General features: G+C 33.1%; 2 protein-coding genes across 2 annotated transcripts; one reads left to right on the forward strand and one right to left on the reverse strand.

Annotated features, from left to right (window-relative positions):
• Positions 1 to 463: 463 nt before the first annotated feature.
• Positions 464 to 32,525, reverse strand: LOC143236472 (uncharacterized). The gene is made up of 6 exons (XM_076474758.1): positions 31,439 to 32,525; positions 29,213 to 29,375; positions 20,527 to 21,734; positions 11,545 to 11,655; positions 3,961 to 4,120; positions 464 to 2,882 (listed from the first exon to the last, which is right to left on the reverse strand). Exons 1-6 carry the CDS (start codon positions 31,496 to 31,498, stop codon positions 1,000 to 1,002), a joined length of 3,585 nt encoding a protein of 1,194 aa, XP_076330873.1. The 5' UTR covers positions 31,499 to 32,525; the 3' UTR covers positions 464 to 999.
• Positions 32,526 to 43,497: 10,972 nt separating this feature from the next.
• LOC143240971 (sodium/hydrogen exchanger 8-like) lies at positions 43,498 to 93,374 on the forward strand. Its single transcript, XM_076484316.1, has 9 exons — positions 43,498 to 43,657; positions 44,164 to 44,269; positions 46,801 to 46,917; positions 47,055 to 47,137; positions 47,777 to 47,888; positions 59,002 to 59,144; positions 61,438 to 61,515; positions 69,407 to 69,550; positions 78,018 to 93,374. Exons 1-9 carry the CDS (start codon positions 43,547 to 43,549, stop codon positions 78,123 to 78,125), a joined length of 1,002 nt encoding a protein of 333 aa, XP_076340431.1. The 5' UTR covers positions 43,498 to 43,546; the 3' UTR covers positions 78,126 to 93,374.
• Positions 93,375 to 130,978: the final 37,604 nt, after the last annotated feature.

Consider the following 130,978-nt stretch of genomic DNA (forward strand, 5'->3'; position numbering starts at 1 on the left):
CTACTTGTACCTGAGGATGACAAAATTACTTGTTCAAACATTTAACATATGTAGTACGTAGTACATTTTCTCTCACTGTCCATTCAAGCAACGTCCAAGCTGTATTTTCTGTAATGTCGATTCCTTTTCATCAACTAGTCATATATATCACAAGTATGTCTTCCTTCATTAACTATTTAATCCAAGTAGAATCTTGCACAATCTATAAATGTGTAAGAGCATGTCCTAATTTTGTCCATTGATGGATTTTTTATTTCCTAAGAAATCAATGCGTTCAGAGTTCTACTAAGAAAAATAAAATATGGGGATTTTACCACTTTAAGATAACTTATCTTTGTACACATTTACTCTTGAAAAATAATTAGAACAGAGCTAACTGACATATTTAAGATTGTGAGTGAAGGTGAAAGTTTTGATGCATCATATCTTTTATATTCAATAATAAGAACATTGCATCTCAAGATGGCTGGTAAGGGTATTAAAACTTTTATTAAAATAGAGAACATTTCAACCTTCTTAGTAAAAAGTAGGAATATTAAGACAACTGGTTTTAGTTGTTTTTCTTAAAGATTCAATTCAGCAAACAGGACAGCAATGAGGAACCAAAGGACCATTAATTGTATAATGTGTTTCTAAAGTGAACAACAGGCAACATGTGCTGTGTCAACCACTGGAACGAAACCCCAGATTTAATATTGGAAATTCTTATGCTTAACAACTTAGACATGGAGGTTACAAATATACAAATTTTCTCCCCAATGTGAACTATGGTGTATTTTTAACCTAGCTCTATACAAATCGTTTTCATAAACTTCACAACTAGAGTTTATTCCCTGTATGCATTTTATGAGATTTGTTTCAGATATAACTTCTTATATTGTTTTCTTGTTTTCCTCAAACTGTACAGCTGTAAGTTATCTTCCCAGAATGTGTTCTTACCTGTTATTCTAATTCACCCTTTATTTTAAATTGTTTTAAACACTGTTAAGCTAAGGTTTCTCACAAGTGTGTTCTATGGTGATTTTTTAAAGAATGTTTTGTTTTAAATTGTTTTTCACAAATTGTACAGCTGTATGGTTTCTCTCCAGTATGTATTCCTTGATGATTTCTTAATCTGCTAATTGTTCTAAATTGTTTTTCACAAACTTTACAACTGTAAGGTTTCTCTCCAGTGTGTATTCTTTGATGATTTGTTAACACACTAGTTGTACCAAATTGTTTTCCACACACTGTACAAATGTAAGGCTTCTCGCCAGTATGTATTCTTTCATGTCTTTTTAACTCACTTTTTGACCTAAGTTGTTTTCCACACACTGTACAACTAAGAGGTTTTTCAGAAGTGTGTGTTCTTTCATGACTTTTTAAAGCGATTTTTGTTCTGAATTGTTTTTCACATAGAGTACAACTGAAAGGTTTCTCCCCAGTGTGTATTCTTTGATGTATTGTTAATTTACTTTTTGCTCTAAATTGTTTTCCACACACTGTACAACTGTAAGGTTTTACCCCAGTATGTAGTAGTTGATGACACTTTAATTGATAATTTGTTGTAAATTGTTTTTCACACACTGTACAACTGTAAGGTTTTATCCCAGTGTGCAGTGGTTGATGATATTTTAATTGATACTTTGTTGTAAATTGTTTTTCACAAACTGTACAACTGTAAGGTTTCTCCCCAGTGTGTATTCTTTGATGTACTATTAATGTACTATTTGCTGTAAATCTTTTTCCACACACTGTACAACTATAAGGTTTCTCACAAGTGTGTATTTTTTTATGATGATTTAATTTACCATATGTTCTAAATTGTTTTCCACATACTGCACAACTGTAAGGTTTCTCCCCACTATGTATTCTTTGATGTATTGTTAATTCACTGTTTTTTCTAAATTGTTTTCCACATGCAGTACAAGTGTAATGTTCCTCACAACTATGTGTTCTTTGGTGTTTTTGTAAAGAGTATTTTATTCTAAACTGTTTTCCACAAACTGTACAACTGTAAGGCCTCTCTCCAGTGTGTATAGTTTGATGTGTTTTTAATTCACCATATGTTCTAAATTGTTTTTCACACACTGTACAACTGTAAGGTTTCTCTCCAGTATGTATTCCTTTATGTATCGTTATTCCACTCTTTGTTCTAAAATGCTTTCCACATACTGTACAACTGTAAGGCTTCTCTCCAGTGTGTATACTTTTATGTACTTTTAACACACCATATGTTCTAAATTGTTTCCCACATACTGTACAACTGTATGGTTTCTCCCCAGTATGTATTGCTTGATGTACTTTCAACACACTACTTCCTCTAAATTGTTTCCCACACACTGTACAACTGTAAGGTTTCTCCCCAGTGTGTATCCTTTGATGTATTGTTAATTTGTAATTTCTTCTAAATTGTTTCCCACACACAGTACAACTGTAAGGTTTCTCACAAGTGTGTGTTCTATGGTGATTTTTTAAAACATTTTTTGTTCTAAATTGTTTCCCACACACAGTACAACTGTAAGGCTTCTCTCCAGTGTGTATTCTTTGATGTAATTTTAAGTTTCTGTTTGATACTAATGATTTTCCACAAATTCCACAACTGTAAAACTTCTTCCTAGTGTGACTTCTCTTATGTTGTTCTAATGGACTATTTCTCTCAAAGTTTTGAACATCAACTGCACAATGATATGGTTTCTCTCCAGGTTGTATCCTCTGTTCTTGTGTTAGTTTATCCAATGTTTCAAATTCTTTAATGTTATTTCCATTTAAAGTTGTTTCTACACATATTTCATTGTTTGGTTTGGAGGATTTTATAACTTCTGCATAGTAATCTTCTTGTTTTATACCATGGTAACCAGGACACTGACTCACACAGTTGACATTCACACTGGTATTTGTATCTGAAATAAATGTATAAATGATGTCATATCACAGATAATATATTTGATGAACTTCTCAGTATATTTAATATTTTCATATGATCAATATCCATATTAAAGTAGTAAAGCTATAACTTATCTTTACAGACTTTTCTACTTGAACCATATAAAAAAAGTTGATAACATTCCACTTTCCAAAGGATTTTAGTGGATAAAATGAAATCAGCTGTAAAAATAAGATACCATGACGTTACAACAACCAAAATAGTTTCAGCATCAAGTTTTAAATATATTTCCTGTTTGAAAAGTTTGATTACCATCAAATCTTCAAATGATTAACATGCAAAGTTTAGAAAAGATATTTATTTTCAACTCCAAATCATATTTTCCAACTCAGGTCATAATAAAAATGTTCATTGAGAAGGTCCATTGTACCACTGTTTGTTATGGAAACTAAAATAATGTATCCTCATTTTTGGTTTTATATGGTCTAACATAAGCTGGATGTCACTGAATCTGATGTTGTGCTAAGACAAATTAATGATACACTGTTAGTATATCATATGCAATAATCCAAGTTGATGCAAATCCAATTTAGTTAGGCAGTTTGTTTGAGGAAGTATGAAGTGTCTCTTATTTTGGACCAGCTACACTATAAGTTATCCAAACAGTGTTTTTTGTGTCTTGAAATTTGCAATGATTTTATGCCCAAGATTCTACAGGACTGGTAGTGTTCAATAAATTATATCTATAGAAATAAGAGATACAAATACATTCTCTGTATGTGTTGAAACATTAATCTTCTGATACGGGCTCAAACCATTAATTTAGAAGTTTATTTCTAAAGAACCAGGAAGATAAATACTAGTCAGTTGAAGTTCCTTTTTCGAAATAATTACTGTTTTCTCTGTTCATTTTCAGGTAAAATTAATTTATCAATTAATTATTCTTAATGTTTTATCATTTCATCACTTCATAACCTATCACACAAATATTTATATGTACAAATAAAAAAAATATAAATCTACACACTTCACATTTATCAGTTCTTTAAAACCAATGTCAATGACCTAGAATTATAAAAAATGCTTGTACTTACCAATTGTACTTCCTAACACTGAATCAATTTCTTCTTGAAATTCAGTTTTCATTTTCACATTCATATCATTACAGTTTGAACTATCCAGATCATCATCATTAGTGGTACTAAACATTGAAATAATATCATCTTCTACAAGAACACCATGTTGTTCTGTTTTCTGTTGGACAAATACAATCTCATATTACAAAGCTTGTGTTATTATTACATATACTCTTTGCAGTTTACTAGTTCAAAATACAATATAATCAACCTAATGCTTGGAACGTAACTGTGTGTGTAAAAAGTATCAAAACCATTTAAATAGTTACCTTTTTTAAAATGTTACAAGTTCAGATAATTAGAAACAATTGCACTACTTTCTTTCTGTTTTCTTTTTTCTTGTATAAAATGTGGAAATGACCAAGTCAGCTATACAGAGATGGTGTCAGTTTTTCAGAGAATCCCCATCTCAACAGTGGACACCAAGCAACAGCAGATCAGCTTAAGATTTGTGTACTCCCCTGTTTGATGCAGATTTTGAATAAATAATTCTTTTGCAGTGAGGGTGGCCATTTATTGAGATCTGATGACAACAAATACAATGAATTTTAATATTTGGTTCTACTACATGTTAGTTGAGTAATTAGTTCAAGGTCTATATTAGTTTTCTCCCCTCCTTTTGATGTATTTGGTCATTGTTTTCAGGATCTGAATGAAAAGATCAGCACACAAAGTTTCCCTGAAATGTACAAGATCAGTAATGAAGCTGGAAATTAAACTCAGCCTGATAAGGTCAATACACTAGAGCCTTGGGTAAACTATAGGGACATTAACACTATAGTACATGAGACTATCATCTAGTGACACATGTTACTACAGTTGAATGTATTAGATGTAGTTTACAGACCATTCTGTGAGATCTTCTCTAGTCAGTATTAAAAGGAGACAAAAGAGATTAACAATGCCTGGTTTGATGGGAAGCTACATTAAAAAACATTTCCTTGGACTTCATCAAATATCCAAAATGACTGAGCTGATAAGTCAAACCTGTGAAAGAAGATGAGGATAAGTCCCTAAACAAGGGGTATGCCATTGACAAGACAGGTAAAAATGTAGTCTAAGAGAGGAAGAAGCTTGAGCACAATAGCAACAGACAACCTTGACTGTACATAAAACAGAATCAGAAATAGAAGAATCACATAATGAAGGAAGAAATAAGATAAAAACAACAGATTATAGACAAACAATATCTTCAGAAAATGGAAGGGGTTAAGGATGAAATTAAATCAGCTTTACAGGATAGCGAACTGCAAAGACATTATTTGAATAATGATGATGATCAGAGACAAAATAAAAAAAATAACAGAAATAAATGGAATGTCTGATGAGGTGTGTCTGGTATTGAATGTTTTAATTTGTTATTCATTTTGATAAGAAACACATAAAAGACATGGGATGACTACAAAAAATGAAGTTATAATTGAATGGACAGAACAAAACTGCAACAAGGACAAAGTAGTAAATAAACAAATCCAACTGATCAAAGCAACTATATACCCAAATAAAAACTATAAAAAACAAGCCTGAAAATAGGAAGTAGTAGGGAAAATAAAACTATTATCAAACACTAATATTTACAGGGAATACTACCCTTAGAGGTTGTATCACCCTCCTATTCAAGGAGGGATATAAAATTAAGATGATTACCTCATAAGCCAGCTAAATAGTTGTAGGCCTCTAAACATGGAAGTATGTTTAAGGGTTTTGCAAGGTACATGAAATTCCACAGCAGTAGTATGAAAGGTTGTAACTCACAGTGGTGTAAAGGTAAGTAACACCTCTTAAATTACCTACATTTGATAACACATTGAGCACATATGTACAGAAAGTACATATATAAATTAACAGATAAAGTACAGAAAAAGCTGTCTGTACACACTTCACAGAAGTGGAATGTACTGCAGCAGCATAAGTCGAGGTGGAGAAGGGGACAACAACTTTTAACCTCTGCATAAGAAATGTTAAAGCTTTTTAAACACTGTAACTCTTTCTCCTATCTGTTATAAATACAGAAAAATGAAAGTAAAAGTGATGAGAACCATTACAATTGATTCAGTGATGGTCCAGTTGACACTCGTAGGTAGAAAATAGATGAATTAGTAAACAGCCATATGGATGCAATCCACTACAATCCTGACTGAATATACCTACTGCCATTGCCTGAGGGTGAGGTATTGAAGACCACAATAATAATAGTTGTTTATCACTCATTGGAACACTCATATCAATCATTGGTCTCCTGAACTGAAAGAAAATCCAACAGAAGCATCCTCTCTGCCAGAAGTATCTAGATGGCATTGATTCCCCCACTACCATTTCTCTGCTTATTGTTTAATAACCTTTGAACTGTGTCTAAACTAAAATTCCAACCACAAAATTTATACATCAGCAGGTAAACATGGAGTTCACATAACATTATCAAATTAAATAAAGCACAAACTAATCATGAGTGCAATTTGTCAAAATTTTTAATATCATTATTAATATTCATTTTACTTAATCTAAACTCATCTATAAATACATTTCTATTTTTAGAACAACAACATTATAATGAGTAACATGCTAAAGTTAGAACTTCTTGGAAAGGAAGTAAATAAACTAGAGAGGTGGAGACATCTAGAGAAAAAAAATGTAACAACTCTCATTCTAAGTAGAATTTAAGGATTTTCTAATACTGCCTTTTTGTTTAAATTATTAACAAAGTTTTACACCATATTTATTTATATGCTTTGATAAAAAAAAGATTTAATTAACTGTTTTATTACAAACTTGGAGGAAATAACCTAGCTCCTGACCACAAAAGTATCCAAAAGAGTAATTATACCATGATTTCTGATTATGTATGCACACCTTTACAAAATTTTGCAAGTTATAAGTAAACATTACATACACAAACAATCAGGTTTGTAAATTAACTATACAGACTTTTTTTAATTAAATTTTTCTCATAAACCTTTTCTTTCAGATTGGTTGTTTGTTTGGCATTTTATGGCACAACTCAACTATGTTATTTGCAAAGTGGTAAAAAATTAAAGTAAAATTCATAAAAAGAAATAATGTTAAAAATTTCAAATTTGAATTAATAATTTAAATAGTGTTAAAAGGGCAATGGCCCTTTCAAAATTAAAAGTGGACAGTTTCACCATTGCCAACGACACTGTTCAGTGACAGACATAAACCTGTGGACAAAACTAGAATAAAATGGTGCTGAAATTCAGAGTTCTAAAGATGGCACAACAGTAAAAGGTGGACTATTGTGACTTGAGTGTCATACAGACAACACATTAGTGCAACAATCCCAGATAAAAGAAAATGATGAGTTAAAAAACTGTGACCAATGTGTAGTTTAATTACGGCAAGTTACTCCTTCTGATCCTGACAGAAACAAGACAGCCAAAGTCCAATAGAGGGAATTATGTGGAAAAATTTATTATCATGCTGCTCACTCTAAGTCAACTGCCAACTGGTTCAAGCCAAGCCTTAAATACAGAGCAGACACACTTTGCTGCAGTGTCAGCAAGCTCGTTTCTGCAAATACCAACATGGCCTGGTATCCAGAAGAACTAGATAAAAGTAGATGTTAAAGAAAAATGTGTCAGTCAGTTTTGAATATCAGCAAGAACAGAATGAGAACTGTTGTGTAACAATTCCAGGGCCAGTAGAGAGCTAAGCGAGTCAGTATAAACAGAACAAATTGAGAACTGCTTAGCTTCTATGTGATTCAGGACAAGATAAATGGTGTACAATTTTGCAGTGAACACAGAAACTGCAGAGAGGATTCCGTGTGCAACTACCAAACCATGGAAGAGCCCACAAAATCACCTGATTTTGGACTATCTGTACAAATGAGAATTGAAGGATTGTTTGAAAAATATTTGGACAATAGAAGATGGTACTAAAAATCAGGAGTATCTGCTTTTCTCAGATGACTCAAAGAGAAGCTGCATTTGTGGATGGTAATAAGCCATGGTGAGATTGGCTGACCAGTGGATACAGCAATGTCATTCAAGAACAGACCCAATTCATCCAACTGTGCCTGGATACAAGGCCAAAAGGAACAATGGCAGGCCATCTGTTCTAAACACGCATGGCCCACTTTGAAAGGAAAACACAACCCCAAGTGGGATGGTGTAGTGAGGATTAAACTTTTGAAACATACAGTAAATAGAGTTGCAAACAGCACAGGTGTAGAGGACATTCATGAGACTCTGCATACAAACTCTGCACTGGTGAAGTGTAGAAAGACCCCATGCAGAGCCAAAGCCCCTGATGATGAACAGAATCCAGCTTCTTCAAGGCCAATATCCTGGCAGAGCCATAGACCAGAATTCTATAGTCTAGTTTTGATCATACACGGGCATGATAGATTTTAAGCATAGAACATCAATCCTCCCCAAGAGATGGAAGAGAGAAGGTCATGCAGGATGTTCAGTGCCCTTGTACACTTGACTCATAGCTGCTTGATGTGTGGTATTAAAGGTCAGCTTATGGTCAACGATAAGCCAAGAATTTTGCCTCAGGGACCAGGCAAAGCACAACTTTACTGACAGAGTTCAGGATCAAAGTGAATACATTGTTGGTGGCAAAAGTGCATGTAAATGGTTTTAGAGAGAGAAAAGGTAAAAAACTGTTTGCTGTGGTCCACTTCAGTAACTGATTGAGGGCAGCCTGCACCTGCTGTTCAATGAATATCATGTTCAACAACTGACAAGAGGTGTGGAAATCGTCAACACAGAGCCTGTTTGCAACAAATGGTAGTAGACAGTTGTCCAGTGATGGTATTAATCCTTATACTGAAGAGTGTGACACACTATGCACAGCCTTGAGGGGCTCCAAGTTCCTGTAAGAAACAACAGGAAAGTGTCAACACCACATAAACTTGGAATTGCGAACCCATTAAACCATTTTTAATAAAAAATGGACAAATAGCCATGCAATCCATATGAGTGGTGGTCTTGCAAAATTTCATACCTCCATGGAGTATTGCAAGCTTTCTCAAAGTCAAAGAATACTGATACAAGATGTCACTTAAGAAAGGTTTCTCCGACCAACATTTCAAGTCGAATCAGGTGGACCACGTCTCAACCCACACTGGGTGAGTGACAGGGGGTTGTTTTATTTGAGGAACTAAACAAGAAAAGCATTAATCATCTTCTCTAAGGTCTTACAGATACAGCTCATCAAAGCAATTGGACAATAATTTGAAGGAATCTTGAGATCCTTCCCAGGCTTAGAAAAAAGGTAGGACAAAAGCCTGCATCAAGCATCAGGAAAAGCATTCTCCTACTACATCCAGTTATAAACAACTTGAAGAATAATAATAGAAGCAGGAGAGAGATGGCACAGCAGGTCCAACCAATGTCCTGCCAGACCAATGAAGAGCAAGCTTGAGTTTTACCAGTGTAAAGAGGTGATTACAGTTATAAAAATGATCAGTCCAAAAGGAAAGAGGCAATCGCTCTGCCTGAGTATTTATGGCTAAGAAGGTTGAGGATAAAGCAAACGTGCTAGATACCCAGCAAAAGCTTTTGCTGAGAGCATTGGTAAAGGTCTGGGCATCAGCAACTTCTTGGCCATCAGAAAACAAGACTGAAAGGGGTATAGAAGTACATTGCCCACTGACCTTCTGAATTTTGTTCCATATGACTTTGGAGCTGATGGTAAAAAGAGACGACAGTTGTAAATGCAGCAGCAAACATCTGAGATGGAGAGACAGTAACTTTCATGCCCCAGGGAACAAAATGTTGTGAACCATTTTCAAATGCTGTACCTCTTTTTTCCCTCCACCCACATCGGGCATGAATGAAAGTAATACAGGTGAGAACAGAGCCTTCATGGGGATATCTCCTCACTACGTACAGGAATACACACTAAAGGGCCTTGCCTTTCAGAATGTTCACTATCCAACATGCAAACCACTTTTGATTTTAAGATTAAAAATATTTTAATGCATTATAATCTTTTCAAACTACACATGCAAAAAAATATTCATAATCTCTATACAACTAACAAATTTCTGGTTGACTAAAACTTTATATTTTATTTGTTACTGTCACTTCAGTATGGGCTCACTCATTTTCACCAACTTTGTAATCTCAGTAAAAACAAATTAGAAAAAGATATGTTGTTTTTTTAATGTCATTCTAGAATGACATTTAAGTATAACACAAAAACTCATATTTTAGTGCAAATAGGCCAAATCTCACATTAAATATTCATTATTTTAATTATACTGACCTTAAAGCTATGTCAGGCTAACAATACAAAAGTTACATTGAAGAAGTGCATGTGCTGTCATGTTACTGTATCCAATAATACATATTTGACCTACAACCTCAACTAATTTACCTGACTTGGCTGAGTTTTAATGGACTAGTATTTTGTAAAATGCAGTTACATTTCAAATATTATACATTTCACATATATTTACATTATTTCTCCTGATAAATAACAACTTAAATTTATTTTTCTTCAAACACAGAAAAACAAATGAAGTTAAGGAAACAATTATTTTTCTAGTTATGACTTTTCTATCTTTGCTGCTTGTTCTAGGAGGCTGAGCCTTGTGAAATTTCCGAAGTGAAGAATGTGAAAACAAATTATGCTTTACACACACACATGCATATTTGACATGCTAAATATGGCGACAGCTTCGCAATTAGTTCAGTAAAATGTTGAATGCACATCAACAAATCTGATGGCATGGCCTGTTGCGACATGGATAAATGTTGAATGTAACTACCAAAGCTGTGATGTCATGCAAAGAAAAAGATGCTTGTAGAGAAACTTTTAATTAAGCCCAACTAGAACTAGAACCATTTAGAAACAAACCTACAACAAGTTGATACACAGATGTATTAATCAAACTGTGTAATCTTTTTTTAAAAGAAAATCCACAAACACAAATGGAAGTGATAAGAGCCATCCATGTGTCTCAGACAATAATTCATAATATCATTCAAAAAGATCTCTACTGAAACAGCAACACAGCTCACATGTACCCAAGCAGTTTCCCCGACATCCATTTTACTGTCACATAATTCATGTAGCAGCACAATGAAGTAGATATTTATACTATTCCTTTCCAAGATGTATTAGTTATAAGATGTAGCACCTACAGACTGCTGAAAGTATTGGTAAATCATCACTCTGATATAGATTTGATATAACATACTAAACTACTGTAAATATTACAAATTATTAAACACAAAATAACTTTCAGAATCAGATGCAAAAACCAAAATTTTAAGTTATATTTCATACAGTTGATAAAGTTTGTACAAGTAATTAGTAGAATATTTACAATACATCCTATGTAATGATTAAAAATGAAACAATGATGAACTAGCAAATATTTCTGTTGCAAGAAGAGGTTTAATTAGTTTATTCATTACAATGCACCAAACTTTAGTAGATTTCTTTAAATAGTAAGTTCAAACTTGTTACTACCAATCAACTTCAAGGAAATATCCAGAAAGACACATTTACAGTGACATATTGTCTTCAATAACAGAACGATAAAAGTTTCAATCTACAAATTACCTCAGTTTTCACTACTGATCCATCATAGTTATCTTCTTTCTCCTCTTTTATCATATCAACCTTCAAAACTGTTTGTAGAGATTTTTCTTCCACATAATCAGCTTTTCGTAGCTAGAAATATAAACAATGTAGATTTCTTGAGAACAAGACACAATGTAATTTATGCATCACATACCATAATCGAAATCAATATAGTGTATTTAATTGAACAAGCCTCTTCTATAATACCTTCCTAAATATACTGCTGCATAAAAAATTAACTTTCAGCATAGGGCAGGTTCTGAAAATATACATGCACATTGTTAGTTGTACAGTCCACAATGGTAGCTAAACATTCCAGAGTCAAAGAGTGAAGTATCTATATCTGGTATTGGAAAGATTCCAATGGAGAACAACAGTTATTAAGTTAAGAATACTTCTGCAGTTGAAATGCATACCAACCATAACCTATAAGTCTAATAAACTAATGCATGCAATCAATTCAAGAGTAACACATGAAGAAGCAAACACAACAAACAAGTAAGAGAATGTCAAAATTATGCCCTATGATGACCTTTCATGGCAGCAGTCACCATTGATCCAAACAAGTCTGGGATCACAAATTCACCACAGTTTCCATAACTTTTTACATGTTTTGTAAGAGTGATGACTCCTTGAAATGCAAATTGTTTGTGATTTCAAAATTAAAATCAGTTTCTTCATCTTAAAATTGTGAAAGTTCACTTGTCTAATCTCTAAATCCTTGTAAGTAAAAGAATGTCTTGAAAACTTCATTTCATTCTTTATTTTCTCAACCCATTAGGTCACATGACCAACATTATAATCATCATAAAAATACAAAATTAAACTAAATTATCTTTTCCATAATAATTCCAAATTGTAGCAAGATACAAAAGTAATGTATCCTACACAGCATAGAGTTTGCAACAATATGCACAAGTTTACACTTTTTTTACTCTTTGAATGGTATATAACTAATAAACCTGCCACACAAGATGAAAATTACATGGAAAAATTGAAGTTCACATTACTGTATTGCATAAAGTGAAACAGGAGTTGCTTGTAAGAATATCTCCTGAAGAATGTTATATTCCTATTATCATCATTTTGCATTATTTTACCTAATCTAACTTAACAAGCTCCTAATTTTTAAATTTAATACTTTTACTACAACAAATAAAGAATAGACATGAAAAATAGAAAATATAGTACTTACACAGTTCCTTTAGTTATTTTGCTCTTCACTGACAGCAAAACTTAAGACTCCTTTCTATACAAATAGTACTAGAACACTAAATTTTTATTTAAATAAATAATACACCTAATTCAAGCAAATTAATAATGCATCAAGCAGATAACATCCTATAATAATCATATTTTTCTAGCTTTCTAACTATGAGATAAAGGATTATGAAAATAATATGTAATTTGATAGATTGAAAATTCCTATGTACTGTATTCAATATATGTTATAAATTCTATGATGCAAAATATTACAGTGAACTACTGAAAATCTGTAAAAGAGGTGACATGAGAAATGTGTCCCATTTTCTAATTTATTATTTTGTACTTCTTGCAGGGGTGATCACTAAATTAATGACAAGGAAAAAAAAAACCAATGGAGATTGAGGATGATTTAAACATTCTCTTATATAAATTAGACCTTATATTAAAATTTGATTCATTAACTACAATTTGATATCAAATTTACTGAAAAAAAAGTTATTTAATTAAATTTTTGGTATAGCTAGAATGATGTGGCATACACAATTTGTCTCGCCATGTCAAGAGGATTTGCATAAGATTGATTTCTTATAAGCAAAACATACTATTGTGGGCTGCACATGTTGGCAACATGAAAATATTTCAAGTGCAAGAAAATAAAACAACTGCATAAATAAAGCTTTTGAAGTTTACATAAAATTATAACAAGACATAATTACTTGTTAATATATGTAAGTTAGGAGAACTTGTCTTTAAATAAAATTCAAATGCTTCTTATTTTTTACTGGTTACCACTTCACGTATCTATAGATTTTCACAGTTAGATAGTGAATTAGGTCTCACTTGAAGGCAATTGTGATTCAGGGGTAATTCTATACCTTCAAGTTACCAGTAGATAAAGAGAAATAATGATGCATTTTAACTGAGAAAATCACATGTGTGCTCCTTAATAACAGTAAATTGTGCATTTATCCTTTATCTCAGTTAGTAGAGCCCTTACTTCACACTTGAAAGATATCAAATTTAACCCTATTCACAAGAGATGGTACAGAATGAGATTAAGAAAATGCCAGCAGATACAATCTGTAGTTCATGCAATCAAAGACTAAAGTAACATGGAAAATGAAAGTGTCAAACCTAACATTACTTATGTACATTCCTGAAATAGGATATAAAATCATCCATTAAAATATTATCACTAAATAATGAAACAGTCAGGTACAACACCAAATTTAAACTGGTAAATTGATATTATTTATGTTAGGAAGAACATGAAAGATGTTCTACATATACACACACTTACTATTAGCTATTGTGAAACTATCATCTTGAGGTTTCTCCAATTTAATATCAAAATCTTTCTGTTCCTCATCATAACGTAATTCAACCTTCATATTTAATACTTCCATGATCATACAGAAGCTTCACCTTTACATTCTTATCAAAACTTGCAGTTGCACTACAGAGAAATAAATTAAGAATTAAATGTTGCTTCCTTCAAAACATTACAAAGTTTAATATTTATGAACCTGAACTTTCAAAATTTTGCAAATTGTGACAACAAATTTCAAGCATAATTTATCTTCCAACTCTAAACAAAAATTGTGACAACATAATAAGAGCTTTATTGCAAGATGAAATATAGAACATAATATATAACTAAATGTTGAGAACTAACATTAATCAAACAAAGAAAAACTGGGTCAATTTCAGCAACCATACACTTAGATGACTGATGTCCTCTACAACATTAGGTGTGTAATTTATTCTGGTACAATCATAATATTACAAGTAGCAAAGAAAAAAGAAGTAACTTGAATAATAAACCGTTTTTGTTTTTTTTTTTTTTTTTTTTTTCCATACAGGCAAGAACAACGTTATATGTTTGTTTAACATTTTTTGTTAGCAAATATCCGTTCCTAAGCTGTGTATCCCACCCACACAACAACATACAGCTTTCGATGTATATGTATTACAGCGCACAAATTTTCCAAGTTGTATATACTAAAGTACTATATTTAATGCATCACAATTTTGTTCTTAAAATATTTTCTACAAAGTTAAAATGTTGATCATTTGGTTGCAGTAGTTTAAAAGTATGTTTGAGAATTACATATTCAATCCAAATCTCATCTCCTTGGAAGTAAAGTGTATACTTACTACATAAAAGCAATCTTCCAAATCATATGTTTATAAGAACTAGTTGAGTAGTTATAAATAATCTATTTGTGAGATAAAAATTAATACACTTATTACAAAACAATGCAAATAGTTCAAACACAAAAACATTCCAAATACACTCAATTTAATTTAAAATACTAGCACCCTCTGGTTTTGGAAGAAAGTAACCTAATACAAATATAACGACACTCTTGATGTTTTATTACTGTTAAGTTTTGATTCGTCAGTTCTCAGTGCTTCCACGTGTTTCTTCAGTATAGTAAGAAACGCTTTCAGTCTAATCATTCTACTTTCGTATGCAATTTTATCGCATCGTTTTACATCTTTATATTACATTTGGCAGAAAACTTTAATGACAGATCTTGCTTCAGTTGAAATTTTATTTTAGGTTCAATTTACATATTATTTCTTTAATTTGCAGCACAAATAGTTGTACGAATTTATAATTTCAGAAGGCATCTAGCATAATAATGGTTTTTTCTTGTAAGTTATTCGAAACTTTATGACACAAGTAGTTTAATTATTGAAGGAAAATAAAATGAAATACATTAACTGTGCAATTAAATAATAGTTTCATTTGTACCGTATTAGATAACGGTTAGGTTACATAGTTAAATATAGAAATGAAAAGTACGGAAACGTTGCACTTTGTTCACATGTAGTACACCTTAATAATACCCCAACACAATCTACATATTCTAAAATAATATATTAAAATAAGTAACATGTTTATACAAATGTTCACGACACTGTTCATTATCACACTTGTATACAATGGTTTAATTAGTTTTTTCCTTTTTCGTTAAAATCCACACAAGGCAGTTATGTCATTTTAGAACACAATTTGGGAAGATGAATTATTCTTCCTCCTCTGTCATCACAGCACAGTATGTGATATTTTCACTACAAAATCACCATTATAGCTATTGGTTACTACAGTTTTACCCAGCGCCTTTAAATAATTGTCTCTTTATGTCAAAGTCCATAGAGGCTGGTTCAATTACTTTGGAACCCAGTGAATAAAACTAATTTATCTTCTTATACTCTATTATTATAATACAATCTGTGATAATTTATCTTCAAAACAGCCACTGTATACTTAGTATGGCTAAACGCATAATCACTCAGCCCATCTATCTTCGAAACTAAATTTTCAAGGCATTTGTATTTTCTGACACGTGTATATAATGTTACAGACACATTACAATAGATGCTGTGAAGTAATGATGCTCAACTCATATATCTCGAAAAGCTTAGAAGGTTCAAATAACACGACGCAATAATATAAACATAATTTATTGTTCATATGTGTGTTTTCTTTTAACAAAGCCACATCAAGTTATCTGTGATTACCCATGGGAATCCAACCCCCTAATCGTAGTATTGTAAACCCGAAAACTCACCGCTGTACTAGCGTGAGGGTCCCAGCTATTAAACTACATGATGTATGATTTGTAAACAGTTATCCATTTAAACTTGAAACAAAATAACTTTTCCAGACAATTACTAAATTTATCACTCTTGCCACATAAACTATCAAAATCATAACTATCTAGTTAAATTTAACTGGAAATAGTCTTGTATATCAAACACACAGTGTAATCGCCCTATTTGTCAATGTCATCTGACATTTCGTAGAAAACTTTTAATGCTAAATCCTGGTGTTGTTGCTATTTGAGCCTCAAATTTAATTTGTGGTTACTGTTTAATTTGCATCATAATCAACTCTTTCAAACCTATAGTGTTCGTAAGTTAATTACGTACCTTTTAAAATAATAATTTACTTGTAAAGTTCTCGAAACTTTTATACCTTACCAGTGAATGTAGAATAATACATAGCAACATATAATTCGTGTTAAAGTCAATCAGGTCAACTCTTATTTTAAAGAAGTATTTTTTATCCCCTACTGAATTTTGAATTACACCATTTGAGGAATACGTGTTCCGCAATTTGAATTGTGAAATTAATAAAATGTCGATATGTATTAAATTTACGATATTTGCCAACAAGATGATAATTTTCTTTCTAAATACAAAAATAATGTAATTTATAATAACTGTTGGCTTTAATGCTTAATAGAAATCATGATGTACATATAAAGGGTTCACAAACTTACAAATAACCTGTCTTCTTTTCAGTTTGGTACGTCCTTGATATCTTATCCAGAGTTCACGATGAGAGAATTAATTTTGCAGATACAATTCATTTAACATGGACCTTGCCTCACGTCGTTTATAAGCAGATTTTTCACCGCTAAAGTTATGTAATGCTTTTGTAAAAATACTGATGTCTGATTAGAAGTCACTGAAGTTACATGTGTTGTAGTGTTCGAAATCTATCAACGTTCCTTGTCACATATCTTTTGTTTTCCGATTAATAAGGGTAAATCACTATTATGGAGAACAAAGTTTATAGTATACCAACTGCAGCAAACCAACAATATAAACTGTTTCTCACCTTGTCGGTTTACAAAAGTTAAGACGAAGTTTTTGAAATTTCAGGAGGCTCAACAATATGTTAATGCTTTTGTTAAACATAGAATGTGTGAAACAAAGTATTTTAAGGCTATATGTAATACAACTTTTATTTGCGTTATAATAGTTATCGCGTTAATACGGATGTTTGTTGTGACTATTATAAGTGAGAACTTTTTTTATTATTATTAATTGAGGTGATGGTGCAATGGTAGCTTTTCCTCCCTTCTTCTGGTTGAACTGTTATTTGAAAAACATGATGCCAATTTCTCAGAATATCTATAGCCTAATAACACGTAATTACTCAAATAAAATAAATCGCTGCAAACGAAACAATGCACATTACCCAAAGTAACACGTTCTAATGGGATCATGGGATGTTTCTCCTTTTAGAAATTTAGATCTTTTTAAATTATCGGTACAATTTTTTTGATGCTTAAAATTGTGTAGTACAATGTTACCAGGCAAAAATAGCCTAAATTAACCTCAACTGTAAGTGAAATGTTTTATGTATTGCTATATGTCAATTATGGCCTGCTTTGATGTGATACTCTATTAGCACAACACCTGATAGTTTTTAAGTGTTATCAAATAAAGAACGGCAAAATTTACGTGAATAAATTTGTGGTCTCTACACTTATTTAAATACCACAATTCATGACGAAATAAAACTAAATGATCGCGGTAAATCGATACACATTAATGTCTAGTGTACTCTATTCATTGACAAAATTTTTATACTGCACCCAAGAGTTCAGAAGAAATATTTCTGTTTTGCAAGAACAAGTCATAATCCATGTAATCTCGTTTCCAAAAGTCAGGTACATTAATTACTACTTTTGTTCAGTCTATAGTAAATTAGAACTTCTATGAAATTAATCAAATATATCCGACCTTTTTAAATATCAAATAATCAAAGCAGAAATTAGTTGTAGGAAGTTATATCAAATCTGTATTTTGCAATTTCATTTAGACATGTAGTACAACATTACAACATACCTTTCTTAACAACACAATTTTTCAGTTCTGTAGAATATAAATATTAAGCATTCTTACACATTATTAGCACAAGTTTCTTCAAAGATCTTTTAAATTATCATTACTTAGTATGTTATAGGTTAACACTTAATGTACCAAAACGGAAAACCTTAGTCACTTTCAGGATCTTTCCATTTAATAACATTAATAATGACAAAAAGTAGGATAAATGAAATTGGTATTCACCATCACACATTTTACAATTGCAAATAACTTCAATTTTCAATAGCATAGATACACATTTTTTTTAATTAAGTACAAAAAAACATCAGAAGGTATCTGTGCCCTGACCACCACAGTTATTGAAATTCTGAATTTAAGATTGTAAGTCCACAGACACACTGCTGTGCTACTAGAGGGTTACACAAATACAATAGTCCTTAAAGGTTAAAAAGTGCAAAGTTTTATCACTGTTTTTAATTTATGCACAATGACCAGAATCAGTATAACATAAACTGAACAATCAGGAAGAAAAGAATATGTTATCAGAATAGGCACATTCATACTCAACATGCATCACAAGTTTCCACCTGTGAAATTAATTATGTGTAGATCGTACAAAGATGCTTCTATATATTTTTTAATACTGAAAAACAAGTTCAACACACATTGTAAAATTGCCTGTTAACGTATTAAATTCACTCTCTACACCACTGAGCAGTCATTTTCATCTATAAGTAACTAAGTACTTTATACAATAAAAACATTAACTATAATATCAAAATATTATTCACTTTACATTTTAGCAGTTCAAAGGACAATACAAAACATTTTCATTTCCTTTAACTATGAAGGTTTTAGTTCCTAAAGAAAACCTTTTGTAAAATTAGAAGAGCTTTAATATAACTAAAACTCACAAACATTTTAAAGTAATGTAATGATAGAAAATATAGCACATTTTAATTTCTGAATTCAGATATCCATTAATTCATATTTTGCTCTCAACCTACTAAAAAGTCAGTTTCTCTTGCTATATAGCCCTGCTTTAATACACAAATAATTAGTAATAAATTCATTTCTCTTGTACAAGAAACTACCCTTTCTGTTAGTATTAAAATTTTAATACAGTAATTAATTTTTATACTTTATCCAACACTTTGTTTTCAGATACCTGAAATACAACTCTACTTAATATATGGGTCAAATATTTGTAATACTTCAGAAAATAGTTAGATTGGGATAAATATCTTACTTGTATCTGTTGATGAGAAAAGCTACTTGTTGAAACAATGTACATTTGTATAAATTTTCTCTTACGACCTATTTATGCCATCTCAAAACTGTATTTTCTAAAATAGTAAGATGTATCATAAGTTTGTCTTCCATAATTAACTATTTACTCCAAGTTGTATTTCCACAGACTATATAATTGTTTGTGTTCACTGATGTATTTTTAATTCTTAAGAAATAAATATATTCAGAGGTCCACTTGGATATAATATAAGGTGAAGCTTTTATTATTTTACTTACCATCTATAAACGTGTTTACTCTTATAAAAAGAACTAGAAGAGAGCTGAATGAGGTATTTAAGATTGTTATCAAAACTGACAGTGTTGATGCATCATGTTTCTTAATATCTTACAGTAAGAATATTAAGACAAATGGTTTAATTTTTCAATGGTTTAATTCAGTGAACAGGGCAGCCAAAATGAACCAAAAGATCCCTTGTTTTCCTTTAATGTTATTCAACATGCTTTTAAATTGCACAAAAGGCTGTAATGTGCTGTTTCAACAACTGCAATGAAAACTGTACATTTTATGTGGTAAATTCTCTGCTTTAACTGCTGAAATATGGAGCTTACAAATACATACATTTTCTCTCCAGTCTGCACTCTCGTGTATTTTCACCTGCAGTTATCCACAGATTACTTTTATAAATTTCAAAACAAAGGTTTCTTCCTTGTATGTATTTTAAGATGTTCTTCTCAGGTATAACTTCTTATAAAGTGTTTTTTGCAAACTATAATTCTAAGCTTTCATCCTAGAGTGTTTTCTTTCTTCTTATTCTAATTCCTCATTTGCTCTAAATTGTTTTACACACTGTACAGCTGTAAGATTCCTCACAAGTGTGATCTTTGATGATTTTTTAAAGACCCTTTTGTTCTAAATTGTTTTCCACACACTGTACAAGTGTAATGTTCCTCACAACTGTGTGTTTTTTGGTGTTTTTTAAAAGAGTATTTTATTCTAAACTGTTTTCCACACACTGTACAACTGTAAGGTTTCTCACCAGTATGAAGTCTTTGATGATTTTTTAAACCCTCTTTTGTTCTAAATTGTTTTTCACAAACTGTACAACTGTAAGGTTTCTCTCCAGTATGTATTCCTTGATGAGTTACTAATCCACTATTTTTTCTAAATTGTTTTCCACAAACTGTACAAATGTAAGGATTCTCCCCAGTGTGTATTCTTTGATGTATTTTTAAGTCATAATTTGATCTAAGCTTTTTCCCACACATTATACAACTGTAAGGTTTCTCACCAGTGTGTATTCTGTGGTGATTTTTTAAAAAATCTTTTGTTCTAAATCCTCTTCCACACACTGTACAACAGTAAGGCTTCTCCCCAGTGTGAACACTTTGATGTACTTTTAACACACCATATGTTCTATATTGTTTCCCACATACTGTACAACTGTATGGTTTCTCCCCAGTATGTATTGCTTGATGTACTTTCAACACACTACTTCCTCTAAATTGTTTCCCACACACTGTACAACTGTAAGGTTTCTCCCCAGTGTGTATTCTTTGATGTATTGTTAATTCATAATTCCTTCTACATTGTTTCCCACACACAGTACAACTGTAAGGTTTCTCACACGTGTGTGTTCTTTGGTGATTTTTTAAAACATTTTTTGTTCTAAATTGTTTTCCACACAATGTACAACTGTAAGGCTTCTCTCCAGTGTGTATTCTTTGATGTAATTTTAAGTTTCTGTTTGATACTAATGATTTTCCACAAATTCCACAATTGTAAAACTTCTTCCTGGTGTGATTTCTCTTATGTTGTTCTAATGGACTATTTCTCTCATAGTTTTGAACATCAACTACACAATGATATGGTTTCACACCAGGTTGTATCTTCTTTTCTTGTGTTAGTTTATCCAACGTTCTAAATCTTTTTATGTTATTTCCATTTAAAGTTGTTTCTCCACATACTACATTGTTTGGTTTGAAGGATTTTATAACTTCTGTGTAGTAATCTTCTTGTTTTATACCATGGTAATCAGGACACTGACTCACACAATGGATGTTCACACTGGTATTTGTATCTGAAATAAATGTATAAATTATGTCATATAACAGTTAATAAAATATTTTATAAAATTCTAAGTATATATGATATTTTTGTGTGATCAATGCACAAATGAAAATATTAAAGCTAAAACCTGCTGTTTTCAGTTTTATTATTTACAAACATCTCTACCTGAGTCATTTAAAATAATTTGCACAGAACATTCCACTTTCCAAAGGATTTTAGTGGAAAAAATAAAATCACATGCAAATATAAGATTGTAAAATGTTACAACAACAATGCTTCAGCTACTATCTTTCTAAACTACATTTTAAGAGATATTTTTCTAATTTAAATAACTGATTATCATTAAATCTTCAAATGATTAACATGCATAGCTTAGAATGAGATATTTTTTTGCAAGTCCAAGTCAAGTCATTTTGTCCAACTCAGGTCATAATGATAAAATGTTATCATAAGAGTATCCAATAGATCTATAAGGATCTATAAGTCCGCTGTACCTTTGTGTTTGTTTTGCTTTTCTATAATCTTAGCAATAACTTGTTTGAGGGTATCCTTTCTTACATAAATAAATGACATAACCTGGATATCACTGAATCTGATGATGCTGGTTGGTTGGTTTGGTATTTTATGGCACAAAGCAACTAGACTATTTGTGCTAAACATTGGGTAAAAAGTTGAAACTAAAGTAAATTCAGTGAAATTCATAAAAGGAAATTAAGGTGAAACAAAACAGTTTTAAAAATTATAAATAGCATTAAAACCAATATTTACATCCAGTCTTTAGCAGTAAGAGAAAACTACAGTAAAACAAGTTGTAAAGGACTTTCTGTAGCATAATTGTAATTATCATAACTAAGAGGTAAGTTTAAAAACCACCATCAGTCACCTGAAGTTGGCTTTTCCAGTCCTGGTTCTGAGTTATTTGATGTCATGGCCATTTCCAGAAAATTAAGTAATAAAAGTTTTAAAAGACTTGCAGCAAGCTTTTAATTATAATTCACCAGGATGACTAACGGGTAGTTCAAACAGTAGCGTTAGTCACCTGAAGTTTTAAAAGACTTGCAGCAAGCTTTTAATTATAATTCACCAGGATGACTAACGGGTAGTTCAAACAGTAGTGTCAGTCACCTGAAGTTGGTCTTCCAGTCCTAGTTTCGAGTTATTTGATGTTACAGTCATTTTCTAATTTCAAACCAAACTAGATGGACTTTGATTCTTAAAAGGGAATGATATTTAAAAAGGTCTAATGTATAAATTAAAAATCTTAAGTGGCATTAAAAAAGATCAAGAGTCTTTAAAAAACTAAAACTATTTCCAAGGTGGACAGTGTTACCATCATCAATAACACTGTTTAACATTATAGATAACCCTTGGGACAAAACATGTTGAAAATGGTGCCATCGTTGAGAGTCATAACGACAGTAGGATAGTAAAATGTGGTTTATTGTGACCTGAGTGTTACACAGACAACATTCTGGTGCATCGGTCCCATATAAAAGAAAACGACAAGTTAAAAAACTACAACAATGCATAGTTTAGTTAAAACAACTTCCTCTTTCAGATACTTACAGAAGTAAGACGGCCAAAGTCCAATATAGGGTTTTATTTGCAAAAGCTTGTTTTCACGTTGCTCACTCCAAGTCGACTGCCAACTGGCACGGAGCTGAGCCTCAAATACAGGACCACAGTCCATGTATGGAATGGAACAGGCACAGCAGTGATAGTGCCAGAGCAAACAAATGTAGCTGCAGTTTCAGAGAGCTCATTCCTGCAAATACCAACGTGCCCCAATATCCATAAAAACTGGATAAAAGTAGATGTTAAAGAGAAATGGGCCAGTCAGTTTTAAATATCAGCAACAACAGGATGTGAACTAAAGTGAAGTAATTCCAGGACTAGTAGAGAACTAAGCAAGTCAGTATAAACAGTGCAGTTTGAGTACTGCTTAGCTTTTATGTGATCCAGGGCAAGAGAATGGAGTACAGTTCAGCAGTGAACACACAAGGTGTAGAGGGGATTCTGCACACAACCAACAAACCATGGCAGAGCCCACACAGTCACTTCATTTTGAACCATTTACATAAAAAGGAATGGAAGGATGGTTTGAAAGATGTTCAGAAAATATCAGACAGTATTTCCAATCGGGAGTGTCTGCTTTTCTGAGATGACTTAAAGACAGGTCACATTTGGAAACTGTAAGAAGTCATGGTAGGATGGGATGACCAGTGGATACAGAAATGTTATCCAAAGACAGACCCAATTCATCCAACTGCACCTGGATACAAAGGCCAAAAAGAGCAATGGCAGATCATCTGTTCTGAAAAAGTATGGTCCACCAAGGTAGGAAAACAAAACCACAAGTGGAATGCTTTAGTAAGGAACAAAGTTTTGAAGCATATAGTAATGATAGTTGCAAATGGCTGAAGTGCAAAGAAGGTTAATTAGACTCTATATACAAGCTCTGATCTGGGGAAGTGCAGAGCCAAAGTCCTTGAGGATGAATGGGGTCCAGCATCTTTAAGGCCGAGGTCTTGGCAGAGCCACAGACCAGTGATCCATAGGCAAGATTTGATCGAATAAGAGCATGATATATCTGCAGCATAGAACATCGATCTGCTCCCAAGTGGTGGAAGAGATAACACAGAAGATGTTCAGTGCTTTTGTACATTTGAACCACAGTTGGTTGATGTGGTATAAAGGTCAGCTGTCAGCTTATGGTCAAAGATAAGCCCAAAAAACTTTGTCTCAGGGACCACAGGCAACACAACTTCACCAATATGGAATTCAGGATCATGGTGAATACTCTGTTGGCAGCAAAAATGCATGCAAACGGTTTTAGAAGGAGAGAACTTAAAGCTGTGGTCCACTTCAGTAAACAATTGAGGGCAGTCTATAGCTGCCCCTCAATATACCTCATGTTCAATCACTGATATGAGATGTGAAAGTTGTTGACATAGAGCCAGTTTGCAACAGTAGGAGGGAGTTGTTCATAGATGGCATTAATCTTTATACTTAAAAGTGTAACACTCAAAACACAGCCCTAACAGACTCCAAGTTCCTGTAGAAAAGAAAGGGAAAGTGTCAAACCCACACAAACTTGGAATCACCTGTCCATTAAAAAATTTTTAATAAAAATGGGCAAATGGCCATGTAATATATGTATATGGAGGTCTCAAAAATGCCATACCTCCATGTTGTATCATAAGCCTACTCAATGTCAAAGAATAGTGATACAAGATGTTGTTTGTCTCTGAGTGATGTTTCAAGTTGAATCAGGTGGTCCATGGTGGAGCGCTGTCATCAGAACCCACACTGGGTGAGCGAGAGGGGTTGTATGATTCGAGTAACCAATAACCACCCAATTTAAGGCGTTACAGAGACAGCTTGTCAAAGCAACTGCACGGTAGTTTGAAGGAATCTTGTAATCCTTCCCAGGCTAATAGAAAGACAGGACAATAGCCTGGCACCAGGTATAAAAAAAACATTCTCTTGTCAGATCCGGTTAAAACAATCAGAAGAATAGCAAGAAAAGAAGGAGATAGATGGTGCAGCATTTCATAGTGTACATCATCAGGTCCTACCAATGTACTGCCAGACCGATGAAGGTCCAGTTTGAGTTCCAGCAGTGTATAAGGATGATTATTGTAATAGAGACAATCACCTCAAAAGGAAAAAGATGATCACTCTGTCCAAATCTTGATGGCTAAGAAAAGGGAGGAAGAAGCAGAAGTGCTAGATACCTGGCAAAAGCTTACACCTAGAGTATTGGCAATGCTCCTGGTATCAGATACTTCCTGACCATTAGAGATCAAGATCAAGAGGGAAACAGAACTATATTGCCCACTGGCCTTTCAAATCTTGTCCCATATGACATTGGAACTGGTGGTAGAAGATATGCTGGATGTGAACCCAAGATTCCTTCTGGCTATGACGTCTTACCCACTAAGCATGTGCAGGGGCCTGCTGGAAAGAAATGATTTGTGAGAGTCTTGGATACCTACAAAAGTGTCCCAGGCCCATTTTTGATCTTTCTGTACCATGTGGAAAATGTGTCAAAGTTTTAGGAATACAGTGAGTAGCTAGTCAGAATACAGTCAGTTACTGCTGCCACACTCGTCTATTGATGGCAGGATCAAGTTCTGTGAAGGCAGTAAAAGAGGGCCAGTTTACTTTATCAACTTCCACCGGGGCACACGGGTCGGGTGGCATAACCCATAGCCAGTCTCTCTCAAAATTATAAGGAAATGATCACCGCCTAGTGAATTATTGTCAACCCTCCATCAAAAATGGGATAATGGTGATGGGGAGCAAACTGAGAAATCAATAGCAGTAAAGGACTGACTAAGTGCATGAAAATAAGTAGAAGAACCAGTATTGAAAAGAGAAAGGTTGTGATCAGAGAGCATACTCTCTACAGATCAACCCCTCCTATCAATATCAGCAATTCCCCAGAGGGGATAATGTCCATTAAAGTTCCCCAGGATTAAAAAGAGAGATGGCAACTGCTAAACAAAAGCATCAAGGTCTGATTGACCATAGGTCTCTCCAGGTGACAGGTAGAAAGAACAAACAGTGATGGTATGATCCAAGGAAAGACGGATGGCTACAGCCTCCATCTAGGGTGTGTCGAATAGCAAAGACAGGGAGGGAACATGCTGATCAACCAACAGTGCCACTCGTCCATCACACAGCCTGTCATTTCTGTACAAAGAAAACCGCCGAAAGGTGACTGTATCGGCATGTTTCAGAAATGTTTCCTGTTAGGAACGACATACAGGATAGTAGAAAGCAATCAGTGTTTTGATGTCATCCTGATTAGAATGTAAACCTCGACAGTTCCATTGTATCAAGGTGGCCATTTTTATTTATGTGTAGGCAAACAGGGTGGAAAACCCTTCTGTTTATAACCACATCTTTTTTCTTTACTGTCTTTATTCCAGAGAGGTCTATCGACTTCCATGGATCATGCCCTGGGTCGAATTGGGCAGGCCTTTGCTGTTAGAAGAGGATTTCAGTGACTGAGGACATGAATGAATGATTGTTTTGCATCTTGGGGTTGGAGAAGAAGATGTACCCAAGAAAATGCCTAAACCAAAGGAAGTGATCTTGGGATTCACTGGAATGTATGTTAGGGACAGAAATGGGTGTTGAAGTTGATTTATTAACTTTTTTAACCATGGAGGTGAAAAGACTTTTCATTTTGTTTGAGAACAATTCTTTTGGAGGCACAGAGAGATCCTACTGCACCACCACTGTAGTAGTGGAATGAAGTGCAACATATTAGTCCAAGATGAAGTGGTGGACAGCAACTTTCAAGCCTCAGGCTAAGTAATATTATGAATTGTTTTCAAATCATGCACCACTTTTTCTTCTAACCATTTAGAGCAACAATGAAAGTTGGACAGGTGAGAGCCATTGCAATAGAGGCAATGAGAGTCTGTTTCTAACTGATAGGCATTGTGGTCCTTGCCAACTAATGAGCACACATCAAGGAACCCGACATGACGTCTTCGAGTGACTGAGCTGCTGACACTAGAAACATCTGAGAGGGTTTGGAATGTATGGTCATACCCTCCAATTAGGATAACCTGCCTTGATGGTGGCAGGTGGACGTGGTGACATAAATGTGAGAATGAGGACATTGGTCGGCATTGTAATTCCATATTTGTGAACGGAGATATGTGTCACTGCAGAAACTCCTTGGGTGGAGAAACCAGCGATAATCTCCGACTCTGGGATGTTCTTCAAATTCCTCTCAACAATAACTCCTTGTGATGAATTCAAAGTACTATGAGGTGTAACCTCAATAGGTATATCCCCAATCTCCATTAAATGCAAGAGGAGTCACTGTGTTAAGAAGTAGATGTTTCCACCAACATGTCACCAGATAAGAGCTTCTTTACTGACTTTGGAGAGCCAGCAAGTCTCTTTAGTCCTTTCTGAATGAAAAAGAGAGACATTTGCCCAAAATGTTTATCTGAAAGAGAATGAAGTGTAAGAAAATGAGGTACAACAGGTGTTACAGATGTTGAAGATTATTACTCAGAATCTTCAAGACGTGGTCATTTACCTACGGACTGTTTTTCACTGTGTTATTTAAGTTTTTATTTTGAGGATCCATAATAAAGAAAGGGAAATTTCGGTGCCCACTGACCCCACTCACCATGAAGCCCTATGAAGGGATGCAGTACAATGCAAAACAAAGACACCGCAGCAACTCCAGGATTTTGTGAGCACTATACCCAAACAACAGCATTAAACACAATGTCCACAACACCTGTTGAGAACATAAAACACTGGTACTTGGTTGATCCTAGCCCAAGTGGACTAGCCGAATGATCCAAGAGGGGCCACCCCAAGGTTGCCCGTCTACAGAAATTCAAGGCCAAAGTGCTGTGTTAGGGTCGGACTCCTCAACCACCATGATAATCTCCGCCCTTTCATGGGTCACCACACATGTCAAACTTGTTGGTGGATGTTTATATCCCAGAGGAGGTAAACTGAAAGAACAGAACCTTTCCTGGGAGGTCCCCTCACCACGTACGGGTCTGATGTTTCACTAACACAAACTGATGGTACACTATTAGTGTCTCATATGCAATATGTAAATCCAGTTTAATTACACAATGTGTTTAAGTACAAAGTACAAAGGACCAGCTACAATATAAGGTCCCCAATCAGTGTGTTTTTGTGCCTTGTGTATATTATGAGCAGCTGAGTTGTGGGTGAAGACTGTTTGTTATTAGTATTCTGAACCCCCAACACCAGGATTATAAAAGCTCACTGATACATATGCATTTATAGCAAATTATTGCTCACCTAGATCCATGACCTTCTGAGTTCATGTAAATATGGAGTATTGTGTCCATGACATCCTTTTCGCAAACTATGTTCATTAAAATTTAAGATTGTATTTTTTTTCCCGCATTACAAAAAAGTTATTTCAGTTGAGATGCAAGTCGAGTCATAAGTTGTATTGGGCAAATTATTTCATTTTGTCTCAGTCTCAAATCAGAAAAATTATGACTTGATCCCAATTCATATATGTCTTAATTCTTCAACTCACTGTTAACATAACTATATACATTCATAAATGTCAAGATTTAGACTTTATTATTTGTTGATACATCACTTATTCACTTATGAAGTTTAGGTACTTTCACTCTGTTAGGAAGTTGCTTGGTTGCTGTTTTCACCATGTAAATTAACAGACTGAGGATATGGGATGATCTAAAGAAATAAATGATAGAAATAGATCCTCTGTATTTGTTGAAACAATCTACTGATATGGATCCCAACCATTAATTAAAAACCTTATTTATAAATAATCAGGAAGATAAACACAGGTCAGTTAAAGTTTCTTTCTGTTTCATTTTATACAAATAATTACAAACTTCAAATTTTTTGTCTTCAATAAAATACCAAGACAATAATCAACTCTATCAAGCCAGTATCAAAGAACTTTAGTTGTAAAAAAATACTTGTACTTACCATGTGTACTTTCTGATGTAGATTCTGTTATTTCTTTAAATTCAGTTTTTGTTTTCACATTCATAACATTTTTGTCTGAACTATATAAATTGTCATCACTACTGTCACTGAACTTTGAAATAATACCTTCTTCTAACAAGTCACCAGACTGTTCTGTTTTCTCCTGGACAAATACAATCTAATATTAAACAGCTAGTGGTATCATTACACATAGTCTCTATGGTTTACCAGTTCAAAATAATATAATTAACCAACCTAATGCTTGGAACTTAATTATATGTGTAAACAGTACTAAGAACCATTTAAATACTTACCTTTTTTAAAATGGTATGACTTTAGATGATTAAATTTTTTTGTATCTGAAATTTAAATAAAATAACTTCAGATACATTACATACCTATGTACACCATTAAGAGCTAGAAGGAGTCACCCAGTGGAGCAGCAACCAGTGAAAGACTGCATCTTTCTGAAGAAGAGAATACCTTATGGGTTTTTAATGTTAAAGTGATAATAGACCAAAAATCATGAAAGTGGTTACATGTTTTCAAGGTGGGTGAAATGTTAGAATGTACAATGTGAATAAGGTTTCAAATCATTTCACTTTAGTTATATACAACAGGTTAATACTATAACAATAAGCAAGAGGAGCCCTCATATATATTCTGAGGTAAATCCAAATGTTGTTCAGCTAGGCTTAACAACAGGGGACTGGCTACTCAACAGATATCATACATGGTTGTAATGTACTACACCTCCAGCCATATATCTCAAGTTAAGTTTGTACCCAATTGGTTGTTTATTGGATGAAATACACCACTTGTAAATGAATCTCCCCATATCCACTTCTCCAGCAGCTTGGGACTGAGAGGTCATTGTTCTTTTGGGCTTCACTTTAAGAATGACAGTAAATGATATATGTTAAAACACATAAGTATGAGTGAACCATTATCATCAGGCACAATCATCTGGAAATGGATCATTATAAGAAGATAGCATAATGGTTAACATGACTAAAGACATCAAAGTATGAGCTAGGATTGAGTGAATAATTACATTTCATTCTGTCTGCTTTCTGTTTTTTTGTAAAAATTGTTGAAATGCCAAGACAGTTATACAGATATATGGTGTTGAAGTTTTTAAGGGAGCCCCATCTCAATAGTTGGCACCAAGCAAGAGCAGATCAGCTTTAGATTTCTGTACTTCCCTGCTTGATGTAGATTTTCAATAAACAATTCCTATGAGGTAAGGATAACCATTTGGTGAGATCTAGTGACACCAAATACAAAGAATTTAATGTTTGTTCTACATGTTAGGTGGGTAATTAGCTTGAGTTATTTATTAGTTTTCCCCAACTTTTCGAATATTTGTTTTTTTTCTCAGGATCTGTATAAGAGGCTTAGGTCAATCCACTAGAGCCTAAGGTAAACTAGAAAGACAGTAACACTAGAGTATATAAAACCATCTAGTAATACATGAAACTGGAGTTGAATGGATTAGGTGCAATTCATAGATAATTCTGAGAGATCTTAGTCAGTTTTGAAAGATAGCAAGACAGACTGTGACAGGATTGATCTGATAAGAGGCTATGTTACAAAGCATTTCTTTGGAGCTCACAAAATATGCCAAATGATTGACTGATGAATTGAACCTCTGAAATTGGATGAAGATAAGTCCTAAAAACATGGGGTATACAATAAATGAAACAAGCATGAATAGAGTTCATGAGATGGAACAGTTTGAGCAGGATAGCCTGAACTGTACATAAAATGGAATCAGAAATAGAAGAATAGCATAATAAAAAAAATTGAAACAGAATAAAAACAACAGATGATCACTGAATGTAATATCTTTGCAAAATGGAGGGTTACGGAAAAAATTAATCAGACCAAATACAGAACAAAACCTGCAAAAGTATGGGTATCACAGGCAAAGGGTAAAAGTATCTAAAAGAAATAGAATTATTGATAAGTTGTAGCCATTGAACATTTTATTTTATTTATTCAATGTGATAAAGAGCACAAACAAGGAATGGGATGACTACATAAAATAAAGTTCTAATTAGGTGGACAGAACAAAAGTGCACCAAAGACAAAGGAATGTAGCAGTAAATAAACAAATCCAATTGATCAAACTAACTAAACACCTAAAAGAACTAAAAAAGAAACAAGTCTGAAAATAGGCAGTACTAGGGAAAAATGAACATATGATCATACACAAATACTCACAGGGAATACAACCCATGAAGCTTGTGTTACTCTCCTGTTGTTGGAGAAATATAGCATCATGATGATTACCTTGGAAGTCCTATAAATGGAAGTTTATTAATTTATTTTTCTGGTAGGTGCACAAACTTCCATGGCAGTTGTATGAGTGTTTGTAACTCACAGTGAAAGTATACCAACTTTATACACACCTGTTGACATTTTTCTGAAATAAAATGAGAATAAGCATATTCTGAAATAGGAAGTACATGTATAAATTATCTGAAAAAAACTGATGATGTGTGTGTATATCTATATATACACTTGAATAACCAAAAAATCATTAATTACTTCATTAATACCACATAATTGCATTATAATTCTTCAAGTTTAACAGCTATGTTGTATTTGTATCCAAAAAAAAAAAATCTTGAACAAGCTAAAAGAGGAAATTATTGTTTTTGGAAAAGGCTGAGAAAAATCACTAAACGAATATTCTGAGCTTCTGACTGGTTATTCACATGTCATACATGTAGAAGTGTATATTAGAAACCATTTCCAAAAGTGGAAAAAAGAAACCAGTGGGAGAGCACCATGTTTGATTCACTGAGTAAAGTGATCGCTCAGCAAACAGAAAAGCTAAAAGATTTCATTCTATATTCTAGTTTGTCAATATTGTTAATTTGAGTTCCTAATTTCTACAAAACTGTGGACTTTGTGTCATAACATGGTCTATGGTATAGCAAAATATATCTGTAACAAAGGTTTTAATTAACCCATTGATTAACTGAATATGAATACCACTAATAAACCAACAAGAATTAGATTCATTTAGAAACAAACCTACAACAAGTTAAAACACAGATGTGGTAAACAAAGTGTGTAATCTTATAACAAAAGACAATACACAAACACAAATGGAAGTGGTCAGAGCCAATCACATGTCCCAGATAACAGTTCACAATATAATCCAGAAAGATCTCTACTGAAACAGCAACACAGCTCACATGTTAAACAAACAGTTTCCCTAACATCCATTTTCCTATCACATAACTCATGTAGCAGCAGAATGAAGTGGATATTTATACTATTCCTTTACAAGATGTATCAGTTATCAGATGTATGTCCAACTAAAACTGCTAAAAATATTGGTAGGTGTAGGTTTAATATAACATACTAAACTACTGTAAATATTATGAATCAATAAACACAAATTAAGAGAACTTTCAGAATCAGATGAAAAATCCAAAATTGTAAGTTCTATTTTGCACAGCTGACAAAGTTTATACAAGTAATTAGTAAAATGTTTACAATACATCCTATGTAATGATTAAAAATGATACAATGATGAACCAGCAAATATTACTGTTGCAAGAAGAGGTGTAATGAGTTTATTTATGGCAATGTAGGAAACTTGCAATGAATTTCTTCAGCTTATGACTACAAACATTTTATTACCAATTAGTTTCAAGAAAATGTCAGAAAAGGTAAAAAAGAAACAATTACACCTACATATTATATTCAATAACAGAATGATAAAAGTTTCAATCTAAAAATTACCTCAGTTTTCACTATTGATCCATCAAAGTTATCTTCTTTCTCCTCTTTATCATATCAACCTTCAAAACAGTTTGAAGAGATTTTTCTTCCACGTTAATCAGCTTTTCCTGCAGCAAGAGATATAAACAATGTAAATTTCTCTATAACAAGACACAATGTAATTTGTGCACCACTTATCATAATAAAAAACAGTAGTGTATTTAGTTGAAAAAGCCTCTTCCATAATTCCTTCCTTAATATACTGGTGCATAAAAAAATTAACTTTCAGGATAGGGCAGGATCTGAGAATATATATGCACATTGTCAGTTGTATACTCCACAATGGTAGCTAAACATTCCAGAGTCAAAGAGCAAAGTATCTGTATCTGGTATCAGAAAGTTTCCAATGGAGAACAATAGTTATTAAGTTATAAAAAAATTTGGACTTGAAATACAGACCAACCAAAACTGATAAGTCTTGCAAATTGATGCAAACAGTCAATTCAGTAGAAACACATGAAAAAGCAAACAGAAGGAGATTGTAAAAAGATGTCAAATTATGCAGATTGTGAATGATGCCTCACTTGAAGAAGGATAAAATTCTAAGATAACTAATGCATTACTTGGAAACTTGTTAAACATGATACATTGTATCTAGGAAATTCAGAATTTTGTGTCATGTAATGACTAACAAAAAATAATTATTATGATTCAGAGGTAATTATATAGCTTCAAATTACCAGTAGATAACAAGAAATAGAGAAATATTTTAACTGATAAAATCACATATATGCTCTTTACTAACAGTACATAGTGCATTAATCCTCCATCTCAGTTAGTGGAACCCTCACTTCACACTTCAAATGTCTCAGGCTTAACCCCACTTACAAGAGATGGTACAGAATACAAATGAGAAAGTGTCAATAGATTGTAGTTCATGAAATCAAAGACTAATATAACCAGGAAAATGAAAGTGTCAAACATAACTTTACTAATGTACATCCCTTGTATATAGGTATAAAATCATCCATTGAAAACATTTATCAATAAATAACGAAATACTGACACAATGCTAAATTTAACCAGGTAAATTGACAGTGTTTATGTCAGGAAGAACATGAAAGATGTTCTCTATACACATATACTTACTACTAGATATTGTAAAACTTTCATCTTCATTCTTCTCCAATTTGATATCAAATCTTCTTGTTTCTCATCATAAAATGGTTCAACCTTCATATTTAATACTTCCATGATCACACAAAATCTTCACCTTTACATTCTTATCAAAACTTGGTGTTTTTACTACAGAGATAAATTAAGAATTAAATGTTGCTTCCTTCAAAAATATTACAAAGTTTAACATTTATGAACATCAAATTTCAAATTATTTTGTAGTTTTCATAACACTTTGTAATTTAAGCATAATTTTCTCACATCTCTACATGAAAATGGTGACAAAACATCAATAAGCTGCTACAGATGAACTACAGAACATAAAATGTAACTAAATGGTAAGAACTAACACAAACCACACAGAAATGCACAGTTCTGTCATTGCACTCTAAATACTGGTGTTCCCTGTAACACCAGCTTTCTCAACAATTATGGTGTATTTACTTTATTACAAGTTAAAAAAAAAAAGAAAGGTTTTACTAATTCTTCCTTAAATAATAATTTGTTTCAAATTTTTTTCCATATAGGTATGGATTATGTTCAACATTTGTATAATAATTTGAATGAGCAAACTTTAGTTGCCTGTTTGTGTATCACACCTTTTATACTGTGAGCATTGACAGTCTGTTATCTTTATTGTCAACATTTCATGTACACTGTACTGTTCCACATCTGTGTTCCTTTATCCAGAGATATTACCTTTCCTAAGCCAAATTTGGTGGCATTTGAAGGATATTCTTCCTTCTTGTTTATTTATTTCCCACCTTTATTTCTGGTTAGATTTTGCAGACTTTCATGTCCTGTTCATGCCTTTTGTTGTTACATTGCCAGTCCAGCTTTCTTCTGTGGTTCTAATTCCTGCCTTTTTGTCTTCTGGTGACTATCCTCTGTACATGACCTTTCCTCCTCTATCCATGCAAATTGGGAATATTAACTTGTTAGACTGGCATGTTCCTCCCTTCTCTTCATCTCACTATCTGTTCTAGATGTCATTAACAGGTAAGTCATGTTACCTTTTCCCTGGCATTTCATCTCCATCATTCATTGGAAGAAATTATTCAGTCAGGTATGTGAACTATACCTCATATTTTCATCTCTTACTAGCAACATCAGGTGAATGTTTCTTTATCATTGAGATATTACCTTCTGCCCATTATCATTGTTTCTGGACCTAATTGTTGCAGCTGTGACTTGGTATGTTATTTTTTCTATATAATGTTTTTTTTCCTCCAATAGCATGTTCATATTAGGTCTAGGATTCTATTCAGTGGTGAGTAGTGTCTGTCTTTGGTGACATGCCATTCCAATATTTTGTCCATCCTTGTTTTTCTAGCAGAGTTTGATAGTTTTTACCAATTTCCAGTTCCGAGCATTTTGGGTGATTGACTATGAAGGAGTTCTCCTGGATGTGATTTTTTTTCACTTAAAGTTGGATAGTGGTGTTCTCATGTTCCACCTCATTGCAATGTGTCCAGTTAGTGTGTGATTCTATCCATAGGGTAATGATGCATTTATTTAATAGAAGTGATCCTTTTTTGTTTAGTGGGTCCTGAAAGTTGGTGTTGTGCTCCAGCTTCTGTGCAGTTCTCTTATGAGAATGACATTTTCATAAATATACTCCTCCTCCTTGCAGTGTGTTTCAGAGGTTCTTGCTGTATGGTTCTATTATGGAGGGTGAAGTTGTTTCTGTTACAGAGGTTATTTACTTCTGTGCAGTGGGACCTGGAAGTTAACATTGTACTCCAATTTCTGTGTCGTCGTACCCAGAGGTTGATTTTGATTTTGAGTAGATTTGTCACATTGCATTGCAATCCTCTAATGGAGATCCCCATTCTATTACTGCCTTGATGTCATTTCAGATGACTCATTTTATACTTAAGCTGTACCATTCAACTAAACCCTCACACATATTTTGGTTACACTTCCTTATCCTACTTCATTCTTGGAGTTCTGCATTACGATTTCCATTATTGTGTAGTGAGTTCTAAGGTTGATGTTGCATGCATTTGCACTCCAGCTTATTTGTAGTCATATCCAGTGATTATTTCTCTGGTGCTTTATTTTCTTGAGTTTTACACAGTGTAGTTCTGTCCAATGAGGCTTGAGTTTGATATGAACTACCAAATTGGCACATCACTTCATGCTGTTGTTTGGAAGTCATCCATTTTAGTCTCATCCACGTTCTCTCAGTGGGTGAAGATCTTCCATTGTTGTCATCCAAGACAATGCTCCTGGTACTTTGTGGGTTTTAGGTTCTAACACCCCTAATTTTTTTATTTGCTCCTACTTTCTGTACATTGGTTATTTTGCAACATATAATATTAAGGTAGAGAATATAAGAGGTAAAGCACAAAGTTCAATATAAAAAATACTTTGATATTAATTTACGAAGTTCTGGTGGGTATGTACATGAAATATGAAACTAATGTGGAAAAAAAAAATTATTCTTGATATGAAAATCACCTTCCACTCAGACTTATTCAATAACATCATATATTCATGGAGAAACCTTTGGTAAAATATTCAAAAGATCTGATTTTTTTGTGTATAATATACTTGTAAATGTTTATACTAAACTTTTGCCCAATTCTGTGAAGATACACCAAATATATTTACAATTGTAGAATTTATAGCTTCACAGTTACAAGGTAATTGCAGGGTGGGTCAAAATACCCATATTCGGATATAAAAGAGTTTTTACCATGAAGGCCTTGAGTTGATCTACAGCTATGTCGAGTGAGGTATCATTGTTCATTGTAAATTACTGACATTGCCATATTTTGGGTTTTCTGCAAGTTATAAGCTTGTAGAAGGGCAATAGTAAAATGCTTGTGAAACTGATTTTGTTGTATGTTTACTCTATTTCATGTTTTGAATGCTAATTTCTTGTGGAGAGCAATACCATATTGTGAGGAATCCTTCCTCTCCTCTTCTGTCTTATTCAAATTAATTCAATTTTGGACTGATTGTGCACTCCTTAGACTTTATTGTTATCACTACTCTTCCAGTATTGGACGTTCCTTTCACATCCAATGTTGTTTATTTGCCTTTGCTTGATGGTTAAGACATGCTTAAGAGAGTAAGCCAGAAAGCATGATACCTTTGTGTAGGTTTCTAGATTGTTTTATATCACTTTGTCTTCCAGTCTTCACACTCATCTAACACATAGTGTAATCAGTGTAGACATCGTTCCTATTCTAGGTAGAGGTAAAATTCAAGTTGTTATTAACAAAAGCACTTTAAGTGCTAAGGAACCCTCATTAGTTCTCCTGAGTTTAGCAGTATCATGATGTTAGCTACATTGTGGATAGCAGAATAAATGCACATCTTTGTTAGTAGTGTTTTCAACCACATTCCTAGTGGTATATGTGCATTGAAGTATCCTGCTGGTAAATACATAGGAGTTTCATCAGACAGGTCAGGAAGGAACTTCCAGTCTTCACCATAATATATTGTGTTGCCTTTCATCAACACAGTTGTGAATTGGAGTTGAGTTGTTATAATCGTAGTGGATTCAGTTGTTATATTTAATTGCAATGGCTATCCCAGTTTTGGGCTAGCATTTAGAATGAAGTTAAAAGCAGTTTGTGAACTCCTCAAGATCTGAGTGTTAAGACTCCAGAAAAAATATGATGTCATAAAATTTATAGAGATTCAAGAAGTAATATTTGATCCTCTTGACATTGTAGTAACATGATATAATGTGAGACTGGTGCAGTCAAGGTTTCCTGCTGAGTACACAAAGTTTGTTGCTCCTGTGGATACTTATCTGTGCACTGTTTTATAATGTGTAATTGTTTACAGGCAAGGCTATACATTAACAACTCACTGTTCAATTTTTAGAATTCACTTTCCTAGTTAGCCCTGATTAATGATGGTGGGCTAGTAGCTTATTAGAATGGGCTGACATTTCTGAAGTGGGTGCATAATTACCTATAGGGTAGAAAAATACAATCCAGTCTCCCTGGCACAAGACATTATGCAGATCAGCCCTTCTTAACCAGTAGCTGAATATCTCAATGTCATTTACACCTTCTCGTAACATTATGTGGCGAGGTGGTTTCTACTTGATGATCTCTCAATTTACCTGGTATGTGTGGTACTGCTTACAGATATAAGTTGTGTTTACCATTGATCCTATACCCAGAGATTCATCCACCTTAACCAAACTGCAGATGGTTAGAACTTAGACTGATTTTACTAATAGACTAGTCCTTCTCTCAGATTAATACCTTATCATATGCTAAAACTAAACTAAGCAAACTTTAATATTACTGATAATACTTTATCTACAAATAAACTCCCAGTAACTTAATGTGCCTAAAACTGAACACTAGTGCTATTATCCAAACATAGTGACTGTGTGCTAGGCGTATAGATGACGGGTAGAAATATTCTAAATTTTTAGCAGGACACATGCCCTGTTGGACAGTGAAACTTGCCGGACATTTGAAATTTTAGCAGGACACCTCAAAATTGTCACCGGACATTACCGAAAACAAGAAATCAAGTAGAGACAATTATTATATAAAACAGAATCATTTTATTTATGGCACTGAAACATTATTTCAAAGCAAGTGGCAACAAGCCTTTTATTCATTAAAAATGACACATCAATCAAACTGGTAGATTTAGTCATCCAGCACTGAGACATCAGCTGATGTAGACTCAGTATCTCTATTATCTCTATGTGTGTGAGTTCCATGTGGACTCATAAATTGTCTGGTTTTTTTACTGTCCTTCCACCACGATTCTACAGACTTGCACAGTAATTCTGTGCTTGCAAGATTGCAGGTCTTATTCTTAGCTAATTTTATTGTCATCAAGTCATAAGTGAATCATTTATTAGTTTGGACTACCAGTCATCCTTAACAACTGTCATCTGGGAAAATCCACATTCTGGTTCAGCAGATGACACTAAAATCACCTGCATGAGGCATACCAAAGCCAATACTGTTGATCCAGGGTTAGGTTTACTGTTCTCAACAGTAATTTAACTTAACATGTGCACCCACAATCCACTTGCACTACTAGCTAGGGACTCATCTGATTTGGCAAGTCTTGTGGCTTTGAGCAGTGTCTCGTGTAAGTCAGCTTGGCAAATATCAGCTGCAATATTGAAACCTTTAGATTTCAACCATGCTAAAGATGACAATGCTTCCTTGCTTTTAGGCCAGTTGCTTGGTTCAAAAATTTGAAAGGCACCAATAAAATGCTTATCAAATTCTTCAAAACTCTCATTCAGATATGTGACAATTTTACCTTTGAAGATGGCAGTTTGTTCAGCCATGGATTGAGCAACTGTCTCTTTTGTGGCATTTTTTGAGCCTCTGGCCCTTGCCTGACCACTAATAGCAATCACCTTTCCTCTAAGTAACCACTTGCCAGTTAGTTCACTTGTTGTGAGCTCTTTAACAATTTTCTGGGATCTTTCAACATGAATAAGATTGCCCAGCTTCTCTTTGCAAACAGCGAGTTTGTCAGAAACAATGTTCACAGTAGCAGAATTGTCTTGCATTTTGAGACTAAGAGATTTCAAAACAGGCAGAACTGCCAAGAGTATGTCCATGTACAGGATGAATTTAAGGCTTGTCAAAGTACTGTATAATCCTGCAGCTTTCTGTCCATGTTCCCCTTTGTCATGCAACTTTACTTGATACAAATGCTCTGCTAAAGTTGGCTAGTTATGAGAAACTCACTCCAGAGTGCGCTCTTTGTAGGCCACCCATCAGGTTCCTATCCCTTTTGTTGTCTTTACTAGCTTCTTTGAGGCCAGCCCAGTTCTGTGGTGAATTGTCATAAAACTTCCATAGGTTTTCTAAAAAGATTTGGATACTATCAAGGTAAGGGATGTCCTTGATGGTCTTCTTAATTGCAAGTTCCAATCTGTGACTAACACAGTGGATCCCTATCAAATAAGGTTTTTGCACCTTCAATCTGTTGACAAGTCCTTTATTTGTGCCAAAATTGACAGCTGCCCCATCAGCTTGTTAGGCATACAATTGATTCAAGCCAGTCGGGAAACTTGCCACATATAGACAATGCTGCAAGTACAAAAAATTAATACCCAATATTAGTTACTTACTGTAAAAAAAAAAAAACAAAATGTAAATTTGTTCTTTGTAAAATTCAATTGCTCCATTATCTATTACACTAGTTGTGTGAGGTTAAGCTCCAATTCTGTCAGTGGTAAATACATGGTTCTTCTTGGTTTAAATCAATTGAAAAATGCTTGAGTTTTCACTGATGTATATTAATAATGGAATGACTATGTAAACCTGAATTAAAACACAAATGTACATGAAATATTGTCCATTTTAATTTTTCTTAAATAGGAATTCAGGATAAATCCAGAAATTCTCATCCCAAGTAATTAAGAAACCTTTACCTGAACTAAGTGCCTGTAGAAGTGTTCAGAATCAGCCTTCTCAACTGACTGCAGACACAGGAAGTGGGTTACTGGGTAACAGTCACTGTCCAAGTATCTTACATAGACTATCTCCTGCTCAATGTTGGCAGTGTTTGTTGAGCCGTCAGTCATAATGCCAAAGAATAATGAGGTGTGCAGTCGAGATCTGACATTAATTCTAATTGTTTCTGCAGTATACTTCGTAAAGATAACTGCTTGTTTGTCATTGGCATAATGTTCTGTTAAGTTCATACCAAAGTTGCACTCCTGCAGCAACAGAAGCTCTTGAAAATTGCTGAATGGTTTGGCATTCAAAGCCATTTAAAGGGCAGTCCTGAACAGCACAAACAAACGATCTTTCTCAGTCTTGTTAAGTTTGCTCAATTCTTTCATCATGGGAGTTAAATCAGATGTTTCTTTTGCTGTTTTAGCTTGACAATTTAGACTGTAGGCACAACTGTTTTCATGCTCTTTAACAGCACTTACTCTCAGGTTGGAAGATCCTGTTATGAAGGTGTTCTTCTGCCTTCCACTACTTTGGTCATATTCCTGACAAATTGAGCAAAACCTCAGTCTGGTAGCGTTATTATACTCCTGCCATGGTCGGCTTCTATTTCATTCATCCTGGAAACGACAAGTAGGCTTTAGCGCCAGTACTAGCAGTAACAGCTTTTGCTTTAACACTTGAGCTTGGGTCAACAAGCTTGGTTTTTTCACTTTCGGGGTTCCATAGTATTGTTTTCTGATTCATTAGTCTTGCTCATGAAGCCAAACTGAAATTGATCGTGAGACTTTCCCATTTTTTACTATCAGACACCTTGGTCAGATCGTCGTGAATGTTTGGCAGTCACGCGTGACTATCAGGACGACACGGATAAGGCAACCTAAAAGCACATTTTGTGAGTGTTCGTGACCGTTTTTAAAATTTGCTTTTTTTTTGTCTTAAATTAAATCTTAAATTTTACAAGTTATTTTCCACTCATTATAAAATATACTTTTAAGCAAAATCTTTGGGCTGTGCATACACAGCTTTTGCCTCGCTTATTTTTGAGGGGACTATGTATTTGTGTCTGATATGTTAAGAATAGGACCACTGGTCACGATGTCTGGTGATAGATAGGAAGCTGCCAGTTAAAGTTGATTTTTTAATGGACATGTCTGGCTTTAAATAGAAAATTTCGAACCATGGATGAACACATGCTAACACTGTAAGTTAGAAACAAAACACAATTTATTTCTGTATTTGAACCACATAACTCTACAAAACCTACATAGATATTTTTTGTGTGCAATATACTGAAACCAAAGACATTGCACATGTACTTACACTATGACTGAGCAGTTGGTAACAGTGTAATTATATATATATATATATATATGTGTGTGTGTGTAATCCTGTTTTAAGTTAGTACTTGCTAGTAGAACCAAAAACAACATACAGTTATATTTATACCACTATGAAATTAAAGTTTTTGAACAAATCTAACACGCTAGATGAGTTTAATGCCAACCATTCAAAGACTTTTCTTCCTTACTAATAGTGTCCTGTTGTAGCACTTTGTCAGTGTGAAGTCCATAAGTGTGACATAATCCCTACTTTCAAACTATCAATCATAGAGAGGCAACCAATCAACAGAAACCACTTACTTCTTTAACAAATTATTTTTATCTTTTATACTTTATTTAGTTTTTTAAAAGCATTATTGAACTTAACAACATGGAACTAATGTAAGTAATATTAGTTAATACAACTTTCCTTCATCTTTAGAAGGGCAAGGGAAAAAATCAAGTCAGTTTCTGCCTTCCTGTGATGCATTATATTATCTTATATTATATTACATATAAATATGTTGTTTGTTAATAAATGTATATACTATACATTAAATGCTAAAGTAATATTATTATAGTAACATTTTTTCATAAATTTTACAATTCAACCAATATTATAGATCTGTGTTAAAGTAACTATTATTCAGAAAAACTAAAAATTCAAAACCAAAAGTATGTATCTGTATTGTTGGTGTAATGTTGTCATTTCAGGTCTAGTTGTATTAATAGTAATAATAAGCATGAAATCCTAGCTGATATTATAAAAAAATGGATTAATTATCTACTTCAAAATGAATGATAAACAAGTAAAATACTCATCAGTAATAAATTTCGTGAATGTTGTGAATTACATATTGAAATGTTGGTAATGATAAAATAAGTGATAATAAGTTACTGGTACATTCTATTATTCCTTAATTCATTTATGATTTTACTTGTTTCTTACATTTACTACAATGCAAATAAACTACACCTTTAAACATAAGTTCCAGACAGCACCAATGGAATGTAAACCCAAATTTCCAAACCAGACTGAATAAGAAGTATTCTCTGATGGGTCAGTATTAAATTTGCAGACTTATAACACTAAAATCATGTTTTATTTCCCAATGTGGACGTAATGGAGATTCCTCTTTTGTGGCTTTGCTCAGAAACAAAATAGAAGAAACCCACCTTGAATCCAAAACACACCTAATGAGAAATTTTGACATATTTTGTGAAATTAAAATATTTTCTGTAATAAAAATGTGACTATGGTTCAGGCACAATTCAAAAAAGTTTTGGAGGATAGGTGTAACTGTCAACCTAGCAGCTTGTTTTGGTATGAAAGATGGGAAGGTGGCATTAGATAAGGTTTTTTTTTTTATGTATATATGAAAGGAAAAGAGAAATATTTTGGATTATAGTCTTGTGAAGCTTGTGTTGGTTGGTAACATAGACAGGCTGCTGCAGAAAATGGCTTTTCAATCAGCTCAAATTTTAAACTTGTAAACAAGGAGAAAACTGTCACAGTACAAAGAATAATCCAGGTTGATAGGCCAAGCTGAGTTGAGATAAAATATTTCATTTGTAAATTTTCCAAGGAATTGTTGCTTTATTTCTCATTTTCTCTTTTTTTTATTCAAGTATTTCATGAGTGCTAAATTTTCAGAACTGTTTTGGAGTCTTCCAAACCTGAGATGGCTACACTGAGCACTAGTGCAGCAGTCCTTAATGCAATAGGCCGTTTTTGTATTATGTTCTTTGCTTCTGCAGGAATTGGTGTTGCATTTGCTCTGATGGCTGCTTTGATATCCTTTGAGTTTTGATGTTTTTAAAAACCTTTTCAATGAAAATTCAACTTTTGTCATATTTATTTGTCATTCTTAAAAAAAAATTGTTTTTCGTTAGTGTTTCCACTGCATTTATCAAGTACACTTCATAGTAACATTTTGACTTAAAAAAAAGTGATACCAGTGTTCAGTCAGTTTCTTTCTGGTATGAAATAAAGTTTGATCATGCTCAATTTATAATATTTTATGACAGAATTCAAGTCAAAAATTATTACTAAAAGCTTCAATTTCAATTTTTTAAACTGATTTATTTATTGCAACAAAACATTAACTTTGAGATTGTTTAAATTCGTAATTAATGCAGTATTAAAGATTAATTTTGTAAGTAAGAACATTGACTTCAAAGAACCATAACTTGCAACCTTATCTATACCACTAAAAATGATAATTTCTATAGCATAATAATAGACTTTTTTCAAAGTATTAAAAAAATTCAAGAACAATATTTTCTTTAACTTCATCACTTGTTAAAATATATTGATCTGCGTAAAAATCCATCCTTGGAATTTGCCATTATGTTAATCTTCAGCTATGCACCTTACGGTCTGGCAGAAGGCCTGCACCTTTCAGGTTGGTAGTTCTTTCAGTATTATTACAATTTATAATAAAAGTTTAAAAATACCAGACCTTCAGTGTTTGATTTTTTTTACATTATATATTTATATATTGTTTTACTAATTTATGTCTGATAAATCAGTACTGAATTAAACTACTGATACTGTCTTTTAACAACACAAAACTAATAAATCATAAATAATTTATGAATTAACCTGGTAAAACTTTCTATCAACAACAATAAGCTGATTAATTAGACATAAATCAGTTATCAAATAACAGAATTATACTATGCACTAAATATAATAAATCAGTAATGATGTGAAATGCATAGCCTAATTAATGAATTATATATCTGTAACAAATTAACCTATTTATACTGTACCTCAACAAGTTGCATGATTAATAACTTCGTAAATCACTAATACATTAACCTGCTGATACTATTAATAAAACAAGTAACCTGATTAATGCCTCATAAATCATGAATGAATTAATCTGCTGATATCTTCTAAAAATAATAGTAAACTAATTAATGACTCATAACTAAGTAATGAATCAACCTGTTAATAAAATTTTGAATGTAATACACTAAAACTTTGTGCGTGTGCAGTGAAGGATATCCAGAGCAAAAAGAAATCATTATTTATGACATTCATAAGACTGCTGTCATCAATAGACTTTATCACCAGGTTAGTTCATTAGTGATTAATTAGTTATTAATCATTTTATTGTTGTTTACAGACAGTATCAGCAGTTTAATTCATTAAATATATATATGTTATTAATGAGGCTACTGTTGTTAATAGCCAGTATCTGTAGTAGAAATCATTACAGATTTATGATTTATTACTAGTTTTACTGTTATTAATAGACAATATCAGGAGATTAATTCATTACTGATTTATGAGTTATCAATGAAGGCACTGTTATTGATAGACAATATAAAAGATTCTTTAATTGTAGATTTATAAGTTATTAATCATGTTGTTGTTTTTTGATAGACAGCATCAACAGGTTAATTTATTACTGTTTTATAAGTTATTAATCAAACTACTGTTGTTAATATCAGTATTACCAGGTTAAATTATTACTAATTTATGACTTATTAGTTTCCTGTTGTTAATAAACAGTATCAGTGGGTCATTTCATTACTGATTTATGATTTATTAGTGTCAGATTACCGTTTTAATAGACAGTATAAGCATGTTATTTCATTACTGATATTTGAGTTATTAATTAGACTACTGTTGGTGATAGACATTATGACAAGGTTATTTCATTACTTATTTATTAATTCTTTGTCAGTTTCCTGTTGTTCACAGACAGTATCAATGGATTAATTATCCATAAATATTATCATTTATTTACCAGACAACTGTTGTTAATAGCCATTATCAGTAGTTTAATTCAGTACTGTTTTGTGAGTTATTAATCCTGCAACTGTTGTTTGTAGACAGTGTTGACATGTTAATTCATTTTTGATTTATGACTTACTAACTCCGTTGTTATTGTTTGTAGGCATTATCATCACATTAGTTCATTACTGATTTTTAATTGTTAGTCAGTTTTCTGTTATTATGAAAAGTATCAGCAGTTTAATTCATTATATATTTATGGGTTATTAATCAGACTACTGTTTTTGTTAGCCAGTATTAGGCAGTTTAATTATTACTGATTTATGATTTATTAGTTAGTTTACTGTTGTTAATAGACATTATTATTAGGTTAATTTCATATTGATTTATGTCACATTAATGAGGCTACTGTTGTTCATAGTATCAAAAAGTTAACTCATTGATGATTTATTAATCAGACTACTGTTGATAAATAATATCAGCAGGTTAATTTGTTACTGGTGTATTATTTATCAGCCATTTTGCTGTTGTTAATAGGCAGTGTGAGCTGGTGAATTCATTACTGATTTTTGAGTTTTTATTCATGATACTATTATTGATAGACAATATGAGCAGTTTAATTCATCATAGGTTTATAAGTTGTTAATCAGGCTACTCTTGTTGTTAGATAATATCAGCAAGCTTATTCATTATTCATTTATGAGTTATTAGCAGACTACTGTTATTGGTGAATGATATTAATAGATTAATTAATCACTGATTTATGAATTTTTAGTCAGACTAATGCTGACAAAGTATCATCAGGCTAACATATTACTTTTTTATGAGTCATTAATTAGACTACTGTTGTTGGTAAAGATTATCATCAGATTAATTCATTACTGATATATTAGTTCTTAGTTTCTTGTTGTTCATAGACAGTATCAGAAGTTTAATTATTACTTATTTATGATTTCTTAATCTGCTTACTGTTGTTGAGATACCTTATAAGCATTTTAATTCATTACTGATTTATTAGTTATTAATAAGGTTACTGTTGTTACTTGACAGTAATAAGAGCATTTTGGTTCATTATTAATTTAAGAATTATTAATGTCCTTAGTTTTGTTGATATACAGGATTTGCAGGTTGTTACTGAAAAGGTTAATCAAGAGGAAGTTGTTTTGATATAGTAATTTCTTTGAACAGGAATAATGGCAATCCTTTTCAATGGAGTAGTAATGTCCCACTACACTCACTTTAATTTGTCTCCTGTAACTCAGATCACCATGCAGCAAACACTGAGAACTCTTGCGTTTATAGCTGGTATGTTGTTGCTTTTGTAATTTTGTGACATATTTTGTTGTTATGACGATTGAATATGCTGAAAATATTGTATTTTCTCATGAAAATAGTACTATTTTAAAATGTGCACATTTTTTGTTTTTTTTTCTTTATTTCAGAAACTTCAGTGTTTGCCTACTTGGGTCTTGCCATTTTCAGTTTCCGCCATATTGTGAAGCCATCTCTCGTCATTTGGAGCATTGTAAATAAATCTGATACTCAGCAATAATGTTTTTTTCTACTTTTCTTCTTTATTATTTGATATGTCAGAAAAATGTTTTGAAAATTTAATCTCCCTAAGTTTAGAATAATGGAATAGAAGTTGACCTAAGGATCCTATTTTCATACATAAAACTAAGTGCTCAAATATTTTGAACAAAGCATACACAATTGTACAGAACCTTGAATCATTAAGAGTACTTATTAGCCTTTTAGTCATTAGTCTTGGTCCAAAACTTTTTTGGATATTTCTCTTAAATATTTAAAATTATCACAGTAACATAATATGATCCTTGGAAATAACATTTTCAAAATCATATGAGATGATTAAGATACCTTCTAAAACATAAAATGTTTTTGTTCAGTTAGCCAGTACATAGTGACAAGAAATGTTGCTCTCAGTCATGCCCTTCACCCCTCTCCAAAAAAATATAATTACAAGAAGTCACATTAATTTTAACTTTGTCCTACACTGATCCAATTTATTTTATAGGGAAGTCTTATTTAAGGGTGTCATAAATTTTGCTAGTTTAAGATGCATTTTGTGAGTTAGTCTGTGCTTATGATATTTTTTGCATATATATATCAAGTGATTGAAGTATTTTAAAAATTATTTTTATAGGTTTTGATATTGATTGGCAGAGGAGCTAATATTTTCCCATTATCTTTCCTGATGAATTACTTCAGAGAACATAAGATTACCAAGAAAACGATGTTCATTATGTGGTTTAGTGGTCAGTATGACATTATTGCTTAGTAATTATAATAAATGTTTTATTGTTTATGTCAAACTCACTAAAAACTTAAAATATTTCTAAGTGTAAAAATTTGATGAACTTTTGGTTGATAACAATGTTGAAATGCTATATGTTCACTTGAAATATCCAATTCCAATGCATCCATTTCTTGAACTTTGATATTCTCCTAGTTATAAAAAAGTTATCAAACAATATGATCTGCACTAACTTATACCACCCTACTTACAGTATTTATATCACAGAATGGGACAGCAATAAATCTGCAGACTTACAACATTAAATTCAGGGTTTTATTCCTGGCAGTGTGCACAATAGATAGTGCAATATGTCATTTCTTTAAAATAACTAGTAAATGATACAGTATTTAAACAGACTTACAGCTTTTGACACAATTCAGTACATTTCACATTGTAGTTTCCTCTATTGTGCTGCCATCTGTATACACAACTTTTGCTCACCACTTGCCTTGAGGCTCCCAGCTAACATTGTGTAATTATATGCAATATAACTGCATAGAATGGTGCAAAGAGCATGCAACAACCCTCTGTCAATAGGAATAAAGCACATCCTTCTAATGCAGCTGACTTCCTCTATATTCTATAGCATAATCATCTTAATTTCACTCTTGTGTGTGACATGTCTTTTTTTTTTTTTTTGCTTGTGAACTTTTTGTAGATAGGCATTTTTTTAAAATGGAAGTATGTATAAAGACAGTGCCTGTTGTTGAAGTAATTATTATTGTATTTTCACTTTCAAATATTTTTCTGCACCCAAAGGTATTGTGGTCTTTATTTACTTATTAGTATCAACAACTTCCACTTTGTCTAGCATGAGTTAACGAGAAAATTGTTCATACTAGTCTCCCACCTACATTGGTGCTAGGATTGTGTTTGTCTTTATTAGAAGAACTGAGAGCTTTTGTGCTGTGAGTGGCAAGTAGTTCATGTGACCTGCCCTTCTTTTCTACCTTATACACATCCACCTATGACAGAAGGGATTTTGCCATTTGTTTCTGATCTTATACCCATGCTGTCTTGAATTTACCTAAGCCTTTTTCATAATTTCTGAACTAGGTTTCTTATGTATGTTTTCTCTTTGTATTTGTTCCCTTTTTATTCTTTTGATGTTTTTTTGTTTTACTTTCTATCCAGATATGCTAATCCATATTTAATTTTTTTAACCACAGTTTGGTTCATCCATTCTTTGTCCTTGTTATCTTGTATGATTAACCCTTTTACAATGTGTCAGATCAAAGGCCATGTCAAAATGTTTGTTGAATTTCATTCAAAATTTTATTGAACTGCTGTTATGAATTTATGTCATAAAGTTTGGTATCAAATTGTAGATTATAACTCAAAGTTTAATGTTATATATGAGTTAATTTTTTAATTTAAAAGTAAATATTAAAATAACACACCTAAATAGAGATTTTAGTGAGTCACTTGGTATGGTGAATGCAACACTAGTTAAAATTAGATGTTTATGATGGCAAAAACTAAGTCTGTAGTTTTGTATGAATTAGGAACTAAAATTACCAATATTGGTAAGCTCGAATGTGAAATAAGAGCCTCATATCTTTTTATGTTGCTGAGGTATGGTTTATGTGCTGAATCAAACCTCTTTCCATTTTTGGAAACAATCCCTTATATACACTTCAGTATATAACATGAAATAACCAATCAAGAGCTTAGAATTTCCCCCTAGTGGTTTTCCCAACCATTTTAATCTGTTAAAAGGCTGCTGTGTTGTTTCAAATCAAGATTTCAGAGAGGTAGTTTGTGTCCTTAATGTGCTCAGTGGTTTATATGTTTTAGGCCTAAATACACCTTAGTTACTAAGTTTGATAAATTGTAGTGATCACCATAATCACATTATTTTATATATTTGCACATAAAGTTCTACCCTCAATCTCTGTACTATGTGTGGTACCATTATCATTGTAAATGATTGACAATGCCTTATTTTTGGTTCTTTTATCAGCCATAAGCTTGTGGAAGTACCAGAGTGAAGAGCTTCTAAATTTTACTTCACTTTACATTTTACTTCATGTTTTTGCTTTGAAAACTGATCATCAGTAGAAATGAAAGTTCAATTTCATGCATTTTTTATCTCTTTTGCCTAAGTATTTTCTGTCAATAACTAACCCTGTATTTGGCTTTTTTTTTACTGTGCATGACACAAAGCTTTGTTGTCTTACATTCAAAATTTTATCAAACTACTTGTTGTGTATGTTATACCAATTAGAATAACATAAAATCTTAGCTTATAATCCATACTTTAATAATGTATAAATTTTAAGTTTTTAATTCTACAAGGCAATATTTTTAAAAAACCTTGAATCTACTCTAGTGTGACACACACAATACATTTTCTATTAGTGTGTCATCATTCCTGTTTTATCCACCATGCCCTGAAAAAGTATGAAATTAAGTGCAAAATACTCTATTAAATTGTCATTGCTCAGATAAACAGCATTTTTTATATTCTTCAACTTTGGTTTGTTACAGAGCTATTGAATAGAAAATCAGACCCCTCCTGTCACATCCTGTCTTTCATAATTTGTTAATAGTTCACTCTTATGTTTAATTATATATTACCTATAACCAATAGAAACTCAAGGTTTTCATTTGTAAATTGATGTGTTATGTAATGGTATATTCTGAATGGTTAATTATCAACTTAAATGAGAGTACAAACTGTTCCTGTTAGATAGTTGACAGCTGGTTTGGATGAATTTGTAATGACTGTTGTTGCAGAGCTACAAAGCCAAAAAATTTTTGAGAGATAAAGGATATATCTACTTTTTAGATGTTATTAGTCTATATTGTTTGGAGTATTATTTACTTAAATAAAAATTATTAATTGCAATACTATGACAAATATAAAAAAATTGGGGTTAACTCTCTTCGACAACCAAGAGCAAGAAAAAAAATTAATGTTCTATTTCTTGTTTTTCATTTTTATTCTTTATGTATAATTATAAAAGCAACTAGAATGTAAAAATAAGGATATTTTTAGGTTAGTTAAGATTAGATTAAGTAATATAAATAATAAAGTAAAAATGTTTATTGGGGTATGCACACAAGCTGCTTGTACTAGTTAAAGTAGCTTTTGGGTAATGTAATTTGTTAGTGTAATGGGATCTGCGTGTTCATCAAGTGATTTACAGCTTATAAGTAGATGGACAGCAGTCAGTTAAGCTTCAAAACCATATCAATAATACATCATCCCTACATGACACAGTCAGTGTTATGTTACATAACCCATGAACCTTTATGTAACCCAGACACCAATGAGCACTACATTTAAATTTTAAACATGACATGTGATTGTATAGATTTTTCTCCAGTTTTTATTCAAACAGAATGTTTTGCATTGTTTTAGTCCCAGTATTACAATGGTTTTTTTCACAAATTTTCAACTGTTTATACATCAAATTTTTTATGGGTTTGTGAATTTGTTCTTTACAGAGATTTTAACAACTTGATTCACATTAAAAATTAAAACAAAATTATCATTCCCATTACCATTACAATTAAATCCTCTAATTAGCATGCATTGTACACATAAAATGAGCAATTGCACCCAGTTTTGTTGCTTTATTCTTTACACTGTGAGTTATAATAGATAAGAATATGAAATTATTTAATGACAGGAAATATACAAAAATCTGATTTATCATACTGAGTCATCTTTCACATCAACAAAAGGTTTACACTTCTAGTTTGAAGTTTATTCTAGTTTCATACTTTATTTGAATATTTTCTCTGATAATTTTGCAATGAGAAAAATGAGTTCTTTGGCCAAGTGTATGGTGGCTGTAAGTGTTATTGACAATTCAGACAGACTGTTAACTTCAGTAGTGATAACTGTATTGCATCAAGTAATAAAAAGACAACTGTACGTCTGTTGATGAAAATGCTTGTGGTACAAATCATATGTTGTGATAATAAGTATGAACAAGAACTGAAGTTGTTTCCAGCACCACAACAGAACAAACTAAGAGAAAATATTCTGCAAATGTTTAAATATTGACACATTATTGTCTACATTCATCTTTTTCATGAAGAAGAGCATTGTGGAAAAAATAAGGAAATGGACAAACAAGGAAGAAAAGTGGAAACATGAATTCTAATGAACAACAGTTATAATTTAGGGTAGTCCACACATACATCAAAGAACAAAGGAACAAAACAGATTTATGCTGCCTAATGTTTTGGTTTTATGGGGTTACAAAAAACATAAACTTGCATTATAAGAAAACATGGCTTTTGTACGTTTGCCTTCTTGAAAGAGGCAAAACATTTGTTGACATATGGAAAGAGCATTTCAAGAAATGTAATGGTTCTATATGACAAGAAACCCACTTGAAATAAAAATGTATCTCAGAACAGCTGGTATGGGTATTATCATTTTTATTGATAAGCAGAGAACAACGTTTCGACCTTCCTAGGTCATCTTTAGGTTAGGTCAAAACATTGTTCTCTGCTTATCAATAAAAATGATAATACCCATACCAGCCATTTTGAGATACATTTGTAATGGTTATGATGATTGAAATTTTTTTAAGTTCCTCAGTGTAAGTTTTAATTTTCATATTGTTTTCACTTTCTGTTTTTTAACTCAAATGTTAATTGTAAAGAAATGTATTTATAAACTGTAAATAATTATAAATTTCTCATTTTTAAATGCACGAGGATCATGTGTACCTCACTATTAACTTAAAAGATCACTGTTCTAAAATATAATTATTATTAGTTTCTGTAATTGAATTTGTAATTATTTAAGTCAAAATTTACTTACTTTTGCACACAAGTTTGCTGAAGTTAATTGTTTTTTTTTAGCTTCTTCTAAGATTCTCATGAACAGTTTTGAAGGCATGGGTGATCAGTATTATATCAATTTGGGTGAGATTCCTATTTTGCCCTGGAAGAAGCTACACATCTGGTTTTGTTTACTTATGACATCATCAGGACTCACTAGGAGTGTTTGCATTTTTTTTTCTTGAAAGTGTTTACTGTTTCTATGTGCTTGCATCCACAACTGGTTGAATAGATGCTATTTCATAATTTGTGGCTTATTGTTGAGTGTCAGACACTTCTTTCAGCTACCTCAGTGTTTCTTCTTGAGGGATGGTAGTGCCTAGAAAGGATTGTGATTACTTATCCTTTTCTGTGTATCTGTTGTTGAGTGCACAGAATATGACTGTTTCTAACAGGATTTATGATCATTACTAAGGTATGGTTGCATCTTCTTTTTTTATTATACCTTTGCTAGAGCCTCTGCAACATATAGGTTTGTTAACTGAACATGTTTCTTGTAATCTCTGAAGCTTTTAAACCTTTTTTAAAATTAGTATAGCATACAGTGTTATATGTGTGCCTCATTTGTATTCATTTCTTTGGTCTTTATAGGTTAAGATTTTTTTTTTTATGAGGTGAGCTGGATCTATGATATGGATGTTGAAAGGAGTTGGCAAAAATGATGATTCTTGAGGCAAAGTTGTATTGATGGTGATACAATCTGATTGCCAGCTGGTAGTGATTGCAGCTAAGACTTATCTGACAAAAATGGTGATTCTTGAGGCAAAATACTGTTGATGGTAATACACTCTTAATTATCTGCTGGTAGTTTTTGCAGCTAAGACCTATTTTGTATATTCTGAGCATTTCATCAACAAGAATGAGCAGCTGGACTTTACTATAGGCATTTACCAAGTCTAATGCTACTGCTAAGGTGTTCTGATCAACTTCAAAGCTGCAAATTCAGCAGTATTAATCAAGTTTTGTCTTTCACCAATATAACCACCTAATGATGTGAATAGCAATGATTCAGTCTGACAGGTAAGCCTTCTAGCTGTAGCCTTCTTTGTGATCTTGCAAATTACATTTTGTATGACAATGAGTTGGTGTTCTTTAAGACTGAGGTGATTCTACAAGGGTTTTGGGAATGAATTAATAAAAGAAACTGCCCATATCCCAGAGCTGATGCATGTTGCCCATCTACATTAAGGCTCTGATATTTAACCTAAGCAGATTTACTTCTGTAAGCTTCTTAAAGTGGAGATTGTTACATATGAAGTTTCATTTTGATGAAGCTGAAGAGGGCTTCACTATCTGGATATAATTATAGCTCATTTATGGATGTAACTTGAGCATCTTTTGCATGCAACCATGGTAACAATGGTTAAAACTTTTGCCACATAATCTTTTCCTGTGCTCAATAAAGGTTTTAGTGAGTTGCATTCAAACTTTATTTAAACTACTTTCTTATTATTATGGTATTTGAATAAACTTGTCTTAAAAATGAAGCTAATGATCCTAACTTTAGTATTGTGTAAGTTTCAAGTGCTTAATATAAGGCAATATTAAAAAAAACAAAAAAATAACAAGATATCCATTATTATGAGAACTGTGACATTTGATTTCTAGGTTTTCCCTCTTCTCTAATTAATTAGCCAGCCCTTTGAGAAGTACAAAGTACTCATTTTAATTTTGTCGTTGCTTGGGTAAAACAATAATGTTTGTTACCTTCAATCTTGTTTGGTCACAGAGCCATAAAATAGAAAATCAGACTTCATTTGTCATGCACATCTGTGTCATCCTCTTTTTCTGAATTTGCAAGAATTTTTCTCTGATGATTAATGCTATACTGTTTATAACCAATAGAAAGCCAAGGTTTTGAACCTTTGATAATGGCCAACTTTACAGAGCAAGTAGGTTATGTAACTTTGATGAAATTTCCTTACGGAAATGAAACTAGTGAATGTACTTATTTGATATCTGACAAGAATCTTCCTAAAACCATGTAGTTTTAGAAAAATTAATTACCTAATTTTGATTTTTTTTCCATATTTCTATTAAAAATTTGTTATTGAATGTAGTTATTTGCACTTGGATCCTGAATACTTCACCTGCAGGGTGGTTTGCATTTTAAGTAAAAAATACTCCTTTTTATTTTACAGTTTTAACATTTCACTTTCATATTCTTTAGAACCTACTGAATGAATACCAGAAGTCTTTAAGGTAAATGTATGTATTTTATTTTCCATTTTCTCTACCATATCACTAACTCTGGCTATTATCGTCAATGTACAATGAAATGAAACACTTAAAATTAAGAAACAGAAATACATACATGCCTTTAAAATGGAGTAAGATCTCACAATGCAGTTCAATATATATGTAAAAATGGCTTGTTTGGGTTGAGAAAATTTTTTACGTAAAGGAGCAAACAACGTTTCGACCTTCTTTGGTCATCGTCAGGTTCAAAGAAAGAAAGAGGTCACTGACTGGAAGCTGACCACATGTTTGAAAGGGGTTGTGTAACTGAGTTTCGGAATGTAGAGGCGGTATTAGATGTGGGAATATATTTTATATTATTTATTTTATTATTATTATTATTTATTATATTATTTTTTTAATATAGGTATAAAGGTGTTCCTTTGTATTGGTTTATTTTGGGCTTAAGTTGTTGTATAAGTAAGGCTTCTTTAATTTTGTGTTTGTGTATGTTTGTTTCTTTATTTAGTATTTGAGTGTTTTCTATGGTTATGCTGTGTTTATTTGGCTTGCAGTGTTTGAAAACATGTGAAGGTGACTTTTTATGTTCTTTGAATCTGGTTTTCATTTTCTTCTTGTTCCTCCAATATAGAAGTCGTGGCAGTTATCACATTGCATTTTATAAATAATGTTGGTGTGGTGTTTGTCAGTGTAATATAAAATTATATATTCAAACATCTAAGCACGTCCTCTACATTCTGACACTTAGTTACACAACCCCTTTCAAACATGTGGTCAGTGACCTCTTTCTTTCTTTCTTTGTGAACCTGATGATGACCAAAAAAGGTTGAAACGTTGTTTGCTCCTCTACGTAAAATATTTTCTTAACACAAACGAGCTGTTTTTACATATATCTTTTTCTCTATAAGTGGGTTTTCTCTACATCACTAATTACAATGCAGCTCACCCCTCTGATTGAGAGCTCCCATCCTACCCTTCACATGGATATATGTACCTATTACTCATGGGTAGGTTTTGTATTTAGAGTGAGCCAATTAACGTAAGTCCTCACACATAAATTTTGGGTTGTTAGTCTTCCTTGCTGTGTTGTAGGTTGCAGCAGTAGTATTGGGATTGTTCCAGTTCTATTCTTGGCTATCCCTTGTTCAATTTTCTTAAGGGGATGTTATTATAATTTTGATGTCCCTGGACTATTTTATGGTTGGGAAAGTTGATTACATGTGATAGACATTCTTTCGATACTGGATGTCATGTTTCAGGATCAATAGATTAGAACTAATCCTTGTGTCATACTCAGGCATTGGAGTAACTCTCAGTTCTTCTTTTCTTGGATTTGAGGTGAAGACAGTATGATCATCATCCTACCATCGTGTGAATGTTGGTACCCTGAGAAGAAGTTTTGGGTGTCTGACTTACCAAATAAGGTCCACTCCACAGTCAGGGGTGCATCATTGTATACTCACTTTTCTCACTGTGGGATTGAGTTGCAATATCTATCTCTGGTCAGAATCACTTTCTTACCACATTCTCTCCCATTCATATTTGCTACTCTCATTTTCCACCCTGATATCTTACACATTCCACATATAGGTGAAAAGTATACCTAGCTCAGAAGTGGTACAGTTTCCATCTTTAGATCTATTTATCTGATTCTCTCATTTATGCAGGTATCCTCAGGATGCTTTTTAAGGGGTATGGTTGTTCTTTTCGTGCAATAGTCCCTCCCTCTAACCAGTGTGGGATTCTGGCTAATATTGTGAGAAGAGGGAAATACCATATTGGAAGCTATAATTTTCCTATAATGAAAATGTATTTCTGATAAGTACTTCCTTTCTCTTACTACCCACCATTTCTCACCACACACTTCAGGTGTTTCCATTTTCTGCCAAACTATGAAATAATAATTCATTAGAGGAACATACACATAAGTGTATTATGCTTCTGTTAGTGATGATGTGGTGCATAATGATTTACATGAGAGACAGGTTTAAATCACTTGATTCCAATAGGAGGGAGATTAGAAAGCTTGTGGCATGTGTAAATAAAACAGCAAGAAATACCTATCAGAAATACATTTTCAGTATTGGAAAATAATAACATATGAACCAGTATTCTTTCTTGTAGGTTAAGTTCAAAATATATTATTCAGGACAGATGCATACTTGAAAGTTTGATTTTCAGTCCAGATTTCAAATGTCTGGAATGATTTTCTATGTTTTCATATGTCTTTGAGCAAAGCCTCCCCTTGTTCAAGCACAAAAAAATAGATGATCATACACTCACATCATGCAAGTGTTAATTGTCTCCTTTTAAAAACATTTGTTTTTTTACCTCAGAAATTTCAAAGTACAGTGTGTAGGGTGACACTTTCTTTTTTGCAAAAATTCAGTAAGAATGCAGCAGTGACATTACATGTGTATAATAATGTAAAAAAGTATACTTATTTAGCTTTTATCGCTAACAGTACTAGGTTGAACTTCAGTTTTGTTCTAAGTAGGTAACTTGCTATGCTCATAAATTAATATTCGTGGTTAGCAAATAAAAGTAAAACTGAGCTACCTAGATTCTCTTCCCCCCACCCCCCAAAGAGGTGTAGTTTTAGATAGCAAGCCAGAATTCAAAGTTTTATAAATTCCATAAAGATACTGAAAGGTGTCTTAGTTTGATTTATGGTTCTCAGTTGTTTTAATAACATTGACTAAATTTCATATTGCAGTGACAAATGTGGAATTAAGATTCATCTCAAAAATGCTTATTTGGATTGAGATTTGTTAATTTTGGTCATGAAAGGTTCTGATGTCACTGTTGTGCTTGCTAAAACATTTGTAAATGATATAAGTGAAGTTGATTGTTGCATTATCATCTTGGAAAAGCTCTTGTATATCAGAATAAAATGCAACATTTTGTTGTAGATAAAATCAACAGAAACACTCAAAAACATCTTGAAAGTAATACAGTTTTCTTGAGGAATCAAAATACATTGTTGGAACAATACAAGCAGGGTTAAGTGCATCCTGATGTTACACAGTTTTCCCTCTGTTTTCAGTACATAGGAAGGTGAACAATTATTCATGCTTACAATGAGCATCATTAAAGACTTGTTTTTATACATATGTGAGATGCTCAGACTTGTTTTGGCTACTACTTGATAGTTTTTTCTTATTTTCTTTGCATGTTACAGGTAAATCTAAGTCAATGCTGAAGTAGTTGGTTAATTAAAGAACATTCTGTTTTCTGTTGCATATTACTACCCTGTTTAAACATATTTTTTTTAGTCATTCATTGTCATTTGGCAGGTTCAGGTTTTCTTGGTGGCAGACAGAATTCTTTCACTGCCACTCTCTACATATTCAGATGACAGGTGTCTAACAGCCCCTGCTAGATAAATACCCATTATCATGGCCCCTTTGAAAGACTGAGAGACACTTTCTCTCATATGTTATCTTGCAGGCTAACCTTGATATGTCACATTTACATAATGCAAGCAGTAACTTGATGCTTAATTAAACCAACCTATTTCACATTTTTAAATAAATGAATTGTTTTACAGATATGATAGGGGGAGTGTCCTAATAAAGTGGTTAGTCAGCAGTACTACAGTGCTTTTCATAAAGATAGTAATAATTCTTTCATACAATAATAAACTATTACCATTTTATGGGCAGCTGGTTAAAAATATACAGTTCTTAGTGAAAATTAATTTACCTGAATTTGTTCTATGGAAAGGAATATTTCTCCATGATACTATTTTGTTTCATGTTGTCTGTGCACTCAGATAAAAACTCAATATTATTGTGAATGTTTTGTAGAAGATGCTTAGAATAGTAGTAGTATTAAGTAATAATCTTTTTCTAGTTAGTATACTGTTACAGTGTTTTCTTTTTAACAGTTCTGTTTATTTTTCCCTCATTTAGTAATTTATGTTATTTAGCAGACTATGTAAAAATGTACATGTTATTATACCAAAAATGTTTTGAATAAGGATCCTAGATAGTCCCAATAAATATTCATTCATATCTCTATTTGTTAATTGGGAAAATAATTATACATTTTTTGTTTGTTCACAGGATTACGAGGGGCTGTTGCCTATGCCTTGGCTCTGCACTTGGAGTTTGAAAATGAAAAACGTCATGTGATGGTGACCACAACATTAATAATAGTGTTGTTTACCATCCTAGTACTTGGTGGTTCCACAATGCCTCTCATGAAGGTGAATTTTTCTTTTACAATAATAATCTGTTATTTTGTAGATAGCTGGTTGAAAATTTACTGTTGGTACAATCTTAATGAAGATTAATTTACTAGAGTCTGTTCTATAGAAAGAACTGTTTCTACACTGTTTATAATGTTCTATTGTAGAAAATTTGTTGAGATTTATTCCTTACAAAACTAATTATTTTGGCTAAATATTGTGGATGTAAAGAATATTTTATTGTATGTATAGTTGCTGATCTAAGATGTACTAATTAGTTAATGAAGTTATTTCTGTAATAAGATTATCAAATATTACTGAGCTGCAGTTTTAATCCATATATAGGTCTTTATTTTTGTATATTTATATATCCCTGAAATAGTATGATAAATATTTTGTTTATTTCTTGACTATATACAGTGAAACCTGTCTAAGGTAGAATTGCACAGGACTGAGTGAAATTTCTGGCTTAAGCAGTGAACATGCACTTTCTTAATTATATATAATTTTTGAGCAGAATGTTATACTTGCTTGACTCAAGGGAAGTAAGAAGTTTGTGAATAAAATTATTACACTGTTTATGGTATAATTATTAGAATAAGAATAAAAATAGCCATTCAAAATATACACAAGTACACAAAATCTTAATCAAATTTATTTGAAGAAAGTGTCCAATTTCAACCGTTTCATTTTTTTTAATGGGCTTTCTCATGTGGTTTGAAGAAAATGTCAATTCTACAGTCTTTTCATGATGTTCATTTTCCCCCTTCATTTTTGCATACAATTTGATAGTGTTAATATAATTTAACACTTGTGATGAAGTAGTAATTTCTATTTTCTCACTATCTTTTCCATTTTGTTCATCTTCTGAATCTCTCAAACTGTTAGCATCTTGTGATTCTATTATAGATTTTAAATCAATTTTATCAGTTTCTGCTAGAACATTCTTGTCAACTTTCAGAAAACTTTCCACATTTGCAGAATCATCTGCATCAATCTTCTTAATCCGTTTGGATTTCACTAGAATTGTCATAACAAACAACTTCTCCACAGTTTCCACCATTATCAAGAATAAATCCACAGTATCAAAAGCACTTTATATAAACACATTCATCTTTTACGCATTTGATGAAATGACTTAAAAATGCAAATGCATCTAACACGTCAATTTTCATGGTCATTTCAGTCATCCATGTTTGCAATAATGTGCTGAAGCATCAAATTTTTTGTATTTTAATTTTATACACTATATAATTCCATTATAATCTCGTGGCTATAGAACTGATGTTATACATGGAGGTAGAAAGATTAAAGAAACATTTAAAAGGTGAACTTTTGGGTGACAAGTTGCATTTTCTAGAAAAAATAGAATATTCCTATTTTCTTGTTCCATTCTTTTGTTGAATTTGTTCAAAAATTCCTCAAATACAACACTTGTTATCCATGATTTATTATTCTCTTTCCATTCCACAGGAAGTTGATTCTTCCTTAAATTTTTGAAACAATGCGGATTTTCACTTTTACGTATTACCCATGGTTTCTCTAATTTTCCATCAGCAAATGTGACCAAAAGAATAGTCAATCATTCTTATGAGTATTATTTTATGAATTTCTTATGATGCTAATGTTATGAAAAAAATATAGCGACCTCCAGAATAATGGTGGCAGAAAAAAAGAACAGAATATATTTAACCAATACTTACTGTAACAAAATGTCCAAGAATTTATTAATATTTAAACAAATTATTTATTGATATTTAAACAAATTATTTATTAATATTTAATCAAAAACATTTTTTCTGCCTTAGTCAGGTTCTAATCCTACTTATTGTTAGATGAGGTAGGTAAAAGATATTTTTCTGTCTATGTTGCACAAGTTCCACCATAAAGAGAACCTTTTATAAGAGAAATATTAAGATAATGCTTCAAAATTTTGATATTTCCAGCTTGTATAGGTTTTCACCTTATGCAGTTTTCAGCATAGACAGGTTTTACTGTATATGGTTTTTAGTCATGTCTCAAAAAGCATGGTGAAAACTCTGATAAAGGTTCTGTGAGAGTAAACTAAACTTTTGGAAAATAGTAATTTATTTTAATGTGTGCTAGATTGTCTATAAAGTATTATTTTATGGATTTCTTATGATGCTAATGTTATGAAAAAAATATAGTTTATTTCCTAGTTTTTAGGCACAACTATTTCTGTGCTTTGGAATTAGAAGAAAAGGTTTCTGGTGTATGAAATGTTTTATTCTTTTAAAGATTACTGAGCTATTCAATGTCCAGTTAAATGACTGTGTGTTTCATGTTTTAGTTTTTGAAAGCTGAAAGAAAGAATAGAAAAAGAAGAGGCCAGGAAAAAGAAATTTCTCTGAGTAAAACTAAAGAAATGGTAAGCGTGCTAATTCTTGTTTTGACTGTAATGTTTTCTTTATCTTTTTATTTGAGTATGACATTTTTTAAATTTTGGGTAAGAGTTGCTGTTAATTATTAGACTCAGTATTTGCAAACAGTTCTTAGTGTTCACTAGAGTTAATTATGTAATAATATACTAATACTATTGTTGAAAAAAAAAAGATGAAATTAACAGTGTTGTTATTTTTGACTCTGTTGTACTTTTTGATTCTTAATTTTTCTTAGTACTATCACAGTACCTTCCATAACTAACATCACAGAGTAGGTGCATTCTCAGCATTTTACAGAAGAGACTCAACCATAACCAAATGAGAAGCTAGACCCTCATCGGTTATACACTTCCTTCAAGCTTCAGAGTTTCAAACTTTTTGAACAGTGAAAAGGTCAAAATACAAAATTGAAACATGGTTTCTGCAACTATGGATTTAATTTTTGTAAAGGAAAATCCTAACAGTATTTATTGATAAAGACAAGGTTTGAAATATAACTTTACAAACTTCTGCTGTTATCAGCAGACTACCTGAAGAACATTTATTTTTAAACCTCACTAAATTAGTTAAGTTCTTAATTGTATAAGACAATGTTTAGAAAAATCCTGAATTTCCCTTAATGGGAGAAATGTTACATTTTTTCTTTATATCTTCCCTCTTCTGCAATATATTCACCATCCCTGCAATGAGTACAAAGTTTAACATAAATTACTATAAAATCATCGTTACTCAGATGTTATATCATTCAATCTTGTTTGGTTGCAAAGCCATTGAACAGCAAATCAGATCCCTCTTGCCACACCCAACATTCACATCCTGTCTTTCAGTATTTGTTAATAGCTTTTCCTATGTTTAATACTGTATTATTTATAACCAATATGAAGCCAAGGTTTTTAATCTGTCTCATGATGTGATATATTACATTTCTCTCTGAACAAAAAATTATTAATTTCTCATTTAGTACAAAGTTCAATTCCATAAGAAACATTAACTAACTTGAGTGAATTTGTGATGATTCTTGTCACAAAAATTGTAATGGATGTTCTCTGCTATTTCTTGTTATTATTTTACGTTCTTTGGTACATTATTTAATTAAATAAAAATGATTTAGTGTATTACTACCATTAATATAAAAAGTAGGGTTAAATTAACAGTCAACAGCAAAAAGGTCCAGGTAAGTTCTTTATTCTTGTTATTCATGTGTATTCTTTATTCATTATTATAAAAGTAACCAAATGTAAAAATAGGAATATCTTTAGAGTAGTTAAGGTTAAATTACACAAAATAAATAATAACAAGTCCCATGTTCTCCAAAGGATTTACAACTTGCAACGGCATGAATAGTAGTTAGACAAGGTTTAAAAGGCAGTTGAGGCTATTCTTGACTTTATTCACAGTTGGAAACAGATGTTTGTATTCAGTCCAGTAATGTTTCTCTGAAAGGTCATGAGGTTGCATTTATGGACAGTTTTGGACATTCAGTTTTTCTGGTGTCTTTCATTTACTAGATCAATTTCTCATGAGGCCAATTTTGATCAGCTGCCTCTTCTACAGTTGGTCAGTTAGGTGTGTGATGTTTTGAGTTTTTCTCCAGTTGCTTTTGAGTATGCACTTTCCTTGGTGGTGGAAAGTTCTGAAGGTGAACACTTACTTTTTCCTCCATCCTCTGATATTATGGTCATGCAGGGAAGTTTACTGTTTAGTTATGTGAAGGGATAGCCAACATCAGTCCCTTAGTCCATTTATACTCTGAATATATCTGGCCTGTATCCAAAAGGATTCTTTGCTCAGTTGAAATGCTGCGGTAGCAGTGGTAATTATGCAATACCTGTGGGGTTTGTGAGTGCTTGGCTGTGAGAATTTCTGATTGTATAGAACACTTTTACCATGCATTCATGGGTGCTTGAAGTTCTTGTATCAGGATTGGCCATTCAGTTCATATCTCCACTTCCATTATCTCTTCCCCTTCCAAGTCTTTAGTGTTTCCACCTCCTGCAGATCCTCAGATTTCTGAACTTTGTTCTAAGGCTTCAGAGACTTGTTGTTCAAGGAGGCAATGGAAAATCAACTGAGTTTTTTCTAGGGTTTTATTCCCATCTGTTTGTTTTGCCCAAGAAGATTGAAAATTGACATCTGATAATCAATCTTTTTTATCTCACTCAATTCTTAGATCCTCCCAGGTTCACAATAGAGTCATTCTTCACTCTACATTGGAATTTGTATGCCAGGACTGTGAATAACTAAGTCTGATGCTCCAGCATTTATCTACATATTCCCATAGCAGAGTCCTTCTGCCACTATTTGCATTTTTGGCACAAGGATCAGTTACTGCAGTTCAAGAATCTGCCCTTCTAACTAAAACATGCTCTGTACAATCATACAAATTGTTTTTTTTTCACTTTCATTTCGTAGACCTGTACGTACATTTATATGGATGACTGGTTACTGCTAGCACCATCTTGTCAGTTGGCAGATTGTCATACCCAGATTCTCCTGTCAGAACTCATGAAGGCAGGCTTTATTGCCATAGCTGAGAATTCTAACCTCACTCCAACACAATATATTATCTATCTGGACATCTTTTCCAACACATATCTCAGTCGGACATAGTCAACTCCCATCTGGCTCCATTCTGTGGAACAGACAGTCAAATTCTTGCTTGTGTCATTTTCTTCCACTGCAAAGATGGCTCTTTCTCTTTTGGGGATGTGGGTACCACATGAATCTCTCATTCTTTTGGGATGAATGCATATGATGTTCCTTCATTAATCTCTATACAGCCAGTGGATCACAAACAGCAATCCTCTGAATCACCCAGTTTCCTTGTATAGGATCATTATCTTTGATCTTGTGTGGTGGTTAGATTAAAGAAATACAACAAAGTGTCTCTGTACTACTGGTCCATCATGAAATCTACCTCTTTGCAGATCCCTCACCTAATGGATGAGGTGCATATCTCAACAGTCCAAGGTCAATGGACAGACAACAAGGCTTTTTTTCCACATTAGTGTTTTAAAAATTCTTCCTTTTCAAAGAGCAATGTCTCAAGGTCTGAAATTATTAAGTGTAAAAATTGTCAGGCTTCATTCTGACAATTAAGGAAGTAATTGGCCCCAATTTCTTTGTTTTTGAACATTGGAATGTCTATTGGACTAAATTCCATCATATCAGCCCTACTGGCTTACCATGTTCAGGGGGTGATAAAATTGATAGCAGATCATTTGTCTTAACCCAGCTTGATTTTCCCTATTGAACAGATGCCACACTGCAAGTTTTCTATTGGATTTGTTTTTGTTTCAGGACATCAATGGTTGACTAATTTTCAGTTCATTGAGATGTTTGACTGCCAACATTTTGGTTTCCAATACCTCATTCTTGAATGCTAGTGATAGATTCACTCAATCAGAGTTGGACAGATTGTTTCTTTATGTCTTCCCACAGATTTATGTGTTACTGAAAGTTCAAATTATGGCTTGATCAACCTCTTTTCATTTTTCAGTCCTTAAATATGTCAAGCTACTTTTGCATTTTACAGTAAATAGAAGATGTTCTTTACTGAAGTCTTTCCTTTCTTTTATTGAAACATACGTTGGTCCACTTTGAGGGGGAAATTCTATTTTAGTCTCATTGAACCAGAAAATTTCAACATGAGATTTCTGTGAATATTTCTTTGCAAATTTTGATGGTTTTATGATTTTTCTTTAAAATTAGCTTGTAATGAAACCTACATCTATACTGCTCTTTTATGTTCGTATAATTTGTACATTTCTTTTGTGTACTGTTATATTTGATACTTCTAAATCTTTTGTAACTCATCTCTTAATATTTGATATTTTATAGCTGCTTGAACTATTTTCCCCCACGTTCTACCCACAATTTTGATTGCATATTCACTTCTTTCAAGTATTTTAGTTGAATATATTCTGTGGCCACCTCAATCATCAATCTAATTATGAATTTGGGTACTTATTTCCTTTATACATCTAAGTAGTTATATCTGTTGTTATAGTCAGCTGTATCTGCCTGAGTCTACCCAACCTTCTCTCAGTATTGCTTGTCTACCTCCTCAAACTACCATACTTGTTATGGGATGATGTCTATTTTGACATTTTTCCTCCACTTGATTATGACTTGGTCTTTCCAGACCTCTGTTGCAAATACTACTAGGATTACCTCAGCTTTTATTTTATACATGTTTTTCCCCACCTTTTCCAGACATTTTTGTGTCTTTTTTGAGAGATGATGTTGACATGCGTCATCCTTCATGGGCTTTGGTTCACTTTACCATAGCTTTTAATAAGCAAATTTGTTTTTTGTCTTCCTGCTTCTAAGCACTTCAGGTCTCTGTTGCCTGTAGGAGAGAGAGAATCTGTAAATCCTGTATTCCTTTCTCCTTGCATATGTTTTCTAGCCTTCACATTTCACTGTTTCCTCTTCTATTGTTATTAACTGTTATACACCTCCTTTATGAGGTGTTCAACCTATTTCTTGTGGATCTGGGGTAACATCTTCCTCTTCTTTACTATGCAATTTGGCTGATTGCAATCTTTTATTCTTTCTTTACACAAATGGCTTTTTTGCTTTTGGAATTTTCTGAAGCACTACACTGTCTTATACCACATTCATTTCTGTTCCACTTCTAATCATGACTTATAAATGGTTCTTTTTCTCCACTAGTCTATTTTATTGTTGTTTGTTGTTTTTTTTTTTAGGAGGGTCTTACTTCTGTGACTTTAGCATCATGTGAGGTATCTGTGAGGTCATTCTCCAGGACTGAGGATGCCTAAGATCTATAATTTGCTGTCTTAGGTTTGCTCAATGTGCAGATGATTATCAGTTTCTTTATCTTCAAACATCTTTTGGATATCTTTGTCTTTGTCTCCATTTCCTCATCAACTAGCTTTAGCTGTTGATGCATTTAGACAGGATTGGAAGCTGTCAATAACTTTATTTCTCACCCCATTCATCATATTTTCAGGTTGATTTTGTTCATCTTTGCCACTCTGTGTTATGTTTTTCTGATAGCTCCATCCAGGCTAACACAGATCTGGGTTTTCTTGACTGCTTCAGCTGGATCTCTTCTTTGTTTGTTCTAAATCAGATTTTTTTTTCAATCCACCATTTTGTCATGTGGCACGTTCTTGCTTTTGTTTGCTTTCATTTCCTTCTATCTCTCACCTATATGGCCTTCTACATCCCATACATGCTGCAGGTTTATTCACTGCCTTCAATGTTTCTTTCCATTGGTTCCCTTTCCTGCTGTTTCATTCTGTGACACAATACTTCTGTTTGTAACTATCTTCTTCCTTTCCTACCCTTTCATTTCAGTTTTTGATTTGATTGGCTTTTCTTCCTTGTCTTCTTTTCCTGTAATCAGTTCATAGTGTCTTCATTCTGATAAGGCATCTTCCCTTTTATCTGCATTTCACCCTTGTCATATGTTGGAGATACGTTTTTGTTGAGGACTGTGACTATACCTCATACATTAATCTTCCATTGTCTACATTATGTAGCTGTTTCTTTCTCATCAGACTACTGTCTTTCACCTGTCACCATCCTTCACTTCAGAAAATATTGAGGAAGAATAACTTCAGCATCATATACAAATATCCAAAATTAAAAATAACCTAACTGCAAACAGAAAAACACCTGAAGATAAAAAGCAAGGCATTTATATTATCCCATGCCAATCCTTTGAGGAAGATTACACAGAAGAAATGTTGACACAAGAGTTTCCAAGCATAGAAAAGAAATAAAATATAGAAACCAAAACAATGCCACTTTTTTCATATGAGAGATTCTGGCCATCAAATTGATTCGAAATCCACAAGAAATTTATACAAAAATGGTGACTACATAGAAAGAAGAATCATTGAAATTGCTTAATCAAAAGCCTGTCTTATTTAAGTACCTCTTAAGGTCACTTTTAACTTCACAATTTCTTGACCTCTTGTATTCATAAGAATAATCCAAGCTCAGGGATCACATAGATGTATATTGATAAGTTTTTTTTTTCTGCCAGAAGAAAATGTGAGACTGAAAAGGACACATGCATGTGTCAAAAATAATTTCTTTAATATCTTAGTGCTAACAGTTTGTTATGCTTACTGTGGTTTTTCACTATTCATTATCTTTTTATCTTTATCATCAACTTATTTCCAGAAAGTATCCAGTACATGGTTATGCAATTTATCTATGCCATCACCATATTTGACATCCATCTTTTTCTACTCTGATATTCTCTACTTTATGACCTACCTTCACTGGCAGTGAATTTCTTGTGGCAAAATTAAAATGATATTTTTTTCTGTATACCTACCTGGCATTAGCCAAGATCAGTTCCATGAAGTGTTAGGTTCTCCACAACACTTGAATGAATGTAATTGATTTTCCATAAGATAATGTCAGTGCATCTTATGCAAAACCAATTATGTTCATTCAGGCTTATACTCTACTTCGTGGTATTAGACATATTGTGTTGTGTCTGAGAATATCAGAGGTGCTGTAAACCAGACTGAGAAGATCTGTCTGATTAACAACAAAAGCTTTATTTCCAAAAATAAACTTAATTTACACAAAAACCAAAGTCTTAGTTTTATGTATTGTGTATTTCATTGTATATTGCTAGTGTTGGTTGGTTGGTTAGTTGGTGGATTTTATTGAAAAATTAATTCATTTATACATGTGTTTTATTTAAGCCTAAAAGTGCTTGAAAGATTTGTAATCTGTGAAGCAATCAGAAGAAAATAAGTAAGTATCAACAGTTCAGTGACAAGAGCACAGTATATTTACATGATGTGAGATACCAAATGTTTCAGCTAAAGCAAGGTTTAATGAGACTACAGAGCACAGTTCTGACTTTTAACAGTTAGAAAACTAACTTTGCTCCACCTTCTTGGTTTAAAATATAAAACTCTAACCAAAGTTCATGAAGTAGAAAAAATAAGTCATATCACTTTCAGTGATCCTTCTGATGTATCAATATGTAAGATTACACGTCCATTCTCAAGGAAAACTGGCTTCAGAGTATGACAAATTTAGTCAAATTCATTGAAGCTGAAAGCTTTACACTTGTTGGCTGTTACTATGTTTTTCCCACAGTTCATTTTTAAATTTGATAAGTATTCACATGTGATTAAAATTTAAAATTCTAACTGTATGCCATTAGAGGATTGTATAACACAATGTAATAATGACATATTAATTGTTCAGTAATTTTTTCATATGACAGCTACTTGTCTGGAACAAAGAAATTGCCAGTACAAGAGCAAAATAGCATATATGTATCTAGAATTATATATCATGATAGTTATTGATTTTTAAAAAAAAACTATCTTTTAAAAAATACAGTAAATCATGACTGAATATTAGTGATTTAATGCACATTTATCAAAGGAACTTTCATTTTCCATCTTTCTCTCAGAATTGTTTTTACAAATTTAGAATTATCTAAGAATTGAGAGAACAATTTGTTTTTACATGATTCTAAAAAAAAAGTGTAAAATACCAAATGCCTGACCTAGCATAGCCTGGTAGTAAAGGCATTCAACTTGTAATCTGCAGAACATTATACATGTTTGGCCTTTCAGGTGTAGAGATATTATAATATATTGAATAAATTCACTGCCAGTTTTCTATAAAAGTAATTAAAAAAGATTTCAATTTACTGGAATTTTATTCTGAATTGTAGAATTGTGTATGCACTTAGTGGTAAGTGGCAAATTTGAATTATTTGATAATTAAATGTTTTACATTTATGGTTATTAAAATGTAACTTCATGGTTAAAATTAAATTTATTGATGTTATAATTTAAAATTGTTCTCTAACTCTCAGTACTTTTTAACTGCAACTCATCATGTTTTTTTTTGTATACTTAGGGACAAACAATTGATGCTGAGCATCTGTCAGAACTGACGGAAGAAGAATATGAAGTAAATTTCATGAAATCAAATCTGAAAGGTTTTATTCGATTAGATGTCAAGTATCTCATTCCTTTTTTTACAAGAAGATTCACTCATCAGGTTAGTTCTCACTCACCTCTTATCTTATTATGTCTTTACCATAGCACTCAGACTATACTTTTTTATGCATTCACAAAGTAGTTTCATTAAATCATTTACTTTAATTCATGAGTCTTTAAAAAGATTGGTGCATTGGTTGTTTCAAGATTTTTAACATTATTGCTTCATGTTATTCTGGAAAGTTTAAATGTCCCAAGGTTACATGTACTCATAAAAAGATAAATTATCTCCACTTCTGCAATGAAAATTGCCCCTGGGTTTAACTACTTGTGTATCGTTGTTTTGCAAAGTATGTTCATGATGTCAGAAAAACATGTAGATTCAAGAAGTCATGATAAAAATGAAAGAAAATCCTATAACTCAAGAGCTTCAGAAAGGTAGACCTTTTTTCTTCAGTGGCAAACTGGGAATGGTAATGTAGTTGAATGATATATATATATATATATAAAGGGGGTTTAGTGGTGTCGTGGTTTTCTAAGAAATGTCTATTTCTCTGTGTACCGTTGTAAGTGTCTGATTTCTTGTACAGTACAACTAATTGCAATAGTGTATGTGAAAAGGTATTTGAGATATTTACCTTAGAAATAGCTAAATATATGTAAATTTAAAACTATACTTAAGTGTTTAAGTAAAATAAAAAGAGTTTATTGTCAGGTATCATGACATTTTTCAATACACACCAACAAACCACAGCAAGTAAGAAAGTGACACTTGATAGCAACAAACATTAGCTTTGGGATTGTAATTCTATTATTCAAAGCAAATGTAAAATTTACAGATTTAAAACCAGGCTGTCAAAATCAGATACTGTTTGAGATTCTGATGGATAAGAAATATTTAAAATGGATTTTAGTGTTTCTAGTCTTTCATCATGTGGAACATTGGTAGAAAGGGAAGAAACATCTATCTCGTAAAAAAGACTGTTGGGTAGTAATAGTCCATCAGTATTGATATCTTCTATGATGTTAAGAAAGTAGGTAGTATCCTTCATGTAGAAGGGTAAGGTACAGGGAATACATTTTATGTGTTGGTCAATAAAAGCAAACAGCTTTTCAGTAGCTTTGTTTATATGAGAAATTATAGGTCAGACATGATTTTCTGGTTTGTTTATTTTGAGTAAGAAATAAAATCTATCAGGAGAAGCTTGTCTGGGTATCAAATACTGAAAGATTTCTTTGTTAATTTTATTGATTTGAAGAAGTTTTTTAAGCTTTTTAGTTAGTATCTTAATAAACAGAGTGGTAGGATCATGTGAGAGTGTTTCATAGTATTTAATGTTCTTTAGTTGCTAGTTACCTTCTGTGATATAGTCATCTTTGTTAAGAATAACAATAGTTCCCTCCTTGATATTGTTATTCAATTTAAGACTTTAAAACACTTCTTCTTTTTTGGTTAGTATGTTCAATAAAGTCTTCATTTGTTAATTAGTCTCATGTAGAAATACTTTGGTTAGAATACTGGCTTTCATCTGTTAGTGTAAGTTCTCAGAATGACTAGCAATGCACTTCACACCCTGAAGAACATAGTAACTTCCCTATTCCTTCCCTCAAAGTTAGCCATCCTGTATCTCATAATTACAACAACATCTTCACACCATTATCTGTCAATATTCAATGTGAACCAAGCTGTGAATCACTTAATTACATCAGAAAAAAACTATTTCAAAAACCACTGAGAAACACACAAAATGTTATCAAAATGTTATGCCAAGTCACTAGAGCAGTGATGGTGAACCTGTGGTATGTGAAAACGTTTTGCTGTCACTTTACATGCAGTGTGCCATCTCTTGATTCTTTAAACTTTAATGCTAACCCATAATCAATAAATATGTATCTAATTATTATCATTATTGAGAAATGTAGCAACAACTTATTTTCTCCAACCCGGGAACAGTGAGAAATGTTCACAGGAGACGTCTCATGCCCTCTTGGCACCAGCTTTGCAATTGTGGAAACCTGTGATATTGGATGACACGTTTTGAATTCCTTGCAGACCCAGTGTACACATCAACATTTGAGTAAAAATAGAAATAAACTGTTGATGTTGGCTTCACTCTGTTTACATTTTTCTTTTCTTGTTTGTGAGTAAATACTGGATATTTAGTGATAATGGTAAATATGCATTTATTTTTTCTCAGTAAATATATGAATTATATTGTTAAAATTATGTTTGGCATGACATGCATGCATTTTTGATCAGTTAGTTAATTATAGGTTTGTTTTTATATCAATGACCTAAATTTTCACCTGCTGTTATGTTACAGTAAATTAAATCATTGTACTTAAGTTAATTAGTGAAATATTTTTAAATTGTATTTACCATTTTCAACTTGTCTGAATATCAACTCAACCAGCAAAGAAACAAAAATATTCAAATGACAGTAGCAGCAGCAGAGATTTTCAAGAATTGTGGACTGATACATTTGGCATGATCAAAAAGGTTGATAAAGCATTATGTATCTTATGTTCTGAAATAATGGTGTGCAGGACTTCATCTGTAAAGCAGCATTGTGAAACTGTTCATAAATGGCTTTGTGATAAGAGTGAGCAAGAACAAAAGAACACATTTCTTGAGAAATCAGCAACAACAACAACATGCACTCAAATGTTTTAATGAAATTTGTTTCAGGTAATTTCAACTTAGTTGCTGCTAGTTTTGAGATTTCAAAGATTATTGCTCAACATGGAAAACCACTTAGTGATGGGGAGTATATTAAAGAATCATGGTTAGAATTTTGATGGTTTTTCAGAAAAATAAAAATTATTCAGCACATCAAGGAATTGCCAGTGAGTAGAAACACATGAAAAGATAGAATATTAAAGATGGAATCCAACATAGCAGAACAGCTAACAAAAGATAAGGAGGCTTTGTGTGCAAAAGCTTGTCTTAAGGAGCTTGAAAAAGTGATGGACATTGTAACTGAGGTAGTTAATTTTATTTCTGCACATACTTTGAAAAAAGACAGGTTCAAAATTTACTGAGAGAGAAATTTATTGTACACAGGACTACTTATGTATGTCATTGTTTATTGGCTGAGTAAAGGTTCTGTTCTTAAACGATTTGTTGAGTGTTTGGATGAAATTTGTCTGTTTTTGACAAGTGAAACCTTTTTTTGTCAAGAATTATCTAATGCTGTGCGGATTTGTATATTGATGTTTTTTACAGATTTCTCCTCACATTTAAATAACTTGAGCACCAAATTGCAGGGATTTGGTAAAACACTTGATGTTATGTCTGATAACATAAAAGCTTATGAAATCAAACTGAAAAATTTTCAATGTAATGTTTACAAATGAAATTCGGGTTATTTGAAGAAACTGCAAAATTCATAAAGTATGCAGACAGTGTAACTTTAGACAAAGAATTTGGAAATGTTGCAGTGGATTGACTTGGATAATTTTGAGATGAAACTGATTGATTTACAAAGCAGCTCAATTTAGAGTCAAACATTTGTTGACTTAAGAGCTGAACTAGAAAATATTGGAAGAGATTGGTTAGTGACTGGAATAATGCAGAAAATCAGGTTTTGGAATTCTTTTCCTGAAACTTTTGAATGTCTGAAAAATGATTACAATGATGGTATTAACAGTATTTTCATCAACATATTTGTGTCATTATTTTCAATGATGAACTTTGTAAAGTGTAATTATAAGAATAGACTTGTTGATAAAACTAGTGCTGTATGTATAGCTTCTAAAACAACAAATACAAGCCTGATATAAAATATTGTCATCATTGGTGCAGCAGGAAAAGTGTAACTAAGAGTAAAGTATGCTTATTTTTTTCCCTTCACAAATAAACAAGAGGATTCCTTCTTTATCCATATAAAAAGTCTATTATTGTTACTAATTTATTACTTTTGTTTCATGTGAATTGCTATAGTTATTAATAACATGTAACTCCTAAAGTTGTTTCATTTAAAATAATTCAAAATAATAATAAATGATAATCTTCTGCTAAAAATTATTATGGGCACATAAGAGAGTTTTTTTTAGAAAATTATCCCCAATTGGGATACACACACTCATAAAGGTTTGCCATCCCTGCACTAGAGCATAACATGAAAAAACAAAATATACCTTTATCTCTCACATTAAAAAAAAACAATAATAGTAGGAGCACATGATCAGAACTTTTGCAACAAAAGGCAACAGATCCTTGAAAACACCTCCCTAGAACTCATGAATATCACTAAGTAAAACATTCTGTCAAATGTCTGTCAGTATTCTAAACAAAGAAATTTCCCACTGTTATCACCTTTACAACCCTTTGCTGGAAGAACCACAAAAATTTATAAAGAAAACCAACACATTTCTTCTTAAAAATAATAACAAAAATCAGCTTCCTTTTAATAATACCAATTTAAAAAGTACTTTTAACAACTTTTTTTTCATGAGAAACCACCAGAAAATATTAAAAACACTTCATATTTTAATATGCTTATGTGTTCTCAAACTAACTGATCTGTTGAAAATAATAGTGACCTTATAAAACTTTCAGATAACAATGAACACTTCCCACATATCTTTAATATTGTTTATCTTTTGGACCTAAATCTCTCTGTAACAGAACTCAGTCTCCTTGATGAATGTCTCAACTTTTGCCCAAATAACAGCTACAATAATGACCTCAAACTTTTTTATGACCTTCATGAATTTTCTAGAAAATTAAGAATTCACAAATATTTTCACAAATCCATATACATAAAAAAAAAAAAATGCATACATCAAATTTAAAGAAAAGTCTTTATGGACACCTCCACCAAACAGAGAACTACATTTAGAGAATTATATTAAAGCAGTAGGAAATGACATAATACAGACCTTAAGATCTTCAAAGCATACCCCACGTTATGAACCGCTTCTAGCATTGGTTATAAGAGTCTTATGCACTTAATGTGCATATCATTAGCATTACAAGCATTAGTTTTCTTTTGTGTACAAAGTTGCTGTTAGGATTAATTATATACTGGATAATGTTTTATGTGTATACATTTAGAATCTGACAACAAATGTTAAAACATTTGTTTCTAGAATAATATTTAAAATTATCTCCACTATCTCATGTTGATTTAGGATGAATAAGACTTGACTGTAATATGTTATATTTAGGTAATATATAGGGTAATATACTTCAAGCACTGGTGTATTTTTTGGTACACTAAGTGTTAATGCTGTAAATGGTACTATTTTGTTGATAAGGGTACATGTAAGATCATTAATTTAAATGTCAGTACACTGTGTGTGAGATATATATAACATCATTATGGAAAAATGCCAGTGTTTGTATGTAGAGTATACTAACAATCTATTAACTAATATTTTATGTAATGTATGTGGAGTTTATGTATTTCATAATAACTGGACTCATTATGGTCTATGGATGTACAGTCATGTAAAAAAGTTAGGACACCCTATGAAAGCCTGTGTATTTTTGTAATATTTTTGGATATATAGACATGTAATTGCAATTTTAACAATACTGAGAGATTATAGGAATATAACTAAACAATTAAAACTGAAGAAAAGACTTTTCAAGATCTTCTGTAAATGTAATTGTACAGAAATGCATATTCTGACTGAGGAAAATGTTAGGTCACCCCCACATTTATTTTCACACACGGGTGTATCACACCAGGTGCACATGATTAGAAGATCGTTACTCAGCATTTTGAATGAGGCTTGCTCTATTTAATCCTCAGACATTTAGTTTGGTGTGCTCCTGACTGTTGAAATGAGAGTGAGCACCATGGTGAGAACAAAAGATCTGTCTGAGGCCTTCAGAAAGAAAATTATAGCAGCTTATGAGTCTGGTAAGGGATTTAAAAAGATCCCAAAAGATTTTGAAATCAACCATTCTACTGTCTGGAAAATAGTCAACAAGTGGAGGGCTTCCAAAACAACTGCCAACATGCCCAGGTTTGGTCATCCAAGCAAGTTCACCCCGAGAGCAGACCGCAAGATGCTAAAAGAGATCTCCAAAAATCCTAAAATGTCATCACGGGACCTACCGCAGGCTCTGGCTAATATTGATGTGAAAGTGCATGCATCTACAATCAGAAAGAGACTGTGCAAGTTTAACTTGTATGGGAGGTGTGCAAAGAGGAAACCTTTGCTCTCTAAGAGAAACATCAAGGCCAGACTGAAGTTTGCCAGAGAGAATGTAGACAAAGACCAGGACTTCTGGAATAATGTTGGACAGATGAGTCCAAAATTGAATTATTTGGACACCAGAACAGAGGACATGTGTGGCATAAACCAAATACAGCATTTCAGAAAAAGAATCTCATACCAACTGTGAAACATGGAGGTTGGAAGTGTCATGGTTTGGGACTGCTTTGCTGCAGTAGGACCTGGACAGCTCACAATCCTAGAATCCACCATGAATTCTACTGTGTATCAGAGGGTGCTTGAGGATCATGTGAGACCATCTGTACGAAAATTAAAGCTAAAGCAGAACTGGACCCTGCAACACAACAATGATCAAAAACATACCAGTAAATCCACCAAGGACTGGCTGAAAACTAAGAAATTGGAGAGTCCTGGAGCCGAGTCAAAGCCCAGATCTTAATCCCATTGAGATGCTGTAAGGTGACTTGAAACGGGCTGTACATGCAAGAAACTCCTCAAACACCTCACAGCTGAAAGAATTCTGCATTGAGGAGTGGGGCAAACTTTTTTCAGACCGATGCCAGAGACTGGTAGATGGCTACAAGAAGCGTCTCATTGCAGTTATTTCAACCAAAGGGGGAAACACTATCTATTAGGGGGTAGGGTGTCCTAACTTTTTCATCAGTTAGAATCTGCATTTTTGTACAGAAGATCTTGAAAAGTCTTTTCTTCAGTTTTAATTGTTTAGTTATATTCCTATAATCTTCTCTGTATTCTTAAAATTGAGATTAAATATCTATATATCCAAAAATGTTACAGAAATACGCAGGCTTTCATAGGGTGTCCTAACTTTTTCACATGACTGTATATCAAGTGTCAGAATTATTCATAAAGTCCACTAACATCATATTGATATCACTGTTTAATGTCTAGTCACATTTTTATCTGCATTGATCTATTGTAGTTAAATACAGTATACTAATATAAAATGTAGTCTACCCAGCAAAAATAATCATGCAGACTGTTACATGCCTCTTCATTATTTTTGCTTCCACTATCATAAATGTGTATTTTCATATTAAAAATGTCAGTTATTTAGTGAGGTAGGAAGCATTGCATATGTGGTTATGGCTTGGATGTTTCCTTGAAATGGTATTTTAAATATCTCCTCAATAGGTCTGCAGAACATTTCAGTACTATATAAGTTTTGAAAACACCTGTAAATATCATAATAAAAAATTTGAATTTCATACTCTTTTTTTATTACATAACTCAAAACCCAAAACAGTGGTGTCAACCAGTTTCACTAAGGGACATAGTTTCATATAGAGTATCTGCTTTTAAAAGTATTATTAATTACTAATAAGTTTTTTAAAAATCATAATTCTAGTGTAAATATGGTTATTATTAACCCCTTAAAGTTAGCTTTCTTACAGAATTTTTATGTTTCTATATAAAGCTTCAGTAAAGGGTGAAACAGAAATTATTAGCTAATAATAGATAAAAAATAAATATTACAGTTGGAACTTCGTTATTTAGATCTTGGTTATATTTACAACCTTCATGTGTCTCTTGAAACAGTACATTTATAAAGAAGTAGAGAAAAACTTTTCAAAAAAAGGAAATAAATGTTGGGATGGCTGATATAAACAATGTAATCAAGATAGTATGGATGACATTTCCATCATCCATACATTATAGCATGTGCAAGAATTAACACATAGCTATATATGTAGTGCAATTTATCTAATTTTATCTGATAAATGCTACAACTTTATGTGTCTGTGCTATTATGTTGAGATGATGTAAATACCATCCCTACATTTACTTCCTTTTTTTGAAAGTGTTTTCTTTACTTGTTTTATGAATTTGGCTGAAAGATGTGGATGAAACAAATGCAACTTATTATTTGCATTTTAATTGTTTTTTATTGACTAATAGTTTATGTTCATACCAAAAAATTAACAATATTTATAAATATAACTCTCACTTCTAGAAACTTCTAGAACACTTCATGTTCTTAACAGTTCAGTGCAACTGTTATGCTTTATATTAAAATATTTAACAAAGATTCATGTAAATGTATGTGATCATTTATATTTATTTTAATATTTTTATTTTAAACAAGCATGTGTAAAGCCATGATATAGTTATAGCACAGTTACACATTATTAATTGAGAGCAGAACTATTTGGCAACTTTTAGCATTCAGAACTGTATTAATCCTTGTTTTCACTCTTGTACATTGACATGGTTTTCTTGGATGCTTTGTTTGTGTTAACTCTATTTTCATGTGGTATAGTTTTTTTAGATTACAAAATTCAGTTAACTCTCTTGTTTTTTTAAAATCTACTCAGGAGGTGAAAGATTGTAAAACCCAAATGACAGACTTGACTAATCAATGGTATCAGGCAATTAGAGGTCCTTCAGAAACAGAAGAAGAATCAGAAGAAACACTGATGTGATTAGATGTATGATAGATTATCTGATAACTAAAATGTATTATCTGTGTTTGTGTATAGGATATTATTCATGATTTGGCAATTGCACAGGTTTTTGGTTGTGTGGGAATCTTTGTGTGTGATGATAAATTTTCTTGCATTACATTCTCAGTGAAATTTAACTATAGCACTGACTGCATGTAAATTATTGTGTCACGTTCTTTATAGGTTGATTGCAGTTAGTGAATTTTTATAACATTTATAATAAGCATACTGTGGTACCCATGTTTCTTTGTGTTATTTTATTGGTTAATGGTGATGGATTTGTTCAGCTCATAATATTCCAGATTTATTTATTATGATGATGTGATTAGTTGTATAATCATCTTAAGAAGTTAGGTGTAGGGTCTATTATATGAGATGGTTTTTCATGTTTACTGAAACATTTTATAAGATATCTAAAGATCTGATAAACTATAATATGTGACTAAATTTAAAGTTGTTGATGTGTACGTTGTCATGGATGTGATTTGTTACATGATATTTTATATAAGTGCACCTATGACTGAATGCATAGTGTTTATCTTAAGTCTGCTGGACTTCCTGATGGATATCTTAGATTAGTTTCCTATAAACTTATGTGCTGTTTAAGATTACTAGAATACATGATGGATACTGATATTCTAGAGTAGATGTCTATGTATGCATGATGTTTGTCTTAAGACCACTGGAATACGTGATGGACATTGATAATCCTGGATTGGGTGCCTATAAACTTGTGTGAGATAGTTGTCTTAAAGCTAAAGGCTACTCAAATACATGATAAATAGTGATGATAGTCTTGATTAATTGCCTGTAAAAATGTATCTCATAATTGCCTATAAACTTGTGTGATATTTGTCTGAACATAAATGGAATATACATGACTAATTGCAATATCCTGGATTAGTTGTCTATAAACTTGTACATGATGTATTTTAAGGTTGCCTTTGTATTTGGTTTATGGTATGATGTTCCGGATGAAATGACATTTTTACTTACTGAATACTTCAGACATCGTATATAGAATCTGACTGAGTGTTGAATGCCCTTCACAAGATGATTATGATATGTGTAACTGGATGTTTGGCATTCTTAAGGAATTAACTGTGGTACTAGATCATTATTTTTACATTTATATCTTAACATTCTTCTAATCCAATATTTGTAAGAAAAGTAAAATATCCCAGGGTTAAGTGTTAAGTATGCCATTTTCTGAAAATGACATTGAAGAATTTGTTTGTGGTAATAGTTTAAATATAATAAATAAACGTAATGTTTTATTACATGTAAAGCAGATCAAAGCTGTGAAAAATAAAACTTTGTAGAAATACAACTGTTAAATTATTTTCTTTAAACTTCAGTTCATGTCAACTAAATTAAAAATAATGTTAATACTGAATATAATTTCATGTTAAACCTTTATTTTATAAACACTTCATATAGTGTTTTATTTCTCCTTTGTGAGATGCCAGTGTTTTACCTTACACCTGTTTTCACTGAATTCATTTTGCATTTGCCTTCCTTTCTAATAGCTCAAGTGTCCAACATTAAGGTTTGTCAGTTTTTTACCATTTTTCAAATGATTGAGGATTTAACTATTGCTGATATATGAAATATAGGATACTGTAATCAAAAGACTTCTTTCCAGTGATATATTTAGACACATAAATCAGTCTCTTTGGCCAAGTAACTGTGTATCAGAGAGATAACTGTGTTATAATCTATAGTGCATATACCTTGTATATAAAGTTATATACTGATGTGAAATTATTTAGTATAACTTGTATTTAAATCAGATGTTGCTGTTTAATACAGTGGTAGAACTTTGTTTATGTTGGTATGAAAAAATTTGTAAGTATGGTTGATTATTTAAGGATCTCTGAAATAAAATTTCAAATATTTATAAATTTTTAAAGTACTCTTAATTAACAATGTTTGTTAGAACTGCAGGTTTTCAGAAGGAAAGCATCAATTTGACTTCACAGGACATTACTTTCAAATTACTTAAATTAAAACTGATTCTAGGAATTACTTCTGGCATCTCTAGTAACTGGTGTTGTATTTATGGTTACACTTGGTAACTTTGAAAAGATTGAAAAATGTATGTGAAGTTTTTACTTTATCATGTTTAATGATTTAGGACTTATTACTGCTAAAACAAATGATCATCATCAGTTCACCAGTCTTGATACATAATCAGTTTTGTGCTATTTCTGAACATGTATGTATCATGTGACTACTATTAACCAACATAATTGCTACACTTACCAATATTTTGCAGCAAGCTCACTCCATTATTCCAACTCAGCCCTTGCTGTCTCAATTTCAAAGTATTGTTTAGGTGTGTGTGTGTGTTTATTTTCAATATGGCTATGATTTATGAACATGCTTCTTTGCCATTTCAGTTATTTTTTTTCCAACAGTTTTATTTTGCTGTATTTTCATATGCTTTTTTCAACATTTTTTTCTTCATCTGTTTTTTGTAAGTAAATTACAAATGATTATAGTATGAATTTGTGATCAGTGTTAAAATTTAAAATCACTACTGACACAACTTCCTAGGATTTAGGTTCAACTTTATCTGCATAGGAGGTACAGGCCTTAATTTGCAGGGAATTAGATTCATATGATCAGCTGGCTTTTTAATTTTTTGTAACATGACAATATTTCTGAGGAGGAATACAGTCAATGAGTAGACACTTTGAACTCTCTTTTTCTGTTACCTTCCAATCAGTTGCCATTGTGCCATGTCTTTCACTTTGGTGGTGAATTGTTCTCCTTTCTTTCTTTCTTTGTGTTGTTTCCAGTTCACCCAGGAGGTCAATGGTAAGTTTTCCAACATGTATACTTCACATTGAATTGATATATCTGTGGTAGACCCTGTTCAGATGCCTTTGTATGGCTTTGACCTTATTTATGCATGGGAGAAATATGTATTTCATATCATCAGTGCTTGGACTTTGGTAAGTTAGATATTAATTATTACTTTGTATCTTCAGTAATTTTAATCATTTTGAATGGATGTTAATATTACATACTTCATAGACTCCTCAAATTTAATAGTTTTGTTTGTTCATTATTACTAAGTACTTTAACTTGGTATGTTTAGCTTGTGTGTCAGTTACATATCATTACTACTATCTGTCTATCTAAACTGCAGTCATACCTTATTGGATGTAGCTTTCCATTAGACCAGCCCAGTATTTCCTATTCCTGGCATACTGTGCTCATCTGATTCCTTCTTCCACCACTGTAGTATCCCTCCATCTTCTCTTAGATCTTTTCTCTATCCTATGTTACCAGTCCATTGTTTTTAATATCCACCTGTTACTGAAATACCTTGCTAAATGCCTAGCCTATTACCATTTATTTTTTAGAATGAACTTTACTTCATCTATTATATTTGTTGTTTTTCTTATTCTGTTATTTCTTCATCTATTTTGTAGTGTAATACTTAGAAGTTTTCTTTCTATATCTCTTTGTGTAGTTTCTATTTTTCTTCCCTTATCTTTATTAGTGTACGTATTTGGCTACCACATATTAGGGTTGGTAGTGCACACTGATTTTTGATCTTTTTTCTTCAAAGAAACATTAATGTCTTAATCATCTAAAACCTCTTCATATATTCCAAAACATCATGATATTGCCTTTATTCTAACCACAATTTCTTCCTTTGATGTATTTTCCATTGTGAGTGTTTGTCCTGAATATTTGTACTTTGACACTTTTACTGATTCTTCTTTCTAAATTTTGATGGTATCTGTGTCATGATAGTTAATTGTTTATTTGGTTTTTCCCTTATGCTCTTTTAATCCTGCTTTTTTTTTTATTACTGACATTCAAACTGTTTAATAGGGTTTCCATATTTGTAATTTAACTTATAAACAGAGCTACATTATCTGGAAACCTTATATCTCCTATGTCTTTGCCATTTATTTTTATACAATCATCTTCTAATTCAGTTTGAATTCTTCTTGGAAAGTTGCTGTAAACAGTCTTGGAGATCACCCTGTCTCTTCCTTCTTCCTGTCTTTATTACTGATGATACCTCTTTATTAAAATGTATTTTGGTTCTTACATATATGTATCTTAAACTTTTGATGTATTTTAGATTGATGCCTGTTGAAGCTAAATCATTTAATATTGTGCTGTATTCTAGTGTTAAATGCTTTTTAATAATCTATAGATCCCATACATAAATATAAGTTGTATTCATTAGATTTTTCTATTATTTGATTAGTTGCAAGTAAATAATCTGTTGTTGAGAATTTTATCTAAAGCCTTCTTTTTCTCTTGGTTAGTGTTCATCTGAAATACTAGTAATATGTAATTCATCATTTTATTAAAGTAATTTGTTTTTAATCATTGTCAATTATGTGCCTTCTTATCTTCATTTTTATTAGTGTAGAACTTATTTATCTATCGTTGTCTAGGTTAATTTAGAGGAATGGTAAGTTAGGTTTAGATTATTATTGTGTTTTCTAGCTTATTCTCTTGAGTTTGCACTTTTGTTACTATTACATATTCTGTGGACTAGGTATATTTGGATAGTTTGTCCGTTTCATTGTTGTCAGTACTTTGTTGACAAGGTATGTTTAGATTTTCCATTACATATTGTTAGTACTAATGACATATAATTTAATGTTCTATTTGATTTTTTTCTACATTATTAATTGCATGTTATATATTTAAAAATGGCTGGTATGGGTAGAGAAAGCACAAGTAGAGTTGCAAACAATGTTTCGACCTTCTTCTGTCATCGTTGTTCACTTCTCTACTAGTTCTTTCTCTACCCATACCAGCCATTTTTAAATATATAATTTTCTCTACAAGTGGGTTTTCACATCATCACGGATTGTTAATTACATGCCTTCTCCTTCCCATTTTTGTCAATGTAGGACTTAATTAAGGGTCCTGTCTTCCAGGTTATTTCTGAAGAATGGTAAGTTAGATACTGATTGTTAATTTGTTTTCTAGGTTATTTGCATTGGTTTTTCATGTTTATTATTAATGCATACTTTGTGGACAAGGTATATTTAGGTAGTTTGTCCATTTCATATTTATGGGTATATTGCGAACTAGGTATGTTTGGATAGGTTGTACCTTGCATATCAATACCACTAGTAGCTTATAATTCATTTTTCTGTTTTTTCTTTCCTAATTGTTAACTGCATTTCTTATTATCCTAGTTTTTGTTAGTGTTAGACTTACACTTTTTGCTTTGGTTACATCACTGATTTGTTTGTTTCTTTTTCATTTGTAAGGCTAAGGTTAGCTTTGGCTCCTTTTCCTGTTTTTTACCCTAAAAACCTCATTTTCTCTGTCATAATCTACAATTTAAAGTTCTTCCACACAGCACCCACTTTCTCTGTAGTTGTATGTTGCTTTAAGTCAAGTTTTCCAGTACAGGATCAAAGCTTTTGGACTCACCTCAGTTTTTTACATGTTTTGTCAAGAAGCACAATCTGTTGCCTAACATATTCATTCTGTGAATCTTTGCACTCTTCCTTCTCTAAATGACTAGCTTCTGCTAGCTTTCTTTCATTTTCAGTCCAGAAATCACACTCCTTTGCTCCTACAGGATGTAGAATTGGTGAGATTTCTATATTCGTTGGAGGGGAGAGAGTATTCTTTCCAACCTCAATGAAGCCCAGCCTTCTCCTCTTTGGATTTGAAGCAAGCAGTTCACACATCCCTCACACTTTTTTATGGCTCAGGGTGTTACATCTCTTACAGTAGATGCTTCTCTTTGTTAATTCCAGTTGCAGAAGGTTCTTTTCCTGTTTCTTTGATTGATTTTGAAAGATTTTGTCTGCCTCTTAATACTGGGAATAAGATACCTGAACTCTATTCTTATGATTGTTCCATGCTATCCTTGTAATTCCAGATACAGGTTGACCCTGTTTTGCATTTATAGCTGAGTGTGCTATGAATTTACCTATAATACTGGTTATACCTTTATCCTGTTCTCATGGTTGAGTTGAGACAATGTCAGGTTCAGTTTGTTTTCCCTCTTACACCTAAAGTGGTTTTGGGAGTTTGTCCAGTTATGACCAAACGCTTACTTCCTCTTCATAATTCTGATTACTGTGCTTGATATGTGATGCTCTGTTTACTTACAGTTGAGATTGCTGAATGTATATAAATGGTTTATACACCCTAGCCACAATGATGATATTTATTTATTTCTCCACTTTCAGCCTCCTGATGTGATATGGAACCTCATCTTTCCAGTTGAAGTTGAGAATGTATGTAGCTCATTTCATTTCTGTGTTACTATAGCTTGCACCTGTAAAACCATTTTGTGCTTGTGCAAGTAATTTCCTTTTCTGCCCATTTTGGATTCATTTCCTACATCTTGGGTAAAGAGCATACTTATTTCAGAAGTAGTGTAGTACCCCACAGATGTTCTTCTTTTTCATTTCTGAGCACATCCATTTATTCTGAGAGGTCACTTTCTGCTTGGTTTGATATTTGTGCATCTACACTGGCTCCTCTATCTTTGCAGTGTGGGGTTTTTTCTTTGTATGAGAGGGAGGTAAGACTGTATTGGAAGTTGACATTTTTCTTATACTAAAAATGTATTTCTGATAGGTACTTACCTCTTGTCTCACACTTTCCACCCTTCCTCCCCACTGACAGTGTTTTCCTTTTGGAGCCTGATAATTCTTGAAAGTGAGGATTGAGTGGGAATAGTAGAGAGAGCTGGCTGCACAAGTATAGGTGATGTAATGCTGTTAGTGGAGAATAGTCACATTATATGTACATGCATAAAAATGGTGTAAAATTGATGGGGTATATAGATTGGTGCACTGATTGCAAAAATTTTTTTAGCAATACTTAGTGGGAAGAAAAACAGATATCCTTGTGGAGGCAAGTACCTGTTGGATACATTTTCCATATTAGAAAATGTTAAATTTTATATTAGTAGCTACCAGTTCTTAAGTAAAATTTGGTAAAAATTAATGTTTTACTGTGTAGATAATTCCAGATTTTTTTTTGTGGGAATTTACTGTATCTCACTAATTGAAATGTCCAAAATCTTAAAAAAAGATGTTAATAAATTCTCTTAATTCTCAACATATCTAGACAATTCTGAGAGTACAGTATTTATGTACTGTCTTAAAAATTGGCACAGTTTTATCAACTGTTAACATGAGAATTTCATTTATGTCTAGTAGGTTTTGTGATCTTTTTTAATCAAATTGTGTGTATGTATGTCTATATATTGTCAAAATTTTGATGCACTTTAGATTGATGGCTATTCAACTCTGCTGTAGGTAGTTGCAGGTGATTGTGTGACTACTAATCATGTGTCCTGAACCATGGCTTCTCTTCCTTGATCTATTGATACATAGGGAAATTAATTCCATATTTACCTTTAAGGCTTTTTTACTTGGGCAGACCCTCATCAGTGTTGTCAGTGACTATCATTTGGAGTTGGGGTCTGTGGGAGTAAGGTTAGTTTTTCTGAAACCTGGAATTCCTTTTCTACATATTCTTGGGTTTTTTCAAGTTCTAGCATTGGGGTTGGTCATTCAGTTCACTTTTTAACCTTTGTTGTCCTCTTGCAACAGATTCATGAAATGTGGATCTTTGTTCAAAGGGCATCAGAGAGTTATTGGTCAAGGGAACAGTAGAGTGTGTGTTTGTGTGTGTTTTTCTTTTAGCAAAGCCACAAAGGCTATCTGCTCAGCCCACCGAGGGGAATCGAACCCCTGATTTTAGCGTTGTAAATTCGGAGACTTACCGCTGTACTAGCGGGGGGCTGGGAACAGTAGAGAGAGTAGTTCACATTCTTCTGGGATTTTATTCTCCTTTATTTTTGTACTTAAGAAGACTGGAGATTGGTGGTTGATCTTTTATCTTGCTCGTCTAGACCAATTCCTAGATCCTTCCAGTTTCACAATGAAGTTCTTTCACTGTTGTTGATGCATATCTCAGCATTTCCACAGCAGAGTCATCTTACTGCTATCTGTATTTCATGCACAAGAGTCTGTTCTGCAGTTCAGGACTCTGGATAAGTGGTTACTTTTTGCACACTCTTGTCAGTTTGTGGAACAACACACCCATATTCTCCTTTCAGAAGCCACCAAAACTGGCTTCTTCTTCTTTTTTTATCAGAGATGAAAAATCTCTCTTCTTGCCAACTCAATGTGTTGTACACTCGAGTGTATTTTTCAACATGTTTTTAAGCCAGTTTCAGCCAACTCTCATCCAGCATGAAGCTTTGGAATAGGCAGTCAAGCTCTCAGTCATATCTCCTTCTCCTACTGTAAGAATTATTCTGTCTTTTTTGGGGAGAGATGTTGGCATCCTCTGAAGCTCTAGAATGGTCCCTTTAGTGGTTGCAGCATGACCAATGGATCATATCAACATCTTGGATCTTGAGTGGTGTTTGGATTGTACCAACACTGTCATTGGTGTTCCTATACCATCCCATTTTTCTGAGATTCATGTCTTCAGACTTGCCACACTTTAGGGAGAGAGTGCATATATCAACTCTCAGGAATTCCAGGATCTAGGGATGGAAGACTACTGTTCTGTACAGATTGATGTTTTGGAACTTCTTGCTGTCCAATGGGCAATGGTTCAAGGTTTTGATCTGTTAAAGGTGAAAATCCTCATGATTCTTTCTGATGATTTTTACAGTGGTCTCTCACGTTTTCCATCAAGGGAGCATGTTGTTTTTAAACATTTTTATTAATATTGGGTATTCTGTACGGGGTTCACTCCCATCATATCAGCCTTTTGGCTTGCCATCTTCCAAAGGTGATGAATTTAATAGCAGATCTGTTGCAAGGTTTTATGATAGATTTGTTCTTAGTTTGGGACACCAATGATCAACACATTTGCCATTTATTGGAACTCTCAACTACAGACATTTTGGTTTCGAATAACTCATTCTTGGGCTTTGGTGATAGATGCATTTAGTTAAGATTGGATGATATTTCACCTCTGGGCCTTTTCCCAAATTATTTTTTCCCAAAGTTCTAGCTATATATGACTTGATCCACTGCTTGTCAAGAACTGTCAGACCCATATTGGCTGGCCCAGCCACAGTTTCTTCTTATACAGTATCTTCAAAAGTGTCCACTTCTGCCACCTCTTTGGCAACCTACTGAGGCAACCGTGATTTGACATTATACAACCAGACATTCTCAAGCTCAAACTTCATGTATGGAATTTAAGCTGTACTTTATTTGGCATTGGGGTTTAGCTTCTAAAGTTGCCTTGTATTTGTCTCAATCTATCAGTGTACTTACAATGGATATTTATAAATAGAAATGGCACACTTATCACCAATTGTGTCTCACCAGGAAAGGAAACTCACTTCACCCAAATGTTCTTACTGTATCCTTTTTTTTAACTTGAATTTTTGACAAAAATATGAAACTCACTTCACCCAAATATTCCTTTTTTTTAACTTCAATTTTTGACAAAAATTTAGTTTCTTCTATTCTGGCTTTATATAAGGCAGGTTTATCAACTATTTTGATATTCTAAACATCAGAAAGTACTTGAATCCCCAGTGCTCTCTGGCCTTCTTAAATCATTTAGAGTATTTTGTCCCAAACATCCTTTCATTACCCAACTGGGATATTAAGGTGATATTACATTTCTTTTCTCAACATTCAATCAAGCCATTACCCATACGTACCATGTCTCACCTTTCCTTTAAAGCATATTTTTTGTTGCTGCTGGGTGTACATGTTGAAGGTCAGAGTGTTTTGCACTGCATGTACAAAGAATTGTTTATCACTCCCCTTATGCCCTGATATTCCTTGATAGGTCCTTTCTTCCTAACACTCTGGCAGGCAATTCTTTTGCCATATGTTTCTCACCTCTACAACTGATTAAATCCATATTGTTTATGTTCTGTCAGAGCCCTGTGATGTTATGTGGCTCCCAGGTGTTTGAAATTGACTTTATTCATTAAGATCCTTAGTTTCCTGAAATTTTGCCACAATTGCTTTGACAAGGTAGCTTTGCAAATTGATCCATATTGCATATTATGGACATTTTTTTACAGACAAGGAAATTTCTGTAAGTCAAATCTCATCAGATTTGTAACATTTCTTTGTCTTTGACTGCCCAGTTGAATTGCCTGTTGGAGAACTTCATGCAGGCTGACATGTGGACTTCCTGAAGACTTTTCTCTCACATTATTTATAAGATCTACCAGTTTCTTCCTCTGAGAGTTTTTGCCTACCCCTGTAGTTAATTTGACTTCATCTGCTAGATTGTAAGGAAAGATGAGTATTATTTTTTCTCTTCTTTTTTCTTTACTTTCCAGGATCCATTACCTCTTTTGTCACTGGATCCAAATGTGTGCCAAGTTTTGCACAGATAGGTGTGTTTTTATCCATCCAATTTCTCACTAGCGCCCAATTTTAACTGTGCTTACTACCAGTTGCAACAGGCTCTGCAGAAATGAAGTGTTCCATAATACCATCTAGGAGCTCACCAGATAGTATTACCATTTTATACTAGACCACCACTCATGGACTATCATAATTAAAGCTAAAAGGGACCCTGCCCATCCCTTCTGATCATTGGATTGAATAAATCAAGTTTGGTTTGCTTTTGAAACCTTAGGGAATTTTGTTCACATATAGCACTGTTTCTCAGAGCTACCCAGTATGCATTACCCCCTAGATTCTACTAGTGGAACTAGGGAGTCCTTGCCACACACAATTTCCAGTCACCATGGTGGTGGACAGAGGCTTTTCCAGCAGAGTGTTCAAGTGATTTCTTCTACTGTTGAAGGAGAAGGCAAAGTTGGGAAACCTCCTACAGATTCAGATTTGATGCTCAGCTCTATGGTTGGGTGTGCATGGTCCTTCTTTAGCTCAATATTGGTTTAGTATATTGTTTGTGGAAGGAGGTCCACTATATCCTCTTAATTCCAAACATGAAGTGGTCCCATTCTGGATGCAAGTGGAAGATGCCTTGTCCTCTCAGTAAGGGAGTGAAGATGAACATTCATAATTCCAGATTCGATGAGTTCTGTTTCTTTGGTTGAGTAAGTCATGCATGATCCCATCATCCTGAGCCTGGGTGGGCTTCTTCAGGTGGAGGAGAAAGTTCATCTATTTCATTGTTGCGTACGTACACATCATGATTCCAATGGTTCTGAATGCATCACTCTATGATTATAGGTTGAGATCCAGTCAAAAGTATGTCTATATAAGATCTTGTGATCCAGTTGCCCTGACCACCAACATGGAATATAAGGACCAAGTCCCCTTAATTCCAACCCGAGTTGTGGAACCTCAGATATCTGGTTGTGGCTGGCCTATAGTGATTATTACTTCTGTACCATTCCACCCTTGACACGGAATCTAAGTTCATGATGAAGAGCATATCTGTTCTTGATGTAATGTGGATCCTTATTATCTTGGTTCACACTTGATACTACCTTCACCAGCCAGTCCCTTCACCTTCTCAGTGTGGGATTCTAGCTTTCATTTACAGCTGGGGTATGTATGTTTTGGAAGTTAACATTTTATGAAATTTAATATGTATTTTCAATAATACTTCACTCCACTGAACTCTCCCACCCTTTCTCCCTTCTAAGAGTCAGTGTTAGAGACTAGGTTGATATCAATCTTGAAAAAGTGATAAAATTATTATCATGTTAGTACATTAATGTAGGTGGAAAGTATCATGAAACAATTATTGCCAAGGACAATTGAATGGGGTATAAAAGAATGGAGCAAGCAAGAAAACATCAGACCAATGGGTTAAGTTGAAACCTTGTTGAACAAGTAATAGTTACTGAAGTAATTATAAAATTGCTATTATGTTTGTTGTTAAGCTCAAAGGTATGTGACAGAAAGAAGTATTTGTTCTTTGTTCAAATTTTGCCTTCTAATTTGATTTATTTTTTACTTCAAGTGTATTTAACTTTGTTGAGTTGTAGAAAGTGTAGGGGGCTTGTGATTGAATAGTGTTGGGTTCCATTCCCATTGTCACCAAATTTGTTTGCCATGTGTATTTGTTTTTTTTGTTATAGCAAAACTTTTAAGACTGTTTGCCACTGTCAGTAACGTTTAACAGTTTACAAGAGACAAGAAGCTACTATCTAGCAATACCCACCATCTTCTTTTGTTATTTTTTTTATTCTTAAACTTCTCAAGAGAAATAAAACAACTTACTATCAGCACTCAACACCATTTTTGCTTGTATATACCATGGTTTTAAGAACACTGTACTAATCTGTTAATCAAATGTAACCAATTAATGGTGCTATTGGTTAAGTGAATAATATATACAACAAATCACCCAGCTCTAATGATGATAAAAGAATAAAAACTTCATTAAGACTTTTTTAAAGGATTTATATTTAATGTGTTATGTAGCTTGGGTATTATAGTACCACGCAAGGAGTCGCATAGACTCGGAAAGAACCATTTATTCCATACCACAACTGTTTTTTGGCCTGAGTTGGGTGAAAAATTTAGGTTTGTTAAACTAAAATTTAATAAAAAGTAGTTTAAAAAAGCATGAAATGCAGAAGTGAGACAGGTCATGTGATCTACAAAATTAAATGCGAAGAGTATGATTTAATTTGAATTTTTATATAAATATCACTGAGAAATTAGCAATCAGAAAACAAAATATACCTTATTAACATTAAAAACAGCCAATATAAAATGTGCTAAAGAAAAGTGCTGATAATTTGAAACATGTAAATTATCTTGATGGATATTTTATGATAATGTAACATTTTGTAAAAAATGTAAAAAATACAACACAAGAAGTATATAATTATGTAATGTTATTCCATCATAGTTACAACTTCAATTTTAAAAATATAAGTGTAAAACATATAAAGATAAGAACACAAAAGATGAGTTAAAAACTGTTTTCTTTTGAAATTTGCACTAAATACAAAAAATATTTGAAAGTTTTACATAAGTCATAAGGAATGTTTCTGTATTATGTTATAAAAATTGGTTGTACAAGATCTGTAGTAAGCCTGTATTGCAATGTGGTTTAATATATATACTTGCAAATAATATGAAGCAGTTTTTTCTTGAGTTCAACATAACTGATTACTTTCCAATCATACATTGCATTCTTGGAAAGCCTCAGTTATTCACTGTAGTTAATTTTTTTCTAAATGTTGAATATTGCTCATTCCAAGATTTTGGGTTTTATGATGATTTGCTATTATCAGATTTGATATTTTTTTCATGTGTTTTGGTTAGAAATTATACATTTTCACACATAATGTATTCAGATGTACTTTCAATTTAGCTAGTATCAATTTGTACAAAATTTTGATGTTTCCATGTATCCATAAATATAATCTGACTATACTGTGGACTTACATTATCATGGATTAAGCATATTATTTGTTTTGCAGGTTGATTAGCATGTATAGAGCTGTTGCAAAAAATAGTTATAACAGTGAATAAATATTTGTATAGTGTATGTTTTTTGCTGTTTTTTCCTGTTATACATTTCCATGAGCTCTCAAAAAAGTGAATGAATAAGATATTACTTGTTCTGTAATTATATTATACCTACCATCTTCAATATTAACAGTTTTAGTGCAGTTGATGTTACCTGTTATTTATATGTTTGTGTGTGATGTGATACAGTTATTTAGTATTTCTTGTTCTAGTACCTTAAATATTGCTCATAACTAACTTCTTGTAATATGCAAGTCAATGTTTCAGTATCTGTTGTAGGGAAAGAAAACTTTTCAAATCCATGGTGTTTATTTTAACCATAGCTTTCAGTGAAAATGTTTTTATTATCAAAAGTTGCAATTTTGACTGTATTTAAGGACACTTTTTCACTTGTAGTGTTCTTTAAATTTAAATTATATTTGACATTAAATGTCTGATTAATTATTTTTGAGTGGATAAGGTTTGGTAGCTAAATTTGTACATACCATGTATGTATTTCTTTTAATGTTGTTATTATGTTGAAATCCAGTGTATATAATACTGTATAAACATGTAGACACTGATTATAAATGCCAATATGATGTAGAAGCTTTGCTTTTTCTCATAAACATATTAGGCATTAGTGATAGGTGAGGTAAGCAGATGTCTAAAAATACAAATTCAGTAAAAGTTTAATGTTAATTTTACTTTCACTTAAAGAGACTATGTCATGTGTACATCCTTTTTGTATCATACTGATTCATAAGTTATATTCAAAGAAACAGACTCTGTAAACTAATTTAAAACAAGCCTCTGCTAAAGTCAAGAAGATAGACTTTGAAAAAGTACTCAATAACTGTGCATCTAAAAAAAGACAAAGTTACTTTTTGTTAATCCAAACAGTTTGAAGTATTATGTAAACAGACCTGTTAAAGTAAAAGTTCTTGGAAATTACAACATTTTATTCACGTAATACCATACGTGTGCCTACCAGTGATAATGGTGCAGGTGTTCCAGTAGGAAGAACATTTTAAAAGCTTTCTTAGGATGGTAAAATATGTCATAAATAATTCATTTAACTTCGTTCATGGTTATGATTTTAGAATACAAATTGTATGCAATTAAAATTTTGAGTGCAAATTTTGATTATTTTTTTCTGGATTCTGTAATTCACTAATGCTTATTGTATGAAATGCTAAACAAAAAAATAGATTTTTGAATGCATCAGATTGTTTACTGTGTGTCTCATTTAGATTAATGTTCATTAGTTTTCACCAAATGAAAATTTATTAATTTCTTTATAATCATGTTTAATTTACAGCAGCAAATAGAGAAAGATGTATAGATATTTAACATGAATTGAAATCCAATAGTGATAAGTGAACAATGCTATTGAAACAATCCATTATTTGTAAGTAAAGGTTCTGATTTCTAATTTTGGCCACCTCCCTTCAAACGATTTTTTCTGAATTCAGGATAAACTTGAAAACTACTCAGATAGGTGAAAGACTGTAATTTATTAATAAATGGAGATTCAAGTGTAACAGTAATGACCTGGAATCAACAAAGGCAAGCTTACTTGCTAGTAAGAGAAATGTGGGTTCTTATTTTGATTTTCTGATTATTAGAGCAATATATCTTTACTCTCTTTTTTGTTTGTTTGTTTTTTATTAGTGCCTTCTCACTTTATATACCACCATCATTACTTTTTGTTTGTAAATTAGCATAGAGTAAAAAGAGTGGTTTTTCAGTATATTCTGTAATGCTTAACCAGTTAATATCTGTAACTCCACTACAAATAAATAAACATTGAATTGGAACAAAAAAATGATTAAAAAACAACACAAGGAGATAAATAAAAGCACAGGAACACTCAAGATTCTTAAAGAAAGTGAGAAAAAGCACAGGTACATTTGAAATATTCAGAGAAAAGTAAAATTTAGACATTGGTTCATTGTAGTAGTAAAGTTGGTAGAGAGTCAGTTGGTGTTAACAAAGTATATTTTATTATATTTCTTAATATTAATAAGTACCATTCTTCAGTAATGGGAAAGTATACAAAGTACCTCTTGACTTGATAAAAGAAAAACCTGATTTTAAGGGTATATTTTGTTGAGACAATAGTACTGAGCCTAAAGAAGCAGCTGTTGTATGTAACTACTATATCTTAGGAATATCAGTTGTGATACAAAACTAACCATATGACATGATAAATGAATGCCTTTAGAGGATATATTACTGTAAAAGAAGAAGCTAAAAAAATTAAGGAGCTTCACAGTAGTGCAGTCAACTTTAATGGAAATGCATTTCAGGCAGTGTGATAAAGAGACAGAAGGTCAGAGTTTAATTCACTCAACTGTTTAAATAGTTTATAAAACTGGTTTGTGCTCACACCTAGCTGCTGGGACATTTAGAGGAATTTGTGAAGAATTATTGTACAGCAACTAAAAGTACTTGCCTGAATTCCTTTAAAAACTTGGAACAGAAATTAAAAAGCAAGTAAAAGATGAAAAACTATGATTATTGATGAGTCTTCAGATATAGCTTGAAAGCCTGCAGTCAATACACTGATGTCATATTTCAAACATGGTGAAAGAAGATCATGAAGTGACATTAGTAAATGTTTGTAATGTTGCATTCTCAGACAGTGTTAGCACTGCTTTGGTGCTTGCAGAATCCTTACAGCAATGTGGGAAGTGTTGTGATGTTATTTCCATTGTATCTCATTGAGCACAACACCTGCAAAAGGTGTTGAATGGCATACATGTTTTTAAACTTCCACATGTCAAAGGTATGGTATTTTCAATTCATGTATATGCTGACAATGCTCTTAGCTGCTTTTGAATGTCAAACATTTAAGGGTGTTACAATTAAAAAAAATGCTGTGTGATTTTAGGAATTCTGTTGTCTAAAGGTGCTGCTTATATGAGGCAATCCAAGATGTGAAAGATGGAAGAAAACAACTAAGGTAAATGTATCTACCACTGTGATGAAGCTCTAAGGCAAATATATGTGTTTTATTTTTTCCTGAAGTCACCTCAGAGTCATGTGTTTGACAAATAAAAGAAATATTTTTCCTTGTGGAAGATGTAACAACTAAAGCTCTGCACTCAGAATTTAGTCAATATGTAGCAGAACTCTCTTCAGACAATCCTGTACTCATAACAGTGAGATTTTTGTAGGATGCCATAGTCAGATGTCCAGCTCTGTCAGCAGCATCATTAACTTTACTCCATATTCTGGCTGAAAGTACAGCAAAAGAGCATACTTTCAGTAAATTGCACTATATTTACCAACTAGACTGCAGTAAATATGTCTGAAGATACACTTAAACAGCAAATGATACAATGATAACCAAGTTTGTATAGTAAGTTGTTTTTTTACACTTGTTCCAAAATTAACCAAAAAAATCTTCATAACTGGTGGTAAAATCAGAAATGTTTTTCTCATTATTTTTAATTAGTAGTAGCTACATTTTGTAAACTGAGAGAGTACACATCTAAAAATACTTGATTGGTTTTTAATAAGAAGAAGGTTTTTGTTGTTTTTTGAAGACAATACAAGCTGATGACAAGAAAGATCAGTGTTCTTTATTGTGACTTTTTACTTTTTTTCTGGAGACTGAGAAAGTAACCATCTAAAAACTTGTTCAATTTATAACTTCATTTTCTGAGACTAAGAAAATAGCTGTAGTTTGTGTTAAACAATTCTGAATAAAACTTGATTTCAACTTGAATATTTTTACACAAAAATCTTTACCCAATCTTGCTCTCTTTTTATTTAAATCATTTACCTGTTGTAAAAAGCTAGAAGAAAGATTTTGCCTGAAAATCACCCCCCCTATTTATAAGTTTTTTTTTCAAGATTCATAGAAATCAGTTGATTTTCTTTGCATAAAGTGTAAAAAAGTAAAAGCATGTAGTCAGGAAGTAACTTAATTTACTTGATTATGAGGACTAGTACTTTGTGTGGGGTTACCTTGAAGCTTGCTAAGGAAATTATTTGTAAAACATTTAGAAGAAAAACATTTTGAGCTTCAAATATAACTTAAGTAGAAGGTGTATACAATATGTAAGTTTATCAATAACACAACATCAAATTATGTGAAATAAAATTTTTGCATTTGCAACATTTCAAATATTTGCTCTTCCTTAGACTTAACTGAGCATAGAAGCTTTGATAGATGATTTAGTTGTAAAGATTGCATGAGTAATTTGCTAGTCCTAACAACACGGTTATTATATTACTTTTGCTTCTGAGGTAGTTTTTGGATATAGCCATTTTAAAAATGAGTTTACTGTACTGTAAATGTAAGCTGCTAGTATAAATGTGAATGGATAAAACATGCATCAGATTACACTGTTTTTTATATTGGCATTTAATTTGTCAAGATCAGTCATGTTTCTAGACCTCTTTAGTTTAAACTTCACTTCTGTTTAAATCATTTCATGAGCTGGAGTAAGTTTTCTTAATAATTTTGAAGAATGAAACCCTTTTTAGTGAAAGTGATAAAATTTAAAGTGCATTATTAAAAAATGGGGTCATAACTGATAGGTTCTTGCCTTTCTTTAACTACAAATTCAGGTTTAGAGCCAAACATGGCCCATTGGATAACATACCAGATGGTGAGGCTGAGGTTCTATGGCTCACATCACATTATCACTATAGAGGTATTATAAGGATGGTAGTCAAATACCACTGTTTAATGTGTTCAAAATTGTGGATGTCTGGTGTAAATAGCCCTAATGTAGCTTTGTGTGAAACAATTATTCAGGAAAGTTTTATGGTATTAGTTTGAGTTAACAAGTAGTATAGACACAATTTGTTCTTCATTTCATAATGACAAGAAACCCACTTTTTTGTTAACCTGAAGATGACTTAAGAAGGTTGAAACATTGTTATCTTATTTATTAGTGAAGGTGTTAATACCCATACTTGCTGTCCTGAGATATATTTTTTTCTTCCTTTGTTGAATTCATTATGGCCTGGCATGGCCAAAAGTGTTAAGGTGTGCGACTTGTAATATGAGGGGCGCGGGTTCGCATCCCATTCACGTCAAACATGCTCGCCCTTTCAGCCGTGGGGGCATTACGATGTGACAGTCAGTCCGACTATTCATTGGTAAAAGAATAGCCCAAGAGTTGACAGTGGGTGGTGATGACTAGCTGCCTTCCCTCTAGTCTTACACTTCTAAATTAGGGACGGCTAGCACAGATAGCCTTCGAGTAGCTTTGTGCGAAATTCAAAAAACAAACTTGTTGAATTAAGTAGTCTGATTCATCTGTGATCCAGTACATAATTAGTTTCTAACAGCATTGAAACAAACCATTATAGGGTAAAAACCCCAGTGCATCTTTTTTGAGTTCATTTATAATTTCATGTTTTTTATATGTTTGAGTATACTTACATTGATTTAATTTTCACATCTCCCTTACTAAAGATCTGCCAGTTTTGTGAAGCTGAATGCCTTTTTGCTTCAGTTTTACCAGGACATACCATGCCACATTGATATTGTGTAAGCAGTTTTTGTTTTTACCTGTGCAAACTTTTGACTTTTTATTATTAATCATAAGACTTAATGAGCAACAGTAAATTATGTAAATTTATGTGGCAGATATTAAATCATATGAAGTGTTATTTATTTCAGAGTGGGCATTATGAAAAATTCCTTGAGATACTCTCTTACAGTTTCACTTGCCTTTTTGGGACCATTAGTCAATAAGTATGTATGCTAGATATACTGGAGAATTAGAGACCTTGAAATATTAACAAACTGTTTATCACTGTATTAGGGAAGAGAATATGTAGTTTGGAATATAATACCAGACATGTTCAAGGTGTGCACAGAATAGGCCTGTACCCATTTTTTCAAGTAAAGAGTAAAAGTAGACAGTTGTCAGGTTTGCAAACTGTTACAAACATGGCAGTGGTAATGGTTCACTCTATTACCATAATACTTCTGTATTTACAGGATAATAAAAAAGAAAAGCATGATGGTGTGTTATATTCTGATGATTTCTTTTGTGTATAGCTTGAAGAATATAAGGATTTTGTATAAAAAATTCTTACTTTGACAACCATATTCCTTTTTCTTGCTTTTTTTCAAAATAAAATTCATATGTAGGATGTCTTATTCTTTTTTCCCATGAAGATTATTTCTTAGTTCATTTCACAACTTTAATTCTCCTGTGATCCTTATGAGAATTCAGTGACTAATTATTGTGTTTTTATTTGCTTAAATCTCACAATAACTTAGAAATTAGAGTGTAACTATATTTCTTTCATTAAAAATTTGTTACATAATATTAACTGCTAATTGTTTTCTCTTACTCTCTGCTATTATGATTTGGAGGTCAGTGTTGTGGTCATGGCCATTCTTCCATGCAGATTCATTGCTCCTTTTCCTCTAATTTATCATATACATCCAAGGAAATTTCCTGGTTTGAACGATATTCAACTGTGCTTTAAATTACATGTATGCTGCTTTCTAATCTATCCTGTATTTCAGAAGTTTGTTAGTGGTATGCAGCTTTAGTTTATTTATTTATTATACTGATACTCTTGTTTGGACAGAGTGAGTTGTAGAAGGACCTAGATAAGGTTCAGTCACTTCAAATCTGAGAGGCTAACCTGCTGCTGGCCAAAGCTATATCCAATCTCCTCTTGAATTATCATTCTTGCACAGTCTTGAAATACACATTTTTTGTCTTTAAACTGTCTTTCCAATCTGTTAACATTTCTAATAATTTGCACTGACTAACATGGTTCTTAGTTACAACACATTCTTGCAACTACTACAGAAGATACACAACCAGTGATGATCTGGACATGTTATTTTCTGAATTCATAATTCTTTCAAACATCAGCAACTTTCAAGAAGGCTATTATTATGCTGTACAGCACACAATCATTGCATGGAACCGGTAATCATCCCACTTATTTCAGTAAAGCATAATCTTTATAGCTTGGTCACTACTCAGCTTAAGTACCAAACTGTGGGTGATCAAGAGAAGTTTGAGTCTTTATCACAGGCAGTACCTTATACAGCTCATCAACTAACTGATTGTTGAGGTTGGCACTTTATTCATTAAGAATCTTCAGAGTAACATTCATTCCAAATAAAACCTGGACAACAGCCTTCAACTTACTTTTGGTATAATGGGTGGGTGATATGATCATACACTTTTAAATCAATTAATCAGTTATACAGATGAAAATCAGATGTGACAGGTCCAGTATCTTTCACTCCTATGGGCTTGGTGGTTAGGGTATTCAATTCTCCATCTTTGTTGGAGGAGCATTATGTTCAGATGGTCAAATTCACTGTTCATAGGTAAGAATTAATGGCAGGTGGTGTTGACTAGCTGCCTTCCCTATAGTTATCAATGCTGAATTAGGGACAAATAGAGCAGCTATCCATTGTATAGCTTTGAACAAAATTCAAAACTAATCCACTACTACTGTGTTATTGTACAACATTTCATGAAAGTATAAACAACACATCACTTATGTTTCGAAGAAAGTAAAGTGTCGTAGTACACAAACAGTAAGACTAAGGAACACAACTGATGTCATATAAGAAAGACTTAAATTAGCCAATGACTTAATAAAACGTTACTATGTTTCATCATGATGACAAGGTGTTGTTTTAGTCCATTCTACCAAAGAGAAATGCTCTCAAATTTAAATTCTGAAAAGCCATAAACTGTCAAGATTACTTCCCAGTATCACAAGGAAATGGAAGCACCATTGGAATCTGTTCACTATTTATTCTTAAGAGAATTTTCTGAGCATAAGATGGCACATGAATAGAAAAGGACCAGAAAAGATATCATAAATAACGAAAAAGAAAACTGTCAAATCCAAATACAGTGATTATTATTATTATGGTACACCATGTTTAAAATCAAAAACATTAATTAGAAATTCAGAAAGTTCTATTTCTCAGCTTGTTCAGACTAATTATTTTCAAGATGACTACAGATTATTAGGTGTGACTTTTTCATAAGTATGAGTGAAATTGAAAATGCACTGTTAAAGAAAAAATGTTGAAGATTATTAAAATTTTAGTGAATGGCATAGTAAAGTATTTTCTATAATTTAAAAAGATGTATTATTTAGAAAATGTTATGAAAAACATCACATTTCTCTATATTAACCCCAATTTAATAACAAAGTTGAATAATTCTTACAAAGCACAACATTCCAGTAAACACCAAATTTATTCAAAAACTAGGTATAAAACGAAAGTCCATACTATGTAATAACTACACCGATAAACACAACATGAAAACAGTTTACAAAATACAATGCGACAACTGCCAGTGAGTTTGACTGTGTGGGTATTTGGGTATTGATGTTGTTAAATACCCAGGAGGGTCAGGTACATTTGACCTCTTCCTCCCTCCCGAACGATTATAGCGTCTGTCTTTAGGGGTTTTTTTTTGTTGTTTTTTTTTAAGCTTTGGGCCAGAGTAAAAGTATAACATCATACTCAGGTCCATTTCAGGGCTCAGTCCATGCATGGACGAACAAGAAGTTTTTTTTTTTTCCATTTAATTTTTTTTTTTGTATTTTCATATATATATTTTTTTTTTGTATTTTTTCTCCTTTTTCTCGATTGAGAGAATGCTACTACTACTTGTAGTAACACAAACACTCACACAGAAAAGAAAGTAATAATAATTATTATTATTCAATACTTGAATAATAATTCAAAAAGAGAAGAGAAAAAATAATAATAATAATAATGATTAAAAAAAGAAAATAATAATTATAAAAATAAAAAGAAACAAGGACTAAGTGTCTAGTGGATAGTGGCCAGCTTGTGTTACATTTTTTAAATATATGTTAAAAGGGGAGAGGTATTTAGGACCATTTACATCATGTACGTGATATCTGTCGAGATCACACATTAAGTCATTTTTATGCCAATTCTTATTGAAATATTTTAGAGAATTATGCAAGAGTCTTTCAGCTATTGTATCTATGTTTGCATACTTGTGCATGAATGTGGTTGAGGTGCTACGTGGTACTTTGTATGCTGAAGTTAGTACAGAATTTTGTATACGTTGAAGTTTCTGTACATGTGTGGGTGCTATGTTAATCCAGGCAGGTGATGCATATTCTATTGTTGGTCTAATGTACGTTTTGTAGATTTTAAGTATGTTGTCTGGTGATGTTCCTTGGATTTTACCTGAAAGACTTCTTGCATAGTTTGCTCTTTTCCAGATTCTTATCAGTACATTTTTAATATGTGGTAGCCACGTTAATTTTGAGTCATAGGTTAGACCTAGAAATTTAGCAGAAGTAGCAGTCAGTAAAAGTGATCCATTCATATAGAGTTTTGGTGGATCTTTTTTCAGCTTATTCAGTCTGCTGAATACTATGACTTGGGTTTTTGGAATATTAATTTTGATTCTGTATTTCTGGCAGTATTCTTCGATGTTATTTAGGACTGGTTGTAGGTTCGTTGCTGCTATTGACGGAGTGGGGGCACTTTTCCAGACTGCTACATCGTCAGCGAACTGTGATGCATAACCTAAATTTAGGTCCGACAGAGGCATATTACTCACGTACATGATAAATAATATAGGGCTAACAACCCCTCCCTGCGGGACTCCTGCTTCGGGTGAAAAGGACCCTGAGTGGGCCCCATTTACATTTACTTTACACATTCTGTTATCCAGGAAGTTGGACAGCCAGCGAATAGTTTCCTGGGGTAATGCCATTTCAAGCAATCTATGTCTTAAGCCGTTATGCCACACTGTGTCAAATGCTTTCTCAATGTCGAGAAAGCAAGCTACAGTGCATTCTTTTGTTGAAGCTGTCGGTAATTGATTCTGTAAGTCGAATCAGGTGGTCTGTAGTTTGGCGGTTTTCGAAATCCGTTTTGAATTTCTGGTAATTTTGAATTTTCTTCTAAGTAAACTGACAGACGATTACTAATTATCCTCTCTAATACTTTGCCAATACAACTGGTTAAGCTAATCGGGCGGTAGTTGTTTGGTTTATTCGCTGGCTTTCCTTCTTTCTGGAACATTAATACTATTGCTTCCTTCCAAGAAACGGGGATATATCCAGCTGATAGTGAGAGATTAAATAACGCTGTTAGGTGTTCATATAATCTCTGAGTGCCTTGTTTTAGGAGGATAGCTTGAATACCATCTTCTCCAGGAGCTTTGTTTTTTGTGTTTTTAATAGCAGTTACTACTTCTGTAACAGTGATATGTTTTACCAGTTGATGAGTGCTCCAGTCTTTTGTTTTTTCTTGGTGTGTAATAGTGTTGACTGGAAATTTAGGTGTAAAAATGCTTCTATTTTGGTCAATAAAGTTTGTGACTGTATTATAAAAGTATCTGTTCATGTCTGGTTCATGATGTGTTTTGAACGTGTTTTCTAGGTGTTTTTTAAATATCTCGGCTTTTTCTGTGTTAGTGTATGCTGTTTCTCCATCCAGTTCCAGTGGTGGATATACTGTGTTTGTTGTTCCTGTGTTTGTAAATCTTTTCAAATGTGTCCAGAATTGTTTAGGATCAGTTTTATGATTTAGATCGGAACAGAAGGTGTCCCAGTTTTCTTGTTTCTGTTGTCTGATTAAGTTTCGTATTTTATTCCTTATTGTGTTTATCTGAGTTTTAAGTGTGGGGTTGCGATTTTGAATGTACTGTCTGCGGAGTATACGTCTGTTTTTAATTAAGTGTATTATATCTTTATGTCGACAACTGCCACAACTTCTATATTGGTTTGGTTTGAATTTCGCGCAAAGCTACACGAGGGCTATTGTAGCTAGCTGTTCCTAATTTTGGAGGGAAAGCAGGTAGTCATCACCACCTCCGCCCACTATTGGGCTACTCTTTTACCACATTCGAACCCGAGACGACCAGATTATGAGTCGAGCGCTTAACCACTTGGCCATGCTGGGCTTCTTGTATATTTAAGAAACAGGAAGAAAAAAAATGAACAAAAAAAAACACCTTCGCTCGTTTTTGAACGCTGCAAATCAAACAAACACAATCTAACCATAGAAAACACCCAGATACTAAGTAGGGAAACAAATATAAACAAACGAAGAAACCCTACTTATACAACAACTAAAACCAATATAAAGGAACACAAGTCCCCCGTTGGTGCACTCATACGATGTACTCGATTTCATCATCGTACCCAAGGACATGGTAAACAGAATCTCTAACTTTAAAGTACATAATGAAATCACTAGTGACCACTTCCCCATGTCTTATTTGTTTTTGGAATTTCGCACAAAGCTACTCGAGGGCTATCTGTGCTAGCCGTCCCTAATTTAGCAGTGTAAGACTAGAGGGAAGGCAGCTAGTCATCACCACCCACCGCCAACTCTTGGGCTACTCTTTTACCAACGAATAGTGGGATTGACCGTCACATTATAACGCCCCCACGGCTGGGAGGGCGAGCATGTTTAGCGCGACGCGGGCGCGAACCCGCGACCCTCGGATTACGAGTCGCACGCCTTACGCGCTTGGCCATGTCGGGCCCTTCTCCATGTCATGTATGATTCACCCGCGCCACCCTGCCGTGGCGTACGTGACTCCCTCTGCATACACCTACACCAAAACAGACTGGCTCACTTTTAATGCTACACTGGACTCATACCTACCCCACCCAATTGAACATGCTAACAACAAAACAGAACTAGAGAATTATGTAAATCAAGTTACAGAAGCCATAAAGAAAGCCATAAAAAACACAATTCCTAAAACAAGAAGAAAGCAATCACTTATTCAATGGACTCTAATACCAGAAATTAACGCACTAATAATAAAACGCAGACAATTAAGACGAACACACTATGTTACACGTGATCCACACATTAAAACAGAAATCAATAGAACAAATACAAAAATTAAACAAGAAATTAAAAAAGCAAAAGAAACTAATTGGCAAAACTTCTGTAAAAACTTAGAAAAAACCAAGAACAATCCAAAAGAATTTTGGAAAAAATTCAAGAGTATTGCTTCAGACAAAAACACAAATCACATGCCACAACATATCACACACAACAATAAAATCGCAAGGACGGACGTAGAGAAAGCCGACCTACTAGCTGACTACTACAAATCCTCCTTTAGCGACCTAAACTCAGTAGACTTTGACACACAACACCAACATCATGTCAACAAGTGCATAAATACAAACCAAGCTTCATTCTCACCACGATTCCCTGGCGAGACACTAAAAGCATACTCAAGTTCAATCAATAGAAAAATAACCATAACCGAACTAAAAATTAATATCAAGAACTTGAAGAATACTTCCCCAGGACATGACCAAATACCAAACATTATTCTGAAAAATAGCTCTACTCTCCTGTTACAACACCTCACAAACATCATGAACATTTCACTAGCGACTGGATATTACCCTGACACTTGGAAAAAAGCCATCATAACCACGATCCCAAAGAAACAAACCAACAGAACCAATCCAGATAATTTCCGCCCCATCAGTCTGTTAAGCTGCCTTGGCAAACTGATGGAGAGAATTATCTCCAACCGTCTCCTCCATTTTTGCGAATCGAATAACATCCTACCAGAATCTCAAAATGCCTCCAGGAAAAATAGGCAAACAACAGATCACCTCACACGACTCACCGAATCAATCTATAAAGCTTTCAACAACAATCAAGTAACCATCGGGGTATTCCTAGATGTCAAAAAAGCATTCGACAGCGTATGGCACAATGCCATCAAATACAAACTAAAACACCTGCAAATAAATCCCACGATAGTTAAATGGATTTCAAATTTCTTAACAGATAGAAGAGCACAAGTAAAAGTCAATAAAACTATATCCAAATCATTTAATATAACCGCAGGAGTGCCCCAAGGATCAGTCCTCTCTCCACTTCTATACATAATTTTCATCAGTGACATACCTTTCCCAAATCTAACATACACGCATAGTTCACAATACGCAGACGACATCGCTATCTGGAGCACCTCTAGAAACCCAGTGATGGCCATGTCTCGCGTACAAGAATCACTAAACAACGTCTCAACATGGAGCAACAAGTGGAGAGTTGTATGAAATCCAACCAAAACACAAGCAATTACCTTCTACAGGAAATTAAAAAAGCAAAGGAAAAATCTAGAAAAAATAAAATTATCTCTCGGAAATACAACCATTAACATGAGCAAAAACATCACATTCCTTGGCATCACTTTTGACACAAAACTAACATGGAAAAAATATGTAAACAATATACACTCATCAATTAGAAAACGGATTTCACACCTAATGACTCTAACCAGTAGACAATCGAAATGTTCACCAAACACCATTATCCAAATATACAAGGCTTACATCCGTCCACTAATAGAGTACGGATGTCAAGTAACATACAATATGTCAAATAACACACTCCAGAATATCCAAGTTCAACAGAACAGAATACTAAGATCTGCATTTAGTCTACCGTCATTCACGCCAGTAAATTATATACATCAAATTAGCAATTTACCAACACTAAGAGATAGACTAACGGAAATATCACACAAATATTATCTAAAAGCAGAAAATAGAAACAAACTAACGGCACCACTATACTAGTGCACCAACAAAATACATTTCACCTTACAACATATTTCAAGAATCACAAATTACACAACAAAGTATCTAAAGAAATAAATTCATGTCAGTAATATGTATTCCTTTCTTTTTCAGATATCAGGCACACGATAGGCAAAACTTTCGGCGCCTGTCCTGTGAAAGTGGGTTTTCTCGGGGCACTCCCGTTTCCCCCCACAGCAAAAACTTAGGCATTGGATTTTTAGATCCCAGCCCAGGCAACTTTATTGCCAGACCCTGAGTCGGGTCGTTTGAATTCATGTTCATATTTGCTTGACTTCTTCCTTTCGGGAAGTGACCTGGCCATTCTCTCCGTTGCTGCCTTTGCCTCAGTCCAAGATAACATTTAGAGTGACATCCTCCACCCAAAAAAAAAAAAAAAGAGCCAAAAATAATTTAATTAATAAATAATAAAACTAAACCTAATAACAATTCACGAAAGGGGACGAAGAGGAACCACAACGTTCCTGAACACCCCAGTTGGAGAGAGAACTCTTCTGATTTCTCTCTCTCTAAACTAAACCCCTGCCACGTTAGTTTGCTTTGTTTGGCGTTGGTGCAGTGGTAAGTCTACGGATTTACAACGCTAAAATCAGTAGTTCAGTTCTCTTTGGTGGATTCGGTAGATAGCCTGATGTGGCTTTGCTATAAGGAAAAAAACAAAGAAACACCTTTATACACCCTTGTGCAAGTTAATTGAAACAAATGGTCATTTTACAATATTTTCAGCATGGCGGCCGGTGTAGGCTCGCTGGACCCGCTTATTTCCCTTAATAGTAATTTTTTCACACAGACTGCGTCAATAGATGTGTTTTGCAGTATGGTCGATTTATTTTGGAGATATATGATGAAATGTTGAGGAATATTACGTCATTCGAAATTGCGTTAGAAGGGTAAGGAGACCAGTCAAAAACAACTTCTTACCAACTCAATGAAGAAAAACGGTATCTATGGGGTCTCAAATACAAGAACTGGACGCCAGAACAATGAAGGAAGGTGTTATTCAGTGACGAGACTTATTTCTTCGTACAAGGTCAAAGAAGTCAGCATGTTTGCAGATCTCCAGGTGAGAAACTTCGAGAATCTCGCATCAATCAGTTCGTAAAACATCCCTTGAAGAAGATGTTTTGGGGCTTTTTCAGCTACTATGGCGTCAGAGGCTTACATATTGTAGAAGGTATGATGCGAGGACCACAGTACATCGACGTTTTCGAGAATTGAAAAAGAGATTTCCATATGGATCTGGCATTTTTCAGAAAGATCTGGCTCCGTGCCACACATCAAAACTTGTGAAGAATTTTATGACTACAACGCGAATAAAGGTGCTGGACTGGCCTGGAAACTCTTTGGACATTTTCTATTGAAAATCTTGGGGCGAGTTGTAAAGAAAGACTTCAGGGAAAAGACTGTACTACGAATGATAAACTAATTCAGATGTGGTACCGCAATCCAAAAATTAGTAAAGATTGCAGTAAGCTTGTGGACTCGATGCCAAAGTGGATTAATGATCTTCTGAAAAATATAGGCGGTCATATCATGTATTAATTTGTGAGTAATTTTTGGATTATCAGAAATAAAACGCGAAAAATTGAAAAAATCGTAATTTTTCGTCTTGTTTCAATTAATTTGCACTATGGTGTACCTATACTAATTAATAATTGCAATGCCCCCTACAATCCCGTACCCGTTTACACTCTTGCTCCTGAGATATGTACCCGACATCTGTCAGTTGCAAACACGATCTTTGTGCCTCAGAATGGCTGGTATGGGTATTAACACTTTTATTGATAAGTTCCAAAATACACTTTTATTTCAAGTTGGAGTCTCGTCATCAAGAAACACTTTTTGTTAACCTGAATATGACCTAACAAGGTCAAAACATTGTCCTGTATTTTATTTTAATTAAAGTGCTAATACCCATACCAGCTTTCTTGAGAATACATGAATGTCTTATCTACAAATCTTTCGTAAATTTTGAGTTGATAAAGAGAATGTACCAGTTTTCAGGAATAAGAATCATTCTATTTGCCGTATTTTTAGATTCTAACAGCTTTATTAGTATCCTATGCTGCCAAATCGCCGAATAATAAAAGTTCCGGTACTATGAGTAAGAGTATAAACCCACTTATTTATATTAACAAGTTTAGTTTTTGTTTGAATTAGATAATGCTCTCATAACAGCCAACACTCTCGATAATGATTTGTATCATTAAAATCTCTATCTCTGTATGTTCGTCATGGGACCATTACTCTTTAAAACATTTAAAGCGCATACACAAATACACATGATAAATTCATTTTTGGCTTCAGAGATGATTCCTTTAATCTGTTTACATGTTGCTTTAAGTAATGCATGGAACACATCTTTATGTACTTTAATTCTCAGTGTCATGATGAATAAATGAAAAGTGATTGTGAGTACAATATATAAAAAAACTTTATTTATACATCCATTTAGATATCTATCATCCCCGTCACACCAAACATGCCCACCCTTTCAGCTGTGGGAACGTCAATCCCATTATTTGTTGGTAAAAAAGTAGCTCAAGAGTTGACGGTCGGTGGTAATGACTAGCTGCCTTCCCTCTGGTCTTACACTACAAAATTAGGGACGGCTAGCGCAGATAGCCCTCGAATAGCTTTGCGCGAAATTTAAAAACAAAATGCATCTTCTTTTTCACACTACTATGATAATAATTGTCAATATTAAAATGACAGGAAACAGTCGATTTTGAAAGTTGATTAATAAAGTTGAGGCATTCAAACAATTTCAACTTATAACAAGAAACTATCATCAGATTTCTAAGTATTTTGGCTTTGTTTTCTTATGATAAAGTTCTCTCTCTCTCACATTCTAGTCACATTCCACAGGTCGATATTACCAGTTTTTCATGGAATTTGATGAATGTTACTTATCACCTACTTGCACTGACGAGAATGAGTATCTGAAATACATTAATTCGAAAACAGTTAATTATAAACATGCATATATATTAAAGTGACTAAACATTTGAATGCCAGTTCTTTAATTATATATAGTTCATATTCCAGATAAAATCCTTCTAGTTCTATTACTATTACAGTCACGATAGTTAATAAATACATATTCAGTGAAACATTAGATTCAGTTTGGTTTGGTACATACTATTATACTACAACTTTATCTCCAGAAAAAGTCCATTCCTCGGCCAGATTGTTTCAGATATTTGCAGTTTCAATTTGACAAGTAAGTAACCATATGGTTATCTTGTTGCATCTTGATAAACTTTTTCAAAATATTTGACACGTGCTAGAGACATTGGTCTCGCTAAAATATTGAACTGATATTTGTCTCTGATGCTGTTGAACAATATAAATATTGAGAATTTAAACTAATATCACACACTTCTTTATCCTGATAAAATAGATGTTGTATAATACAAAACACTGATAAATTCAAATGTTGACTTTTGCGCGTAGAAAGTTGAGACACGTTTATTTTTGCCTGCTTTCACTCATAAGATCACTGATACAAATTGAAATTCTCCATATAAACCATACGATATATTCAGGAATTTAATAGATAACTTTCAGATGATAAGTTAAAAATTTCTTGACAAACTGTGATTTATCACTTTTTGTCCGACCTGATACTAAACATGTAAAAGGGTATTGTAGACAGTTATCCATCTCAAACTCTTATAAGAAATAAATGAAAAGGGGCTCATCTTATATAGAATGATGTTTGAGCACACTTGGGACACCTTTTTCAGCCCATATATGTTGGCAAGAAGTTATTTTCATAAGACAAAGAAAAGAAAATCAATATCCACATGGAAGGATGTTAAAAGTGTACAAAGATGTGTTATTTGATGTAAACTGGATTATAATCGTCTTTTCTTCGTTGTTGCAAATTATTTGAGTCGTTAAATCTCTACAAGTCTTTTTATGATTTGTCACGTTTATTGGATGCTCCAAATGACCGAATATATATGACTTAATTTAAGAAATGCATCATTGTAGGTTTTAAAAATATCTCTGAACTTAACAGAAAAATGATAAACCTAATATATTTTACTACTTGGAATCCAACCTTGAGTGCTTTATTTATTTTTTAACTTCTTTAGTGACCTAGGTACTGATGAAAGCTCTTTTTGTCATCACAGTGGTTGCATTTTGGCTGTAATATGATTTTCATACATGATCCACATTAAGGAAAAGTTAGTTTACTATTAGTTAGCTAGAATTTTATGGATACAAAACCATTTTGTAAATTAAGAAAAATTGCTCTTACAACTGTAGATGGTAGGATGTCCCTCCAGATTCATTATTTATTTGTCCATGGACATAATGATGCAAAGTCCATGTACCTCATCTTCTCTCTTACATTTATATTATATAAAAGCTTTGATGCATTGACTTTCCCTCCATAGAAAGCATATTGTACATGTGGAAAACTACCACGTGGTTTCTAAGGAAATGTATTAGGTCTAAATCATTTGATTTCATTTTCGTAAACTCATGTTTCCATATTGTTATGACTTCGTATCTTAGAGCTTTGAGTTGTTGTTGTCTTTCTAATGTACGTTTTCTAAGAAACCATATGGGTCTATTTTGAACTATATTCAGTGTATGAGAGTCATAACATATATTTCATCCATGGTAGTAGCTCATATAAAACCCATATACCATTTTTGTTCTTCAGTGAGCTCATCTGCTCTGTAATTTAGGATTTGTTTCTCACCATTCTTAAGCATGTGTTGAAGCTTCGCCCCTCCAGATTTCTGCATGTAATCTAACCATTGGATATTTACTTGGCTGTAGTTGTCAAATTGTAAAGTATTTGTAATTAGGTATATGAGAGTTGTCGATCGTGGTGGTATAAATTTACTTCTGTATACAGCCATGCATACAGAAGCAATGGTCGTGTACTTGAAGATGTCTATGTCACAGGCTGTGAAAAACTCTTACCTGCATAGAAGACAGCACCATCGAAGTATATCCATCTCTGACTGGCAGTACCTAAATTAACAAGATATCATGATATATTTAGCTTTCAACAAAATTTTCCAGAGAAAAACTTTCAACAAAAATTTTAATAAGATTTAAAAAAGATAATGTTATTTTTCTTACCTGTATATCTCTTCTTGAAAGACAAAAGATGAACTTTTCTCTTGTTGTTTGCAGTATGAATCCAGGAACCTTTTTCTTATAAGTCATGGTGTCATTAGAGTAAAATCTGGTGTCTGGTAAATGTTCTCAATGTTCTTGATTTGATTTTATGTTGAAAAGATGCTGGGAGTATCTTTTCTGTAGTTTTTCTAAACCACATTTTTGGGGAACAATGATAATGTCATTGATATGAAATTGTAACTGTTTATTGTTGTAATTTTTAGGCTTTTGACAGTCATAATCATAACTTTCCACCATCTGGGATAATGACCACTTTACCCTTGTTGAATAAGATAATTTAAGATAAAGTAACCGTCAAAACCTTTCATATTATGTGCAGTAGCTATGTAATTCTTATTCTCTTTTTAAAATGAGAATTTACAAAATTTATCACAAGAACAGTAACATTTGAAAAATGTTTCTGTCCCGTTCAAATCATGGAACACACAACAATTTACTTCGAGAATTCATGTTTTTTGATCAGTCTCATAGTCAAAAAATAAATATTTAACCATCAATGGTTATTTAAAACATATGAATTGTATTCTACGCATTTTATTTCGCCACATCCAAGAAGTTCTGGTTTTTGTTTTATTCTGTCAGTTATAACAAAACATTTTCTGCATTGGTAATACTGTTACTGAAGTTACTGTTTGTTTTCCATTCTTTGTTTTGTGTCTGTTGTAACAGCCTGCTGATTTGTAAAATCTTTTAAAATCTATAAATTATGGGTTGGCCTCTCGATCATTCGTTACTTCAATAAACGTCACGGTCTCTTGAACAATGGTATTTATTTAAATGTTCAAATGCCTTTTCACAATAATAATATACCTCCAGATATCTTTTATTGACTGATAACGTCAAAATGATGGTCGTGGTACAGTAGAGAAGGTTTTCTGAGACCTGAAGTACATTTATGAATTACATGCTTGAAATTGTCTTAATATACTATGTATTTGAAAGTTTAAATTACAATCACAATTAGAAATTTCTTCTTCTCTACAAGGCCCACCTGAAGCATAAGACGAAGCATGCAAGTCTTTTAGCTGTACATGTAAGTAGTGGCCATCGTTGATTACTAATATTATTATATATTGGATCATTTTTGAGCTAATATTATAACCTTAACATAACAAAAATTTTCGTTACTTTTAATAGCAACAAGTGATCGTTTTTCTAAGTCAATGAAGATTAATGTTTGATTATTTATAATTACTGCCGCTGCTGCCTCTACGTAATTCTAATGTGGTTATTTCAGTTTTGACTGTCTCATTTGAAGATGTGTATTTTTTGCTTTGATTTATTTTATCGATATCGCTTGCAAACAAGTAATTATTGTTTTATCCAAATGACTTGAATAAACACATACCCTAACTTTATCTTTGTTATGTAGATAATTTGTTGTATCGTCTACTATGATTATAATATTCTTATGAAGACCGTCCGTAATAGTTGTGAGTCTATATATCTTAGGATTAAAGTATATGTAGTATATTGTAGTTCCGGCATTATACCTTTTAACTCTCTTAAATGTGACTTTCTAACAACAAAATATATCTTCTTTGCAGTATCATTTTATAGATATTTTTACAAACAGTTGTTGTTGTTTTGAATTAAGCATAAAGCTACACAATGGGCTATCTGTGCTCTGTCCACCACGGGTATTGAAACCCGGTTTTTAGCGTTGGAAGTCCGCAGACATACCGCTGAGCCACTGGGGGCTTTTACAACCAGCGAATCGTTTTAATAAATATAATTTTCTAAACGGAATTCAATTCAGATATGTAAATTATGTATAAGCGTTGAAAACTTACCTCTTCTTCCTTGTTAGATGAACGTTTGACACCTCAGGAAGTCTGCATGCCTCCATGACTGAGTGTGTGTTAAAAAAAGTAAATGGAATCATTTTGAATATATACTACATTGCCAAAAGTATGTGGACATCCGACCATCACACCCATATGTGCTTGTTGAACATCTCATTCCAAACCCATGGGCGTTGATATGGAGTTGATCTCCCCTTTGCTGTTATAACAGCCTTCACTCTTCTAGGAAGGCTTTTCACTAGATTTTGGAACATGGCTGTGGGTTTCACTCCTATTCAGCCACAAAAGTATCAGTGAGGTCGGGCACTGATGTCGGGCAAGAAGATCTGGCTCGCAGTCGGTGTTCCAATTCATCCCAAAGGTGCTCAGTGAGATTGAGGTCAGGGCTCTGTGCAGGCCAGTCAAGTTCTTCCACATCAACCTCAGCAAACCATGTCTTTATAGATCTTGCTTTGTGCACCCGGGCATTGTCAATGCTGAAACAAAAAAGGCCTTTCCCAAACTGTTGCCACAAAGTTGGAAGCACATAATTCTCTGGAGTGTCATTGTATGCTGTAGCATTAAGTTTTCCCTTCACTGGAACTAAAGAGCCTCGCCCAAACCATGATAAACAGCTCCAGACCATTGTTCCTCCTCCACAAAACTTTACAGTTAGCGGTATGCATCCAGGCAGATAACGTTCTTCTGGCACCCACCAAACCCAGATTCGTCCATCAGACTGCCAGATAGTGAAACATGATTCATCACTTTAGAGAACGCGTTTCCACTGCTCCCCAGAGTCCAATGGCAGTGTGCTTTACACCACACCAGCTGATGCTTGGTATTATGCATGGTGATATTAGGCTTATATGCGGTTGCTCGGTCATGGAAACCCATTTTATGAACACTTCTTGTGCTGACGTTGTTCAAGAGGCGGTTTGGAACTCGGTAGTGAGTGTTGAAACTGTGTAGAGACGATTTTTACGCGCTTCGGCAGTCAGCGGTCCGTTCCGTGAGCTTGTGTGGCCTACCACTTCGTGGCTGAGATGTTGTTATTCCTAGACGTTTCCACTCCTCAATAGCAGCACTTACAGTTGCCTGGGGCAGCTCTAGCAGTGCAGAAATTTGACGACCTGACTTGTTGAAAAGATGGCGTGCTATGACAGTGTTACGTTGAAAGTCGCTGAGCTCTTCAGTATGGTCCATTCTGCTCCCAATGTTTGTCTGTGGAAATTGTACGGATGCATGCTTGATTTTATGCATCTGTTAATAATGAGTGTGGCTGAAATAGTCCAACCCACTAATTAGAAGGGGTGTCCACATACTTTTGGCCATGTAGTATAAGTTTAGTAAATCGTATTAATCTTTATAAACGATATGAAATCAAGCTACTGTGTTCTAAGCCTCTAAGTTTCAGTCTCTTTAACAGTTAAAGATCACGGAAGGAACTAGATTCTGCCTAAAGGCAAACATATATTTCTCTCTGATTCGTTTAGATCATCACAACTGGTGGATTGTGAGACCATATCCTACATAAATATAAGTACAGGTTATCAATATTGAAATATATTTCAACAGTGCTTGTTTTGTTTTGTTCGGAAATATATTCAAAACACAGTTAAATCAGATGAGTTGTCCATGGTTATCATCAGTATAACTATAATATACAGTAATCACATGAATGTTGAATTATAGTGAATGTAGAGTAATTTGTCTGTCATTTGTAAGTGGACAAGTGGCCCAGATACGACAGTGTATTGCCAAATAGACTTGGCCAACTCAAAACTGATATTTATTTATTTGTCAAATATATGTTAACAACTGTCTATCGCTATGCAACATAGCATCTGACATATAGCAACACTTATTTTAGTTGTTACTATAACATTTGTTCATATCCATAACAACAAGAGACAATTTAAGTGAACTTTTGATAAACTGTTCACTGTTGTTTATAAACTATATAAGATCTCACGTACTGAGTTGGAATGAACATACTTCATATAAAAAGTAATCCAACAAAATTACTGAAACTTTGTTATGCATGTATTATAGTGTATTGGGCTATGATGAAATCTTTCATATAATCACTTGATTTATAAATAAACGTGCATTTATTGTCCTTATGTGCATTTTGGAAAACTAAAGAGTTCAAATGAAAGATATAAAAGAAGAATTTACGGTTTGTAAAAACGAAAGCATTACTTGGTTTAGGCAAACACAAGATAATTTTTGTCCTCAGCTTTATAAGTCAGTACTCACCCCATTTATATGGGTGACCATGTGACGACTTCCTAAAAAACAGTGATCTTGATGTCAGTGTCAAAGTTTATTAAAGAAGAAATTTTATAATCTTCAAGTGAATGTTCTGTAGCAAATGTATGGATAAACAGTAAATAATTCTTTTATTATATTTAGTTGTAGTGAAATAATCGTCCTTTTCAAGACAATAAGGTATGTAACGTAAATTTTTGGTTCTAATAACTGCCTTCTGAAAATAATGGATAATATGCATGATATTATACTTTTCGCGTTGACTCTCAAAGGTGAAACAGCAGCTGTCCTATGGAACATTGTTTTCTAAAGTAACACAATCTTTAATAATGACAAAATCTTTGGCCATAAAAACATGAGAAAAAATGTGTAAGTGAAGTTATGTTATTTGTCAAGAACATAATTATATGGATAGCATAAAACTAGTGAAAGTGGATATTATTTAAATAAGTTGCTTTTTGAGGAGAATAACTGTAAAAAGTGTGCTTAAATGTAGGAACTAAACTATAACAAGTATCTTAAATCGAAGTCAGATGTGTATTTTTTGGTCCTTTATCATAAGAAACAACAAGCTGAAATGTTTTGAAACGTAGAACTAATTAATTAATGGAGTGTTTTATACAAAAAGCAACTGTATTACTTTTAAATCATAACTTCGTGTTGTTCTGTAATTATGGACAGCAATTTACTCAGCTGGCTGCTGGTATGGTAAGTGAAGTGGAAATAACCAATACTAGTATAATGCTATAATGCTACGGTTGTATCCATGATATTATATCCAAAAAGTAAATATACTCTTCAAAAAAAGAAACGCAAAAGGGATATTTTTGTTATTTCAAAGAGAAATATATGTAATAACGTTATAAGCTCAGAGTATGTGATGTTACACGTGTTAAGGCACTGATTGTCAGACCAAAATGACAATAAAAGTTGCGCACTTTGAAAACGGAGAAAAACATCGGATTTTTCGCCAAAACGCATTCGTGTCAAATAAATTTGTTTGAGAGATCTGCATGTTCTGCAAGTGCAACATGTGCAAAATCCCTATAAAAGTGACGGGTTTTCGGTTTCCATAGCTCAGTGTTAAGCCACCGACACGCAATATAGTTACGCCAAGACTGACTGAAGCACAACGCAACAACGATATTAGTCGCTTGGAAGCACGCGAATCTCGATAAAATGTTGCCAGAGCTGTGAATGTCCACCCAAGCACCATCACAAGGCTATGGAATCGTCACCAACAACATGGATCAACTCGTGACCGTCCACGATCTGGCAGACCTCGTGTGACCACACCCGCACAAGATCGCTACATCCGGTTACGTCACCTTCGGGATGGGACCACCACTGCGACATCTACTGCCTCAACCATACCAGGGCTGCGTAGGATTTCCGATCAGACCGTACGCAACCGTCGACGAGATTCTTAGGCCCCATGTGCAACCCATCATGGTGAACGTCAACGACGTTTTTCAACATGACAACGCCCATCCTCACATAGCCCGACTCACCACTGTCTTCTTGAGACACCACAACATCAACGTTCTTCCCTGGCCCTCCAGATCACCAGATTTAAACCCCATCGAACATCTTTGGGACGAATTGGACAGACGTCTGCGACGGCGACAACCTCAACTGCAGACTCTACCTCAGCTTGCAGCAGCTTTGCAGGCTGAGTGGACAGCCATTCCACAGGATGTGATTCGTCATCTCATCACTTCCATGGGCAGGAGATACCAAGCAGTTATTGATGCTCACGGGGGGCATACTCGTTATTGACGTTGAGTGACGTTAAACTTCAACTAGTGATCGTGGACTTCGCCTTTGAAAGACTTTGGATGTTCAGCAGTGAATGTGAAAGTTTCACACATGTCATACAGAACTACCCGGAATAAACTTGTTAACAATATGTCTCAAATTTTGCCTTTTGCGTTTCTTTTTTTGAAGAGTATAGTTCAGTGTCAATATTGATAAGATTACTAGTTGAGAATTGTACAGATAACACGGACTCAGTGCAACAGCACCAGTTCTATGAATTGTTAGTGGATTATTGGATTTGATAATCAACTAATTTGAACCACAGTCACACAACATCAAGAAATAATTAAATGACCACCATGCAGCTTCTCTGCAACACTAGAAAGGTGTACAAAAGTGCAATATAGCAAATGTTGAAGGACAAAACCACACAGTGATTGGAAAGTACATGGTGGATTACTATCATGATTTTCAGAAAGAAGTAGGGTGCGCCAAGGTTCTGCGTTGGTTTTAGATAGTTTAATGCAGTAATCTGTATTCATGCCTTTCTATTACCACGAACAGATTAAAGTCTGGATGTACCGAAAAGTGCCCAATATTTCAGTATTTTAGACCTGGCATCTGAATACTAGCAAATTGCACTGTTAAAGTTTTTTAGTATCAACTATTGCTTAACTTCTACTGAGTTTAGTGCTTTAGAATCAAAACTTAGAAAAACTTAAGTACTTTTTATGTAATGAAAATATATAATATTTGAGAGTAACATATGTAGTGACTACATACTTCAACCTTCCTCCCCTTAACTTAGGCTTTCCATCAAGCACATATTAATATAAGTCATGTCGAGAACCATCAGCTGTAAGAAGCTTGTGTTTGTGTTTATTTTCTTATAGCAAAGCCACATTAGGCTATCTTGCTGAGTCCACCGAAGTGTTTGAAACACTGATAATGTAAATACTTACAGGGCATTTGAACGGATATGCACTGGTTACCTTGAGCTTGGGAATAGCAGACGATTTACTTTACCCAAGTTATTTTAGGTTAAGCCCTAAACTTATGTTTCTAAGTTTTAGTTATTTTTGCTAAAAATACACGTAAAGATAATTTTATAGTACTCAGTAAATATTCACTGTATTTGCATTCAAATAAAAATCTAAGGCATTATTCCTTAAGCCTCATTAAGTCTTACAAATTTAAGTGTCCAAAATAAGAATTCAAATATTCATTTTAGAATACAAATACTATATCAATCACTAGAACTGACATTCCAAAAGTACTGTAATGTTTCAGGTTTTCTAAGTAAACTATTAACAGGCTACTAATACAATAATGATCACAAAATGGGAAGTTTCTGAAGGACTGAGTAGTATAGGCAGAAAAACTGAGTTAAAGAACTACAAGGCCCGGCATGGCCAAGCGTGTTAAGGCGTGCGACTCGTTATCTGAGGGTCGTGGGTTCGCATCCCCGTCGCGCCAAACATGCTCGTCCTTTAAGCGTTGGGGCGTTATAATGTGACGGTCAATCCCACTATTCGTTGGTAAAAGAGTAGCCCAAGATTTGGCGGTGGGTGGTGATGACTAGCTGCCTTACCTCTAGTCTTACACTGCTAAATTAGGAACAGCTAGCACAGATAGCCCTCGAGTAGCTTTGTGCGAAATTCAAAAACAAACAAACAAGAATTACAAAGTCTTATATAGGATTTCTCTTTTCTATTAGGTATTTGCAAGCCTATTAGCTATGTAAAATTGATTGGAAAAATAATCTTGAAGGTCAGATAGAGGGGAGGTTTTCTCTTGTATCTCAGAGCATAGAAAAAGTAGAAGGTACAAATTTTAGATCTTGCGTGTAATTATGCATTATTTATGTTTCTAATTGGCTGGAAACTGCAAAGCATATTTTAAAGTTTAAAAATTCTGAAGTGGAGAAATTGGAGCTCAGGTACGTCTTAACACAAAAATTCACAAGTTCTGGCAATGTCTTGTAAATATCGTCATAAAAAGTTTGAATTTCTTCTTCTTCTTTCTGCTGCTTCCTTTTTATTACATGGTAACTCAAAAACTAAAACAATGGTGTCAACCACTTTTACTGAGGCGACAAAGTTTCAAACGGAGTATCCACTTTGTAAGTATTATTAATTAGTAGTAATTTTAAAAAAATAATAATTGTAGTGTACCCTTTAAAGTTAGCTTTCTTACGGAAATGTGATATTTATTTGAAAAGCTCACGTACAGGGTGAAATAGGAATTACCAGCTAATAATAGATAAATAATAAATATTGCAATAGGAATCTCGTATTTAGAACTTGGCTATAAATTATTTAATTATTAATTAACTTCTAAATTTTAATTACAATTTAATTCGGTTTTATGTTATTTGAAATTGTAATACGCAACGTAATAAATTGAAGCTTACCCTAGATAAATTATAATATGTAATATGATACATATATGAGAGAAAATTTAACAATCATATTATTGTTCAATTTTATTTATGAGTCAAGCTTGTTGCTCGGTAACTTGTATTTTTGTGGTAGTTTCAGGTAAATCTTGTTTTAAGGTATCTTATCGTTGGGTGAGTTTCTCTAGTTTATCTAATTAAAAAATGCTAAATTAAATCTACATAATGACAAAAATTAATTTCCATCTTCAGTGTCGTTTGCCAAACCCACATTCACTTGTAGATCTTTTTTTCATAAACAAGCATTTCAACAAATTCTGGAATTAAATGTAAGCTTCATTTCAAATAAATAAATATTAAACTGTGAGATGTACTTTTAACTTAAAAAGCTTTAATAAATAAACAAACCCGCGCTGTTACTGTATTGTAAAATGTTTATAACTTTCACCACAAAACACTGAACTGAATTTTCCACAAAATACTTCACTCAATTGTCTATTTATTTGTATTTAAATTTCAGTCAAAGCTAAACGGGAGCTATGTCCCTAATTGATCAGTGTAAGACAAGAGGAAAGGCAGTTAGTCGTCATCACCTACTGCCAACTCTTGGGTTACTCTTGTACCAACGAATAGTGGGATTGATCGTAACATTATAACGTCCCCACGGCTGAAAGGAAGAGAATATTTGGTGTGACGGGGATTTGAATCAGAGACCCTCAAATTACCACTGAAATGTCACTTATCTCCACAGTATGATTATTCATGTTTATAATGTGCTCTCATTTAAATTACATGAAATTTCTAAATAAGGAACTTTTTAGGCAGTGGCAGAACAAGCCAGTTCAGAAGTCCCGGAAATGATCAGGGCCCATTTCTCTGAAAAAAAGATCAGACGAGGTCATTAGGTATCACAGATTCCCAAGGCATTGGCCTGTGCTAGTTCCATCTCTGTTTCTAGGTGTTCTATGATTACTTTTTAATAACTTTCTTGAGTTAGAGTCATCATCTTGATCATCAATTCCTGAATAATAACATTGAAAACGTAACTTACAATAAAGTCATTTCTGCAAAAGTATTATATAGACCTACTAATAACAATAGTATCAACCAGGGAATTTAGAAGTGATCTTAATATGAAAATGTAACTAAATTTTCTTTATTAAAAACGAAAATAATATACAAGTTCGATAAATTGAGCGTAAACTTTTGCATGCTTAAATAAAATAGAGAATACACCATGTGCAAACAAAGGGGTACTTGTATCTAAAGATAAATCTCTTACAGACTAATCACAATTAAAAATTAAGTTATTAAAACAATGAATATTTGCTTCTATATTAAAAGAAACATCCTATTCTTTCTCTTATAAGGCTTCATTACGCGATTATTGTTCTTTCACAGCGTTGGCTGGCTACAACAAACACATTCTGATATGCAAGCATATATATTTTTGTCTGCTTTAGTTATGTAGTAGTTAATTTAGTTATTTATTCCCATTTTCTCTCTTTTTCGCTTCTGTGCTTGTTAATAACTATTTATTTTACTTTTTATTTCAACACCATGTCTTGTATTTTGTATTACGTCTATTACAAATAGCCATAAATTCCTTCTGTAAATTTGAACCACATACCTGTCATTTTCAAAGAGACAAAGCAACTGTGTGTAGGTATAGGCTTAACTTATCATAGATTCCCTTAACTGAAATATTTTTTATAGCAGTGGTTATGATATAGTTATTGTAGAAGCAGTTGTTAATTTCTGGTGTAGGTCTATTGAATATTTTTTTACATCATTTTTCTACCTTGTGACATTAACGGAAATAAATTCGAGAGATATCTTTGTATTCTGGCAATCTTGAAAAAGAGAGGGTAAGGGAAAATGACTTTATGAGAATTGAGGAGCTCCAGTTAATCTGGAAGGCCCTTTTTTTTTGTATACTGAGTATTCTGTTGCACTAAAAATGTATCTCAGAACGGCTGGTAAGGGTATTAACACTTTTATTGATAAGGAGAGAACAATCTTCAGGTTAAGAAAGAGAGAGTTTGAATGTGACCGTTGACGAACAGATGCCTTAGGAACAAGAGTATAAATGGGTACAGGATTGTAGGGGCGTTGCATGTGGATGTTAAGTTATTAATTTGTACAGGTATAAAGTTGTTCCTTTATATTGGTTTAATTTTGTTTTCAGTTGCTGTATAAGTACGGCTTCTTTGAGTTTGCATTTCTTTATATTTGTTTCCCTACTTAATATCTGGGTGTTTTCTATGGTTATGTTGTGTTTATTTGATTTGCAGTGTTCAAAAACGTGTGAAGGTGTTTTTTTGCGAGCTTTGAATCTGGTTTCCATTTTTCTGCTTATTTCTCCAATACAGAAGCCGTGGCAGTTGTTGCACTGTATTTTATGAATAATGTTGGTGTTACGTTTGTCAGTATAATTTTTACTTAGTATGGACTTCAGTTTTGTATCTGTTTTTTTAATAAATCTGGTGTTCACTGAAATGTTGTGCTTTGTTATAAGTTTTTTGCCAAATGTTGGTTATTTTATCGCTGATGTCTGGAACATATTGTATGCAGCAGTATAAGGTTTTGTAGTTTGTTGTATCTTGGAATTTATTGTTGTTTGTCTGTTGTTGGTCTAGGGGTGTGCGTATAATTTTCCCACGATTTTTTGAGGAAATTTGTTGATGAAGTGCTGTTTTATTTTGTTGGTTTCATCGTTAATTTTATCGGGTGAGTATAGGTTTGTGACTTGTTTCTTAATATGTTTAGTTTTTGTTTTGTTTCATGTGCTGGGTCCCAGGGAATGTATAATCCAGTATGTGTGATTTTTCTGTTGCACTGAGATGCAAATTCCAGATTTTATCTCTTATGTACTTATAAATGTTGTCCAATTACATTTTATCACTTTGTGCTAGTAAGATTGGCTATTCTTGAGCAAATTACCTGAAATTCGAATAAGTTTAGCTGTCTAGTTAGCTCTTTGTTGTTCCTTTGGCCTGGATGGGTTCAAATTCTCATCATTGAGATACTGTCTCTTTAGTGTTTTAACAGTTGTTGATTTCTCTTGGTCTTTGATTTAGTTGTCAAGTTCCTACATCTTTAGCTATTACCACCTTTTGGTATCCTTCAAGAATTGTTATTCTATACAGGCTTTTGTTTTCAATTGTTTGCAATGTATTATTTCAAGTTACATTTGAAATGCTTCTTGTCTTGTGATTTATTCCCTTAGTGTTGTGCAACTAGTTGCCTAACCAATCTCTTTAGATTTTCTAGACTTTCGTCGGTATAAGTTAATGTTTTCATACTACCCAATCCATAACTATGGGTTGATGTTCTCATTTGTTTCTTTGTTACCTTAATGTATTCTAGCTTTATCAACAACTGCAAAGTTTCCTTTAACGATGCACACCTACTTTATTTCAGCCTAATTCTCATATCCTTGTCTGTTATTGCATGTATAAATTGGTTATACACCAAAAATCTATCATTTCATTACAGCTGCTCCTACTTGAATGAAGATATTTCCTGATGTGAACTTCCTATCATCCAGGTCTCCAGCAAAATCTGCATCTGAGTAACCAGTAATGACGTCTCCTGGTATCTTTTAAAACTTAAGACTAAGATCAGCTGTTCCTTTCAAGTAATGTAGAATTATCTTTGCTGCTATCAAATTTCCTGTGTTGGGCTGAGTACAATATTTCCATACTGCTCCCACTGCATATGCAATATCTGGTCTTGTTCTCATTGCAGCATACAGAAGACTGCCTACCAATGACTGGTACAAACTGCGGTAAACGTGAGTGCTAAACCATCATCCTTTTGCAGTTTCAGGTTTACATCTGATGCAGTTGCAACTGCCTTAAACTCAGTCATTCCAAATTTCACCAGCATAGTTTGGATGTACTGTCTTTGATTTAACCATACACAACCATTCTTTTCATCCTGAACAACACTGAGTCCAAGGATGTAATGGAGCTTTCCCAGGTCTTTTATGCGGAATTTTTCCTTCAGTGCTTCCTTTATGGTGATTATTTCATCATCACTATCAGCAACCAAAATAATATCATGCACATATACTGCAACTATTGCTAGATTTTCACCCTTCCATATGTAAACACATGGATCTGCTGAACTCTGAACAAATTCCAGTTCCATCATCTGTTCATGAAATGATTTGTTCCAACAGCGTAGTGACTGTTTTAATCCATACAGTAATTTTTTTCAGTTTACACACAAGGTTTTCCTTCCCTGGAACAGCGTAACCTTCCGATTGTTCCATGTATATCTCTTCATCCAGATTTCCATTCAGAAATGCAGTTATGACATCCACCTGGTGAATTTTCAAGTTGTTCTGCCCAGCAAATGCAATCAAGGAGCGTATTGATTCATAGCGCACAACTGGGGAGAAGGTTTTCTCGTAATCCAGATCATAATTCTGCGAGTAACCTTTGGCCACCAGCCTACACTTGAACCTCTCCACATTTCCAGTATTTTCATACTTAACTTTGAACACCCACTTACAACCTATAGGTTTTCTTCCAGCTGGTAATTCCACCAGATCCCAGGTGTCATTTTCTTGTAAAGACTCAAATTACAGATCTGTGGCCAACTTCCACTCCTTTGCATTGTCACTTGACATTGCTTCACTTAATGTGCTTGGCTCTAACATACTGCACACGTTTGCAGTGTGACAAACTGATTCATTTGCTGCTGCCATATCAGCATACTCATCATATCAATAGCGGATGGGGGTTTCCTGATTCTTGCTGGTCGTTCAGCTTTATCTTTAGCTTTAACTTCTGTTTCTTGGTCCACAATCTGTTCAATTGATGAGATATACTCATTTGTCACAGGCTCTTGACCAAATTCTGTTTCATTAAAGATAACATCTCGCCGTATGAAAATCTTCCTGCATTTTTTATCATACAGTCGATATCACTTGGTGCAGTTATCATATCCAATGAAACATACCTTCATAGACTTCATGTCTAATTTCTGTCTTGACGCAACTGGCACATGTGCATATGCAAGACATCCGAACGCTTTCATGTGTTCTACATCTGGTTTCTTCCCATACCATCTCTCATATGGCGTACTATCATCTTTTATTGCTGATGTGGATACTCTGTTACCCACCTACGCTGCAGTAGCTGCACCTTCCGCCCAGTACATTCTTGGTAACTTAGCATGTGAAAGCATGCTTCTTGCTGATTCCACAAGAGTTCTGTTACTTCTCTCAGCAACACTATTTTGTTCTGGACAATATGCTACTGACATCTCATGAAGAATGCCTCTTGAATTCAAATATTGCTGGAACTTATTTTACGTATATTCTTCGCCATTATCTGTGGGCAGGGTTTTTAAGTGCTCTCCAGATTCGTTTGAGTACAACTTCTCAAATTCCTTGAATTTCTCAAAGACTTCTGACTTATGTTTCAAGAAATACACTCTGCAGCAACTTGAGTAATCATCAATAAATGTAACAAAGTACTTGCTACCTCCAATAGATAGTATTTGCATAGGACCACAAACTGTGTACCAGTTGCAGTTGTAACAGCGATTAACTCCAAACTGCACAATATTTCCTTTTTCAGTAGCAGCTCCCACTGAAAATAGATTGTTAGCTAATTTTGGTACGTGAAGAACACTGCATTGTGACATGCTTTGATTTACTGACTTTGAATGTCATTTCTAGTTCACAGTTTCCAACTCCAAAAGCTTCAACAGTTTTTCCATCACCAATCCTAACTTGCTGAGGTGTGCTAAACTTGTGATAATTTGATAATATATTTCTCTGGTGTGTCATATGCCTAGACGCACCAGAATCCACCAACCATTCCCCATTTCCTATTTCTTTATCCTGGTTTGTTACAAAGGCAACACCATTGTTTCCATCAGTATAATCTTAGCTTTGTGGACCATTTCCTTTAATGTTGGACAATTGCATTTTATATGTCCCTCTCTGCCACACTTGTAACACTTGAAGCTGTTACAAACCCCTTTTCTTTGTTTCTTGTGTTCCATGTATTTGAAGTTGCTACGAGTGGCTAATGCAGTTGATGATGTTTCATTCGATGTGGTCTTTTTCTTCTTTTGTTCTTCATTAATCAGTGCCTGTTGCACAAATTCTAATGAGATATCATCAATTCTGGTTTCCAGGACTGTTACAATTGTATCATAGCTAGCTGGCAGACTACCAAGTAAGGTAACAATCTGATCTTCTTCTGCTATTTCTGCCCCAACCGCAGCAAGCTGATCCGTTAATTCCTTCATTTGTTTCAAATGTTCCTGGGCCGTCATGCTTTCTCTCATCTCACATCGAAAATACTTCTTTGTTAGGAATAGTTTATTGGCTAGTGTGTTCCTATCAAAGTGAGCACGAAGTACATTCCATGCTTCCTTAAGAGTTGTGCATGAGGTGACAAGATAGAGTTGTGCACCTTGAGTATTCAGAACAATTATTGAAAATGTTCTTTCCCTTTTTCTGTTGAAATCTGCCCTTGTTTGATCATTGGCTGTCTCTGCCAATACCTCTGTTTCAGTCACATGGCCCCATAGGCCTTTTCCTCTCAATAAATGTTCCATTTGAAATTTCCACGTGGCTCAATTATTTTCTCCCAACTAATCAATTGATATTTTATCTTCCATTGTTAAACTATTTCAACCACAACTGTAATATTCCTTTCTTTGATTTAGATCTACTTCTTCCTTTATATGACTTGAAAAAATAGAGTGTCAATCAATATTTTACTTACAGTTTATCTTGGTATTTCACAATGGCTTCCAGACAAAGGAAACGAATCACCGAGCACTTGTGATAAAGTATCCATGTAAATCCTGTGCCATCCAACAAAAATTGTCATCCAAAACTGTTCTTCAGTAATTCTCAGTATCTCCTGGATTATTTGTACTAACAATTTTAAAACAGTTTCATCTGTTTAAGCACTCCTGGGCCCATAACCTGTTAATACGTGTTGGTTCATTGAGTGCATATGTACAGAGAAAACAATATTCCGAACTACAGGTGGCAGCACTTATCTCAATATTCTTAACAAAAAGTTTGTAATAGTTTGTCGTCTGATTGTAATAGAATGTCAGTAGCATTACAGGCATCAACAGCAAATGCAAAAAGCGTATCAAAATCAGATGCTATCAATACAGGGTAAGTGTATAATAAAGAGTTTGAGAGCAGATTGGCATGTTTCATACCACTTAAACTTTTGAATTTTTTTCAAAAGGTTTGTTAATGGAACAGTGATGCTAACAAAGTTTTTACAAAATCTATAAACGTTCCTGGTCAAATATCTATAGTTTTTCGATTAATAAGCGTTTATCACAGTTATAGCTTCCGAGGTTTATATTATAACAACTGTAACAAACGAAAAATGCATATCATCTCTCCGCATGTGCGATGGGTACCATTTATAATCGTTTGGCGAGGTTCTCGAAATTTAAAAAATTGAGACACCCAGGAAATATCTAATTATTATGCAATAACACAATCATAGTATTTTCCTATTAAACTGTTTTTCCGGTAATTAAGTGTGATGAAATAAAGTTTATTTCTAAAATAAAACAAAAAAACACAGTATGCATAGTCAAGATACAAGATCACAGTTAGTACCTGGCTGTATTTAGCTCCACAGATTTTACTTTCTCGAAATTGATTTCTATAGAATTATCTTTAGTTGATCTCCTAGTAGAATGCAAATGAGCTTCAATGTTTTATATAGTCGACAGTATCACCTTGTAAGCTTTCATCTCTCACAGGATTGATTGATTGTATTGTTCAAAGATCAACTCAGCAGTAAAGAAGATTAGGACTAATACTTTCATTTTGTATGTTACTGCAACATCCTTTCGGGCAGAATAGGAATTATCTACCATGGAAAAACAAAACAAAAATAAAAAAGTCAATCTCAAAATCAAGTCTTTTCCTTATTGCATCTCAAACTTATTGCTGAGCGGCTAGAGAGAATGACAAATTTAGTTTTGGCATCTTTTAGAAATATTTTCAATGATCAATGTAAGCATTATTCATTTAATAGGTTCAAAAATAAATGCAAACTTTGGAAGAATACTTGGATAATTTAAGACTGAGAAAATTTGGCCCAAAAGTTGATCAGAATGTTTTATTGTTGAGTAATAAACCAATTACTAATAGCATGTATTTAAAAGCTAGAAATATACATCCATTAAATTTTCAGAGGTTAGCAAATCAAGGAAATTTATATGAAACCCAAAATGATAGAGACAGGATTCATAAAAGAAAAACAACAAATATAGATTGTATTTAATTCTGCATTACACAATTACAAGATATATTACGTTCATATATTTATATTTATTTTTCCACAACTCTTAAACTTTTCTAAATTCTTATTGTGAAGCACTAAATATAGAATAGGTCATGTTATATATTCATCCTTATATTATTTTTGCAGTCCGACCACTTCTAGAACTAATCTACCGTGTCATTGGATAGGTGCATTGCCTTCTTTTTGATCTCACGTTCGAGAGTTGCTTTGTGGCTTTAACATGAAACAGAGATATTTCCTTACACTAGTATTCATTCCTGACTGGTCAGCTGCAAGAATGATGTAGTTTGTGATGTGCAATTTTGATGCTTTCAAGTTAGACTCAAATTTAACTTTGAAGAGAATGATTCGACGTTTTTTATTACTAAAATATAGTGTTTTCAGTGAAAATGGATTTCTCCAAAGCGTGGCAAGGTCCACATTACTATTAATAGAAAATATAACTATTTAACATCACATACTGCAAGTAACATTGTAATTCTCTTTCCCGTTGGAATACAAAAGGTACTACTATAGGTGACACAGACGTATATGTATTCTGTGAATATATTATGTGAATGTTTTACTCACAGATGTATAGATTATTAATTTTTAAAGCTAATGAATAGAAGGAGATGTTTATGTAACACATTTCTTCTGACTCCTTCAAACTTGTCCTCAAAACAATATCAATCTTAACTTAAAATCCAATAAAACTTATCAGTGTAAGATGATTAAAATGCAGCATAACGTTTTCTCTCTTGCCTTTGTAAAAACACTCATACGCAATACAGACAGTCCAAATTTTTAACAAAGAAATTAATAGTTACATTGAAAAATCCTTTAATAGTAAATTATTATAAATTAAGCATAATAAGAACAGAATGCAAGCACTTGTCAGAGAATTCTGAATAAAAATAATACATATTAATTCATAATGTTAAACAATTTTACGAAGGAGCAGCCTGTTAGTGGCTCCACAGTGAGTCTGTTAAAGCGCACCACTAAAAACTAGGTTTTAGTACTCGTCATGGTCACAGCACAGATAATTTATTGTATAGTTCAATGATTAACCTCAAACAAACAAATGCACAATAACATCCTTCAACAAAGTAATAAATATATAGAGAAAAAGAAATTAATATAGAAAAAGAAACAACTCAGAATTGGCACCGGAAGAATAATCTTTATCCATCACAAACTCACAGTTAAGTCACAGCATATGAACTGACAAATAAATTTTAGTATTTACAAATCACTTACAAATTAAAATAACTTATTTCAAGGAGACATAAAAATGTAAATAAATTCATAAACACGCACAATTAATTTCAGTTATTTTGCAGAAGGCACAATACACTTTAACCAGATATTACAATTTACAGACGAGAGAATGAAAATGAAAAGGCTTTACAACTCAAATTTACACTTTGTTTAAATTACCAAGTAAAAATAATTCAAAATAAAAGGAAGATAAAAAAGAATACACTATACTTCAGCATATAAAGTACAATTTAGCAAACCATCTACAATAACTATAAACGAAACCATTTAATAATTACACCTGTAAATACTACATAACGATAACTATTCCATGACCAGTTACAAGTTTATGGTGATATTAAATAATAGCACCCAGGACCTGCAAAACAGAGCATAGAATCATACTAAATATTTATAATATGCAAATATATGCAAAACGTTATGCACAACATTGTTATATATATACACATATGTAAAAAAAAAGAAGATTGCCTATGCAAAACATGAATTATATAGATTAACAAAATAAATCACAAGTAGTTTCAAAAATGGAAGAACTCAAGGAAAAACAGATAATATATTCACGGCAAAAACTATTTAATGTACAAAAAATATTGAAATTAAAGACCAGTTAATACTGTTAAATATAAAAATCTTACAATATGGAAGATTAAATATATTATTTTATATACCACTCTCAGAAACTGCTTGCAGTTACAAGTTGTGAAAAGCGCTTTGAGCATTACTTGTATGGTATAAAATTTACTGTTTAAGTGGACCACGCATTGCTGAAATGGTTGATGAACTTGAAACACCCAATGGGATGACAGCACAACTGATATCAGTACTGCAAAAGTGTGACTTGCTCATGCCTTATAATCTGAGTCCAAAGTGGAAGTTATGACTATTTCTACTGTAACGATGACAAGCCATACAGTAAAAGTTTCCACTAGTAGATGGATGCCATTATCAGTAATATGGGAGCTCTGGGAATAGCAATTGAAGGTTCCAGATGCAGTGTATGCATTCCTTGCAAAATAGACTTGGTCAACTCAGAACCGACCATTATTCATTGGTCCATATATGTTAACTGCCATTCTATTGTTATGCAATATTTCATTTGATATATAACAACAACACTAAATTTAGTTGCTACCATAACATAATCTTCAAGCGAATGTTGTATAGCAAATGTATAGATAAACAATAATTTATTCATTTATTATATTTAGTTGTAGCAAAATAAGGGTCTTCTTCAAGAAAATAATAGTAAGTAAATTATTGGTTCTAATAACTGCCTCATTCAAATAATGGATAATATGCATGTTATAATGGTTGTCTCGTTGACTTGCAAAAGTGAAACAGCAGGTGTCTTATGGAACATTGTCTGTCTAAACTCTAAAGTAACACTATCCTTAATAATGATAATATATTTGACCATACAAACTGGATTGACTCCAGTTTATAATACAAAGCCAGAGCAGAGAACCTATGGAGCATAACATGCTGAAGACTATTTATCTTCCAGTAAAAAAAAAGTCCTTAACTACAAACGGGGGCTACTTACTGATAATCCCACTGACTGCTATCACCATAGTGCTGAAAGTGATTCAAATTCATACTCTAAAGTAATTGCCAGGAAATGGTTGGCCATATCACAGACCAAGTAGTAATCTAAGAGACCCAGCATGGTCAGATGGTTAAGGCACTTGACTCGTAATTTGAGGGTCGCGGGTTCGAATACCCGTCACACCAAACATGCACGCACTTTCAGCCATAGGGGCATTATGATGTGATGGTCAATCCCACTATTCATTGGTTAAAGAGTAGTCTAAGAGTTGACGGTGAATGGTCTTACACTGCTAAATTAGGAACGGCTAGCGCAGATAACCCTCATGTAGCTTTGCGCGAAATTCTAAACAAGCCAAACCAGGAATCTGAGATGTGGCAGTAACTAGCCAAAAATTTGCAAATGCTCTAGAGGATCTGCTTTCCTATCTTAAACAAGGATGAGAAAAGTTGAGTTTTGTGTTGGGATTGAGATAAGTATACATTTTATTTTTTCATTTCATTATATCTTTTCATTTTTATTCATTTTATATGTTCATGCTTTAAGTGTTTAATTTGTATCTTCAATGCTGAGCAGTAATTTTTTTGTGATACCAATTTGTTTGTGGTACTGTCTTAAAGTACACCTTTGTAATTTCTTGGATTACCCAGTTTGTAGTTTCAGTTTTAAAGGGTATTTTATGAATACCTTGTAATAGTAGAATTGCTTTGCATTTACTCTTTTTTTATTATCATAATTGTGGTATTCAGAATTAAAGGGCTCACATTATTTGATGACTTTTATTTTTCAAAACTATGGATTCTTTGTTAAAGGACATTTTCAATTGCTAATCGTGTTATAGAATAAACTGGCCAACTTCTTTCAATATTTTTATTATTATCCTATTTTCTTTTATAATAATTGTTAAAAAACACTCTATTCCCAAAGTTTCTTGTGGTGTTGCCAAATAAATTAATGGATTGGCTATTAAGTCTGTTTCCTGGGACTAGGCAACCAAATATCCACTCCTTAACCTGTCCAATTCAAGTCGCTGAAAGTGAATCCATCTGCAGCTGCCATCAGTGCTAGACACTTTAGTCACATTCAACCTAAATATGCCTCAGTTTCATGTTGCCATTCCTTAGGTAAAATGGTCACAGGTGAAGAGGAGAGGACTATGCCTCCAAAAAAATGCTGATTTTGACTGGTAAAATGCCTTACCAGAGGATACACCAGCATAAAATAATAGAGGTGTCGGGTGTGAACCTTCCTCTGGCAGGATAACTATAATTTGAAACCAAAGAGTCATCCAAGCAGTAAACTGGTTCTCTT

Source organism: Tachypleus tridentatus, chromosome 13 (assembly GCF_004210375.1).
Source record: "Tachypleus tridentatus isolate NWPU-2018 chromosome 13, ASM421037v1, whole genome shotgun sequence".
Taxonomy (NCBI): Eukaryota; Metazoa; Arthropoda; class Merostomata; order Xiphosura; family Limulidae; genus Tachypleus; species Tachypleus tridentatus.

Coding starts and splice junctions, on each gene's coding strand:
- LOC143236472 (XM_076474758.1), bottom strand. CDS start 31,498: ATGATGCTATATTTCTCCAACAACAGGAGAGTAACACAAGCTTCATGG. Junction 29,376..31,438: donor CTTCATGGGTTGTATTCCCT/GTGAGTATTTGT, acceptor GTATTTGTCCAG/GAGAAAACAGAACAGTCTGG. Junction 2,883..3,960: donor AGTGTTAGGAAGTACAATTG/GTAAGTACAAGC, acceptor CATTTATTTCAG/ATACAAATACCAGTGTGAAT.
- LOC143240971 (XM_076484316.1), top strand. CDS start 43,547: ATGGCTACACTGAGCACTAGTGCAGCAGTCCTTAATGCAATAGGCCGT. Junction 46,918..47,054: donor AACTCTTGCGTTTATAGCTG/GTATGTTGTTGC, acceptor TCTTTATTTCAG/AAACTTCAGTGTTTGCCTAC. Junction 69,551..78,017: donor CAAGAAGATTCACTCATCAG/GTTAGTTCTCAC, acceptor AAATCTACTCAG/GAGGTGAAAGATTGTAAAAC.